General features: G+C 32.3%; 4 protein-coding genes, 1 long non-coding RNA gene and 1 pseudogene across 6 annotated transcripts; 2 read left to right on the forward strand and 4 right to left on the reverse strand.

Annotated features, from left to right (window-relative positions):
• Positions 1–8,615: 8,615 nt before the first annotated feature.
• On the forward strand, positions 8,616–16,106 carry LOC134694178 (uncharacterized). The gene is made up of 3 exons (XM_063555176.1): positions 8,616–9,851; positions 14,537–14,561; positions 15,973–16,106. Exons 1-3 carry the CDS (start codon positions 8,661–8,663, stop codon positions 16,104–16,106), a joined length of 1,350 nt encoding a protein of 449 aa, XP_063411246.1. The 5' UTR covers positions 8,616–8,660.
• A 1,617-nt stretch (positions 16,107–17,723) lies between these two features.
• Positions 17,724–18,601, reverse strand: LOC134694607 (dynactin subunit 6-like). Its single transcript, XM_063555639.1, has one exon. It carries the CDS (start codon positions 18,588–18,590, stop codon positions 18,048–18,050), a length of 543 nt encoding a protein of 180 aa, XP_063411709.1. The 5' UTR covers positions 18,591–18,601; the 3' UTR covers positions 17,724–18,047.
• Positions 18,602–19,754: 1,153 nt separating this feature from the next.
• On the forward strand, positions 19,755–65,392 carry LOC134694179 (uncharacterized oxidoreductase YtbE-like; annotated as a pseudogene).
• On the reverse strand, positions 58,000–59,807 carry LOC134693916 (uncharacterized). The gene is made up of 3 exons (XR_010102522.1): positions 59,750–59,807; positions 59,531–59,587; positions 58,000–58,122 (listed from the first exon to the last, which is right to left on the reverse strand). It is a non-coding gene; the product is annotated as an uncharacterized LOC134693916 (long non-coding RNA).
• Positions 65,393–66,622: 1,230 nt separating the features above from the next.
• LOC134694653 (tereporin-Ca1-like) lies at positions 66,623–80,168 on the reverse strand. Its single transcript, XM_063555696.1, has 3 exons — positions 80,068–80,168; positions 68,012–68,265; positions 66,623–67,137 (listed from the first exon to the last, which is right to left on the reverse strand). The coding sequence occupies exons 1-3, from the start codon at positions 80,099–80,101 to the stop codon at positions 66,733–66,735; spliced, it is 693 nt and encodes a 230-aa protein (XP_063411766.1). The 5' UTR covers positions 80,102–80,168; the 3' UTR covers positions 66,623–66,732.
• Positions 80,169–84,591: 4,423 nt separating this feature from the next.
• Positions 84,592–103,905, reverse strand: LOC134693927 (tubulin delta chain-like). Of its 2 annotated transcripts, XM_063554867.1 has the most exons (12): positions 103,703–103,905; positions 100,362–100,457; positions 97,650–97,702; positions 96,878–96,956; positions 95,235–95,293; positions 91,182–91,323; positions 89,735–89,887; positions 88,214–88,309; positions 87,500–87,572; positions 87,064–87,208; positions 86,069–86,229; positions 84,592–84,725 (listed from the first exon to the last, which is right to left on the reverse strand). In XM_063554867.1, exons 1-12 carry the CDS (start codon positions 103,795–103,797, stop codon positions 84,657–84,659), a joined length of 1,221 nt encoding a protein of 406 aa, XP_063410937.1. In that variant the 5' UTR covers positions 103,798–103,905; the 3' UTR covers positions 84,592–84,656. The 2 variants fall into 2 exon arrangements, with proteins under 2 accessions (XP_063410937.1, XP_063410939.1); XM_063554869.1 differs by lacking the exon at positions 100,362–100,457.
• Between the last annotated feature and the right edge of the window lie 40,274 nt (positions 103,906–144,179).

Consider the following 144,179-nt stretch of genomic DNA (forward strand, 5'->3'; position numbering starts at 1 on the left):
CGACATATTGCGAAACAAACATTTATCGCAAGAAAAAAATTTGGCGGAAGAAAAAAAATAATAATAATAATAATAATAATCAGAACAAATACAATAGGACTTTCCACAGAAAAGTGGAAAGACCTAATAATAATCAGAACAAATACAATAGGACTTTCCACAGAAAAGTGGAAAGACCTAATAATATGGAAAAAACTGGAGTTGTCGTTCGTTTTACGTTGAAAGGATCGATAGCACACAACCTACATTCAGTTGTAAGTGAAGGGTTAAAAAAAAAAAGGGGGGGGGGGCAAAACGGGGTCTCGGGATTTTTTTTTTTTTTTTTTTATTAACGGAACAGAATGGTTAAAAAGGTTCTTTACAATATAAATCAATTGCTTTAAAAAAGCAATTGTAGGGGGTCTTTCCCCCTTTAAAATTAATTGAATTGGGGGGGGGGGGGTGTGTGTTTGTTTGTTTGTTTGTTTGTTTCTGTATGGGGTTTATATTATTGTTACCGGAAAAGGTTCATGTTTAGTTTGGAAAGTTTTTCTTTTATTTTAGGTACAGCGCGCGCGCCACATCACGTGACACGGGTTTATAATAACGAAAAGATAGTCTTTTTATTTCTCTTTAGGTCGGGACGTTGGACAGACAACATCTATAGAGATGGAATGTACACAATGTAATTTCTTTTGTCATTGTAGGAAATTGACATCTTGATGACAGTTCACGGGCAGTGCATGTTTTGGATTTAATTGATCCGGTGTAACTTTAAAACACATTTATTGATTATTTTCTGATAATGTACATTTTTCAGCACTTGTTTGTAACACAGATTAGTATTTCAATCTCGGAGCGGACATTTTATTGTAGGTTTTTACTGAGATTTACGGACCTAGCCAGCGATTTTTACGGCATTGCCATTTATTTTCTCTAGGAAAATTCTTGAGAGGTAGCTGCACCAAATTTTTTTATAAACTTTTAGTACATGTATGAACTGCTGACTGCAAATTTTGAGGTCGATTGTACTTGTAGTTTCAGAGTACATGTGGATTTTTTTTTCAGAAGTGACGCAAGAACAATATTAAATTTCAATTTTTCATGAAACATGATTGATTGATCATCATCATGATTGATTGATTACTTGACTGATTGATTGATTGATCATGATCATGATTGATTGATTACTTGATTGATTGATTGATTGATTGATTAGTTGGTTGGTTGGTTGGTTGGTTGGTTAAACACGTTGGATAGGGTCAATTGAAACAGCGAAAAAGAAACAAAGAAGATCTTGGACCGTATATTAAACACATGAGACGGATACATGATTGATTGATCATGATCATGATTGATTGATTGATTGATTACTTGATTAGCTGGTTGGTTGGTTGGTTGGTTGGTTGGTTGGTTGGTTGGTTGGTTAAACACGTCGGATAGGGTCAATTGAAACAGCGAAAAAGAAACAAAGATCTTGGACCCTATATTAAACACATGAGACAGAAACATGATTGATTGATCATGATCATGATTGATTGATTGATTGATTGATTGATTGATTGATTGATTGATTGATTGATTGATTGATTAGTTGGTTGGTTGGTTGGTTGGTTGGTTGGTTGGTTAAACACGTTGGATAGGGTCAGTTGAAACAGCGTAAAAGAAACAAAGAAGATCTTGAATCCTCTGATTGATTGATTGATTGATCATGATCATTATTGGTTGATTGATCATGATCATGATTGATTGATTGATTGATTGATTGATTGATTGATTGATTGATTGATTGATTGGTTGGTTGGTTGGTTGGTTGGCAGGCAAACACATAAAACTCTTCAAGTAGTGCCCCAAATCACATATGGACATGACCTTGACCTTTGACCTTGTGACCTTTGTCAAGGTCATTGCTTCACAATGTCATTGCAAAAGACCCTATGGGTCAAGGACCTTTTGTTTAAGAGTTTTGCCCAATAATGGCTTTTTATAAACCATCAATGGGGGTTATGTCCCTTACATAATGGTAAAACCAATACAATCATCAAGTAACAAAGTTGCCCCTTGAAGTACTCAACATTTTTCACTGCTTAAATTTTCTGTATCTATAACCATTCAAGAATTATAGGGAAATCAAAGACATATGAAAATCTAAAATATGACCTTGACCTTTGACCTTGACCTAATTTTCTTAGTTAGGAATCAGGGGACTCAAATAAAAACATTCCAGGTTTATACGGTTAACGGTTTATGAGTTAAAAAAATATAGCGACAAATTTATTCCGTAAAGGTAGATAACTCCTATAAAATTTCATCGAATCGCTTCGATCCAAATACGCCAAAAATTACTGAGGATGTAACGAACAATTTGTGAAAAGAATTTTGTCGCTATCTTTTTTTGTTACGAAGGAGATGCACACACATGATAAACAGTGAATAGGGAGATAACTCTCACAAAGAAAATGGTTCGGCTTAGCAGGGTGAAATTTAAAAGCGCATAAACTATACGATACCATATGAGAAATATCTAAGCGACATATTGCGAAACAAACATTTATCGCAAGAAAAAAATTTGGCGGAAGAAAAAAAAAAATAATAATAATAATAAATATAAATCAATTGCTTTAAAAAAGCAATTGTAGGGGGTCTTTCCCCCCTTAAAGTTAATTGAATTGGGGGGGGGGGTGTTTGTTTGTTTGTTTGTTTGTTTGTTTGTTTCTGTATGGGGTCTATATTATTGTTACCGGAGAAGTTTCATGTTTAGTTTGGAAAGTTTTTCTTTTATTTTAGGTACAGCGCGCGCGCCACATCACGTGACACGGGTTTATAATAACGAAAAGATAGTCTTTTTATTTCTTTTTAGGTGGGGACGTTAAACAGACAACATCTATAGAGATGGAATGTACACAATGTAATTTCTTTTGTCATTGTAGGAAATTGACATTTTGATGACAGTTCACAAGTAGTGCATGTTTTAGATTTAATTGATCCGGTGTAACTTTAAAACACATTTATTGATTATTTTCTGATAATGTACATTTTTCAGCACCTGTTTGTAACACAGATTAGTATTTCAAACTCGGAGCGGACATTTTATTGTAGGTTTTTACTGAGATTTACGGACCTAGCAAGCGATTTTTACGGCATTGCCATTCCTTTTCTCTAGGAAAAGCTTTGAGAGATATCTGCACCAAGTTTTTTTATAAACGTTTAGTACATGTATGCCCTGCTGACTGCAAATTTTGAGGTCGATTGTACTTGTAGTTTCAGAGAACATGTGGATTTTTTTTCAGAAGTGACGTAAGAACAATATTTAATTTCAATTTTTCTTGAATAATTGAGAGTTTGTTCCTTCAATAAATTGTCATGATTAAACAGTCATACAGATTGATTGATTGATTGATTGATTGATTGATTGATTGATTGATTGATTGATTGATTAGTTGGTTAGTTGGTTGGTTGGTTGGTTGGTTGGTTGGTTGGTTAAACACGTTGGATAGGGTCAATTGAAACACGGAAAAAGAAACAAAGAAGATATTGGACCCTATATTAAACACATGAGACGGAAACATGATTGATTGATCATGATCATGATTGATTGATTGATTGATTGATTGATTGATTGATTGATTAGTTGGTTGGTTGGTTGGTTGGTTGGTTGGTTGGTTGGTTGGTTAAACACGTTGGATAGGGTCAATTTAAACACGGAAAAAGAAACAAAGAAGATCTTGGACCCTTTATTAAACACATGAGACGGAAACATGATTGGTTGATCATGATCATGATTGATTGATTGATTGATTGATTGATTGATTGAGTGATTGATTGATTGGTTGGTTGGTTGGTTGGTTGGTTGGTTGAACCCTATAAGAAACACATGAGACGGAAACATGATTGATTGATTGATCATGATCATTATTGGTTGATTGATCATGATCATGATTGATTGATTGATTGGTTGGTTGGTTGAAATTCAAACACACATAAAACTGTTTAAATAGTGCCAAAACCACATAATTTGATGACCTTGACCTTTGACCTTGTAACCTTCGTCAAGGTCATTGCTCCACAAGGTCATTGCAAAAGACCCTATGGGTCAAGGACCTTTTGTTTAAGAGTTTTGCCTAAAAATGGCTTTTTAAAAACCATCGATGGGAGTTATGTCCCTTACATGATGGTAAAATCAATATAGTCATAATGTAAAAAAGTTGCCCCTTGAAGTACCAAGCATTTTTCACTGCTTAATTTTTTTGTATCTATAACTGTTCAAGAGTTATAGGGAAATCAAAGACATATGAAAATCTAAAATATGACCTTGACCTTTGACCTTGACCTAATTTTCTAAGTTAGGAATCAGGGGACTCAAATAAAAACATTCCAGGGTTATACGGTTAACGGTTTATGAGTTAAAAAAACATACCGACAAATTTATTCCGTAAAGATAGATAACTCCTATAAAATTTCTTCGAATCGCTTCGATCCAAATACGCCAAAAATTACTGAGGATGTAACGAACAATTTGTAAAATGAATTTTGTCGATATCTTTTTTTGTTACGAAGGAGATGCGCTAACAAGGAAAACAGTGTTTGGGGAGATAACTCCTACAAAGAAAAGTATTCGTTTACGCAGGGTAAATTTCAAAAGCGCATAAACTGTTCGATATCATATACAAAATATCTAAGCGACATATTGCGAAACAAATGTTTATCGCAAGAACAAAATTAGGCGGAAGAAAAAAAAAAAAAAAAAAAAAAAAATAATCAGAACAAATACAATAGGCTTTCCACAGAAAAGTGGAAAGACCTAATTATGTAACCTTTACTGTCGAAATTGTGTCTAATGACACTGTCATAGATCATCGACTTGTTTTATTTCATATTAATTTTGAAACGAGATATACAAAGTTTATCAAAAAAGTAAAGATTAAGAAGTGTATATTTCATGCATAAAATCGGCATCATTATTTGATTTTTTTTAGTTGCCTGTTGCACAGGATACTTATTTTCAAAGTCCAGCAATATGTAAAAAGTAAAATCACAAAAATACTGAACTCCAAGGAAAGTTCAAAAAGGAAAGTCCCCAATCAAATGGCAAAATCAAAAGTTCAAAGACAGCAAACGAATGGATAACAACTGTCATATTCCTGACTTGGTACAGGTATTTTTTAATGTAAAATACATTTCAAGTTATTGCAAGTAATTCTAGTGTCAGTAGAATTTTTAATATTGACACAGAAAATCATCATTTGGATATGCGAATGGGTTAATTTTACCAGAATGATTGTGACGCTAAATTTATAACTTGGTTAGAGTTTATATTTCCAGACACTGGTATTCCTGTTGATAACCCAAAAATACATACATCGTCTCAAATATTTTTCGATTCAAAATAACTGCAATTTTTTTTGAAAGCTGTTAACTCAAATGTGCTAAAGTTGAAATTTACCTTTTTATTATTACCATTAAAAGATGAGTAATTAATTTAAAAACAAAAATTAAACATAAAATTTAAAAGTCAATTGTTCATAACCAATTGAAAGGTCTTTCCGTTTTTCTTTTATTGATAGCTTTCTAAGTTAAAAAAATATATGGTTGCGAAGGACTTTTATGTTCATAACAAGTGGTTGTTAACGACAAAAATATTCTTAAGGATAAAAATATTACTTCCAGTTTTAAAAATGTCATAAATACTATTCATAGTATTTCAAGTTAAAAAAATAAGTGATTGCTGAGGACATATTTGTCGTTTCAACGGACAAGAATAAAATTTCCAGTACCAAAGTTTTATATTTATATTATTCATAGCCTTGTACATGTTGTAAGTTAAAACAAATATGGTTGCTAAGGTGTTTTATGTATTGCTAGGAAGCTTGACCTCTAACCTTGACCTTTTTTTATAAATCTTATTATGATGAACATTTTTGCATTTCAAAGTTTCTTTTTATCACTAACCTCTTTTGAGTTAGAAGCAAAACATCATTTCGAACCCGAAAAACAGTTTTGGTGCGCAAGGTCCCTAAGAGTTGGTCCAATAATTTTGAACCCACCTTATAAATGTAGATCTGGCCAAGACACACGTTTTCTCTGTTACATTTTATCAGCCATCTTTTACGGTTATTGAGTAATTCCGATAACAAACTTAGGTCAATTTCTAGGTCATGACCTTGAACTTTGACCTTAGATCAATTGTCATGGTCACATGAATTGATGATCATTGGTGAAGATCCAAGGTGGCTACTACATCTTACGGTTTTTGAGTTTTAATTGCCAACCGACACTGGCTAATTTTCAAAGGGGCATAACTCTACCAAGGAGTCATTGAATCTTTTCGATTCAAAAGTAACGAAGAACCAGTATATGCTCCTCAACAAATTCCACCCTTCCTCTTTTAGCTCAACTGGCCTAAAAGGTCAACCAGTGTCTGCTCCTCAACAAATTTCACCCTTCGTTTTTTCTACCTCTTACGGTTACGGTGTTTATACGATAACAAGTATTTTTGGTTTCGGAGGGATTACTCAGAACCGACAAAATGTTTCGATTCATATAGTGAGTTCCGGATAGATATTCGTAACACCGATACAAAGTGTGAACAAGAAACAAACATGTCTTACGGTTAAAAGAATGATAATAAACAGAGAAAATACAGTAAAGTCTTTCCCTTTTGAGAAAGAAAAGACCTTAATAGTCAGAAGAAATACAGTAAGGTCTTTCCCTTTTGAAAAAGAAAAGACCTTCATAACCAGAAGAAATACCGTTAGGTCTTTCCCTTTTTAGAAAGAAAAGACCTTCATAACCAGAAGAAATACAGTAAGGTCTTTCCTTATAGTAATAGGAAAGACCTTAATGAGAGATATGGTATTCCGACTTAAATAATACCACAAACGGAAACAGTTATAAACTTGGAAACCTGAAAAACCATTTACAACCGAAAAGCAGCACAACAGCTAGTAAAGATTCAGTTAAGTGAGGGGCTATCATACCATTCGTATTTTTGGTTTTACAGTTTTCTGTAATATATATTAAAACACAGTTCGTCAATTAAAAGTAAATTTGTCATATCTTTTTTTTTTTTTTTTTGTTTACCTGCTTATTTTTTTTTAGAATATATTGACTTCTGGCTTGATAACATACATTGCTACTGTACAGACGATGCGAATACATCTATGGAATGCAACGACGATTTGGATCTGAACCCACCTGTTATAATAGTTGGTACTGGTATCGACAAAATACCTCTTGTATGTTTACGGTACTACTATAGGGCAAAGGCATGCCTCAAAACTGGCATTTGACATTTTGCAAAAGGGATATTAGTCATATAAGCATATACTTTCAGCTTAAATTTATCAGGAATTACATGTTAACTGTCATTTAATAAGCGACAAAAGGTATATTTAATATCATTAAGAAGCTACTTAATTATATTTTAAATTTGAATGGATTTTTGAAATCTAAAAGGTAAAAGCATTTTGTATGACACCAAACTGTTTATCAATTTTCTATTTTGGACTTGATTATTTACTGTATATTTGAAAATATGAACGATAAGAAATATAGCTTGATGGCAATAGAATAGGAACCTTTCAGAAACTATATCCGAGTTTATTTTTGATATTTGTTTGTAAATTCAAATATCGTTAGCAGACCATTAAATTATTATTATATTTTATCGTACAAAACTGTTAAAAGCTGTATCAAAAAATTACTAATAATGACCTTTTAGAAGAGCACAAGAAATAAGTTTGACTACTTATGTGTGAATAATTTTATAAAATGAATTATACTAGTATATGAACTGTTACTTAAAAAAAAATGATAGAGCAATGAAGGAGTAATGTTTCAGCGCTGGTTGGTTGCCTTGCTTGTATTATTATATATACAAAAAATCATGGACTAAAATATCAGAATAGTAACTGTAGTTTAATCTAACGTTTAAAGTTTTGCTATTTAGCAGAAACATACCTCGTAGATAGTGATAGATTGTATGTTAGTCTTTGGAAAGGAAACCAGTATAATTTATTATACATATCGTATTTTCATTTCGTCTCAAAATTAATCGACCCCCGATAAAATATCATTGATTTATTGTTTTTAAACTCAACTGTAGTTATTATATCGGTAGTAAGGTTTCTTTTTCTTACACAAAACAAACTGCAATGAAATACTGTAGAAGTTTTCATGTCATAAAATATTTCAATATCTGTTTGCAAAACTGGATAATTTCAAACGATCAAATTTCGTTTACGTTTGTGAAGTTCGATGTTTCAATTAAAGTTATGTTCAACATTTGTTTGGAAAAACAGAAAAGTTATGGTTATATATAGCAGGAATTAGGCCACAGACCTTTTCCAGTAGGTGTTAAATCAATTAATTTTGCTGAAGATCTGTTTTTACATTTTCACAAATTTCGAAAATATACCATAATTCAAATGTGGGCTGATAGTGATAAAACTCGGGTTTTTTATCATCCAAAAAACTTTTGATTAAGTTAAGGATATATAAATAAATTTATTTTATTATTTATGCAATTTACAATCATTAGTGATACAACACTTTTTTATAGCAAATGTACTTGTTTATTTATAGGTTATGACTTGTTTGAATTAATTTGACAAAACTGTAATTTCTTGTAGAATGGCAGGGAAGAACGAAAAACTAATTTTCTTAAACATCTGAATAGCGCTATGTCTAAACAAGAAAAACGGAGACATTTCCGACAACCACATTTCTTGTCAAACAAGATTCCCTCTGAAAATAAGCAGGAATTTGAAGAACTGCGAACAGATATTCTTCGCAAGGCAAAAGCTCTATCTAATTGGGAGGAAAATCTCCCAATCCGATGGATAGTTCTTGAAAAAGAAATGTACCGTAAACAAACAGAAACAACCATTTTGTTTAGTGAAGCTGAAGGAGAAACACCAAGATATAAAAACAAAAAAGTTATATTGTATACTGAAGCTCAATGCCTAGCTACTGAGTGTTCTTTTCCTCATGTTCAAAAAGAAATGTCTGAACTAGACTCTTTTCTCAAGTATGAACATGAGATTGGTAATATCATATTTTTCAAAGAAGTAAGAGAATATATTGTATTAGATCCGGAATGGCTGGTAGACGTTTTCAGATGTTTCGTATCACATGATTATAATGGCGAGGCATTGGGTATGCCAGAATGGGCAGTACTTGACGAAACAGGCAAATTAGAAGATGCATTAATAGAAAAATTACTTAAAAAAGTACCGAGTCTGATATTGACAAAGCATAAACAATATTTATTAAAACTTATGGAAGAATTTGGCATCATTGTAAAACCGAAAAATGAAGACTATAGAAATGACATATATATGCCATGCATGATCAAACCTAGGCCATTTCAGGAAATTTTAAGAAACGTTGATGATGAATCCAAACATTGGAAAAAGTCCTCATGGTTCTCTCTCGTGTTCAACTTTTTACCACCGTCATATTTTAATCATATTTTAGTTAGCTTTGTGAAAAACCAACAGCTATATCATAATAAAAATGATAGTAACTTAAGTATATATCGCAATATTGGAATATTTCAGCTTAATGATACCGGTAGTGAAATACTTGTCATTTGCCTCTCAAAAAATTTAATTGCTATGCAAGTAAGACAGTTGAAAAGTGACGATGTTTGTTATAGTTACGTAAAGGACAAACTGATAAATCTGGTTGATTTAATTAAACAAAGATATCGTATCAATGTTACTTATGAAATAAAATTTAAATGTCCAGGTGGAAGTCTTTCAGATAATGGGGGAATTAGTTATGATGAAGCAATGGAAAAAAGTGAATACCGATGTACAGATCATAATGAAATGCACTTATGCAAAGATGTCTACAGATCCTGGTTGAAGGTATGATTCAACTTAGTAATACGAATGTAGCGTCTTTTGTTACTGTGATGTACGTAGAAAAACGTAGTACTTTAAATGATGTAAAATTATCTAAACGAATTTTGAGGCTTAACATTGAAAGGTTTCAAAATCAATAAGACATGTTGAGAAACACATTCATACTTTGTGAAATTTATTTCATTTATTGTTCTATTGGTAACAAATGATATGGTCAAGTTTACTGATGAGTCTTATGTAGACGAAACGCGCGTCAGGCGTACTAAATTATAATCCTGGTACCTTTGATAACTATTTACACCACTGGGTCGATGCCACGACTGGTGGACGTTTCGTCCCCGAGGGTATCACCAGCCCAGTAGTCAACACTTCGGATATCAATAATGTGGTCATTTTTTATAAATTTCCTGTTTACAAAACTTTGAATTTTTCGAAAAACTAAGGATTATTTTTATCCCAGGCATAGATTACCTTAGCCGTATTTGGCACAACTTTTTGGAATTTTGGATTCCCAATGCTCTTCAACTTTGTACTTGTTTAGCTTTATAAATATTTTGATTTGAGCGTCACTGATGAGTCTTATGTAGACGAAACGCGCGTCTGGCGTACTAAATTATAATCCTGATACCTTTGATAACTGTTTACTGTAATATTCTTCAGCAGAAGGAATACAAACTTATATTCCATGTGTGAAATTACCAAACCATTGCGATATGAACAGTAAGTGCTATAGATTATTGCAAACCAAGTATAACAACATGTAAACGGCAAGAAAGTTAATGTGGAGTTACTTTATATAAACCCCACATGTACTTATCGTTGCGTTTAAAAGTACAGTAGAAAAAGAAATATACGCGAATTCACTTTCACGTTTATATCTGTATCAACGAATAAACTTCGAGTTTTTTATTTTGTTAGTAACGCTGTTTTTTTTTCTGTTTTTTTTTTTTGTTTGTTTTTGTTTTGTTTTACGCAGTTTTTTTATTGATACAATGGCTCAATATATCTCATGATTACTGTGATTTCAATGACAACAAATCAGGTTTTATTTACACATTAAACAATTATGAACATATATGATAACCTACACTACAAACTGCTCATAGTCTTAAAATATAAAAAAAAGAAGATGTGGTATGATTGCCAATGAGACAACTATCCACAAAAGACCAAAATAACACAGACATTAACAACTATAGGTCACCGTTCGGCCTTAAACAATGAAGACCGTATTTTGTGCTCGACCAGTAAAGTCGAGCACAAATTTTACTTGAAAAGACTCGACGTAGTCTCGACAGTTCTTAAGTGTACTTAAGTGTACTCGATTTTGGTCTCGACTTTAATTAATAAGTCTAATCCAGTATTTTGATCTTTGAAGTCTGAAATGGTCTTGAAAATTGCTCGACTAGTCTCTACACAGTCTAGAGCTGTCTCGACCAGTCTTGATTCAGTTTCGACCTGTGTCGACCAGCCTTGAGCTTTACAATTAGTATAGATTGTTCTGAATCAGCCCATCTAACACAATTTTATTGTTCTTTCAAAATTCCAGGATATGCGGTAGTTTGATTCATTGCTGTCACATTAAAGGAATGTGTGTAATACGTAGAAATGATGCAGTTTTGACTTAATTCAAACAGCCATTTCTAATCATTTCCATAACATTTTCAAATGAACTTGGATTTTCAATAAACTTCACAACTATCTCAGTTATACATTGAACTTAGAGAATGATATATCGGTTGTTTTGCAGTTTAATTTATTGCTGTCAAATTTAAGGATTGAATTAATCGGTGAAAAGCTAGTATTTAAGTTCGGACTAAATTCAGACAGTCACCTTTAATTTCTTTTAGAACTTTCCCAAACAAACTTTGATTTATATATAAAAATATATGGTTATCTCAATTATATATTGATCCTACAGAATACCAGGAATGTTTTTGGTTATTTGTAATATTGCTGTCAAATTTAAGGATTCGATTAATAGGTAGAAAAAAGCTTGAATTTTCAGTTCAGACTTAATTCAGCATAAACGGGCCAGTTGTTTAAGGACAGTGGGTTGTTATGAGGGTTTGTTTACTTTGATTTAGAAAGAAAAAAAAATGTCGACTTACGTTCAAACAGTTAAAAACAAAATCTTACAGAATTGATAATATAAGTCAGAAGAGCATTAGGTAACAAAATCAATAAATCTAAACATGTTGGTTATTGAAGTACTCTTTGAGATATCTAATCTGGAATATGCTCGGACTTTAACCTTATATTGATCATTGGAAATATTTGTATCTCAAAGAGTGAGAAGAGAAATCTAGAACCTGCTTATATTTGGGTAATGACCCTTGTATGGGCTACTGATTTCTTTTATGAAAAGTGGGTGATATGAGGCGATTTATTGTACCCTTTATCGTAGGTAAACACAAGGAGACCGAATATCTGACAAAATATTCCAATTCTGACATGACTTCATCCTTACATGAATTAAATGTTCAATAGCTAGAAACCTATTGGGTATGATATATGATATATTTATAAATTTCAATACCTGTATACGTGCCTTTGTTGTAAATTAATGCGTCTAATAGAACACTTATTGATTTTATGAATGCTGCCAAGTGTAATGTACCCGTTTTACAATTCACCCGTCCGTTTATTGAAGTATTTAGACATTGTAATCAAATTTCGACGGTTTGTTTCAATTTTCACGATGTTATAACTTTTAACTTCCGATGAATTATATTGGAGAACCATGACGTTTCAACCAGTACGAATCATGTGACTGTCAGGGTTGTCAAATCAAAGATTTCCCTCACCAATACCTATACTGTTTTCTGTTCCATATGTTTTATGTTTGGATAAGATGCTATGTTAAAAGGTTTAACTTAGTTTCTAGTAATAAAGTCTACAATTCTATGGTAATATAATGCGAACTCTGATCATTGATTTGACTGTTTAGATAAACTACAAAATCGTGATTACTTAAATAATATGGTCTATTCCAGGGATGGGGTAATCGTAATCGATTGTAACTGATTACATTTTTTCAAGTAATCGACAATAATCTGTAATCGAAGACATTTGCGATTAGATGTAATCGTAATTTAATCGATTACAGTAAATATTTGGATGTAATCATCGATTACTTTTCGATTACATTTCGATTACTTTAGTAAAATAGTTTGATGAAAAATAACCTATTTCAGAGGAAAATATGTATGTTATCACTTTGTAGTACAGATAAAATATTATGCATCAACAATACTTGAGAGTTAAGCAACTTCCTTATTTCTATCTATTGTCTGAAGCTGCATTATGAGCAACCAGATCCCTACCTAAATTTACTTTATATCTAACTTTTGAAACAAATGGATATATGTGCTTGTCAATAATTCAAGAGCTTTAATATTAAAACACGAAAATAGATTTGAAATAATAAAATCGATCTTAAATAAGAAATGTGTCTGGCTTTCGTTAAGTTCTGTACTACATTTTTTAAAAGTAGTAAGCTTTATTTGTATTAAATTTCCTGAAAACATAATTTTTAATCAGAGTTGAAATTAAAGCTTAGAATAGATAAACAGTTGATTTTTTAAATGTTATGATATACATGTATATAAATTAAATTAAAAAAAAAACACAAAATCCTTTTAACAATGAACCAATGGCAATGCATAGCAATTCTTTTTAGAAATAGATGTATCCCTTTGACACTATAAATATATTTTGTATATAATTTGATTGAAGAAGTTAACAAATCTTAACAGTAATCGAAAAGTAATATTATTACTTTTGATAAAGTAATCGATTGTAATCGATTACATACTAAAATTTGAATAATATATTATTAATCGATTGCACAAAAATCATTCAATACATGTAATCGATTATTAATACATTTGTCAGTAATCTGGCCCATCCCTGGTCTATTCTTACAGTAAAAAATGTATCTGCTAAATTGATGGAAATAACTTGTTAACTAATTTTTTTTAAAAGTGCATATGAGTTTTAATTTATTTTGTTTACAATCTGTTGAATTTAAACACTAATGCAAACATTAATAAAAGTTGATTTCTGAAAAAAAATCAACAGTATTCCTATTTCAAATTTTTTTTGACAAAAAAACCCTAAACAAGGTGATGCTTATATAATAAGGCCTTCTTAAAAGTATTCTATAACTAAACAAAAACTTAAAAATCCAAATTTTGATAGGAACAATATTTTTTTTTTTTTTTATAAAAACAAACTTTTTACGATGAAATTGGTATTTATTTTGAACAGATTGAGAAAAACATAATTAATGTTTAATAAACACAAAATCACATGCAGTTTTTGAATGTTAATAAACATGTTATTTCTATCAATTTAGCAGATAATTTTTTTAGTGAGGTAGATTAATCAATGAGTGATATATTTCTCTTAGAAGAAATTTAAAGGTGCCAGTGAATCAACTAACAGAGAACAACATCTGTTGCATTTGTTAGATGGGACAATATAACTGCCAAAAGTTTAAATGGACAGGTAACTATCAGGTGAATATATGGAAAGGTATTAATGGGTTCGCAATAAATATTAAAAAAAAAACATAACCAATAAAATACAGACGCATACTTGGACACTTAATGCATTAAATCAGATTGATGTTTCTGTTACCGATATTGAAATCGAAAACCAATTAAGATATTTTTATTCCGTAGGAAGAAGAGGTTGAAGATGAACTCAGTAAGTATATATTTGTCTCTTTTTTGCAAATTTTGAAATAACTCAAGGTAATTAAAGGTGTTTTCCATACAAAACTTATGTTATACTCCTTACAATATTCGGTCCTTAAATACGAGTAGCATCTTGATTGAGTTATAATTATTTTTAGTTTCCTCGGTCCGTATGGATGATTCTTATAACTAGTTACTTTTTTGTTTATGGTATTTAGAGTTTTAACGGGATTTTAAATGTTGATTTGACATTGTTAGTGTTTGTCGTCTCCTCCTGTCGGTAAATTGCTACGTTCAATTGTATAATCGAAGCCTATCCCAGAATTATTATTACAAACCTAGTTGCATATTCAGATCATGGCCTGTGGAATACTTAATAATGGTTTTTTTTCGAAATTGTCCCTGCAAAGTCGGTACTTTAGTTTTATCAGTACATTTCAATTGTTGAAAGCACCACTGGTATTCAAATTATATGCACGGCTATTAAACTGACCAATGCAGGAAAACGATACCAAAACTTGTTACAGCAATAAGTAAAAACTAACAAACAGAAAACAACACATTTAATAAGATTATAAGTCTGCAGCACTTTTCTGGATTTACCTTCAGCATGAACGCTAAAAGCCAAATACTTGAATGCCGAAGGAGGTAACAATTGTAACCTTAGTTTCCTTATAAATTCAAAATTTATAGATTTTAGAAAGGTTTGTCTCTCATAAATCATGTCAGTAACTAACGAAGTTCTGACTACTGAGCTGATGATACCCTTGGGGACTGAAAGTCTACCAGCAGAGATATCGACCGAGTGGTATCAAAAATTAATTGAAAACAACATGTTTTATAATTTTATGCATCCGAGGTACTTATCTGGATTTACCTTTATCAGGAACACTCAAAGACAAATACTTGAAAGAACAAATGATGTATAGGTACCGAAACAGTTGAGGAGCTTTAAAAAATACCTTAAAAAAAACAATTTCATCTAATATCAACTTAGCACGAGGGAGTTTTAATCTTAGTTTCTTTATAATTTCAAAATTTATCGACGGACAATTGTAAAAAGATTTGTTATAAATCATGTCAGTGCCGATGTACTGACTACTGATGAGGTGATGATAACCTCGGGAGCTGATGGTCCATCAACAGAGGTATCGACCAAATGCTGTAAAAAAATGAAACCAAATAAACACATATATAATTGTATGCGTCCAAACTTTTCTAGATTTACCTTCATCAGGAAAGCTCAAAGCCAAATACTTGAAAGCCGAAGGATATATAATTATCGAAACAGTTCAAGATCTATATTTTTTATTTGACAAAAAATACATGAAAAGCCAAATCTATCTAAGGTCAACTATGCATGAGGGAGTTGTAACATTAGTTACTTTATAATTTGAAAAATTATCAACGGGATATTTTAGAAAGGTTTGTTATAAATCATGTCAGTACTGAATTACTGACTACTGATGAGGTGATGAAACAATCGGGGACTGGTGGTCCAACAGCAGAGGTATCGACCAAGAGCTGTGGAAAATTCAATACAACACATTTATAATTGTATGTGTCCGCAGTGCTTTTCTGTATTTATCTTCATCAGGAAAGCTCATAACCAAATACTTGACAGCCATAGGATAGATAGGTACCGAAACAGTTCAAGATCTATATCATTAATACTAGTATGACAGCAAATCCCAATAAAGCCGAATCCATCTAAGGTCAAATTTGCACGAGGGATTTTATGTACTTTTGAGAAAAAAAATAAGATCAGGTGCGTCCTCATTTAAATAAAAAAAACGTTTTATTTTATATGGAATCAAAACCACTATTTTATAAGCCGTTCACATTCAGCAATTGTTTTTATGGTTATTCAGCTGGCATGTCACTATGATACAGCTTAGATTTCAAATTTTCGGCTTTTAGCGTTCCTGATGAAGGTCAATCCAGAAATAAAGCTTGGGACGCATTAAATTTACAACGCTTTTTCATTTAATATATATCCTTCATTCTGCCCAGAGTGACTTAACGAAGTTTTATAAGCATAAAGTCTGGGTTTTTTTTCTGCGATGTCAGTTAAATGTGTTAAGTAAGAAAAACTACTGTTATATTCCTGACTGATTCCAGAAATGTATGAACCACTCAACCACTTAGGATCTACAAAAATAAAGCTGTCGGTGGCCAGGTGTTACCTTTCCTCGTCGGTTTTTATCTATTTGCGTAACACAGTACATGGTATAAAAGGCATGCAGATTAATTTTACAGATCAGTTGAATTATCTATATTAGAGGATCTTACAAATTAATAAAGGATGCAGTCAGAACCAATGACAACTCCACGACAGATTTTATCCATCGAAAACTAGTGATGGGGATATAAAGCTGAAAACACGTTCTGTATATATAATGTGTCTAAATATCAGCCCAACAATGTTCGATTTTTAAATTTGCACAATCAAATTTTTATTCTTCCCTGGCCGGGATTCGAACTCATGCTACTGAGATATCGTAGCACTAAATCGCCTTGCACTATGCCCTACGCCCTAGAACACTCAACCTCCTAGTTCTACAGAAAAAAAAGCTTTTTGTGGCCGCGTGTATTTTTCCTATATATATTACAATAAAGATATAATACTATGTTTTAGGTGTATTATGGGCATCCATATCTATTATTCACAGTTTTTTTCAGATAGGGGTATTTTGCGAGAATACCAGTTAAGAGAAGGTAAAAATTCATTGACTGTTAGGCTTTAGAAGTTTCTTCTCAAAACAGGTATTTCTTTCTCAAGTTATTTTCATTTTTCCTTTAATGCCTTGACGTACCGGTATCCCTCATATGATCAACGTAAGGTTTTTATTGTTAGAAGTTTTTTCACGTTGACTATTAAAATACTTGTTTACCCTTGTACAAGTTTAACGACGTGCAATTCTTATCCACTTAAGAATAGGGTTTTTTAAGTTAAGGAAAATTTGTCAGATGGACTGCTGTTTTTTTGGGGTTTTTTTCAATGCAGTGTAAATTATTTTTCCTCACATAATATTTTAGCTTATTTTGTTCCTTGAGTAATGATTTTCTGATTTACAATATCTCTTCTAAATTCAAGATTGTTAAAACTTCACCTGATTGCCCTGTAATTTTTTTTTTTTTTTTTTTTTTTTTTTTTTTTTTTTTTTTATTTATGACACTTTTAATGAAATATTCCATACATGTTAAAAATTTGGACCAATCATTACTGCAAAGATAGATGTCTTTATAATTAAAGAACATGTTTAGAGCATAATACAATAATTGTGTTAGATATTTGAAGAACTGTTCATCCCTCACTATTATTTAAACAAGCACTCTATAAAAGCCACATATAATTGTCCTAAATGCTGCAAATTGTAATCCAGTTCTTGATCTACATGTATATCTTTATTTATCAGCCTCCCATCATAATCCTTCATCACCATTAAATAAAATATTGCACATTAATAAATAAACGTTGTTCCTTCACCCTACATCAAGTCCTTTGTGGTGTTCCTGCCTTTGGTTTCTTCAAATAATGGTAGTTAGGTAATATCTTGGTCAGGAAGTCTATCTGTAGACTTTGTGTCGGTGGCCTTTCTCTAGCGACCCTTCTGTCACAATTACTACCACATATAACTGTGTTCTCAGGCATGGTTTCTGTACTGGACACACTACACATGCCTCCTATTATACAACCAGAGGTTAGCTCTACTTGTCTTCCTACTTTTGCTTTGGCCTCTATCATGTTATGATCACCAATCTTTGTGGCCTCTATATATGATCCAACCTCAAATACATTATTGTTTCCTATAATCATCACATTCTGTGTAGAACTTGACTTCCCTTCTGGATTTTTGTTGACTATCTGTACCAATTCTTCAATGATGTTATTTTCTCCTATATAAATAGGTCCATCTTCTGCTATTATTCTGGCCTTAGGATGAACCACTGTTCTAGCACCAATAGTTATATCTCCTACTAATTCACATTCATCACAAACCAGGGCACCTGCTGCAATCTTCACACTGGGTTTCATTATTTTGTTATTTTTTTTTAAGTTAAACGATATAGATCTCCTACTCCTTAGTATTATACATGTTATAAGACATAGCTAACGAGATATTGATGGTTAATTGTTTTTGTTTGTTTTTGATCATATACATATTGATCAGTTTTTGATACAGGTAAATGTTTATTCCTTTAAGTTCTATTATTTTCTTTTGTAGATAAGAAAGGCCGACGAAAGTAAGTTAACTTTCGGTACTTTTGGTAATAACGGTATATATATATATATATGTATCTTTTTGTTAACACTAAAATGTTTAAAAAAAAAAACAATACACAGAATAAATCAAATTCATCGCATTATATGGATCTATCGAAGCACCAATTGCAATTTGCATCATTATTTACCATATAAATAAAACACTTATTTCATATATAAAATTGTATTATCATATTTATATAATTTTGAAAGAAAACGGTCTCTATTGGAAAATGTAAGTCGCAAATAGTTATTTTTTTTCTTTTTCTTTGGCCATTATTTCATTTCTTGTTAAAAATTTAATGCTAACATGCGAAGATTAAGACATATATTGTGTGTGGTTTTTTTTTTGTTTTTTTTTTAGATATATGAAGTTCAATTCAGTTATTTTTAAACTTAATGTACTTGAAGATATAGATATATTTGATACTAGTATTCATATTTTTTCTGTTAAGGTGCAACAACTGTGAAAGCATGTCCGTGTACAATTGCTATGATTGCAATACAGTTTTATGTAAGAACTGTTCCAGAAAACATAATGACGAGAACAAGAATCAAAGCCATTCAATGCAACTTATCAGTAATAGTTTCATATTGAACTTTAAATACAGAGTGACACCGTTTTCTTATCGTGAGTCAATAAGTGATATAGTACGTTTACCCAATGGGGAGGTAATTGTGTCACTTGAAAACACAAAGATAGTAAAGTCATTTTCTGTTATTGGGATACAAAGACATGTTATACAATTAAAAGGATGTCCTTGGAAAATGACTGTAGTGGACAAAAATACTGTTGCGGTGCTCCTTGATGACACTAATATGGCGTTAGTTGACGTCCAACAAAACCATGTTCAATACATTTGGAGTGTGATACCATATAGGTCAAGTTCATTTATATACATAGAAAACGAATTCTACATCAGTTATAAATACGGAATGGTGGTTATTGATATGTCAGGAAGTGTAAAAAGACGTTTTTCACTTAGTTTTATACCATTTGATATGTGTTACGATGTTGATTCACAACATATCTACTGTATTGATAAAGAAAGGCTGATCTTTATTGATAGAGACGGTAATGAAATAAATATTAATCGTAATTTGAAATATCCAAGAGGTCTTACCATAGATGACGAAGGAAATGTGCTAGTGCTATGTAGAAAGGAAGATGAACCTTCGGGATATAGTGTTATCAAGGTAGATTCTAATGGCGAGAACAGTGAAGTTGTAAATATAAATATCAACAGGTCATTATATGACGACCCTCGTATTTGTTATGATCACTTAACCAACTCAGTAGTTATTGGATGGTGTAATAAAGTTTACATTTATAAGAAAAAATGAAATTGTAAATATATAATGAATACAACTACGTTCTTCTGAAGAAAAAAAAAACAATTCTCATAAAGTAATATGTTATGTGGACTATGATGTGTGCAAAACAGAACAGATTACTCAACATCCAAGGTGTTGTTAAATATAACTTTTATTGTTTTGATAAGTTGTATATATTCTTCCTAATTTAGTGAATAATCCTTTTTCAAATATGTCCTTTTAATGAGTGGTGTCACCGCATACAATATACGTATTAATTTGACAACACTGTGTATTGTTTTTGTTACTCTTTTATGTCCCTTTTGGTTAAAAATTTCAAAAAGTATCTATTTGTTTTTGTCATATTTACTTTTCTGGACTATTTCAAAAACAGTGTAGTTTTGTTAAATCCGTTATCAATCACTTGTTGTTGGTTTTTTTCTTTTACATTATAGTGAATGTTAATTATTGTGTCAATTTTGTGTGTGTGTGTGTGGTGTCTTGGTTTTTGTCATTGCATGGATTGTGCATTTGGAATTTTCTTTTGTCTTTTTAGTGTGTGATCATAATTAGAGAACATTTCCTAAAACCTATTTCAAGCATGCCAGACCTTCAAACAATTCGGAATCTGCGTTTAAAGTTATCATACTGTAAACTTTCAATGATTTATACATACACGTGTCATGTAAAACGGATAGAGCGATAAATATAGATCCAAGAATGTATTGTGCGTTTGTGTCAATGAACCTGCAACCATACGACAAGAACAGATAAAACCGAATTATGGATTGATTTATGGATTCGTTGATTAGTTGAATGACAGATTGAATGAATAATGAATAAATGAATGAATGTATGAATAAATGAATAAAAGAATGGATGGATGGACGAATGAATGAATGAATGAATGAATGAATGAATGAAGGAATGAATGAAGGAAGGAAGGAAGGAAGGAATGAAGGAAGGAATGAAGGAAGGAATGAATGAAGGAAAGAGGGAAGGAAGGATTAATTAATTATGATATTGGTTGATAATTTTGTGATTAACGTCAAATGGCAAGTAGCTCATGCATATTTAGGACACATTACAAAAGAAAATTTAGTAAAGGACGTCGTCGGCCAGTCTGGAGAGAGTTAATTATTACTACCGTTTAAATGTATAGGCCAGTATGTACGGTATGGGTGGAGGTTATGGGTTGCTAGGCAACATACAGACTCATACGAAAGGTTAAGTATGGATGCTCAACTATTTAAAAGCCTGTCACTTTCTCTTTAGAGTGCATTATATTTAATGACATCATGAACACGTAAACAAGGCATTTTATAGGTACAGAATTGTTTTTTAAATAAAACTGTTTTCTATAGATATTATTTCTAGAGCATAAAGGTAAGCTTCTTTCGTAAGTTCATATCAATCCACGAAGGTTTTTAAATATTTCAACGTCTCTCCGTAGACAAAAAGAAGACAAAAAGAAGACTACTGGCTTTGACAATTGGGAACTGCGACACTTTATGGTTGCAATGATAAAATTTGTGGTATAGGTATTATATCTAGTCCTTTCTGTAGCTCAGTAAATATGATGAACATTTTCAACTCTACTCCTCGACGTAGACGCAGTAAGGGCCATCGTCATTATACATCACCTACTCTGCATGATGTCTCTATTAATACCTTGCTGCCATTTATACATAAGACAATTCCTCACATTCACACACAAATATATTCATTACCCCTTTCATAACGTCATTATCTGTTCAATTTATGTTTGAAAACCACTCTTACAAACCCTCAAAGTCACAGACTTTTTAAACCAGTTCGCATTCGAAAAGGTGAAAAAGAGAAAATATGTTTTTTTGCTAACAAAGATCTTTACGACATCAACTTCGGCATTATACTCCACCATCAACTAGTTCAGTCGAAAAAACTCATTGGTTTAACGTCTGCACCTATCATTTCTTATACCTACACATGTAAAGCAAACCAATTGCAACTAAAATTTTCATTTACAAACACGTTTTATTTTTTTTACTTTTCTGTTATAAAACTTTGAATTTTACGAAACACTATGGATGTTCTTATCCCAGGAAAAGATTTTCTAAGCCGTATGCAGCACATTTTTTTTGGAATTTTAGGTCCTCAATGCTCTTCAACTTTGTACTTGTTTGGCTTTATAACTATTTTGATCTTAGCGTCACTGATGAGTCCAATGTAAACAAAACGCGCGTCTGGCGTTCTAAATTATAATCCTGGTACCTTTGATAACTTTTTGCAGGATCTTTATATTGACGACTTCAAGTCTAAACCTCCTAATTGCTCGTGCGCTAGTTCCCAATTCATCTATACTCTGGCTGGACACGTTATTACTGGTGACCTCAACATTGTCTTTAATACTTCCCAGCAAAATGTTAACGTTATCCAAAGGTCCGAAATATCGTGAGCCTAAATCCATCATTTGGAAATACAACTTCAAAATACTGATGGATTCAGTCGAGGATTATGCTAGGCGATGGGCTAAAAGCGAGAATGAAGACGTATATATTCTTTCCGAATGAATAACGATTGTGAGGGCACTGATATTAATCAGAACTAAGAAACTCAATGGGTCTATCAATACCCATGCTACGTCTATCTTTAAAGACCCAAATGTTGCAAATCATTTGTCCTACCTGATTGACAAATATGTTGTTGTCATCACAGATAAAGCCCCAAACAACATCAGTTTTGTGTGTAAATCTCAAAACATACATTGTAAACTGCTTGATACAGGAATTAGGTATTGACAATTCATTTGGAAACACACATATATCCTCACGAAACTTACCAAAGAGGAAATCCTGGGTATTTATAGGTCTGTTCTATGTTCCTTTGGAATTGCAACCAGAGATGAAGTACTGGATCTTCTATCACTGTATTATTATACTTCAAACCCGAGTTTGATACACCATTTTCTACATAAGAACATGTCTATACCATGCCAGGACTAAGACAGTTGTTATCCATTCGTTTGCATTTTAAATTTGTCATTTGATTAGGGACTTTCCGTTGTGAATTTTCCTCAGAGTATAGTATTTTTGTGATTTACTTTTTGAATACCTCAATTATAGAAGTGTCCTTATAAACAACGGTATGTTGCTGTGTCTTCCAAATGCTCCATGAAACCTATTTTCTAGATTATTAACAGCTATTTTATCAGGAATCAAATCCGGGCGTGAAAGTTATTCTAGAGATGGCGTAAATCAGATGTGATACTAAAATATTCCGAAGATCCTTTAGACATTTGACTTTTCTACACTTTACACAAATATTCTCCATTTCAAACGAAAAGACAAATTGGAAGAGTTGGTATTGCTTTTCATAAAAAAGAATGGCTAACGTAGATACAGGTATATTGTCTAAAGGAGGGTTGAATCCTACTCTGTAAAGAATCAATTTGATTCAAAAAAAAAAATTTCAGAGACTGACATTATCAAGATGGTTAATTTCTTGATTGACAACATACTGTTGATATTCCAATGGGAACCAGTTGTGCCCGTCCTCTTTCCGACTTTCTTCTTTATTATTAGGAGGCTGGCTTCATACAGGAACTTCTTAGGAAGACAAATAAGCAGTTCGCAATATCCATTAATTTTACGTTCCGCTATAACGATGATGTAATCTCACTAAATAATTCATACTTTAGTGACTATGTTGAACGAATCTATCCCATCGAACTAGAGATAAATGATACAACAGATACTGTTAAGTCTGCTTCATATCTTAACTTACATCTAGCAATTGACAATGAGGGTCGGTTGAAAACAAAAAAGTTGATTTCAACTTCCCAATTGTGAACTTTCCGTTTCTATGTAGTAACATTCCATCAGCGCCTGTATAAGTAGTATGTACTCCAAACTGCTACGATATTCCCGAGCTTGTATTTCCTAACAATATTTCGTTTATATAGGGTTGCTGCTCAAAAGGGAGCTATTAAACCAAGAGTTCCAAATCGTGAAGTTAAAATAATCATACCGGTTTTTTTCCTTTTTAATTGTTTACTGTATTGCATGGATTTTGCTTTTTGTTGATGGCAGTACGATGACCTAAAGTTGTTAACTTCATTTGTCAATTGGTCTCTAATGGATAGTTGCATCACTATAAATCACACCACATTTGGTACTTTAACGTTGACATGTAAGCAGTTCAGTATTTTTTTGATTTTACGTTTTAAGAACCATGACTGATGAAAAGTGAAAATTGTCAATATCAAATGTGACTTCCATTTTGTCATCAGTAACAACATATTAAAATTTGAAAAGCTTTGGTTGAATGGTTCATGAGTAAATGCAACAAAATGACTGGATTCACTGGAACACAATTTTTCAATCTTTCAAGAACCATCACTCCTGAACAGAAAACGTGAAAATCGCCATAGTTGAACTTGACCTCAATTTTTTAGCAGTAACAACATATTTAAATTTGAAAAGCTTTGGTTGAACGGTTCATGAGTAAATAAATGGACACGACTAGAAACACCATTTTTTACTCCTGAACGGTAAATGTCAAAATCGTCATTATTGAACTTGACTTCCATTTTGTCATCACTAACAACATATTAACATTTAAAAAGCTAGGGTTGAACAGTTCATAAGTAAATTCACGGATACGACTGGAAACGCCATTTTTCAATCTTTCAAGAACCATAACTCCTCAACGGTTAAAGTCAAATTCGTCATTATTGAACTTGACTTCCATTTTGTCATCAGTAACAACATATTAAAATTTTAAAAGTTTTAGTTGAACAGTTCATTAGTTAATACACGGACACGACTGAAAATGCCATTTTTCAATCTTTCAAGACCCATAACTCCTTAACGGTCATAATCGTCATTATTGAATTTGGCCTCTATTTTGTTGTCAGCAACAACATATTAAAAGTTTGAAAGCTTCGATTGAATGGTTCATCAGTAAATGCATGGACAACCTTTGGCTGCCTGGCCGACCGCCGTACATTCCAAAATCAATAACCGACCTGTTTGTCACAAAAATGCGGTTAAAAACTTAACATTGAGTAATGAATCGTGAAATGAGCCCTAGGTAAAATAAAACTGACTTACACGCACATCGTAAAATTTTTATATACAACAAACAGTTGACCTATTGCGTAAAGTATGTGGAAAAAATTTAACTTCAACCAGTTAACCATGAAAATGAGGTCAAGTCCAGATGACAACTGCCAGTTGGATATGCTAACCTTACAATCTTTTCATACACCAAATATATAAAACCTAACTGAGCTGTCAACTTTTACAATATCAATCTGTAGAAACCCCTGATTATCTACTTAAAAGTATTGTAAGTGCCTCAACTTAATAAACTATAGCTCAAATATTGAATGATAAACACTCATAAGTTTAATATTTATCTGTTTTCCTAAAACAAAGCTCTAGATTAAATGTGGCTGTTATCTGTCTAAGGAGTCATGAAAGAAAAGTTTTCGTAATGGATTCAATAGTAAAATAATGTGGTATCATTGCTGTTATGTATAACATCCATGAATTATGAAAATAAGGGACCATTTTTAAGGGTATCCCATTTATTATCCATGTTTGAGAACAGAAGACCGTGAATATACGTCGCCAAAATAAGCATCCAAGATCAACTGCGGAAAGCACCAGTTGTTCCATATAATATCAAAAGGAAACCAGTCGTAATCAACTGTCTCAGCTGTCTCAGTATCAGCTGATCCTGTTTTCTTTTTAACACCATTAAATTTGGAAAATAAGACAAAGGTCTTACATTTAGTGCAACACACAAAATAAAATGCCAAAATTGCCTCTTGGATGTCTTGTTATTTGTTTTTTAGATGTCTAGATATGTGACATAACCTTTCCCTAAAATGTTAATAAGAGCTCAAGCCAATTAAGATTACTTTTTTTGCCAAGTCAGGTGCCAAATAGTTGTTATTATCATAACTCATCCTTTAAGAAGTTTAGTCAATGGTACTTCTGACAAATCATTCAGCTCTATGAGATAAATTGCAAATGTGAAAAGTTACAAGATAAACGACAGTCAAAATTTAATAAATAATTACTCCACAACAGCCATTTGCATTATGTTGACAGTTAATTATCAATATTTGGTTTTATTTGCTCAATCAGTAATGGAAGGGATAAGGCAGGTATTCCAGATGATCAAGCAGTTAAAACAACAACCAGTGGCAGCTGTCATCAAATAATGATAAGACAAATATCACCATCAGGGATTTTTCAAAAGACATTGAAAAATATAATGTAAAGCATTTCAACTTAACAAACAACTACTTCACCAACATTTTTTTTCTATAGTAGTTTTATCATAATTGATAATGCTACACATCTAGAAATATATTTATTAAATCCATCATAATATTTTTAAAGCATTAATCAAATTGTTATTGTTATTTTTATTTAAGATATGTATATGTGCATCAACTGATAACACATTTCAATTATAATAACATAAAAAAAGACAAGAATATGTCCCAAGTACACGGATGCCCGACTATATAAAGGCAACAGTAGTATACCGCTTTTAGAAATTCATAAATCGATAGAGAAAAAACAAATCCGTGTTACAAACTTAAACTGAGGGAAACGGCTGAAATATAAGAGAATTGCGACACAAAAGAAACACTAAATTAAAATGTAACACACCCAAAAACGAACAATAATATAACAATGGCCATTTCCCTGACTTGGTACAGGGCATTTTAAGATAAAAATGGTGGGTTGAACCTGGTTTTGTGGCATGCCAAACCTCCCGCTTTAACGGCAATGTTAATTTTAACATTAAAATGACAACATTACATGACAGGACTACAATACAAATAAATGGAAGAACATATTGGACAGAGAAACATACGATTAATAGCCAACAAAAAGTACCTGGTTAAACATTTAATACGCCAGACGCGCGCCAAATCCAAACAAGACCAACCAGCGACATCCAGATGAAAAAAGTTTTAGAGCCAAAACAAGTACAACGCTGAAAAGCACTGAGGACCAAACGTTCCAAAAAGTTGTGACCAATACGGCCAGGGTAATCAACCTGGAACAAGAACATCCTTTAATATTATTTAGAAGTTAGAATAATACACACTTTTACCAAGAGTAAATTTTATAAAATGACTATAAAATAGATATACATGATCAAACTAAAGTGGTGACTAGTTACGGAACAAAAACGTATAAATTACAAAAATTCACAGCCTCGTTAGCCATAACGAGCGTTACGCTCATAGTGACGTCACATTTGAATTTCTAAAAAGAGTTCCCAAAATTAAGAAAGAATTTAGATGAAATTCAAGATTAGATTTGTATGACTTATCTAGCGTTTATTATAAGCAATGAAAATTGCAATACTAACCAATATCAAATTGTAGTAGCACTACCATTTTCTATGTTCTGTGTACCCTAAAATTGGGATCAGAACTCTAAAGAAAAAAAGGTGCCTTGTTAAAAATAATAAGCCAGACGCATAACAGTTTTAGTTTGTAACACGGATTTGTTTTTTTCTCTATCTACCTAATTTGGTATTAAAATTAAAAAGATCATATTATGTGGAACATGTATATTAATGCCCTGTACCAAGTCAGGGAAATGGCCATTGTTATATTATTGTTCGTTTTTGGGTGTGTTACATTTTAAATTAGTGTTTCTTTTGTGTCGTAGTTCTCTTATATTTGAGGCGTTCCCCTCAGTTTTAGTTTGTAACACGGATTTGTTTTTTTTCTATTTACCTAATTTGGTATTTAAATCAAAAAGTTCATATCATATGGAACATGTATACTAAGTTTCAGGTTGATTGGACTCAACTTCATCAAAAACTACCTCTACCAAAATCTTTCAACTGAAGCGGAACAGAAGAACGAACGAACGAACGAACGTAAAAACGATCGAAATGAACGGAGGAATGGACTAACGGACGTACAGGCTAGAAAACATAATGCCCCACTACTATCGTAGGTGAGGCATAAAAAAATCTATATTAACATAAATAATTTGCATAAATGAACACTTGCATGAATTGTCAAAGTAATGATATCTAACAAACAGTCAAACAACTGTTGAATACAAAATCAAAATAAAAGCTCTCCATTTCAGATCATTATGAGGTTTGTTCGTGTTGTGAATGTTTATGTAAATTAAACTTCATGGCTTCGAAGCGGGAATGTACTTTCTCTTAACTGATTGTAGATGCTGCTTCTAACTGTAGTGGATGTATATATATTAAAGGATTTACTGAGAAGGAACGAGACTTGGAGTATGGCTTAGATCTGGAAAAAATAAGAATATATATGACTTTTTAAATCTGCAAAAAAACCTTGCATATTGTTATGTAAGTGCGAGATGCAAGATACGACAGTGATATTATAACTCATAAATTTACGATAAACTGACTATATCATGGAAAATATAAAAAAAAATCATTTTCTATGTTTAGAGAACCATGAAAAGTTGATTGGACTTCATTAAGAAACTACCTTGACCAAACATTGTATCCTGAAATGGAACAGACAGACGGACAAATGAAAAATATAATGCCCCTAGGTTTGGTAAAAAACAACTAAAAGAAAAAGGACAGATTACAAAACACAACACAGAAACCTTATGAGCATGATCATGAAGAACATTTAAAATATACATACCCCAACTTTCTTAATCATTACAACTTGATAATGCTAAACATCATACCAGCTATAAAATCTGTTTTTGTCTTTATCAGCCAAGAAAATTAACAAAATCTTGTTACTTTGTAGTGGCAATTAGAAGTTCATGTATTACTTGCATACACATATCATACGCAAACATCGTGTGAAGTTATGACGTAACACTATAGATTATAATGGAATGTGAACTGTGACGTCATAGACCGTGTGCAAAGATCATTAACTGCCCAATAGAGTGAGATAACAAGTTCATAATAAACTCCAATTATAATAAATATAATTTTAATTTTATGATTTCACTTGTTCTTGGTGTATTATAAAGTGGTTAAATCTAATACCAATTTAATGTCTCTTTCCTTTACCCGTACAACTCTTTAACACAGAAATGATAATTCTTGCCTTGAGTTGCTGTCACATAAGCATAAACCCGAACCTCAAGTCTAAAGGACACATGTCTGTAGTTTGTAATAACTGTAAGTGTGATGAGAAGTATACTAATATATACAAAGACTAAGTACTAAACTATTATTTATTGAAGAATCTAAAAGCATATGCATTTATTTACAATATGGCAACTGGGGACTTATACAACTGCAATTAAAAAACCAATAATGTATAATGTTCTATCTCCATATGCAACCGGAGATAACTCTAGCTAAATCTTGAAACTTGGAATTTAATAATTTTTCATAGATTATATCGATATAGCCAAATACAGATGCTTGCAGCTGTAGCCCCAAGTTGAAATAACGAGAAGGATAAAAATCAATCCACTCCTTGCTGTCAGTACAAATTTTTAATTCTGCAAAGTAGAGGTCATTTGAATTTAAGCTTGTCTGAGTACATCTGGAGATATATGAATATATTTGGTATAACAATCTGAGGACAATCGTCTCAAAGTTTGAATAAGATGATCTTCCAGTCGTGTTTGGTGTGCAGTGGTTGCAGTACCACTTCTGAATGAATGGCCATTATACTCTTCGCTGGATAATCATAATTTGTCTAATGTACATTTTACATGTGAAATGAAAAAAAATCTTCACAATGGATCACCTTTATTAGCAACAAAAAAGGACTAAAAATTGCTAAAAATACTCATTCTGAGTCTATAGTATTTTTGAAGTACAACTACAGGACATTTATCTGTAGAGTTTTTGAACAAAGGAACAGTAATTCCATACCTAAAGGTGTAATACCACCAAATCATGGTACGTCGCATCCGGTTGCATACGAAAGTAGGCCTAGAATAATATTCCCTTGCATTTGACAGTTGTAGAAAATTAACCCTGCATTTCAATGCACTTAAATTTTTCTGAGTCGTAAATATGTATGTTGAAAGTCTGAAAGCATCATTCTTTTTTTAGTTGATAGTCTAATAAAATATTTTGGAACGTTAATAGGTTAATAGGAATATGTGGTGTGAGTGCCAATGAGACAACTCTCCATCCAAATAACAATTTAAAAAGTAAACCATTATAGGTTAAAGTACGGCCTTCAACACGGAGCCTTGGCTCACACCGAATAACAAGCTATAAAGGGCCCCAAAATTACTAGTGTAAAACCATTCAAACGGGAAAACCAACGGTCTAATCTATATAAACAAAACGAGAAACGAGAAACACGTATATATTACATAAACAAACGACAACTACTGTACATCAGATTCCTGACTTAGGACAGGTGCAAACATTTGCAGCGGGATTAAACGTTTTAATGGATCCAAACCTTCTCCCTTTTTCTGAAACAATAGCACAACATCACAACATAGAAAAACACACGATAAAATATCAATTGGCAGACTTAACTCAATCAAAAAACGTATGATTACAGGTGACATAGTCACCAAAGCCGGTAACCAGTAGATAACAGTGTAAAAATTGGGTTGTTTACTTCCGGTGTTGGTTACTTTCTTATATGCAATGAAATGTAGTGTGAATTTTTCACTGTATCACTGGAAAGGATTAAATTTTATACATGCAAAGTAATTCTTTGGTTGAAATAAAGGTAAATACTGTACAATTTTTTTAAAAGTGCCAATTTAACAAAGACTAATAGGGTAAAATCAATGGTGGTATCATACCTAAAAGGATCAGTCTTAGATTTCTTAAAGTGCACACAAATCCAGTCCTTTGATATTTGAACATAACTTAGACACTAATTTGAGTGATGATCAAATTTTTTGGTATCATAAACAGAAAACTAGCCACATCTTAAAAACCCGAAAAAAGCTGTTACACATGCAGCTTCTATTAAAACATCTGTAAAACTATCAAAAAATACAATTGCGTAGTAAAAAAGACATTTTTTTGTAAAATATCAAATGTTATAGGTAAACGAACTCTCTTAGGCATAATGGCATGCTTCTTTTTCAACCCTATATACAACATAGGTAGACTGTCAGAAAGATAATAAAACAAATCACATGATATAAATGAACCTACCAAATTCCAGGATGATATTAAAGCATTAGTAAAAAAAAATACCTTACTATGAACCAACTATTTACATGTACAAAAATTATATTCTGAATGTTTGTCTGCCTATCAATTGCATAGAATAACAATTATTTCGTTTTAATGTCAGACCTCTGTTTTTGCAAAAAGTGTTCTACTGTTGGCAAACTTTATGGAACATTATCATACTAGAAAATAATACTACACGTATCTCTTTCTCGATTTAGAAGTTTCAGAGCAAGAAATACATGTCTGGAAAATTATGATACTGTATTTTGATCATGATAAGGTTTCTGTAAGTTTCCATTTATATCTGACAAACTTATTGACTGAACCTTAATTTCATCAATGACATAGACAGAATTTAGGATCTCTATGTCTTGCTTGATTTTCATTGCAGGTAGGACAATAATTTCATTGGTAACCATTATGTTATATTACCTTAGGATGTGCCCGTGTGCCTCCCAGAACTGGTCCGATTATTATAATGTTTTTGTTATTGGTCATTTTTTCATCCAGTTTTCCTTCCAATGTTGGAATATTTAAATCAGTCACAGAACAATTATGCAACAAAGGATAATAAATGCATGTACAAAATAACAATCACAGAATTGGGTTTTTTAATTTGTTTGTCTAATTTCCAGGTTTGATTCATCTATCATGTGCATAAAATATCTGAAAACCCTGATTTGTACTAAACAGAAAGACAGCTTTTGATTTTCAACTTGCTCACTCACATAGTTCCAAACCAACTTTCTGGTATGAAAGCAACAAACACTATTCCTAAAGTCTTTTATTTGCCTTAGCTGAGGGTAAGATTTCAATTATTCATGTAGAAAATACTATATTTACAAGATTTTGTTGTGCTTCTTATAGATAAAATGATTTTTCTTACATTAAAATCAATCAATTGATAATGATAAAATACTAGTATTTTAAGTAGCAACATATCACTCATATATCTTGAATTTATACAAAGGGTAAGGAAAGGTTAATTTACACCTTGTTGAAATCTAATACAGTGTAAAAGAGGGACGAAAGATACCAGAATGACAGTCAAACTCATAAATCGAAAATAAACTGACAACGGCAGGGCTAAAAATAAAAAGGACAAACACACAAACAAAAGTACACATGACACAACATAGAAAACTAAAGAATTAACAGTACAAACCCCACCAAAAACTAGGGGTTATTTCAGGTGCTCTGGGAGGGTAATCAGATCCTGCTCCACATGTGGCACCCGTCGTGTTGCTTATGAGATGACAAATCCGGTAAATAGTCTAATTCGGTAGGTCGCATTTATGAAAGTAACCTGTTTAAACAAACCTTTTTGGAACTTCACAGATTTTTGGTTTAATCAGGTTCACAATGTATAGTATTTGATGTCACTGGACTTAAGAAAAGGAGTAGGTCCAGTAAGACCCCTTTTTGGCCCCAAAATATAGCAGTTTTACAAAATTGTTAAAATGTAAACTTTTGGTTATTTATTGGACAGTAGAATGCTTCTGCTACATATAATGGGCTGTTTTTGACAATACAATGCACATATATATCGGGTACTAGCACCATTAAGTCATGCCAAATTACTGAAATCTTCACAATTCTAACATTTTAGTTAAATTTTATAAGGTTTTCGTGTAAAACGGAAGTGGCCGCATTCGTGTTCATCCTAAATATTGAAATGCAAATTGTATTTTATGATAATACATAACATATATACAGGTTGAGGATGAACACGCATGCGGCCACTTTCATTTTTGACAAAAACCATCTGAAAAGTGACATTTTTCTGCATATTTGGTAGCTTTTTCATATTTGAGCTTGAATCGGATCGTTCTTAATTACTAAATCAGTTAAAATCTTTCACGTTAATTGATTGAATCAAATGAAATAGACACTTAAGTGTTTAAAAAGTGGTCAAACTCTTTCGTCAAATGAATCTGAAATTTGAGGCCAAAATCGGTCCTTACCGGACCGACTCCTTTATGGTTTAGACAGGTTTTCAGTTGATGCAAGATCCGATTTAGACAGGTTTCACTGTATCATGTCAACTTATCAAATACAAACAGTATACTAACATCAAAATTATGACTGTGTAAATCCTTCTCTCTAAATGGCAGGCTAAATGTAAAGTGGATAGCCCTGACTTTTTTCTCATTTCCATATCATTTAGTCTCTGGTGGTTATGTGTTTTAGATAAACAAGGTTGTCATAATTTTTCATGGCTATCATCAAGTAAGTGACCTATTTGTTTTGCATGGACCAGTCATGACTTTTAACACACTTTTGTAATTCCCAACAGCATGCTTTTTATACGTTTTTACATATATAGCTTTACCAAACTCTAAAACCTCAAAATTTTGGAATAAATCATACATTGATCATGTGACAAGTTTCTGCAACAGTCATCTACATATTAGAGGCAACGGTATTTTTTAAACTCTCTGTACATCACCGTAATATATGGATAGTCCTGATGGTCAACTGATATATTGCAGTAAAGTCTAAACTTCTCTGTTTTCTGTCATATCAGATCAACAATTTTAATGTCAGAAAAAAAATTAGTTAAAGTGTAGCCATCCCAAACATTAGAAGGAGCTATGCAATATTAGACTGACTCAAACAGAGGTAAAAAAACAGATAACTGAGGGCATTCCAAAGCAATTACTTTCAATGAAGCATCTATTGAAAGATAAAATCAAAAAAAAGTACATAAAAAGTTTGAAGCGTAGCTGACTGAGTAATGATTATTTTTTTTTGCATCGACAACCTTATCTTAAATATTATATTGTTTTAAAATTATATGCATCTTAATCTTAGACTTAGTGACACTTCTGCTTATACAATTCAAATTTATTTTTGGGAGGAGGGATCAGGGAGGTCATAAGGTTACTGTACATTCAGAAATTGGTGTGTGCTTTTATTATTGTTATATTTGAAGAATGGACATAAATGCGAGATTTTATTATTGTGATTTGTAAAAAATCTGCACACAGTTGAATGTATCAAATTCACGATGCGAGTTTGAATTATTCCGATTCTCAATGAGTTGCATTTTTCTCTTTCATAAAAGCCTGCAATAATTTCTGAATTTGCAGTACTTGATATTCCGTTTTTTCTTGTGCTAAAAAATGTCTTTTTGGTGGAAAATCAAAATACAATGATTGATTGATAAATGTAAGCTCCGCCTTAAGCAACACTTGGCATTATGATAGAAGCAAGTTTTTATTGGTGGTTGTTCGGAACAACATCCACAAACGCATAGGAAGAAGAATGGTCAATATTGTAATAAGATTCTGATATATTATAGACAACACAAAACGCATTTAACTATAGAGAGACACATATATGTAGAAGAGAAACTAGCTAACCTCATTACTTGAGAGCTTCTCACACCTGGATACAACGTACAATAAACTTGACCTAAAAAAACATTGAAACAAAACAAATCAAATCAAACATTTAAAGCAATTAACCTATACATAATAATTCGTCTTTTATTCGGTATTCGGTGTTGACATGAATATCACATGTATCAATAATGTGGTCACTTTTAACAATTTCCTGTTTATAAAACGTTTGATTTTTTTCGAAAAACAAAGGATTTTTTTTTTATCCCAGGCATAAATTACCTTAGCCGTATTCGGCACCACTTTTGCGAATTTTGGATCCTCAATGCTCTTCAACTTTGTACTTATTTGGCTTTATGAATATTTTAAAATGAGCGTCACTGATGAGTCTTATGTAGACAAAACGCGCGTCTGGCGTATAAAATTATAATCCTGGTACCTTTGATAACCATTTACACCACTGGGTCGATGCCACTGCTGGTGGATATTTGGTCCCCGAGGGTATCACCAGCCCAGTAGTCAACACTTCGGTGTTGACATGAATATAAAAAATGTGGTCACTTTTAAAAACTTTCCGTTTATAAACCTTTGAATTTTTCGAAAAAGCTAATGATTTTTTTTATCACAGGCATATATTACATTAGCCGTGTTTGGAACAACTTTTTGGAATTTTGGATCCTCAATGCTCTTCAACTTTGTACTTGTTTGGCTTTTTAAATATTTTGATATGAGCGTCACTGATGAGTCTTTTGTAGACGAAACGTGTGTCTGGCGTATAAAATTATAATCATGGTACCTTTGATAACCATTTACACCACTGTGTCGATGCCACTGCTGTTGGATGTTTAGTCCCAGAGAGTATCACCAGCCCAGTAGTCAACACTTCGGTGTTGACATGCATATCAATAATGTGGTCACTTTTAAAAACTTCCTGTTAACAAAATTTTTCGAAAAGCTAAGGATTTTCTTATCTGTGTATTTTAAAATGTTCATTAATTAAAGTTTATGTTAGTGTTTATTTCCTTGCAGCTGCCATTTGTATCTTTATCTCTTATTCTTGACTTATTTATGATGTCTGCAAATGGTTTAACCGCAGTGTTTTGAAATTCTACTTTGTCATGTTATCTGATAAACCAGACGCGTCAAACTGGAGGTCACTCCTTCCCAACATCGTCTATGGCTATTAGATAAAGGCAACAGTAGTATACCGCTGTTCAAAACTCATAAATCCATGGACAAAAAACAAAGTCGGGGTAACAAACTAAAACCGAGGGAAACGCATTAAATATAAGAGGAGAACAACGACACAACACCGAAACGCAACACACACAGAAACGGACCAAGCATCAGACACAATACCACGAGAATAACAAATATAACATCAAAACCAAATACATGAATTTGGGATAGACAAGTACCGTGCCACGTCTAAATGTGGTTCATATTACTTGGCTATTTGAATAGTTTCTAATATATTAGAAATTTTGTTATAGTAGCAGTTGAAACTTTGTATATGATAGATATACATGTTCATTTTTGTAACAAGTTTATTTGTATTTATTGAATATCTCAACTACACGTTACAAGTACCATCATTTAGAAATGGACTTAGTTACACGAACACTTTGTTGATCTTTCACGCTAATTTCAAAAGTTTATTTCAATATACAACATTTTAACTGGAACCTATGCAGATGTACACGAACTGCACAACGATACATATGACGTTTATATTACAATTCGTGTTCGCTGTTCGATCGCGGAATATATTGTGGATATGACATTTGACGTTTACATTCTCAAATATTCACGGCTGAACATGCCTCTCAAGTACCTTTATTGTTACTTAGAACAGTGAAATGGATAATGTGTGTGTGTTTATTTATATCTTTAGTGCAATAACTATCGTTTACAATGTTTTCATTTAACGAATAAACAATGTGTACTAGTATATGTAACATACAAGTGTAATCATACGTTTTTTGATTGAGTTAAGTCTGCTAATTGATATTTTATCGTATGTTTTTATATGTTGTGATGTTATGCTATTGTTTCAGAAAAAGGGAGAAGGTTTGGGCCCATTAAAACGTTTAATCCCGCTGCAAATGTTTGCACCTGTCCTAAGTCAGGAATCTGATGTACAGTAGTTGTCGTTTGTTTATGTAATATATACGTGTTTCTCGTTTCTCGTTTTGTTTATATAGATTAGACCGTTGGTTTTCCCGTTTGAATGGTTTTACACTAGTAATTTTGGGGCCCTTTATAGCTTGTTGTTCGGTGTGAAGGCCGTACTTTAACCTATAATGGTTTAATTTTTAAATTGCTATTTGGATGGAGAGTTGTCTCATTGGCACTCACACCACATCTTCCTATATCTAAGAACCGCTCGTCATTAAACAATTTATATGGATAGTAAGGAAATGATCTTCGGTCATAGTCGATTTATTGGTCGACTCATCGACTATTGCTGCAGAATAGGTGGATACAATCTTGAAGATATGGATGAAGGCATACATAAGTTTCGAACAGTTCAATGATTAAACTGGTATAAGTTTATTGTACATTTTTTTTAATTTCTGAAGGTAATCTAAATGTGGTTCATATTACTTGGCTATTTGAATAGTTACTAAATAAAAACTCATATTCATTGCTTGATAATAGAAACATACAATTCAATTATTGATTACAAGATTCAGCTTAAAAGTTTCAGTGCACTTGATAAGTGTAACATATTATGGAATATTATATTCAACAAAAAATATGAATGTATTTTCTCTCGTTATATTATCGTTAGTATGCACCTTAAAATGATTTACTTTGGATTTACTATATCTTAATAAATTTATTATTTTGCTACCCTTTATTTTTACGGACGTACACATACATGTATCTACTATTTGAGTAAGAGGCAACACTCATCATAGTTATTGATTACATTCTCAATATATCATACATACACATCGACATGGCCTAGAAGTGGCATACATTATCTGGATCTTGTATACGATGTAGATAACGAACTATGAAACAGAGAGATGCATCAGGTTGTATACTTTAGTTTTGTTCCCTGTTTCTCAAAGCCCTTTACCATATGAGAAATGTATCCTGTAGTCATACACTATTTGTATGCATTTACCTTTAACGTTTATTAAGTTCTTATCATATATTCTATGGCTTGGAATAACACTCCACAGCATATGTTCGGATCTTGGCTACAAGTTAACTCATTTTCACGTAACTATGCATTTTAATTATGTACAGCAAATGTTATATATATTCGCTTTAGGATTAATGGTTCATATACACATGACCATTCACAATTATTTTTTTTATACTTTCTCCCCGATGTCACACGCAACATTATTCACCTTAATTATCGCAACTATAGAGAAAGGTATAGTAGACATGTAAGTACGTAATGAGGAGTGATAAAGACAAACAAAGCTACAGCATCATGTTTTCTCAACACCTGCATTGACCTTATCCATTTAATTTTGTCTTGCACAGTAAAATATTGCATTACAGATGGTGAAAGGTTAAGGAGTACAGATCTACGACGATACAATACGGTGAACAAATGTTGATATTTCTAGCTTATGAAAATCATCTGTATTGTCTCTCTGTGTTTTCTGCAATTACAACAATGACTATATAGAAAAGAAGTTGAGTGGATGGAAATTGATAATAATCGTCCCAGTCATGCAATATATATATATAGATATTTATATTTATGTAGCTTGATTAACTATGATAATGTTTTATAGTTTAATGATATATGCTATGTATACACTGCTATGAACAGTATTTTATTTATTTTCATATTTCGACTGCGGAGAAAAACGTTTGTTGCTCACATAACTTACCAGATCTCCGATACTCATGACTAGTTTACTTGAAACAAAGAACTAACACCAATTGAACATGTTTAGTCTAGACACAGAGTTAATATAAACGGAACAAGATAATTGAAATCAACATCTTTCCTGATAATACGTTCATACATCAAAGTTTATTTACACAACCCGACAATATTGAAAGGTTGTTTCTTCAAGACATTTGTATCATAAACAGTCTGTAACTAAACCTCTAGCAACATAGTATGACATGCAGTATTTCCTAGTGAGATCTGCTTATTCATCTAGCAAAATAGTATGACATGTGTTAACCAACTCAACTGTGCTACGATATATGAATTAACTTTTACAGAGAGGTTTTTTGATCAGCACTTATATTACAATGAACTACAGTTATAACGATATATTTTCGGATACCTGCTTTATTCCGAATATACAGACAAAACTATTTGACTGTCAAAGTAATAGTTTTACATTGTTTTATCTAACTGCCATTTTGTTTTCTATCAAAGAGTAATTATTCATCAACGTATTATAAATACTATTTGTCTATAAGATCAGTTGTATAAATATGTGATTCACTGGTTACAGCAGCATTTAGCTTTACATAAAGCACCATTTAAATTTAATTTAAAGATACAATTAATGGTTTCCGAATCGCATATTTAAATTTGGGTGCGTCGGACATCTGACGGAACACCCGTTAAATAATCATTGGAAGATAACAGGCATCAAGATCAGTTAATGTTACGAAATCATATTCATAAATTGGGTCTATTATTTCTTGATTGAATTAGTAGATGGCTATTTATAATTAATTACTATGTCAAGTATTTTCTTATATAATATTTTTATATGTTTATTATCAAGCTCTAATTATTTTTAGAACGAAAGTTTTTTACCGTACACATAACTATTTTAGCACAATCACTATATCGGAATAATTTTGGGGATACTCAATGCGTTACAAAGGCAGCATGTATGTGTAACATATTTCGTTTGGGCAATGTAATAATGGATTTTAATCATTCTTTACTTGTCACAAAATTATAACCTGAGTTCTCATACAGCCCTGAATAAAACGGGTAAGTAGGCAGCCCTCTCCTCGGGTGAACGAATCATTTGTTTGTCCATTTGACAGTTCTTTTTTGATGTTTTAGTGTGCAAACGGGGTTTTTTTCACTCGAGGTTATCCGTCTTAGGTTGCAAAATGAGCCCATACCCTCTAAGCATGGGCTGGGCCAGCGCTCAACATGCAGGTATAAAATTAAAGAGTAGGTCTTATTATACTTGAGTAAAAGAAGAGGGACGAAAGATACCAAAGGGACAGTCAAACTCATAAATCTTAAACAAACTGACAACGCCATGGCTAAAAATGAAAAAGACAAACAGAAAAACAATAGTACACATGACACAACATAGAAAACTAAAGAATAAACAACACGAACACCGGTAACCTATGTTTGACAAGGGATGGGCCAGCGCTCAACATGTCACGGGTAGAGAGGTATAATATTTCGAAGTAACAAGTGTTCTTCGAATTATGCTTCAAGCTCTTGTCAATACTCTCTTTTAAAGGCTTTCTTTGCTATTAAGTTCATATTGTTTGAGGTTTCATTAAAAACTCTACGAGTTATGTTTCTGATAGATGTATACTCAAGCGGCTCGTAACTTTCTCCTTATGGTCTAAGTTATTTGAAGTCACATTTATAAATCTACACTCTATCGTCTAATGCAGTTGCAGCGACAGAAAAAATATTACAGTCATTCCTTAAATAAATAGTATTCCAATTATATCATTACGGTATTCAGGAAATTACAACTCACACAATTTGTCTCCTAATCTATTGCGAAACAAACAACAGTGGGGGCTTTATAATAATCGTCTTGATTGAAACTTGATTCGTAAACAATCATAAATGATAACTAATAGAACACACGGGCATATACTGTTCAGTTTTGTTGCAGTTTCACGCTTCAAAAAATATAAATGTATTCTTTCAAGCCTATAATCATCGTGACTAAAAATGAAATTTGTCAACAATTATAAGATTATATTTCTATTTCTTGTTACAATTTGAGGCACTTAAGGGAGTCATATTGTGACTTGTTTTAAATGGTAAACGATTTGTATTTGATCTAACTACAAGTATAATACTTGATAAACTGCACTTAACATTTGCTTTTTTTTTTTTTTTTGTTAAATGTGAGAAGTTTGATAAAATATAAATAATATTAATACATATAACTTTAATTGCTCTTTTGGTTCACTATTTTTCCTTCAAATTTTTATACACGCAATTCATTTTATCGTTGGACTGAAGCATGACATGACTGCGGTAAGTTTGAATGTTTAAACATACATTTTAAGATATTGTAGAAATGTTGCCGCTTTATCCCGTTAATCAAATAGTTTTTTCCACAACTTCGAAATAATGATATAAAAGAGAACACAGTTTCTCTCTCACGTTTCAAAGTGTTTTTCTTTAATTCGTGGGATTCAGGCACATGTTCATTTGACTTAAAAAAAAGGCTCCTTATTGTGTTTAAAAGAACGTTACTTATATGCTCTTCAACTTCGTACTTTATTTGGCCTTTTTTACTTTTTTTTAATCGGGCGTTTCTGATGAGTCTTTTGTAAACGCGCGTCTGGTGTAAATTCAAAATTTAATCCTTGTTTATATGAAAAAAAGTTTTGTAAACTGCTGGTACCCTCTGGGACGAAACGTCCACCAGCAGTGGCATAAAAAGTTATCAAAGGTACCAGAATTATAATTTAGTACGCCAGACGCGCGTTTCGTCTACATAAGACTCATTAATGACGCTCATATTAAAACATTATAAAGCCAAACAAGTACAAAGTTGAAGAGCACTGAGGATCCAAAACTACAAAAAGTTGTGCCAAATACGGCTAAGGTCAACTATGCCTGGGATAAGAAAATTCTTAGTGTTTTGAAAAATTCAAAGTTTTGTAAACGGAAAATCGACCCAGTGGTGTAATAGTTATCAAAAATAACCTCTAATAATTGACATTTTTTTTTTATCAAAATGTGTTTATCTCAATTTCCCATTAGCTAAATAAAAAGAGAATAATATTATTTTTGTTACTATATATTTTGCTAAGAAAGGGATTTCTATCCTTATCCAAAGTTTTACATTTTAAAAGAAAATGTATCTCATCCTCTATTTCCTCATTACATAGTTTGCATATTTTGTTTTCTATTTTAATATTAAAGCAACGACCTTTTTATATGTCAAGATTTTGATGATTTAACGATAGAACTAATTTCCCAATATACAGCACAGCCTCCAAATTTAAAGCAGTCATACTACCGAACCATAGCTTCACAGCAGTTATAGTTATACGTTGTCCTCATTTAAGAAAGTGCACTGGGGACGTTGTTGAAGTAAATATTTAAAAAGAAAGTGAATAATATTCCGCGTTATTAAATTGCAAGTTGTCCTTTCTTATTGTCATACAATGGCTGACCGACTATGTTCACCTCCTTGAAACTATCTTTCACGACTGCTTTTTTTTCTAAATAAAATATTGATTTTTATTGAGTTTTACAAAGAATGCATCTCATTTTAGAAGTTATAGGTGTCTGTCAAAACAAACAGGTGGTGGGCAATTATAATTATAAAAAAAGTTAGAAAATATATGTTATGATTATTGTATTCACAAAAATAAAAGACATTTCTCACTCAATTAAAATGTCTGCATTTGTTTATGTTACTTATGATTGTTGTTGTATGATTTGCAATGATATATATTCCTTACAAGAGACGAAATCACAAATAAATTAAAAACTATAGGTCACCTCACGGCATTCAACAATGAGTAAATTAAATAATGCATAGTTTGCTTTTCAAACAATTCAAACCTAAAACCTTACGTCCTGATATTTCCCAAAATAAGAAAAATAAATGTTAACATACACCTGACAAAGGTACTTCTGTTTTATTTGTTCTGAGGGTATTTACAAACTTTGCTAACTATATGATATTTCTCCAGTACTGTTAAAGATCATAAACTTATGATATTAAGGTGATAAAGATATTGGATAATACAAAAGTGTAATTAATATATACAATATTTTAATCACCTTAAAATCATAAGCTCTAAATGAGATATAATTTTATACATGTCTGTATTGTAGTGTAGTTAAGATATATCATTAAAATCATTTGCTTAAGTTTTGTTTCTGAATATTGAGAAGCCATTGAGAAATGATAACAACAGGAGTTAAATCTTGTCAACAAATAAAGCAATGAATTTCCTAACCCGAATAATTCAGTCCGCTGATCTACGAGGAGAGATCGATTTTACGGGGAGGGACTGAATTATTCGGGTTATGTTTTTCCTAAATTATTTGCATAGACGAAATAATGGCGTTCGAAAAAAAACACACTAGAAAATCTGTTTTTTGGAAAATGTTAGAACTGTGTTGCAAATGTACTTCTAATACATCATGTGTACATGGTTCAAATTTTATACAAAGTACAAATGATCCTCTGCAAATTAATATGAATGACATGTATGTTTTTAGATATAAGATCCTTTTTCCGAATAAAGGATGTCGGGCATTCTGTGACAAGAAACGGCAATAATACCATTTAAATTTTTTATGATATTTTCACAATACAGCTGAACCTTAAAAAAGATAAAATAAGTTTTACTTTTTGACTTTCCACCATATAATGGAACACATACGTTCATTTATGTGTTCCCTTCATAAGAAAAAAAGTTCACTCCTGGTACTTTGATAACTATTCTAACATAGTAATAACTAAGACAATAGAGTTTTTATTCGTATAGCCTTGTATTATAAAATCATTTAAGATTAACTCTTCTTCTTGATGAATGATATGTGCTCTGGTTGTCAACATGCAATGCTATCATAGATAAATATCTTGTTGGAATTTTTTTTCTGCATGGTATCATTTATATAGCATTGTATAGATAGGTTACTGTAGAATAGTTTAAAATATAACTTTTCATGAAATAATCCTTGCCGGAAGGAAAAATTATATCAAAATTCCCTCTTATGATTTTTTCAGAAATATTTAACCATTGTGACATAGCACATTCTTTTCGCTTATTATTTTAAAGAAAAACATTGCAATACAATTCTATATATAACTCTTTTAAAAGCTATATATACCCATATACTGTAAACCAACTTATTTTCGCGGATACTTTATTTCGTGTTTTACCCTTTATTGACCACTTCGCGGCTATTTAATTTCGCGATTTTCTTATTTACTTGATTAAGTTTAATAAGGAAAGATCCAAGGTTTATTATTTTTCTACCCGCGAAAGTCGCGAAAATAAATCGCTCGCGAAAATAAGTTGGTTTACAGTATAACAAATAACATGACATGACATGCAATCAGATATGTCTGCATGCCAAAGTCATTTGTATACGCAGATGACTGAATATCCTTTTTTTGCAAGACACTAATGTTAAATGTAACTAATAGTTTTGAATAGAATATACTTGACATTCATCACAGTATTGACTATTGAGGAACGTCAAAATGCGCTGCAAAGTTTAAAGTTTATTTGTTCGAGAATTGTAACAATAATTTTTTGAGCTCCCCTTATAAAATTCATTTTTTTAATGAAATTTGAAATTTGTAATTTTCAGTAGACTATTTTTTTTATTTTACACGGATATTGAAAAGATAACATTTAGTTTGTGTTACAAAATGATTTAATTAATCAACAGTTTGAATAATTTAAAACATTTGCATTTGTTTTAGAAATAAATCATATTTCAATCTCCTCTAAAAATCAAATATTAAAATTGCTGACCTTAAGAATGTTTCAATTTGATTTTAAATATTAATAAAAGAAAAATGCTCTAATGTGGTGCATTTTTAATTTGTTTTTTTAATATTGTAAAATGAAAAATATGCCAAATCGGAGCGTTTTTCAATTTGACTTTTTAATATTGAAAAATGAAAAATGGAACATTTTCCATTTTTCCATTTTAAATGTCAAATTGAAAAATATTCCGCGTTGGAGCATTTTTTATTTTTTATTTTAATTTTTTCGAATGTATTTAAAGCATTCAACATGAACAAGTAGCAAACAAAAATTGCACACATTGAATATCTTAGTTATGATGCTTGGAATATAATTCGAAATGCTAGAATGTAAAAAGTAGAAAAGAACTTTGAAAGATAAAACATTCGCCTTTTGTTTCAGTGAAATGCAATAAAAAAACTACATTCTACAAGATAGTATCTGAGGCATTTCGTTTCATACATGTAACTTGTCTAATATAAGGTGTTATATATAACTTAGATAGACCATTTTAGTATGAATATTTTGATTAGTGACAATCATATATAATATTATCTTGTGACTGGATATCAGGGAAATATAAAGTTATCAGCCAAAAATCTTATCTTAGAAATATGATCAATTGAGTAACTTATACTTGTTCACAGGAATCTTAAGGTCATAATGACACAGTCTTGTTTATAGTTATATTAATATATGAGACTCTTATCTTATCAGATCAATAACGAACATCAGGTATATGTAGATCCAATATACATCATCGAAATGCAGACTTTAAAATGTTGGTTAACGCTTTGACTATTTAGCTAACGAAACCTACAATTTGGAATTTGTCAGATAACCGGGTATGGGTTCATGGAACATTCGATAACAATATCAAAATGTAGAATGTGGTTACAAATTGTTTAATAATAATAACTAAACATCTCCAAAAGAATGCATATAGCCTTGACTAAAAATGCTAAAATGCACGAGGGAACGATTAGGGTACATGAATTGCTTCTGTTTTCTTATTTTTACTTTATCGGAGATATATATCACATTATTGCATTTCATGTCTTTGTCATGAATTAAAGCACTCTCTATCGCCTTTTTCGAGGACTTCATGCAATTCCTTCAGTTTTATGCGTGTATAATTAATTTGTATATTCCTAATCGATTTATAAAGTGTGAGCATTGGCAAGCTACGGTTGCCCTAATTGAACGAACAACAGTTACTGAAATATTCTTTATCAGATGCGATAATTATTATGAAACAAGAAAGTGATGAAAACATCATAAAACGTGCTCTTAGTACAAGGATAGTTTAACACCGAAAAGAGAAGCAAGATAACGATTGCAGAAATGTTTTTTAAATTTGACTGCATGACATTAAAGTTGATACATGTAGATATGCCGAAAATGGTCGTATATTTTTAAATGGATTTCATGCGCATTCCATCCTCTTAGTTCAGTATTTTTGTGATTTTACCTTTTCCCCTTCGATTAACCATTGACCACAATCTGCTTATGAATACTTGTATAATGTTATTTTTTTAAATTAAATCTCCTGGTGACCTCACTTTTAGCAAGGTCGGTTTTCGCCAAGCTTTTGTTTAACATTGTTTTATAATCGTTTGTATATAAAATGTGTTAAAATTGTCATTTGTGGGCCGTTTCTTGAATAAGGAGTCGACTTTAATTATTAGAAATATGTGCAGAATGTATATAGCTTATTATCACATATTTTGTACTGATATGTACGTTTTTGCATGGCCAAAAATATCCGGAAGTCAAGGTTGGTTATCAGCCCTGGGGCCGATATCGATATCAGCCCTCGAAATCCATATCAAGCCCCCGAGTTTAACTTCCGGTGACCTGTCAATCAAAGGCTACTTGTAAACAAGTTAAACACAATGAAAAGAAATTTAGAAAGTTACAAATGTGCTGTAGAAGAATTTGTAATGTAACACTTTAAAGTCGTATAATATTTGCAATTCTTAGAATTAATATATTTATTGTTAATTTATTTCTGAAACTTTTCACAAAACGTTGTTAACCAACTGTGATACGAACTTTTTTAACTCAACGGCACAGTGATACATTTATTTATTGTTTTCGTTAAATATCTTTTTGATTTTTGATGAAATATTAAACATAATTTGGTGTAAGCTATTTGTTTTCTCCTGCTTGAAAATATGTGATAAATAGATTATAACATGTCATTTTCCATATAGCCCATGGTATCAGCCCACGACCCATATCAAGCCCTCGGGCTAAAGCCCTCTGGCTTGATATGGGAGTCTTGGGCTGATACCAGGGCCATATGGAAAATGCCATGTAATAATCTATAATTATTATTGGTTTTGGAAGCCAACATATTATTCAAGTGAGAAACACAAATCCATTATACATATTCATTTATACATCGAATAAAAGAAGATCTGGGTCATATGAAACAGTAATCTTGTAAAACAAGCCAAACAAGCCAAACAAAACGGGACCAATTTTATCTCTAACAAAAGACAGTTGTCATACTTTACAGGGTCAGTGAGCAAACATGTCTAGCTCTAAATCGCCCAGATCAATTTACAGCAAAAAAAACACTGAAAAAATCAACCAGTAAAAACTGTTTTCAATGGGTATACACACTGTGTTACACTTGACGTTGTCCGTCCGTCCGTCCATCCTTCCACCCCCCACCCCGACTTTTCGTTTTTTGTCTTTCCGTCCGTCCCATATCTTTTTGCAAACTTGTCGTTTACACACTTTAACTGTATCTTTCCTCATCCAAATTCAAACATAATGATAAGAATCACAACACGCAGACAGACTTTGAATTTTGGCAGTGAATTACTTAAAGTTCTAGAGGCATGTACCTATTTTTAACTTGAAAAATACAAAGCTTAAGCACGGGCATTCGTGTCCTCAGACACATTTTATTTTCTTTAGGAATCCGCGCAAGATCAGGACTAAAAAAAATCGGATTCAGGGTGGATCGCGCGCCAGAGTTTCAAGTTATAATATATATGAATGCATCATAAAGGCAACCTACAAATTTATACTGGACATACGGTACATGTAAAATTCTACAAGGAGTTCAATGAAAAAAATATGTTTGGTAAAGATCATTGTAGTTTTAACTTTCCCTACGTGAATCTTAAATAATCAAACACTAGAATATGTGACCGTATATGCCTCTGTATTTATACTTCTACACAGCCAAACAAACTCCATAGTAAGTTTTGCACCTATCCACAATTTACAGATGGCTTTTCATGGACATAGATGTGCATTTTTCATAATTTTTGTTAACACATTATTCATAGATTACATGACATAGTAGCTTTGTAAATAGTAGTTTAACATGTAGAGATGTAAACAATTATTCTTTTACAATTGCCATTAGTTTGCATAGCTAACACACAGAAAACATGCGTCAACTGTAAAACTAAAATTATTTTGCTACTCATCTAACTAATGCATTTTGAAATGAGCTACTTGTTAGAATGTTGCAAACACGTTTATGCACTTTAATGAAAAGTTTATAATCTTTAAATGAAAACTTTTAAAGCCATTGGAACATCTTTTAACTTTAGACACTAGAATAATCAAGTGAATGTTTTGGGAATAAAACATCCAAGTGAACCAAAAGGAATTTGATATGCTAATTACATGCTTGCTATTTTTACCGCTTTTAATGATATGCTGTTAAACACAGTAATCATACCATATCTTCTTCTTTTTATATCAATCTCTAAATGTTTGTATTTGTACATGTTCCAAGCCTGTAATTTAATGGTTGTCATATTTGTTTTTCGTTCACTATTTTTGTCAAACTGAACTGAGTGGAACTGAAAAAAATGGTTTGTTTATTAATTAAAGAAAGGCAGATAATACCACAAGGTTACAAAAACACACAAGTCAAGGACGTACTGATAACGCAATGGGAAAAACCGAAAAAAGACAAAAAGACACAAAATTTAAAATTGTAGATTGAATAACACGAACACTTCAAAGAAGCTATTTAAAGTGATGTCTTTGTCTCAGATAAACTAGATAATGCTTAATGTTTTAATTATAAATATTTGACGAAGACATTTTGTTAAAAAAGCAATTCAATCAATTAATGCGTTATTAATCAATGTTTGTATTCTTACATGTCTCTGCTAAAAAAAGTTTAGAACGTATTTAAGATAAACGCGGAAATAAACGTTCCACATATTTTTAGGGGTTATGTACGTCCATGTTACTAAGATCTAAATCCTAAATATCATGTTTTATTTTAAAGGCTTGATTTACAGTACGTAGATCTGTATCTGATACATTCACCAAGCAGTGGTCAAGTTGTTGAAACATACAAAGCCATGCTGGAGTTGAAACAGGTAGGCCTGGTCAGGTAACGGATGTCATAGATATAGGAAGATTTGATATTTAAGAAAAAATTATTATTACATCATGAGGCAGGACAAATGAAGATACTAAATTGGAATAGACAAAAACCGAGACAGGAATTCGTGGAATAGTCACGTAAATGATAGGAAAATGATACGAGCAACCAGCTTTTTTCTTATTTTTCTATGTAGTTTTGTAAAACCAATGGGTAGGTTCAGCAAATAGGGTCAACTAGGACTTAGGATATGAATGTCGACTACTACCAGACAATTATTATTCGTGGGGTACAAGTTTTTGCTGACATTGTACGTCGAATCACAAATTTAATTTTCAACGAAGTACAAATAATATAAGCGTGTATGCATTTTTTTATAACCACGAAATCAAATAAACAAGAAAATACGTTTTTTCTTTCTTCTAATCGATCATATATTGAACAAAAAGAATAAAGTGTATATATCTCGTAGATAGTACCCCTTTAATGTACGTACAATCTTCGATATCATACAACACACAATGCTAGTACCACCTGTTTTGCTCACTGTGGAGTTGTTCTCCATTGAGTTCAAAAGTTATTAAAGTGAACACAATGTCGGCAATTTGAATATGGTTTTTGTATTCCTGATTATCTTTAAATTTACAGATCAGTAGGTGTTTCTAATTTTGGAGTTCAACATTTGGAGGGTTAAGAATCTGCTGGGCTTCCAACACCATCAGTGAACCAGATTGAACTGCTCCCATGTCAACAGAAACCGGAAATAGTGAAATACTGCCGAGAGAAGGGAATTACTGTAATGGGGTATTCTCCTCTGGTTAAAGGACAAAGATTTGATGATCCTACACTGGTGAAAATTGCTAACAAGTATGTTTGGTTTGTTCTTATATTGTTATTTATTTACATTAAAATTCGTTTGGTCCTTACTGTCCATTTTTTAAAATTTACTTTACCACAGCTATGATATATAAATCTTCCAAGAGGTTGATGCCAATGTTTGATATATAAATCTTCCAAGAGGTTAATGCCAATGTATGATATATAAATCTTCCAAGAGGTTGATGCCAATGTATGATATATAAATCTTCCAAGAGGTTGATGCCAATGTATGATATATAAATCTTCCAAGAGGTTGATGCCAATGTTTGATATATAAATCTTCCAAGAGGTTAATGCCAATGTATGATATATAAATCTTCCAAGAGGTTGATGCCAATGTATGATATATAAATCTTCCAAGAGGTTGATGCCAATGTATGATATATAAATCTTCCAAGAGGTTGATGCCAATGTATGATATATAAATCTTCCAAGAGGTTGATGCCAATGTTTGATATATAAATCTTCCAAGAGGTTAATGCCAATGTATGATATATAAATCTTCCAAGAGGTTGATGCCAATGTTTGATATATAAATCTTCCAAGAGGTTGATGCCAATGTATGATATATAAATCTTCCAAGAGGTTGATGCCAATGTATGATATATAAATCTTCCAAGAGTTTAATGCCAATGTATGATATATAAATCTTCCAAGAGGTTGATGCCAATGTTTGATATATAAATCTTCCAAGAGGTTAATGCCAATGTATGATATATAAATCTTCCAAGAGGTTGATGCCAATGTATGATATATAAATCTTCCAAGAGGTTGATGCCAATGTATGATATATAAATCTTCCAAGAGGTTGATGCCAATGTATGATAGATAAATCTTCCAAGAGGTTGATGCCAATGTTTGATATATAAATCTTCCAAGAGGTTAATGCCAATGTATGATATATAAATCTTCCAAGAGGTTGATGCCAATGTTTGATATATAAATCTTCCAAGAGGTTGATGCCAATGTATGATATATAAATCTTCCAAAAGGTTGATGCCAATGTATGATATATAAATCTTCCAAGAGGTTGATGCCAATGTATGATATATAAATCTTCTAAAAGGTTGATGCCAATGTTTGATATATAAATCTTCCAAGAGGTTGATGCCAATGTTTGATATAACACGTTAAAAATAAAAAAGGGAAAATAAATAATTCCCGTTTTGGTCAAGTTTTGATATTTCCAACTCAATGAGTGCTAAAACATTGTGTATTAGATTTTTTTCATAAAGAAATGCGTATTGATTTCACGGTCCACCAGGAAAATTAAATACAAAAATTATCATCAATGTAAACAAAATTATCAAGTTATCATTTTATATGTAGGAGAGTTGTGATACTCAAATAAGATTACTTAAATTTACATCTCCTCTTTATAACTGTCTTATCTAAAGAGTATTGACGCTCTTTGTCATACGCGGTTCATGTATGTCTTGACTTCAAGAGTACTGTCTGGTACTATACGTCACAAGTATAATACCACAGAGTATCACCACTCTTAGGTTATAGCTCTTTTTGCTAAAGAGTATTCAATTTTTTGGCAAATATATATTCAAGAGTAGCGATACTCAATTAAGCATTGACTACCTCCAGTTTTAGAATATTCCGGTAATAAAGTTTTATAGTCCAGGAGAGGCAGTATTTTAGAAGCATTTTTATTTTAACATCTACACTTTAAATAAGTTTATTTTTGAAGGAGTATCGATATTCTTTGTAACTGTTTTCTACCTCAAAAGAATCAATATTCTTTTAAACAGGTTACATTGAGTATGTTGAACATGTTGAGAGTATCGATACTCTCAAAAACCGTTTTCTAACCTGAGAGTATTAACAGTTTTTTTTTACCTTTACTGTTTTTATACCCTTTAAAACAGTTTTCTACCGTAAGAGTATCGATACTCTTTTAAACAGGTTTCTACTTTGAGAGTATCGATACCCATTTAAACTGGTTTCTACTTTGAGAGTATCGATACTCATTTAAACAGGTTTCTACTTTGAGAGTATCGATACCCATTTAAACAGGTTTCTACTTTAAGAGTATCGATACTCATTTAAACAGGTCTACTTTGAGAGTATCGATACCCATTTAAACAGGTTTCTACTTTGAGAGTATCGATACTCATTTAAACAGGTCTACTTTGAGAGTATCGATACTCATTTAAACAGGTTTCTACTTTGAGAGTATCGATACTCATTTAAACAGGTTTCTACTTTGAGAGTATCGATACTCATTTATAAAGGTTTCTACCTTGAGAGTATTAATACTCCTTGAAATTGTTTGTGACCTAGTTCATTCTTGAACACCGTATGGTGACCTATAATTGTTAATTTCTGTGTCAATCGGTCTTTTGTAGCGATATTGGTCTCATTGACAATCATACGACATCTTCTTTATATAATTGTTTTTTTTCGATCCATAGATGATAATGGAATACACTAACTTTGAGGTACTGCTAAATAAATGAAAAAAAGGGCAGCTTTAAGTATTTGGTTAACAGGAAGTTGATAAGTGATGGATGTATATAAGGCTCACATAAAACACCATTAAAAATTTCAAAGACCTTGATGTGTGATTTCTGGGAAGAATGCAACAAAAAAATCCTACAGAACCATTATTATTAAAAATTAACCAGTAGTAAGAAAAGTTGAGGAGCATTGTTTTTTTAAGTTCATGACAGTGTAAAAATTGATGAAATGCGGCTTGGTATCACATTTTTTTTTAAATTAATTGAAAGAAGTTACTGAAATAAATGAAACTCATGTTCTCCTCCATTCGGAACAGGGGAATACAAACATATAACAAAAGTTAATAAATATATACACATTTATTAATTCACATTTTATATGGATTTTGACTGCAAAAGTATCATCTTTTTCCAGTCTTCTTCTTTTTTATGTCCTTTTGCTTTAGAACTCTCTCTACTCCTTCGAATACAAATTTAACAAAGTATCCTGTAAAAAAATATACATAATTTAGAATTATGATTAGTTTATAAGTTATTTAGAATCTTTAAATTGATAACGTTACTGAATCAAAGAAAATTGAGAGAAGCATTTCTTTCTATAATCTACGATATTGGACTTTAACGGCTATGCTGGCGAAAAAAGTGTTTATATAATTTTCAACCTTAAACTAATACCGTTTGTATTCTAATTTCTAAATTATATTTTTACTTAAAATATCGATCAAAGGTAAATTGATACTGTTGGTGATGTATTGTTTGTTGTCTGGAGCTAAAAGTTGATTGTACTGAAGACAACACCTACCTTTACTCCTTTTCTCTATGATATCAGCTTCATACCACTTCTGGTCCTGCTTCCAAAAGCATAAAACCTTTTCTCCGTCCTTGTACTCCGTGTTTTCCTAATAAAACAACACAAAATTAACATAGTTAATTGTCAAGTAACTAAATTCTATGTAAAAGGTATCACTTGCTTTTTTTTCTTTCATAAAATAAATTCCAAAATGTCTATAAAATATATGAACAAAGTATTTTTATAACATAAATCGTATTAATTATAAGAAAAAGTTGTGGGTATCCAATATTCTGCACAGTTAGCGTGAGATTATAAAAAAAGCATAACGGCATAATGAGAGAACTGATATTTTTCAACCAAATATATAGTTTGATAGACTAAACAAGAAGTAATTCATTGTAATCTTTAAATTTTACTGAGTATAGCAACATGTAAACATATGATTAGAACAGAAATAAACGTTGTGATTATATGCATTTAATCTTTAGAAAACATGATAGTTACTGTAGGTGATGATTATTTTAAGTGTTATCCAGTATATTGGGATTGGTTTGTACATTAAGCAAGACCGAGTCAACACAAAAACTTCAAATATACCTCATTCATTTGACCTTTCCTTTTCCCATCATGTGTGTCTGTTTTATTTTCTGTACAGAGTTTTTTCCTTGGAGATGGATTAAGATCCACAGAGATAGTACTGGCACAAAAATCTGAAAAGAAATTATTTATAGTACTTGTTTCCAGTTTGAAATTGCAAAGGAAGAAAATTCTTTAAAAAAATCTCAGAAATACATGAAGTATGACTTTAATAAGCCATAGACATATTGAACATATAATTTCCTCACAGATGATAGACTTAAACCATAGTTATAGTGAACAGGTAATTTCCTCAGAGATAACATGACTTAATTAATTAAACAATTATATGCATATTGAACATACATGTATAATTTGATAAAAGATAAAGAGACATAAACCATACCAATGACATATGAAACATATATCTTTTTCAGAGATAGAATTACTCAACCATGCATAGACATATTGAATGTTCAATTATACTTGATATATACATTTGTGTACACCAAATCTTCTTTCGTCATAATTAAGGAAATAAAATGTCACTTAAGAGTACAAAAAAAATTGCAATTCATACCTGTCACGGATGCCAACTTCCGTTTGTTTATGTCTTCTTTCAATTCTTTGTTTTCTTTGAAGATATTACCTAATTTCTTCTACAAAAGATAATTAAATATTACATATGTGTTTACTCAAGTCTTACGACAAAAGGAAATACTGCATTTTCAGAGAAACATCTTTAAATTTAAATTGTGTCTCATTATTTGAGCACCTTAAACAAACCATTCATTGTTTGAGTTCAACGCATGCAATGGAAACTATATTCTTTAATTGAATGATAATCAGGCAGCTGCATAAAGATAAAAACAAACTTATTTGAGACTGGACTGGCTACAACATGTGCCTATTGCAATTCCAGTGTTAAAAGAAAGGTTAAGCAGCAATTATTGTCTAGTGATTATATCTCAATTAGGATTGGTACCTAGAACTGTAATACTGTTAGGAGATTTGTCTAGCTATAAGTCTAGTAGTTGGCAAATGTGTTTATACTTTTTTTTATTATTGATTATCCTTTCTTTGAAAATCCTGTCCAATGCTGATAATTTTCCGCGAATCTGTATGTTAAATTAATCAACTTAATATCAAATTTACCTTCATGTCACTAACTTCTTTTTTAAGAGTATCAGCTTCACATTTACAATTTTGGCTACTCAACTTTTCTTGTTCGAAACTATTTTTGAGTTCTGCATATTTTTGCTTTATTGATGTGTTTTCTTTGTGTAGTACATTGATTTTCTTTAAGCTATCGTCTAAATGGGTCTACAAAAATATGGAGTATAAAATTCTATCAACAGAAACAGTAGCATGAATAATTTGACACTTAGCTATACTTTTAATTGGTTTATACAATATACGATCAATATGAAAAAATACATTTTAAAGTTTTGTTTAAGGCTAAGAAACATACATGTAGGAAGGGGTTATTTCACCGACCTCTTCAACAGTTTTGGGCCAAATACAATAAGGTAATATTCTTCTGACAGTTAATGCTTGTCCTTAAAACGGCCACACTTAAGCAGTTGAAAATGTTAGAAAATGAATTAAAGATATTTTTCCGTCCATAAAGGAGTCCAAAATTCCAATGACTTGTGAGATGATATTAAATTGAAACCATACGAAGTATAATTTTGTAACTATGTTTAGAAGATAAGGACAACAGGCAGTGTTCCAACTGCCGAAAAAGTGTATAGAGGATTCTAACCATGAAATTTATGTTCCTTTGCGATAGACCAATACGATATATTTATTCAAAACAACACACATTAATGTAAAGTTTTGTATATATAAATGTTGAAATTCTCACTGAACGGGGTTTCAATTGAAAAAAAAAGAAAGTTTCAAGTTGTGTTTGTTTTGAAGATCTATTAAAACTACATTTTATCGAGGTTGTTGGATGAGCCATGAGTTGGTATTTAGACATTGTTAGGTTGATGACAGCTTATATATGCTAACTTTATATTTTATATTTGTCAATAAAAAAAAAATCAGTATTCGGTTGCACTCTTCAAATGCAATCTCTACCAGACACGTAGAGATATACTATTGTTTACTACTTGCCTTATTTTTTAAGTACAGAAGTTTATACTCGTCTCTTTCAGATGCATCACTTGCACTTTCACTAACCACATCTTCTTCAGCAATAGTGATAACTCTTTCTTCACCATCCTAGACAACATTTTTTTATATTATTTAATTGTGTTCATGAAACTCCAGTGGTTATGACTTAATTACATAGATAATCAAAATTCGCATAATTGAAAGTTAACTGTATGAAAATAATATATAATTGCCAACATATTTATGTACAATAATGTCTTTATAAAGAGAGGTGCAAATTTGATTTTTTTTAATTTCTTAATTTTGTGTTGGTGTTTTGAACTTTATTAAAACATTTCTATTCTAGGCATACACTTTATTGTTACTGCACATAATTGTTTTTCATACATTGTTTCACTGGAGATTCCAAATTTTCATATTGGCAATCATATCACATCTTCTATGAAATAAAATGCAAATTGCTATTTTGTTTGAAATACTAACGGATAAAAAATGATAAGTGATGTCTTACGGGTTCAGTTGTTTCTCCTTCTTTTTTCAGCATTTTTTAATGTGGCCTTGTGCTTCCCTTTTGATGTCCTAAAATAAACATGTTATAGTTTACTAGATTTTAAGAATTATAAAATTATACCATGCAATTTAGTATTCTGACATATTCATTTATATTTTGTAATTCAATATGGATGTTAACATGAGTTGAAAAGTAAAAGACAAGGTGTACTAGTACTTCCATGTTCTATAACGGACACTAAAATTTATTAATTTATTAATTGACAAAATAACATATATGTGTATAGATTACATGTATTTGAGCTATAGTATTTATTCAAACTTAGCTTTAGATATATAAGCTCAAATTAAATCTGACTGTATATTTTTATCATAACGGCACCAGTACACAGTAAATTTTAAAGGTTTGAAACAATGTTACCTTAGTTAGTGATAATAACCATGTATTGCCTTCAGTGGGTTTATCTGAATGCTTATATTTTAATTAATTAATTATCTTTAATTGATTATATGGGTTCTCCTTTTCATGTTATTTTATGAAAGAACTGTAACAGTTTAAAAAAAAAAGTGGTTTTAAATTGAAACATCATTATCCAGCCTGATATAATAACAAGAAATATCTTCGAACATCAAACATTACATCATTATAGCCAAATCAGCCAAAGGGCGTACACAACGCTTGTGCTATTACATAGTTCACAACCAGACAGAGGTTAAAAAATGGACAAAACTACAGTACATGGACTTCAGTTTTTTACTGCAAGATTGTAGCACGACAATGCAAATTAAATAGTTTTTCTATTTGGTGTGATGAATTTCGACCATAACAAAAATCGCAATAATTTTTAATATAAGAAACGTAATCGTATATACATACACTGACGATGACTTTGATTTATGTTCGTCACACATGGCTTTGAATTTACAAAAGTCAACATGCTGGTTGTTGTTCTTCTGAAGAAGGTCCAAAATAGTCTTTTCCTTTAACCCATCTAAGCACCGTAACTGTCTTCCACTTATCTTATTTTTTTGTTTACGTTTGCTACCTTTAAAGTTATCAATAAAGGATCTCAGTTGCAACCAGCATGGGGTTGAAAACTGGGCCAAAAACAATTCGAAACGAAATTTATTATTCAGTTTCTTCCTCTGTAAAAAATAATTAAGCAATTATATAGAAAACGTGCATATCTTAATATTCATTTTTTACAAGGATTTAGTGAGTCATATTTTAAATGATTGTAAACAAATGTCAAATTGTTCTGAATAATTCGGTTGGCCAATATTTCGATTTTAACATATCTGAATCGTAATAAATTTAAAAATTTGTATATAACATTTGCCTTGATCTTAAAATTGAGAATGAGAAATGTGTCAAAGAGACAACAATCCGACCACAGAACAGACAACAATATAAGGTTACCAATAGGTCTTCACTGATTGAGAAATATAATGGATTGCATTTTTTTTTGTGGATCCCGCCCTCCCTTATTTGTGTAATTTAATTAGTTGTACAAATGTAATACGTAAGGTCAACTACAACAATTAGTATAAAGTTTATTAAAATTCTGTTTAAAATTCAACGATAATGATAATTTATAACTTACATTTTCGATTCCTGTTATCATCTCTAAGTCGTTTTTCCATTCATTCAGTAAATTTTTGTCTACTGGTGTTTCTTTAGTTTGAATGTCTGATTTTTTATTGAATCCAGCCCTTTGAAACAAGGTTGAACGAAAACACTCAATTCTTGCAAAGATATCTATATCCTTTCCAAATCTGTGAACTCGCTTGGCTTCTTGTGGTGTTAGAGAGCAGTATACGGCACACAAGCGTTCCTCGTATTTTTTTCGTTCTTCTGAACTCAATTCTTTGTTTTTCAATATGTTTTTCAAGGCTAAACTTGAATGGTTACCACCTATGGTCTCCAATTTACAAGTTTGTATATTATCTGGAATATCAGATAATCCAGGTATGTTTACTACCATAAGTGTGTAGTAGTTGAAAGGTTTTCTCCTAAATTCCTTTTCTAACTGTTTGGTATGGGATTCATCTGGAACTCTCACGAGATTTGTAGATGATGGCTCTTTGAGGTTTCCTACCGGCAAAGGAAAATATCCTAAAGTATATTCAATTAAAATTGAGTCAATTCAGGCAACCTGTTGCATGTCTAAATTTAAGAAATATGTGTTCTATACAAGAAAATTTTAAAATAAATATAATTCAGCCATTTATTTACACTAGTTCAAGCTTCTGAAATCCGTTTGTTAGCAACCAGTTGTGAGTAATTTGTTGAGTATACTGTGTATTTGAATGTAAGGTTTGATTGAGATAATATATCAGTCTAAAGATTTGCACAACTGATATATGTTTTTCCTTATCTGCATATTATCGCCTATTCTAGACGATCCGGTACATAGTAAATTTGCTGGTTGGTCCTTTTTATAGACTTTTATATATATATATAGGGCATGTATCATATTTTCCCTCCGGTTTATATGATCCGTTCATCCTATATATTGACTCTTAAAATTCAAGAGTTAATCTAAAAATGAGGGTACTTTCTCTAAAAATGAGGGTGCTTTTTATATGGCCTTCCAAATACCGTTTCGATCCCTAACATCACTGAAGAGACATTTATTGTCGAAATCCGGATATGGTGTACTAAAGAAATATTGACACCGAATGTTTGTGGCACAACATCCTGTCCACAAGTTAACAATTTTTTTTCTGTGACGTATTAAATTTTTAATAAGATCCATTTTGTTACAACCTGTGATCAATTTTATTTGGCAATCGCCAATGGCAGTCAGCAGGGTTAAAGAACATCAGTTGTTCGACCTGTTAGTCAAATGCGTTTTGTTTAAATATACTTTTTCACTCTTTTGGTCTTTTGGAAAATGTTGTTTGTGCTGTTTTTAGACCCTTCTACAACGAAATTTGTTTGACATGCACACGTATAAAAATTGCGGTTTTTATCCAACGCAGTCATAGGTTTGAACGTAGTTTTCAATTTAGACTCGTATATATATATATATATATACACCACTCTGGGTCCCCTGTTTCGATAGTACAATTTTGTGTATAATGTGATGTCTGTTATGGTTGGAGGGATATATAAATCCAATGGTAGTAATTTTCACACGCTTCCTCATGATTAAACTCTATCATACACACATATAACTTTCCTATTGCTTCTTTCCAGGGACAATATAAACCTTTATACCTTGGATTTACAATTAGTTTCAAAAATATATCCACATAATGTTAGAAGCATCTTAATTTCAACATAGCAAATAATTTATAAGATACCCGCACAAAAGATGTACATTTACTAAAATACACATTATAGACTATAGCACTTTTTTTTATCATTTTTGTATGAATATATTTATAATAATTTTAGAAAAATTACCTTTTCTCAAGTTTTTATTTTATTAATTGTACTTTGGTTTGTTAACAGTTAAACATCTGAAACAAATTGTTACTTTACGTAACAGACATAATTGCACGCAAACTCTACATACCTTTGAATTTTCTTTGTATTCGTTCTTCGAAGCTAAGTTCCTTTTCTGATGTGTCACCTATAAAGTATTGCATATATTGTTTTAGCTACATGTAGCATGTTGTCAGGCGGTAAAATATTTTAGCTCCTTAATCTATTCACTAAATTAAATATGAGATGGTATTATATTATATGGAGCAGACAATGACTTAAAATAAATCAACATGTACATGTATCTTACTTTCAGTGTCTGTCTCTTCTGTCATTTGTTCTAAGTCACATGTATCTGAAGACTCTTTTTGGTAATTTCTTTCTGAAATAATGAAACAATAATTTGCTATTAGATAAAATATATTGGATGCATGATATTGCATGCATTACTGATGAAAGATATTCTATCACCATTTTTACATTATTGAAATTTGGATCCAAAGACTTTACATACGTACAGCAAGCCACATGCGTCTTCCTGCACTTGAAGTTGCAGGTAGTTCATTTACTAAGTTGTTCAAAATGTTGCCGTTTCATGTACACAATATCTAAGTTTGATCCTTAATTAAAACATACCTTTAGGCTCAAGTGCGTCATCTTTCATATTCTCTTCGTTGATATCTGTTTCATCTGTTCTATTCTTCTTCTCTGCGAAATATTTTTTTATTATAAAAAAAAATATCATCTTATTTATTCGTACATACAGACGTGAAATTTGTCTACTATTACTAATTATAGGTTGAATGTTAACTTTGTATGAAATCTCGTAATATGATTTGTACCTAGCTATCATAAATTATACAAGTAAGAAGATGTGGAATAATTACCAATGAGAAACCTCTCCACAAGAGACCAAATGACATAGACGTTAACAACTATATGTCACTATATGACCTTCAGTAATGAGCATACCCATACAGCAAAGTCAGCTCTAAGAGGCCCAAATACGATATAAGGGGATAGGAATAAACAGCAAAAGACAATAGAACATCAATATGATAAAATATGTAGACAATTCTCTCACAAGACAAACCTTACTGTTGACAAGTATAAGGCCATACACTTAAATACGCTGTACTTAAATACGTTCTACTGCAATTTGTAATAAAAATAATTGGTTTTTAATTTCGCAATTTCTATATTAATAGAAAATTCCATTCGCTTTTCCGAAATTTCTTGTATTTAAGCCAACCTACAGTGATCTACAATTTGAGCTTCCACTGCTATTATATAACTAAGTACCTGTTTGTTCCTTTGCATTTGTTGCTCTATTTTTTCTGCATCAATATCAATTTGGTCTTTTTTCTTTTTTTCTACGTCGATGTCAATTTGGTCTTTTTTCTTTTTTTCTGCGTCGATATCAATTTGGTCTTTTTTCTTTTTTTCTGCGTCAATATCAATTTGGTCTTTTTTCTTTTTTTCTGCGTCGATATCAATTTGGTCTTTTTTCTTTGTTTCTGTTAAATAAAATTAACAACAGGAAGTAAAACGTGTCCAGCCTCTTCGATCCAACATTAACGATAAAAGTGAAAATGCAAGGAATTTAAACAGTTAAGCAGACTTATCAGTTTTATAAGTGAAAATCTGAGAAAGGGGTTTTTTGTGATGCATTGTATCAGAGACAAATACTTCTAAATTATTGCATATTTTATCTCATAATTACAACGTTCAGAACTTTTGTATGTGATATAATTCGAACTTTCGTATAAACTTACAATCTAGACGAATAACATTTTACATTGCAATTACACATAAATATTTGTATCATATCTCGTACATGAAACATACAGCTTTCAGTACAATTTCAATTTCCACTTATAGATGTGACTCTGATATACTTTAATTATTATTACAATAAAATGTCTGTTGTTATCATTGTTTGTTTGTTTTTGTTAGGTTTTCCTTAAATATTGTCTGAAATGTCCGCTGTTAAAAGTACCTGTTTGCTCCTTTAAATTGGTTGCTTTATTTTTTCCTCCGCTTTCAGAAATTTTGTCTTCTTTGTTCTTATTTTCTGTTATGATAAAACAAAGCACTAGTTAGACAATAAATATACTGACTTGTCTATGGAATATTTCATTTTTGCCATATAATATGAATTTACAACTTACAAACCTGTTTTCTCGACTACCATTAAGGTAAAGGTAGATGATAAATATATAATATTATACGATTAATTAATTAATCGATTTATCAAAGTAGTTGCAAACCACATTTTTAAATTTGTGCATGTACATGTAAATCAAAAGAAAAAGTTTGAGCTTTCTAAAAAGCTGAGGACTGCTTCTCTCTATCCTTATTGAAGGGAATATGTGTGCATGTGGTAGTTGGTTGAGTATTGGAAATGAGATATTTTTAGATTTATTGATTGATATAAACTGAATTTATTTTAATAAAGGGTGTGTGTTAAACGCCCATTCTTTAAAAAAAATTCACTTTAAAAATTACTTGTTGAAAAGTAAAACATTTACGAAAAGACACGACGCTTCTCTGAAGGTGTGCCTAGATTGGCAGAAGTTGTATTTCAGCCGCATCAAAAGGCAAACAATCAGAATCTATTTGTGGTAAGTAATTAAAAATAATAATAAGATGGCGAGTGTGTCGACCGAAACTAATAGCTCCGCATCGTGATACAAAGCAAACATTCTGTGACTCGTTCATTTTTTAATAAATATTCAAAATCACTCGGGTTTGTTTTTCAAATTCAAAATAAATATTAGGTCATTTAACAAACTTACCGGTATGAAGACATATATAAATCTTCCAAAAGGTTGATGCCAATGTATGATATATAAATCTTCCAAGAGGTTGATGCCAATGTATAATATATATAAATCTTCCAAGAGGTTGATGCGAATGTATGATATATAAATCTTCCAAGAGGTTGATGCCAATGTATGATATATAAATCTTCCAAGAGGTTGATGCCAATGTATGATATATAAATCTTCCAAGAGGTTGATGCCAATGTATAATATATAAATCTTCCAAGAGGTTGATGCCAATGTATGATATATAAATCTTCCAAGAGGTTGATGCCAATGTATGGTATATAAATCTTCCAAGAGGTTAATGCCAATGTTTGATATATAAATCTTCCAAGAGGTTGATGCGAATGTATGATATATAAATCTTCCAAGAGGTTGATGCCAATGTATGATATATAAATCTTCCAAGAGGTTGATGCCAATGTATGATATATAAATCTTCCAAGAGGTTGATGCCAATGTATAATATATAAATCTTCCAAGAGGTTGATGCCAATGTATGATATATAAATCTTCCAAGAGGTTGATGCCAATGTATGGTATATAAATCTTCCAAGAGGTTAATGCCAATGTTTGATATATAAATCTTCCAAGAGGTTGATGCCAATGTATGATATATAAATCTTCCAAGAGGTTGATGCCAATGTATGATATATAAATCTTCCAAGAGGTTAATGCCAATGTATGATATATAAATCTTCCAAGAGGTTAATGCCAATGTATGATATATAAATCTTCCAAGAGGTTAATGCCAATGTTTGATATATAAATCTTCCAAGAGGTTGATGCCAATGTGTGATATATAAATCTTCTAAGAGGTTAATGCCAATGTATGATATATAAATCTTCCAAGAGGTTGATGCCAATGTATGATATATAAATCTTCCAAGAGGTTGATGCCAATGTATGATATATAAATCTTCCAAGAGGTTAATGCCAATGTATGATATATAAATCTTCCAAGAGGTTAATGCCAATGTTTGATATATAAATCTTCCAAGAGGTTGATGCCAATGTATGATATATAAATCTTCCAAGAGGTTGATGCCAATGTATGATATATAAATCTTCCAAGAGGTTAATGCCAATGTATGATATATAAATCTTCCAAGAGGTTAATGCCAATGTATGATATATAAATCTTCCAAGAGGTTAATGCCAATGTTTGATATATAAATCTTCCAAGAGGTTGATGCCAATGTATGATATATAAATCTTCCAAGAGGTTGATGCCAATGTATGATATATAAATCTTCCAAAAGGTTGATGCCAATGTATGATATATAAATCTTCTAAAAGGTTGATGCCAATGGTTGATATATAAATCTTCCAAGAGGTTGATGCAACACAGCTTGATACATGAATCTTCGAAGAGCTTGATTGCCAAAGACGCCCAGTAAATTCATAAATTTTTAGAGAACTCAAAGATTAAAGTTTGAATTTGCTTTGCTAGCAATTAGGGAACCACAAAGTACACATCCTTGCAGTATATGATGAGAAAACAAGATTAAACGGAATCGACTAGTATTTTCATGCAACCTTTAGCTAGTGTAAAAATGATTACGTGGTGTGAAAAGTATTTTAAGAAAATACCGAGAGCACTATGATCGTGAGAAAAAAATACGTAAGACTCTACTCGAGAAGGTAAGTAAAGACTGACGGTAGTTTACAAATGTTCCAAATTTCAATCTTAGACTTCATACAGAATACCAGTCAAGAACATCAATGTGAGGCAATGCATCAACTTAAAGTTCAGCATAATTGGCTCACCAGTTCCTAGTTCACTAGTTGTACACGTTGTTTGCTCATGACAACTAAAATAGTGAGATTTGTATAAGCTTTATAGCGAATCGTTGAGTTTCTTTCCTGTGTTTTGTTTTCTCGACTGTTGTTAGTCTTAAACAAATATTTTGTTTTTTTGTTTTAATTATGAGTTTGAATGTCTTTTTGGTATTTTCCGCCTCTCTCTTTTCATGAAGAAAGGGAAAATGATAAAGTAATTTCATTTTGTATAGGTACAACAAGTCAACAGCACAGATCCTTATAAGATGGAGTATACAACATGGGTTTATTACCATACCAAAATCTGGAAAACCAAATCGAATAGATGAGAACATGAAAGTATTTGATTGGTCTATAGCGGATGACGATATGGCCGTTTTAGTAAGTTAATGGGTTAAACAATTAAAATCAAATTACGGAAAACTATTTTTTTGCTGAAACCGAAGCACAGAGCTGGGTGCGGGGTTTCTAGCTGTGTTGAAGACCCATTGGTGGCCTTGGGCTGTTTTCTGCTTTTTGGTGTGGTCCTTTCTCTGCGACTCAATCTCCGGTTTCATTCTCAAAGTTATATTCTTGAACAAGATCTATGAAAGGAGTGTAAAACGGAAAGTAATTATGATCTTGATTATAGCTTGGCATAATTCTGTAAAACACCTAGCTGAGAACATATATAAAACCGATCTTGCGTATCATAGTTATCGTGATATTAAGAAAGAGATCAACATTGAATAATGCCTCATGCTATTTGGAATCTTGATAGTCTGTGTTTTTCTTAACAATGTCGACTTTCATATTAATTCTCCGAAAAACAAACCGGAACATCGACAACATTCATAAAACAACTACTAATAAGTCAAGGACCCTCAGAGGTGACTTGGTAATAGAAATATTGTTACTTTTGCTCGTCTTCCGATCGTCAGTAAAACCCCTGCTAAAGTGTAATTTCCGTTAGACTGTGTGGAATGTTCAAGTCCGCAGCCACTGCAGTCAGGATAGGAATTTTTAATCCGATTGCCTCGTGTATAGAGAGATTGTCACACTTAACGCCCCTAAACGCACGAATGATGTTCACCATAACCAAAGTTTTGGGCGGAAATGCATCGAACTCGAAAGTTGTCTATTGTTTAAATCCTAAGCATGCCATATTATTAACAATTTGATTTATATGATTACAATTTATTTTACAGAATAGTTTCCCTGACAAGTCATGTACCTGGAATCCTTGTAAAATGCCTTGGACAGGCTAAAAAGATGATGTTATTAAACTGATATTGTTTAAAATATAGTTTAATATGTATAATTTGTAATTTTGAATTTAGAGTTAATAAACTACTAGTCATTAGTTTCTTTATTTGTGAGATACTATTTCGCAATTTGTTTAACAACTTAAATGTTTGCTTTATTTTTAAGAATGTAGTTTATGGTTGGATTAAATCAACGAATAACATTAAAATGAAATATGTTATTGATTAATGTTAAAACTGTTGCTGAGTGGATATACATTGTAGTATTTGTTTAATATCTGATCATTTCACTTAATAATTATCAATTTTACCGAAAGACCGATTATAGGGACGTTAGCTGTAAAATTTATGTTTATATCGGTTAGAAAAAAAATCGTATTTTAAAAATAACATACTGAAAAGAACATTCAAATTACGAAAAGTCCAAAGATGCAAAAGATATACATATACTATAAACAAAAGGAAATCCATGTTTGAATTCATGCGTGTATATATATGTATACTAGTATGTAAATATAGCTAAACCAGAGTATATGTGAGATATGAAGTAAATAATAAAGAATATACCAAGAGTACAACCAAAACCAAACTAAAAACAACAAAAGTCCAACAAAAAACGACGAAAACAACCAAATGTAATGAAACCGAACACAGAAAGAAAAAGAAAAAAATGAGCAACACGAACCGCATCAACAATTTGGGTTAAACTCCTGAAGGGTAAACAGGTTCTGATTTCCTAGTAATGTAAACAAGGGAATACAGCACTTTACAAATTCCATGTGTCCGAAGCGCTTTTGGTTGAAATTAGTTACAAGAATACACAAATAGTGGTAAACATTCCAATAGTGGAACATTTTAAGCTACTCAAACATACTAACTTAAGGATGCTCAGATCCTAATCGGGAGTGATATGTTAAAATTTTACAGTAAAAATAAACAGGAATAACTTAAAACCGCCCCCCCCCCCCCCCAAAAAAAAAAAAACCAACAAAATCAGAGCAATTCAAACAATTTTGAACTTAGAATTTCTTTGTTGGCGTTCCATAGCTCTCCAAATCTCAAACAAGCGGGGAAAAAACAGTTGTTTGGTTGTTTTTATAATGGCGACATAAAGATGTTATTTGCCATTTTCAGTAGGGGCTTTATGAAAAATAAGCAAGCATCAACGGTAATTTTATTGAACAATCAAATTAGGATTCGGCAATTTTAAAAATTGATTTCTGCAACATTTCACTAGTTTGTACAAGTTTTAAATACCAGTAACCGTTGGGAGACGGGTTTGGCCAATAAATCAACAGAGAGTGGGTGTAGTGCATAGAGTTCAACTCGTTTTCGCTAATGAATATTATTTAATGACTGTCTAAACAATTTTCACTGAAGGTTTTTTTCCCAGTAATATGGAAATCCAATAAAACATCGACCATTGTACAATAATGAAGCTACCCAACAATAGGTACTTTCTCAACCTGAACTTTCAACGAGTCTGCAAGATCATTTAACTCAAACGGTCGGACGATGATACGAGCTTTAGCTTTATGACTGGTCCCCATTATTCCAGTGACCTCGAATTGGCTGTCCTTTATTGATATTGTCTTAGTATGTTGGTAATATTCTCCGCGTCGGAAATTTAAACCAGAGCCGCTTGTTCCAGTCTCCATTTGCTGGAACCAGTCTTTATGTTGTGTTACTCCTTTATCTGTTAGCCCAACGCCTAGTTCGTTGCTGTGTAAATCAAAACTGTATGGACAACTCCACATGACGACTGCTCTCTTACCAGTAGACGATATCAACCAGGATGCAGTTCCGTATGTACCTGTAGCGGTATTTCCGGTTTTGTGTGCTACCTGTAAATGAAATATAAAATATAATGTATATTTCTTATTTGTCTTTTGTCGCAAACTTTATTGTAAGTTCAAAGAAGATGAAGATAAGTATTAGTGGCATTTACTATATAATTTGATTAAGTGGTACAACGTGGTCGGATAAACAAACGTTAAAAGTTTATCCAATAAAACGGTTAATTGGAAATTCAAACTATTATAAACAATATTGTATGCAGGATCATTTCTATGTTATCGGATTTTATGTTCAGTCATTATCTTATAATCAAATTTAATATATCATGTGCTGTTGTCGGTCACATCACGGGGTGAGGTCAGTACTTACACACATAATTAAAATATATTTTCTTTTACAAATGTCTGAGAAGATTTAAGTTTGGCTAAACCTTTATAAATGGTACCATATTTTGGTGAACAGTTAAAAGAATTGATGTTAACAGTTTTTTCTGATGTTTTTTTTTATCAAGTTACGCCATTTTTAGGGAAGGGTGGAATAGTGAATATGATTAAAACATGATAACCCCGTAACGTTCTTTGTGCCTGTCCAAAATTAGAAACCTGCAATTAAGTGGATGTCTTAGGTTGCTGATTGTCAAATTGTTTTTCGTTTGTTGTTAAGTCATCAATCAGAACTTTTGTTTAAAGTTTCCTCATTTGAATTTTTTACATTATTTTCATGTCAGAGACTGCGATAGCTGACTATACTTTATTGATTTTACTCTTTGTTCATTAATGTCATACGGTGATTTATTGATGCTTTCTGGTGGAGAGTTGCCCAACCATAAACAACAATAAGACAGCCATACGGCTACATCTCCCTGTGTTAATAGTATAGAGAAACGTTTAAATCGGTCATGAGAGTCTTCCTGCTACTTACGAACTGCTCCCTTTGTCCTGGTCTCACTACCACCGGTGGAGCTTGAATAATGCCACCATTGATGTATGATTCGGGGTAAATCAAAGGGTATTTGGTCCAGTTTTCTACTTCCACCGTACAGGCAACACTGTAACCGGAACCACCTAAAAGGCCATTAAGAACACTTGCACCAGAAGTTACAGCACTTGCAGCCGTTCCAGCCGCTGCTATAGCAGCTGCCCAGTCTATTAAACCAGTCACTCGGACAAATAGCACTGAAAGTTAGAAACATCCAATTTTGTTCAAAGAAAACATAACTGTTTTTCAAGGCATTTTGAAAATAGAACTTTGTGAACGGATTTAAGTTTTATAAATCACTATAATAGTACGTTTATGTCAACACATATTCTTAACTTCCAAGTAACACAGATTATATTCGGTTTCACGTGAATGCATAACAACTCTGAAGATTCTAGCTATCACAAATGCCTTACAATTATAGGCAAGACTCGGCAAATTTTGCTACCTTTCATCTTAGATCTGCCAAATGAAAAGTATTAGTGATTTCAGAGTTGTCTTCCTTATCAATGTTGTAACAAGCGCAATTTAATTACAAATATGCATTTATATTACATGTCCCTCTGTAATTGTCCAAAGGCTTATCAATTATCTGTAATAACTTCGGTCCTCTGAACATAGAAAATGATAGCGCGAGTGGGGCATCCGTATACTATATATATGAACACATTCTTTGGTTTTTTTTTATAGTTTGAAGTATGAAATGACTGAGACTGGATCTTAATGTTGACTGTAATAGAAAGTTAAATAACAAAAATACCGAACTCCAAGGAAAACTTCAAATCGGAAAGTCCTTTATCAAATGGCAAAATCAAAAGCTCAAATATACAAAACGAATTATTTTTAAAAAAACATCTGTCATATTTCTGATTTTGGTACAGTCATTTCCTTATGTATAACATGGTGCATTAAATCTACTAAATAGTTAAACTTTGCACTAACAAAAAAAAAGTCTATCTAACAGTAAAATGAGAAAAAAAAACATAATTTATCAATGCAATGCATCTGAAGCGCTTTTCTGAAGTTACCGATACCTTTAACTACGGAAAAATTGACGAAACATATTTTAAATTTTGCTCTTGATACTGTTTGTTATTCATAGATAAGCTTTTATCCAAATTTAAAAGAAAGAAAATTTAACAAAGGTAATGATTTCTGTAAAAAAAATTGTCCCTTAAAAACAACAGACTGAACCTAAACATGCTAAATATTGATGTCACAGACGCCGTTGATGACGTAATTTCAAGTATCCCACATTTGAAATGTTGACCCGGTTACAAGTTGTGTTCTACAATTGGACTGCCAAATCGACATGCACTTTTATAATTCTGTATAATGTCAAATCGACAAGCGGACATGGCGATTTAAATATACCTCCAGACTTTTTTTCCGGGGGTATACAAATATTTAAAAACTTAAGAAGACTGCCTCAGAATTATGACCAGGTTATTGGTCACCTCTGTCATGTTCATTAGTTTCGGGGGAAACTAGCGGTAGTTTAGATAAAGTCAAAGTCGCTGGAAAGTTTACATATTTATTTCACATCCATATATTTCAAATATCAAAACATAACTGAATAACAACATAAAAACAAATATAAAATACAAATTCAAAAGACTGATTGACATACGGAAAATGAACCAATCAAATATCTTTTTATTAAATAATATTAATTAGCGTTTTGCCGAAAGCGGGGATTAAGGATTAAAACATGCTTCGTATAAGTTTCTCAAGAATGGCTTTCGGCAGTTATCACTTAGTGTCAATTTATCTATATTCTTTGTTACAGAACCTTTTATCATAAAGACGGATATAAATCTTTGATAATTAATCTGAATGAAAGGATTATAGTTAAGTGTAAAATTCAAGTAACTTTGGAATAGCGTAAAATACAATAAACTAATAAATTATTAAAACGCAATGAGGACTCGGAATAATTGATAAAAAGCAAATATTATAAACATATACAAAATCCTAAATGTGAACTTTGAACGAACAATTGTCGGGTCATATTACCCCGTCGCTCCTTATCTGATACTCCCGTATCAGCGTGTTAATTATGAACGAATAATATTTCAAAATGCATACAGGAAAAATTCAGTAAAAAGGGCAACATTGTATTTACATTATTTACAAGCGCGCTATTACGAACATTTGTCGTCTAAAATTTTCTCTCTCAAAATATCTTTAAAGTACATGTTATTAAATATAAGTGTGTCTAAATACCAACACGAATAAAATTAATCACGAATCAATATGTATAAAACGAAGTTTGTAATATTTGTCACCACGCAAATAACAAATGAACACTGTGTCTCTTTCTTTCATAAATTCGATACTTGAATCTATATGGGAATATAAAATAAATCAGAAATATATATATATAAACATTGTCATTCTATTAAAAGTCATTGTTTTGTCAAATAAATCTGTTTTCATCACCAACTCTATTTCCATCTGGAATGAACACTAAGAATATCACGCAGATTCTCTTCAATCTGAACTTTGTTACTACATATTTTAAGTTTCAGGAACATTTGTCCGAACTAGTTCTGTAGCACTATATATATTTATGTACACATTTTTGTACTAATACATTGAATACATCTATGTGAATGTAACCATTTATCAAAATGTCGCTTATACCTGATATCTCTTTTCAATAAAAACGCAAAGTGTAGATCATTTCGATACTTGAAAAGGCATTGTATGAAATATCGCAATACTGATTGTAAAGCTAAATATATTTATTTGCAGTGAATAAAATCTCAACATATTTCTCTTAAAATATTGTGATAACTTGGGTACGGATATAAAATGTTGGTAAAAAAATAGGGGGGGGGTCAAACTGTTGAACTTCAAATTGAGAAAAATAGAAAATAGGATATATAAAACTCAAGTGTATATTTCTGTCTGATTGTAAACATGCTGTGTATTTTAAAACTAAACAGGTTCTGATAGAAATTTTAAGACACTTTTTTGTCTGAATAAAGATCTGAAGTACCTTTTTTATACTTTGAAATATGCAAATGAACTTGTGTTGTGATGTTGTTTGGAAAAAAAAAATGTAAGTTTTGAAATAATATAAAAGTTTAACAATAGTTTCTATAAATGCAAAAAGCAGTTAAAATTAGTTTTCAAGGTTTGATCGTTTCAGCATAGGATCGTCACTCCTATATTGAAACTCCTTTGAACACGAATTGGGTGACGAGTCCAAGTCATGATCGAAAGGGGTCGAAATAAATGCCAAAAGTTTGGTACGACTGTACCCGTTATACCATTGTTAGAACATGAAAATAACACCAATTTTGTAACAAAATTGCAGTTACTTGATGTATGAACTGTCACTGATGTTTGTCTGATAATACGACCATTAACTTGTGTAAAAAAAACACTAGGTCCAAATTTACGACAAACATACTATGACAACCCAATATAAATGTAAATGTTGTTATACTATAAACAATACCGTTTGAAGGTAAAAAATATGAAAATCTGAAGTACTTGATTATGTAAATCTATCAAATTGTGATGTAAGAAAAACACGGGATAATTGTACATTGTATGTAAGTTAACTTTTGCTATTTATGATTTGAAAAAATAATTTGTAATTTCAATGTGTGATTCTACAGAAGAATAAAAAGGATGTGTGTCAATTCTATCTCTTTGTTTTACGTGCTTTTATACGTTTAGTCTGATCAATACGAACTTTAAATTCGTGTCTTAATTCTGGAGGAATATTTTCTTCCGGTTCCCATGTATTATCTCTGTGACTAAACCCTAACCATTTTATTTTGTAATGCATTTTTTTGTTTATACGTTTTGCGTCAACTATCCGTTCTACTTGGTACAGATCTGGATCATCGTTAGTTCGGATGTCATCGGTATTTCGTTGTACTTGGTTCTCTGGGTGTGTATCAGTTTGAACAATTTCATCGTCACCCTCAGCAATTTTCTCTTCATCGTCATCATCGTCTGACATTTCATCGTCAGTTGTAACATCTACATTGTTTGTAGGCCTATCTTGTGGATCGTGATATTGTTTTAATCTGTTTGCGTTAACAGATCCTTTGATTGGTACATCGTCTGAACAGCGCCGTAGTTTGTATGTATTTTTTCCGGTTACCTCGGTTATGTAATATGGACCTTGCCATTTGTTGCAAAGTTTTCTAGAATATCCAACTGGCGTCGTCTTTGTATCCATCCAAACTTTATCTCTTATTTTAAAAGTTGCCTCTCTCGCATTTTTATCGTGCTGCGCTTTGTATTTCTTCTGTGCTTCAAGTAAATTTTCTTTAGCTATCTCTCTGGCTAATAAGACATTGCTATGTAGTTCATCAATGAACAGTCTTGCGTCTGGTCCAACATTTGTGGGTGTTGTCAAAACTGTATCAATCGGCGTTCTGCATTCTCTACTAAACACCATGTAATACGGGGTATACTGTGTAGATTCTGTACATACGCTTGTGTTCATCGCATGAGCAATACTGGACAATTTATCTGGCCAATCTAATTGGTTTGCGGCGATGTATGTACGAAGTTTCTATGCTATTGTTTTATTGTTCCTCTCGCAAGTACTATTTGTTTGAGGTCTGTAGCTACTAGTTCTCATCTTTTTGATCTCGAATATATTGCAAACCTCTTTTAATATATTGGACATGAAGTTTTGACCTTTATCTGTAAGTATTGCATCTGGCGCGGAATAACGGCATATCCACTGGTTGTAAAATATGTTGGCTACATCTTTTGCACCTGTATTCTTCATTGGAAAGATTTCTACATATTTGGAGAACGAGTCTACGACAAGTAAGACATGTGAATATCCATCTGGACTCTTTCTAAATGGTCCTAAAATATCCATATGAACCCTTCTGAATACGTCTAGAATTGGAAGTGGCTGTAAAGGTGTCGGGCGTTTGTGCGCATCCGGCTTAGCTCTTTGACACTGTATACACGTCTGTACGTATTGTTGAATGTCACTGTACATACCAGGCCAATAGTACTTATATCTTATGGTATGATAAGTTCTTTCAATGCCACCGTGTCCACCAAGTAAACTGTCATGGTATGATATCAGGATATCGTCTCGTAGAGTTGAGGGTACTGCTAACCGTTTGACTATTCAATCCGCCCTGTGACCTTTTCCTTTCGGATAGTATAAGTGATATAATACGTCATCGTCTATGATATAATCTTGGGATTCAATAACAGTTTTCCTCGCTTGTCTGGTCTTGTCTGGAAGTTCTTTATCTAATATGTACTTGATGACATCTTTGAAATTTTCATCTGTCCGTTGATCATTTACGACTTTTTCCTTTGAACTAGTTGTTATTTCGCAAATGGACGCATATGGGTCTAGCTCGATGAAACTGGATTCTGTCTGTGTTGACGATTCGACTGTAGCTGTTGTAATAGTAGCTATTTCGGTATCATATGGTCTTCTACTTAACGCATCAGCATTACCATTAGCCGTTCCCTTTTTGTAAATTATTTCATAATCGTAGCTTTGTAGAAACATAGCCCATCTTGCCAGTCGGCCTGTGATTTTCTCCTTCGTAAGCTTCTGGGTGTGTAGTAGTGCTTCATGATCTGTAAATATTGTGAATTTCCGGCTAGCCAAATAAACATGATATTGTTTAACTCCTTCAACCAAAGCTAAATATTCAAGATCCCTGATACAATAGTTCTTTTCGGCTCCTCTTAATGATCGTCCACCATAAGCAATGACTTGTTCTCTGCCTTTATGATCTTTTTGTCCAAGTATGTAACCAATAGCGATCTGTGAAGCGTCCGTGTAAAGTATGAAATCTTTTGAAAAGTCTGGAAACGCGAGTATTGGAGATGAGATTAAAAGTTTCTTTATCTCGTCGAATGACTGTTGGCAGCTCTTGTCCCAAATAAATTTAGCTCCTTTCACAAGCTGTCTGTGTAACGGGTAAGCAATTTCAGAAAAACCTTTTACGAACTTCCTGTAGTAATTTGCCAGTCCTAAAAATGCTCTGACATCTGTTGTATTTTGCGGAACTGGAAAAGTTTTTACGGCATCTGTCTTGGTTGTGTCAACAGCTATTCCATCTTTGGACAAAACATGGCCTAAAAATTTTACTTCTTTTGCAGCGAAAGTACATTTTGTTGGTTTAAGTTTTAAATTGGTTTCCCGTAGCTTTTGAAATAGAGTCGTAAGGTGTTGCAGATGCTCTTCAAATGTTCTTGAAAAAACGAGAACATCATCCATGTAGACCAGTGCACTCTTCCAGTTTATACCACGTAAGACTTCGGACATGACTAATTGAAAAGTGTGAGGACTGTTAGAAAGGCCGAATGGTAGTCGGTTAAATTCGAAGACTCCTTCGTGACATGTGAATGCGGTTTTATGTTTCGTTGCCGGATCAAGCTTTATTTGATGAAATCCATTAAACATATCGACGGTACTATAGTATTTCGCCTTCGCCTCGCCTAACATATCAACAATATCGTCCATTTGTACAATCGGGTGCACCTTTTTAGTTGTTAAAGAATTCAGGAGACGAAAATCAACGCAAAACCTATACTGGGGCGTGTTGGGTGTTGACGATGCTGACTTTGGACTCTTCTTTTGGACTAAACAAATGGGACTGGCCCATTCACTTTGTGACGGTTCTATGATATTATATTTTAACATCTCTTCTACATGTTTGCTGGCTTCTCCTTTAACGGCTGGTGATTGCCTGTAGAACCTTTGTCTTACAGGTTGCGCATCGCCTGTTTCGATACGGTGGGGATGGAGATCTGTACAACCAAGTTCGGATAAATTTATAGCAAAAACGTCCCTATTTGTACCTAACATCACCATTAGTTTTTGTTTTTGTTCTGTTGTTAAATCAGAGTCAGAAAAATTGAAATTTAAACTTTTAGCTATTTCGATGTACTTTGCTTCATTATTTTTATTTTGTGTACCCTTATCTATTGAATTTATTTCTACTGCATCATCGGTGATTTCACTTGAAATCGAGTTCTCTATAATGTCACTGAACTTGCCTATTTTTGTATGTTTCGATAACCGTACTTTTGCATTTGTAGGATTAAGGATTTGTAAAAATGTTTTATTGTTTCTTATTTGTACAAGACATGTGGCACCTACAATATTCTGTTTTCCAATCAAGGCTGGGTTCGGTTCAATAATACCTAATTTAGATTTTATACTTTTGTCAACAGTTTGAACGGGGATAATGACTTCGGACCTACTGGGAATTACTTCATCGTTAACTAAAGAAATAAAGCATATGCTATTGTCATAATTATCACCATTAGTAAGGGGAACCTCAGTAATACCAGACTGGAGAACAAGGGTTTTGTCATCAAAATTGAGCCTTGCTTTTTGATTGTTTAAAAAATCTAAACCCAGAATAATAGAATATGTAAAATTTTCAAAAATATGAAAAGTTTGTTGCATTGTTAAACGACATATTTCTATAGGGACTTTAATTGTTCCGATTCCTCTTAAAGATGCTCCACTTGCTCCGGTTGCAAGAAGAGATGCCTTTTCAAGTGTAACCTTCTTATGCAAATTTGCATAATAAAAATCTGCCGAAATTGCGCTAATAGTAGCTCCAGAATCAACCATAGCCATACCAGAATGATTTGCAACCCGAATTTTAATTAAATTTGATGCCTTTGTGTTATTTAAACCTGTTGCCGAAATAAATTTTGATGGTTGCGCCGAAAAATGTTTTGGTTTTGATCTACACATTTTTGCTTTGTGGCCTATGGATTTGCATTTATTACATTTTATTCTAATAAAGCGACATTGAGATGGTATATGGTCACACTCACCGCATCTGTGGCATGGGTTACGTCTGCGTTGTCGTCTTGGCGTTCTTGTACGTTGTTGAATTTTGGTCTTGCGATCAGCATCCGCATTAAGAAGTGGTTCCACCATTGTAGGTCTGGTTGTAAGCTGTTGTATTATATTGCTGTTAACGGCACTGATTTTTTGAAACATCATATCAATTTTAGGTTTCAGTTCTGACATAATTTTGTCTTCAGTTTCCTTCTTTTCGCATTTTTCTAAATAGTGAGAGTTTGCTTCCACTGACCGCAAGCGCACTTCTGCCTCTTCGACTGTTTCCGGCCATTTACCTAGGGCCATTAGTCTAACAAGTTCTGGTTTACATCTATACTGCAGTTTCGTCAATTTGAATTGTTGTCCCACATCTTGGTCTTCAGACAAAGCGTTAACTCGGTTAATAAATTCTGCAACAGATTCTGTTTCTTGTTGTTTTAAATCTATAAAGTCCGAAAATTTTTGAAAGTTCTGTCCGTCGGAAATTTGATACTTCTTCAGAAATTCGCATTTTAAATTTTCACGAGTGTTTGTTAAATCTTCCGGTAGTCCATTAAACCATATTTGTGCATTTTCTTCTAGAAATAGTGGAAATGCATTACAAAATTTAGATTCATCGTAATATAACGAAACGAAGTTTTCAAATAATTTCCACCAACGACTTGGGTTTTCGGTAAAGTCACCTTTGAATTTAGCTAATAATTTAGTAGGGTCCATTTTGGAATCGGTTGTACAGATCTATATTTATGTTAAAAGTTCATCATAGTTGTGATAGGAATATGTCCAATGGAAACAGAAAACACATTTTTCTCTTCTTTCGCCGTTTCATTTCCTCGCAAAAAAACTTTGTCAATAGCACTTATGGATAACGAAATATTGTTAATTTTAAAAGTACATTTTGTCACTCGCTTGGCTTTTGAGGTACACTTTTGAGATCACGGGTATTATTCCACCACTTATGACCAGGTTATTGGTCACCTCTGTCATGTTCATTAGTTTCGGGGGAAACTACCCAGACAACATGAGTATGTTGGCCCAACATTGGCACAACGTATATCATTGCATTGGCCCATCGTTGTATTTTAATGTTGGCCCAACGTATAAGTGCAAAGTGGGCCTACGTTGGCCCAACATGATGGCTTCATGTTGGCCCAACGTGGTACGGTTATATGCAATACATAGGGCCAACGTTAGCCCATTGTATGAAAAACGAAATCCATGTTGGCACAACGTTGGACCAACGTAGAAATATCTTTTCTTATGTTGGCACTAGGTTGGTCCCAGGTAGATATTTCTCCTTTTTGTGTTGGCAATACGTTGGTCTATTGTATCAACCAAATTACAATGGATGCTGCATGAGGAGCTGGATATGATAAATACGCCAGAGCACATTTGTTTTTTTTTGTGTTCCAAACTGCCAAAGTTTAAGGTAGCAATTCTGTATTTTTGCATTACCCATTGTTGTTACTGTCCTTGTTTTTTTCTTCAACTTTGCCTCTTTAATTTTATTTATTGTGTGACTCTAAGATATTTCTTTGGCAATGTTTGATGGATCGACCAGATAAACTCTGTGTCATTTGGTGTCTTGTAAAGAGTTGTCTCATTAGCAATCATACCACATCTTCTTTTTTCATATCAATTTCATTTATTCCTTTAACAGAACAAATGACGTATGGCTTATGGTTATGCGATGATACAAATATTTTTTTCGGAGATTTAATTTTAGTTGTATTGGTTCCAGATCCAGAATGAAAATTAAATGATTCAGAAGATGAAACTTTATTTATTTTAAATTTGATATTATTGGTCGTCACCACGAGGAGTGTCCTCCTCAATTTGAACTTCAACAGTGTCATTATTATTTATATATGTTATTCTGTTTTCCCTCCTCTGTTTCTTGCCACCTTCTCTGTCAAGGCTTGAGCGCAGCCAATCTTTAGCTGCATCATCCATCTCCTCATCCGAAGACTCTTTACAGCTATGTTTTTTTTCTGACCGACTCTGCAATAAAGTTATGAGTAAACTTGAATTGTGTATTTGCCTAATGCATGCGTAATCTCCCTTCTAGATATGTTATATAAATTAATGTATGTTCTAAATATTTTAAACACTATTTAATAATAACAAACCCTTATTATTATTATTTCAGAATTCGGTATCATACTTTATATATTCGTAATATACATGATATATAAAGAATAATTTAGATGGGTATTAATGAACAGTTATATATTTGATATATAAAACACTGTTACACATGCAAGTGTGTATATGATAAGGTTTCACAATAAAACAATAAAACTAACAAATTCATTTATATTTTAATGAAATAGAAATCATTATACCACATTTTTAAAACATTACGGAATAAAGGTACATCTTAAGACAATTTTATTCCATTAACTTCAGTAATGATCATACATGTTGTGGTTATAGATTTTTTTTTTTTTATTAAAATATTAGTAATTTACAATTTGTTTGAAGATACTAATGTTCAGTGGCAAATATTTCATGATAATTAATAGGATTGAAATGATTTAAAATCTACAAAATATTTCGCCCGAAAAGTATAAACTTCAAGATCAGCATTATAAAATGATAGAAATTAATATATGTTTTGATTTTTAACAACATCCCTCAGATTAAAAAATCATATTGTAATTGTCATTCTGAATCGTATATATATATATATCAGATTTTTTAAAGTTACAACTTACATGTTACTTTCTTTCTCTTTGAATCTCAGATGACATTATTTTCTCTTTTTGTTTTCTTTGTATCACTGCTTTCTTACAAATACACAACAGGAAATAATCACAAAAGTGACCATCCCATTACATTCAGATTTCCTATAAACTTAATTACCATAGCAACTATCTTTGAAATTTGTCGAACATATGGTCAACCTTATCAGAATGGGCTTGATTAACAGACTGGCTGTATCAAATATCACTCTGCATATAATTGCTATTATTATGTTTCACAAAGTTTGATGAATAAAGTTATTATAAATAATGATTGCAATAAATTTTAATTTTTAACCAGGCAATCTATGTTTACGATATACATTTTTTTATTACAGTAATGATATTCCAGTATAAATTTTACCTGACTTATATATAGAGTATAATATATGATCAACGTTGGCCCAGCATTGGCCCAACATAGAGTTGTAAATGTAATTTCAGTTGATAAACACATTCGGTATAACATTAACTGCTGCAATCGAAATTATCCGCCTCCCAAGAGAAATAAAGCTTAAATTATTATATAATCAATTCTATTAACAAAATTTCATATCGGCCCTATGTTGCTATACTAACATAATGCCAACAGTTGCCCACTTATTTATAACCAACATGAGATAATAATATGAATTTACAACAACAGACCAACGTTGGGCCAATGTTGTGCAGCCAACACCAACGTGCGACCAATGTACCGACAATTTGCCAACGTTGGACCAATGTTGTGCAGCCAACATAAACTTGCGGCCAACGGACCGACAATTTGCCAACGTTGGGCCAATGTTGTGAAGCCAACACCAACGGTCGACCAACGGGCCGACCATTTACCAACGTTGGCCCACTGTTAGTCTGTTGACTGGGTAGCGGTAGTTTAGATAAAGTCAAAGTCGCTGGAAAGTTTACATATTTATTTCACATCCATATATTTCAAATATCAAAACATAACTGAATAACAACATAAAAACAAATATAAAATACAAATTCAAAAGACTGATTGACATACGGAAAATGAACCAATCAAATATCTTTTTATTAAATAATATTAATTAGCGTTTTGCCGAAAGCGGGGATTAAGGATTAAAACATGCTTCGTATAAGTTTCTCAAGAATGGCTTTCGGCAGTTATCACTTAGTGTCAATTTATCTATATTCTTTGTTACAGAACCTTTTATCATAAAGACGGATATAAATCTTTGATAATTAATCTGAATGAAAGGATTATAGTTAAGTGTAAAATACAAGTAACTTTGGAATAGCGTAAAATACAATAAACTAATAAATTATTAAAACGCAATGAGGACTCGGAATAATTGATAAAAAGCAAATATTATAAACATATACAAAATCCTAAATGTGAACTTTGAACGAACAATTGTCGGGTCATAGAATGCTCAATGCAAATATTGACAAAAAAGTGTGCACGTACATACCAGTAAGACAACATAACAGAAGATCAACTCTCATGTTTGTGGACGTTAGGATTAAGTTTAAGTGGTATATATGTTGATAACCTTTTGCTCCTGTTCTAACGATTTTGATAACCTATTTGATTTGTTCTGCTAGTTTACAAGCCAAGGTTACACGGTTACATTTGTAATGTGTGCAGGCAACATATGCATGCATTTAAATATTATCAAATGAAAAATATGGTATGGACAACAGGACAACAGCAGGAGTAAAAATATTCGTACCAATTAAAGAGCATGTGCAAACTGTTGTCGATCCATACAAAATATATTCCGTGCACATCACATCATTCCCTTATGCACCGTTCACCGTTTCAATGGTAACACTATTTAAGAATTCAAAATGACCAATAATTTAAATTAACAAAGACATACGATTACAAATTTTGATATTAATAAACTGAATTTATAATGAATATGTATAACCCTACCTTTCTACACTGCGCGATACATCAAGATGAGACCGACTACATATCGAGTTAGAGTGATAGTTGAAATTCAAATTAATAGTTTAGAGTTAAGCCTTGAGTAAGCCAAGAGTTAAAATTGGACTCATAGTTCGACTAAAAATATAATTTGTACTTTCCAGAGCAATGTGACAAGTGCCATAAGTGAATCACTATCTCCTTAGCTGTCCGTATATACGTACCATCTGAGATCATCACATTTTCATAATGTTTTTTTTTTATTTTGTTGCTGTCTTTGTAGTATTTTGTGAATTTCTTTTCTCTGTAAGTCTTCTTTCAGTGTATGACTTTGTCAGTTTCCTCTTCAACTAATAAAGTTCGACGAACCCTGCAAGACGACCAAGCACACCATATAACTTTTCCATATACAAAACCCAACTAACCTTTTGCTTATATTTTCACTATAACATCAGACGTCAATGTAGAAAATAATACTCCTATCCTTGAAACTGGAATCGTCGAAGTTTAGATATGTCCCCTATGGCCATGTTATAACGGGGGACATCAATATCGTCCAGGACAGAGAGGTTAAAAACTTTTTGAAAAAGGATCAAAATATCGTTCTCCATCTAAAATAGATTGGAAACAGTGTCGTCAGGTCACCAAAGATGCTCTTTCCTCGTTTTGTAAAAATCGGTGTAAACGGGAAAAATCTGATAAAAAATATCTTGATTCTTATTTAAATAAATGTATGGATGTGGTAGATAATAGAATATCACATTTTGAAAATAATTTAGAAGTAAATAATAGAGTACATAATTTCCAGAATAAAAAAAGCTTCAAGAACTTTCAATATAAAAAAAGAAGATGTGGTATGATTGCCAATGAGACAACTATCCACAAAAGAACAAAATGACAAAGCGGTTTGTGTTTGTACCGGCCGACAAAGCAGCCAACAATGTGGTGGTGGTATGCCGTAAATACTACACGGACGTTCTTAAGAATGAAATTTTAAATTCATCTACATTCAAGTCCATGCGCCCCACAGAGAGTCATATAGTTAACAAACATATCATAACCACATCACAGCCTAAGGCTTCTTCTGAACATTTGAAGGTCTCTACTATGTATTGGTTACCTAAACTACACAAAAAACAGTAAAATATCGTTTCATCTCGACAACTAATCTTTCAGTGCTTTTAACAAGTGCCTTAACTATTTTCAAAGAGCTTATCATAAACTATTGTAAAAAAGTGGAATTTTCTATTTTTGGAGTGTAAATATTCTCTGGATGTTTTAGATAGTACATAACATGCTTTTGATGGTCCTTTTGATTCTGTTGACATTTTTTACTTTTCTTCTCTTTACACTACACTTCCACACAATCTTATCAAACAAAATTTCACGATTTAATTAAACGGTTGTTTGGTAAATCTGAATGCAAATATATTTGCTGCAACTCATTTAAAGTCTTCTTTTCTAATGAGAAAGGTAAATATGCTAGATATACTTACTGGAGGTGTGGTGAGATGATTGAAGCTGTTAATTTTCTTCTTGATAATATTTATGTACGTTTCGGCAACAAAGTTTATCGACAGGTTGTATGTATTCCTATGGGCACTAATTGCGCCCCTTTAATAGCAGACTTGTTTTTGTACTGTTACAGTAATGAATCACAGTTTATGACCAAATTCAGTAAAGACCCGTCTAAATTGCATTTAGTTGATAAATTCAACAACACTTACCGTTATCTTGATGATATTTTTCGTTAAATAATCACGAATTTTCTCAATATACTGCCGAAATTTACCCAGAGGAACTTACTTTCAATAAATCAAATTTAAACGGCAAAAACAGTCCTTTCCGAGATTTAGATATTTCCGTTTTACAGGAGAAACTCCACACTCAAATTACGACAAAAGGGACGATTTTTCCTTCCCTATTGTTAATTTTCCCTTTTTGGATGGTGATGTTTCTTTGGCACTATCTTATGGTGTTTATATTTCACAACTTGTTCGCTATGCCCGTGTCTGTTGTGACGTTTTTGATTTTAACGAACATAATCTATGTATTACTGGTAAATTATTAAGCCAGGGATTTCGTTACCACAAATTACTTAAAGCGTTACTAACTTCTTCCACATATATAAAGATTTGGTTTTGAAGTTTGGTTGTACCTGTAGAAAACTTATTTCAAACGGGATTGCACCTCCTCATTTTTACAGCAATACTGTTTACTGTGCCCGGAAATTTAGAAACGAGCCTGGTAAACTTATCAAACCTTTAAATAAACTTATTCTAAAAGGTTACCAATTCAACACTGTAATTAGATCATTAAATATTATTTTCATTGGTACTAATATTGGTTTTGTTATCAGTAAATTAAAAGCAAACTAAATATTATTGTTATATACATATACACATTCATAGATCTACAATCTGTCGATACCTGTATCTTGGCATTGCACAAGGTCATGATTTTCTCCAACTGTTTATGGCGTCTTTACACTAAATCCATTGGGATGTTGGATGTGTACGGATTGATAATTTTGTCTTAGATGCATGATTTTTTTTATTAGTTGTTAGTGGCTTTGAACTAGCTATCAGTAACTGGGAGTTCTCTCAGATCTGTACTTAGTGTCTTTTTGTTGTTGGCCACGTCCACTTGTATTTGTAGTTTTTGTATTTTTATCCATCTGATAAGTTAAGCCTCTTTCAACAGATTTTTATAGTTCGTTTTTATGTTGTACTGTTACACCACTGTCCCAGGTTAGGGGGAGGGTTGGGATCCCTCTAACATGTTTAACCCAGCCTCATTCTGTATGTATGTGCTTGTCCCAAGTCAGAAGCCTGTAAATCAGTGGTTGTCGTTTGTTGATGTGTTACATATTTGTTTTTCGTTCATTTTTGTACATAAATTAGGCCATTAGTTTTCTCCTTTGAATTGTTTTACATTGTCATTTCGGGCCTTTTATAGCTGACTGTGTGGTATGGGCTTTGCTCATTGTTGAAGGCCATACAGTGACCTATAGTTGTTAATTTCTGTGTTTTTTGGTCTCTTGTGGAGAGTTGTCTCATTGGCCATCATACCACATCTTCTTTTTTATATGAATCAGGAAGACTTATATATAATAAAGATTGATCAATGAACCAAGAAAATGAGATCATGGTCAGATGATAATTTCCTGACAGACATACACCTTACAATCATTCCATACACCAAATATAGTTGACCTGTTGCTAATAGTATTAGAAAAACAGAACAGAACAAAAAACAAAAAAAATTAACATTGAGCAATGAACCGTAAAATTAGGTCAAGGTCAAATAAAACATGCCAAACTTACATGTATATCGTAAAATATTTTCATACATCAGATATAGTTGACCTATTGCATACAGTATAAGAAAAAGAGACCAAAACACAAAAGCTTAACTTTAACCACTGAACCATTAAAATGAGGTCAGGTCAGATGACACCTGCCAGTTGGACATGTACCCCTTACAATCATTCCATAAACCAAATATAGTAGAACTATTGCATACAGTATTAGAAATACAGCCCAAAACACAAAAAAATTACTAAAACCACTGAACTATGAAAATGAGGTCAAAGTCAGATGACACCTGCCAGTTTGACATGTACACCATACAATCATTTCATACACCAAATATAGTCGACTTATTCCATATAACCATGAAAAATTAACCTTGTTCAATGATCCATAAATGAGGTCAAGGTCAAGTGAAAACTGTCTGAAGGGCATGGGACCTTGCAAGGTATGCACATACCAAATATAGTTATCCTATTACTCCTAATAAGAGAGAAATTAAGAATACTAAAAATCTTAACTTTTTTTTCAAGTAGTCATTGAACTATGAAAATTAGGTCAAGGACAATGGACATATGACAGACTGAAACTTGTGGCATCTATATACAACATATGCAGGATCAAGGTCTTCTACCTTCTGAAATATTAAGCTTTTAAGAAGTTAGCAAACGCCACCGCCTCTGAATCACTATCCCTATGTTGAGCTTTCTGCGACATAAGTCACAGGCTCAACAAAAACAACAACTAACATAAAGACATAAGACACACATTTGTTTTGATGATCATAAATATTTAAATCATAAATTTCATTTAAATTTTATGAAAATGCACTTTTATAATTCTGTATAATGTCCTCTACAACATCAAATGCTTCTTCAAAATCCTCCTGAAAAAGACAGAAATTAGATATTAAAAAATTACACTGTTCTGCTATATCATATTTTTACCTTTGAATGTTAAATTTAAAAACACACTTTAAAAAAAATCTGTTTTTGATTTCAGATCAGGATTTCAAAAGCAACTACATCATTATTTTTTGTTTTTCTTGACATGCAATGATCAGCTGAATATCTGTAACCATTGACTAAATATTAAGACATTAGATTAGAATTTTTTTTTTTTGCGTTTTAACACGTTTTTAGCACCGCTTTGGGCTATTTCGTGATGGCCAGTTTTTTATTGGCGGAGGAAGCCACAGTGCCTGGAAAAAAACACTGACCTTACAATAGGGAAGCTGACTATCCTAGTCAATTAAGATTGAAGTCTAGTGCACCAGTTCGAAATTCACAACCTAAGTGTTGACAGGCTAGTGATTACAGTAGACACTAGTTATACCACTCAGCCACTGAGACAAGGCTCCTGTTAGACATTAGAGATGTGTACATCGATCAACTATTGTCACTTTTTGTCATAAAGATCAACCCTGTTTCCAAGCTTAAACATCCATGGCTTACAAATATTTGACTTTGAGCATTCTTGATGAAAGTGAGATCATGAAAATACTATCTCACTGCGTTGAAGACCCATTGGTGGCCTTGCTGTTATCTGCCATTTGGTCGGGCTGTTGTCTGATTGACATACTCCCCATTTCCATTCTGAGTTTTACTTTGAACAGATACAATAAATAAACTATTATTTATAGAATAACTAATTGAAAAATTCAAACAGAGAAAAATATTCAACGAGTGACCAAATAACACATTAATTCATGCGCATGAGGTAATTATCCTTGTTGTTAGGTCACGAGTTGAATATTTTTCTATATTTTAATTCTTTGATTAGTTATTCTTTTTATTGATCTCAAGACATTGTTTGGTTATTCTTTATATACTGCAATCCTACAACTGTTCCAAATGAAATATTCAGGGTAAAATCATCAACATTATTTTTTAATTTGGAGCATATGAGGTAAAAAAATCAGCTAACCTGTACTTTTAATGAATTCATAAATAACACTCAACGAAAATGCAGTGTCAAGGTCATAAACAAGTTGATATTAGGTGAGTGATTGTCTATGACAAATGATTAAGAGGTGTAGTAACAGACATTCCTTTTAAGTTAATTCTAAATTTCATTTCAAACTGGAGTAAATCATGAAAAAGTTTGACGACGTCACGGTCACATGACAAAATGATGTCTATGAGCTGATAGACAAAACACTTCAGCCAATTAAGAAGATGCATTACATCCAAAATTAAATTATAAATATCTAAACACTATCCTACTTACATTGGTTACTCTATACTTGTTGTACCAATGGAGATATGCTTTGGCAGCAAATTTAACCCTTGACCTTTCATAGACGGTCTCAAGGTATTCTACTATTGACTCTGAATTCGATGCTACTGTAATGGAAGCTGTGTCTTTCGGTCCAATACTATTGGTTTTGGCTGAAATAATATTTGATTGTTGATATTATATGATAAAACATCTACTGACAAATATGAATATACTATTGTGAACAGCTGATTTATTTTTGTTTTATACCTTATCAACATATACTGTAAATTCAGAAATTATTACAAGCATTTATTATTGCAATTTTGTCATTGAAGACTAAAATGTGATTTTAATTTTTGTGATATTGTGAAAAATCCTCTTTAATTTATAAAAAAAATCAAAATGTGAGTTTAAATATTGTGATTATAACCCTGTCGCATTTTCACAATAATAAAAGCATTGCAATAATTTCTGAATTCAAAGTAGTTTTTGTTAGGTTTTCTATAAAAGATATTTCTACATTAAACCAGTATTGCCATGAATATTTTCTGTCTTCCATTGTTAGTGAAGATGAGTATGGGTGTAGCTGTTTTTTGCATACAGGAATCATACATGTTTTATGACAACTAAAGACACAAAAAGTTCAATTAATCACTCTCTTTTAATTTACCAAGTGAAAATCAAATTTTAAAGACAGTTGTCAGCATACTGTTAAAACTGGTTTTATTTTACATGAAATTCAAATTCTGTTATTTTTCAAAATATAATACTTTTTTTCTTCTCTCATTTGTTGAAACTGCTTGGCAATCGGAGCTATTAGAAATAGAAAAACTTAGATGTCTACAAAAGACTATATATCTCTAAATGTAATTGTCTAGGCTACGTGTTGAAGACCTTACTTTGAACTTTAATTGTTTACTTTTTACACATTGTAACCTTGACGAAGAGTTGTATCATTGGCACTCATATCCCATCTTTATATTTCTATAATTTTTTACACATACCAGTCCAGATATCTATAGGGAAGGGATTCCAGCTGACCGTGTTGAAAGATTTACGGAACTTTTTCTCCAGCCCCTGTGTCATCTGAGGGTAAAATGTCTCTGTACTGTCACCTCGTGCTATCACTACATTACCTATACTACCAAACTGATGCTTTAGAAGGAAAATATTTGCATGCTCTTTCCTCTTGTATCAAAAAACATATGTACCAAATAAAAAAATAAACAGGTTCAGCCAATTTTAAGTAATAAAAGCTAAGGAATAGATAACTGTTATGTTTTGGCCTATCTTTTTATATTCTCTATTTTTAGTAGCCTGTTTTTCATCATTTGATATTTTTTTACTGGTCGATATTCTATTTTCTATATTGTTTGCACATATTTTGTTGTCCCATTGTCTTATTTGTAAACCACATCCCAATCCTAATACTAAGGATACCATATTTCCTTTCCCATCATGTCGTCTAATGCCTTGACTCATCTGTTTCTGTAATCCTGCCCATGATAGCTTACTGTAATAAATTAAATATAACATAAGTTTGATTAGCATACACCTCCTTTAATTTGGAGCACCTCATTATGTTTCTGCAATCCTGCCAAAGACAGCTGCTTACTGTAATAGCAAAGTAAAAGCATATGTTTGATAAGAATACACCTCCTATCATTTGGAGCACCACTGTATGTGAAGTTAAAACTACTAATAAAGTTTTAAGTTGGAGTATCACTCAAAGTGACATTAAAACTACAAAATAAAGATCATTTCATCAATTTATTTGAACATCCTTTAATTACTTCTTGATATCTTCTGTGTGCACTAATAGAGAAGCATTAAACCATAATTTTCCTTTCCAAATTATGTGTTTTTTCATTCGATATCAGATCAGTTTTATCAGATCAAGAGTTTGCGTTTGTAATTTTGTTTACTGTAAATTAAGAAATTATTGCAGGGGTTTTATTATTTTTTGCAAATAGCATGACTTGGTGATATAATTAGCAATTATAAGAACTCATATTTTGATATTAGATACACATATTTGCATGCAGATGATTATCCTGAATAGCACAAATAATCTTGCATTTGTGTCACACCAATAAATGTGTTCATTAATGTCTGAATTTAAAGTACATATTTGACTTAATTATTTTAACTTACCTTTTAGCTATATGATGGACCTGTACAAATTTATTTGCAGGAAGTGGACACACTGATCTTATCATCTCCCAAGGTTCCATACCTATACTTGGCCCACTACAAAACAAAAATTATGAACTTGCAATTAGAATACAAAAATGTAACAACATAAAAAAGAAGATGTGGTATGATTGCCAATGAAACAACTCTCCACAAGAGACAAACATGACACAGAAATTAACAACTAAAGGTCGCCATATGGCCTTCAACAATGAGAAAAGCACATACTGCATAGTCAGCTTAAAGTATATTATAACTAAATCTTATTTAGATACAATATTTTGTTTACTCTCCACAGTACCCCATACCACATAGTCAGCTATACAATGCATTGATTGACTCCTCTTAAGCTTGTAAACTGTCTGGTTTATCTACTGTTCCAGGAAGTAAGTAATTTAAAATAAAAAAAAGACCATAAAATAATCTTGTTTCAATTCTAATTGATGTAAAAGTGATTACTTTTACACTGTGTTGACAAAAGTTATAATGAACAAATTCTTTTAACATGGTGAGACAAAACGAAAAATTTGTATGTAAAGGGAGGGGGCTGTGTTTACCTCCTTTTATGTTATAGGAGACCATGGTGTAAGAGGAGACCTTTCATATCGAATCAAATCTTTCAAAAGAGAAAACATTTTTTTTCATATTTAGTGCAAGGGGAGATAACCAAGTCTTTTTTTATTTATTGTAAGCAAGTGACCATGTTTATTTGTTTTGAGACTATTTACAACCTTTTACATATGGGAAAGCAATCCATACCTTGTGTGTGAAAGAACTGACAATATATAGCTTGTTTTAAATGAGTTATTATTTCTTACACATTTTTATATAAGGGAGGGACGCATCAAACCTAAAAGTGTAAGTGTATAACTATGTCGTGTAGATTTGGGGAAGAAACTATGTGTATGCTCCCTTTTATACATGAGGGGACTTTTTTACGAATTTGTGTATAGTGTGATTTTTTTGTAATGTATTGTGTATAGTGAAATGAAATAAATCTATATGGTGAATTTTTTAATTTCTTAATCTTTAATGAGTAAAGGGAGACAATTCAAGCTATTTTTCATGTATTTTACAAATTCTTTTCTAATTTAAACAAATCTAATATTTTTGGTACTCCAACAAATTAACATTTGGTATTTGTATACTTAATGAAATTATTGTGGTTTTTTCATAATATACATATGAATTATGTAAAAAGTGATATTAAAAAAATCTGAATTAATAATAGTAAGGGGAGAGAAATTAACCTTTTTGGTGTCATGGTATCTGTGGGCAGGAATACTCCACCTAGAGCAGAGGCTATAGAGGTGTTCATGGAATCAAAAGAAACATGGCCAATTTATACAAGGGGAGATAATCTAACCTTTTTGGTGTCATGGTATCTGTGGGCAGGAATACTCCACCTAGAGCAGAGGCTATAGAGGTGTTCATGGCATCAAAAGAAACATGGTCACTTTATACAAGGGGAGATAATCTAACCTTTTTGGTGTCATGGTATCTGTGGGCAGGAATACTCCACCTAGAGCAGACGCTATAGAGGTGTTCATGGCATCAAAAGAAACACTCTCCATCTTCCTCTGAAGTTTTCCGAGAACGTCATCGTTATAGGTCAGAACAATACAGTCAGTATTCCTGAAAAAGAATAATATTTGTCTTTATAAATGTATTTCTGAAACAAAAACTGCATTTGCAAAAGATTATTTTAATTTTAAAATATCCATACTTTGGCTATAAATTTGATAAAATATTCTAGGAATAGTTGAAAATATAAATACAAAAATGTAGAGGAAAAGACAAAAAAAACAAGAGGCTGTCACAACGACAGCAAACCGGATTTATTAGCATTTATTTGTGTCCTGGCAATATCACAAGAACCATTACTGATGATTGGTGAAAGTTAAAATTGTCAATATCAAATTTGACCTCTATTTTGTCATCAGTATCAACATATTAAAATTTGAAAAGCTTAGATTGAATGGTTTGTGAGTAAATGCAACAACGTGAATGGAAACACCATTTTACGATCTTTCAAGAACCATAACTCCGGAACGGTAAAAGTCAAAATCGTCATTATTGAACTTGACCTCTATTTTGTCATCAGTAACAACATATTAAAATTTTGGAAGCTTTGGTAGAACAGTTCATGCGTAAATGCACGGACACGACTGGAAACGCCATATTTCAATCTTTCAAGAACCATAACTCCTGAACGGTAAAAGTCAAAATTCATTATTGAACTTGACCTCCATTTTGTCACCAGTAACAACATATTAAAATTTGGGAAGCTTTGGTAGAACAGTTCATGCGTAAATGCACGGACACGACTGGAAACGCCATATTTCAATCTTTCAAGAACCATAACTCCTGAACGGTAAAAGTCAAAATTCATTATTGAACTTGACCTCCATTTTGTCACCAGTAACAACATATTAAAATTTGGGAAGCTTTGGTTGAACTGTTCATGCGTAAATGCACGGACACGACTGGAAACGCCATTTTTCAATCTTTCAAGAACCATAACTCCTGAACGGTAAAAGTCAAAATGGCCATTATTGAACTTGACCTTCATTTAGTTGTCAGTAACAACATATTAAAATTTAAAAAGCTTTGGATAAACGGTTCTTGTGTTTATGCACGGACAACATTTGATTGCCGCCCGACCGACCGACCGACCGCCCGCCGCCCTGCCGAGCATCCCCAATTTAATAACCGGCATTTTTGTCACAAAAATCAGGTTAACAACAAAAAAACTGTTCAATATTTTTGTGCATTCAAATTTAGAAATTTCTAAAACCAAACCTATTCCCAGATTTTATTTTCTTTATTTCTTGTTTCTGATTTTCCTTTAATATCATATTAAAATGATGTTATGTTAGAAGATTTCAAGCTTATCATAAAATATCCTAAATATTACTTGTAATTTTACCTTTGAAGGTATGACAGTGTTAGCAAAGCATTATAGTTCTGTAACGGACTTTCTCCTGTCAAACATGGCGCCACAGTACAGGAAATCAGGTGGTTCATGGGATATTCCTCCCTCACGGTCTCACACAGACGAGATCCTAATCCTAAAAAAACATAAAAAAAAATAAAGAAATCCATGTATGGTTCTGTTTGATAATGATCTCAACAGAAGTCACTGTAGTAATAATTCATTTTTTCAGAATCTAGAGGACTATGGATAATTCTCATTGTTCGTTCACCACAATGAAAATAATGTTACGTCATTGGTTGAATTTCTATTGTTTATCACATTTTAAACCAATCACAATGTTTTGGTGTACGCTTTCAGAAATATTTCCCAGAATGCATTAGATTCTGAAACGGCGAATTGGATAATTTCTTTTCTTAGAATATATAGATCTCTATAAAGTTTAGCTTGATATTTCCTCAAATCCAAAAAAACACAACAAATGGAAAATCATGAGGCCTTGTGATTGGTTTCAGTTGTCTCCCTTTGTCTAATTATTTTACATGAGGATATATAATCACCGGGGTATAGCTGATGACCGTAACTGCATTCACGGTCATCCCAAGATGTCGGATGAAATTTTAGGTCAGTATCTGTATTGTCTGTTACAATGTTTCTATATCATTTTCTTTACAAAGTATACATTGATACGATGTAAATTTATAAAAGATTCACACAGAAATCACAAATTACTACCGTAAAATGTTCAGGAAACGCGAAATTCAATTTGAAAAAATCGCTAAGATGTCCGTAAATCGTTATCAAAATATTTTCAAGATGACCGTAACATAAAACAAGGATGACCGTTATTGGTAAACAGATGACCGTAACTTGTAAAAGATGACCGTTATTTGTAAAGATTGACTGTAATTTATAAAGGATGATCGTAACTTTTAAATGATGACCCTCAATTCTAAGAATATCCGTATTTGTATTCATAGCTTTTTGTTGTGTTTGTCTCAATAGGGGCTTAGTTAGCCGATATAAACATGTTTCATCAATTTATTTTTAACTATTTGCCGTATTTTGAGTTCATTACAATGATAGTAAATTGCAAATTTCTCGTAAACAATGAAATATTTATTGATAACGACATTAAAATTTTAATACAAATTGACAGAGATACGATGAAAAGTTGAAGAAACAAGAATGTGTCGCTCTGAGGTGTCTCTAGTACATGCCTCATCTACACTATAATTTTCTATGTTCAGTGGACCGTTAAAATGGGAAAAACTGTCATTTGGCATTATGATTAGAAAGATCATATCATAGAAAACATGTGTACTAAGTTTCAAGTTGATTGGACTTCAACATCATCAAAAATCTCCTCGACCAAAAACTGTAACTTGAGGTGGGACAGACGGACGAACGAGCAGACGAACGGACGAACAAACGAACGGACGCACAGACCAGAAAACATAATGCCCATGAATGGAGCATAAAAAACACTAATCAAACATATGAATATCCCGTAATCAAGCCTGTGTGTATGGTTCCAGAGGAAGCAGATTAAAATCTTAGTTTTTTATATATGAATAACATTGCTGTATATACAAATTGACAAGGTTCCCCTCAGTGGTGGATCCAAGGGGGGGGTCCGGGGGTTGGAACCCCCTTTTTATTTACCGATCAGTGCATTTGAATGGGGACACATAGTTTGAACCCCCTTTTTTTAAAATGGCTTAATCCGCCCCTGACCCTTGTGATACGCTATACGCACAAGACTATTTTAAGGATCTATTTTGCTGGAGCTCGCCTTCACTAGTTTGGTCGTAGTATTTTAAAAACAGGTTCTGTTATTTTACTTACAAGACAAAATAGAAGACAAATCAAAGACGATATAATATCAATGGGTGTACATCCATTGGCATTTATTATAATATGTCATTACAAGGAATTCCAGAAATAAAAAAAAATCTTGTGGCTTTTAGTTGGAGGCTGTGCAGCACACTTTTTTTTTTATTATACTTGTAAGGTGTCATTTAATCGCGCTTTTGTTGCATGTTTCCCCCCACTTTTTCATGTGCATGTTTTGTTGTATGTTCATTTTAAAAATTATACCCTCTACCGTAAAAAAATAAATATATATGGTGATCTTTGTATTTAAAGCACGTCTTATTTTCTCCTACCTATAGGATAATACTCTCATATAAATACGTTTTATATCAACACCATTAATCATTTGATACAAAAAAAGTAGTTATACAAATACGGATATTTCTTAGAATTGACGATCATCCTTTAAAAGTTACGGTCATCATTTAGAAATTACGGTCATCCTTTACAAATTACGGTCATCTTTTAACCAATTACGGTCACCCTTGTTATGAATTGCTAATTCTGTTACGGTCATCTCGATTGTGATTTACAGTCATCTTAGTGATTTTTTTAAATCGAATTTCCTGTTTCATGCACATTTCTCGGAAGTAATTTGTGATTTCCGTGTGAATCTTTTATAAATTTACATCGTATCAATGTCTCCTTTGTAAAGAAAATGATATAGAAGCACTGTAACAGACAATACAGATACTGACCTATTTTTTCATCCGACATCTTGGGATGACCGTGAATGCAGTTACGGTCATCAGCTTTACCCCAGTGTATAATATCAGGTGGATATCCAGTTGAAATAGAACAAAAGAATCGAAGCTCTTTGTTAGAGAAGGTGATAAATGCTTACTGTAATGTTTAAAACAACAATTTTCTTCTCAATTATGAAGTGTTTTCAATTAATCTATTACATAGTAATGCAGAACAATTAGATATCAAGTCGACAATATGGGTATCTATCAAGTTGGATGTAGAAAATGCATAACCTCTGAATTATTTTTTTTACCACAGACGGAGAACATATCAATCTATTAGTTCAGTAATTTTTGTGTCTGCCCTTCCATTATGTGACTAAAAAAAAAAATCCCCAAAATAGGTAATAATTGTATCGAAAAGAGAAAATTGAGTGCATCTTTTTATGTTAGGGTGTGTTTGAGGTGTATATTTTGTCTTTAAAACGTACACAGCAAGAGTATTTGATATATCATCTCGCTTCAGATTCTATCATTTTTGTATATCAAAGCTACAGGTTGACTTTATAACATAAAAAAATCACAGTACGAAAAGATGAAATATATTGGTCAAGTGAAATACCTATCTAATGAATCACAAAAACAGAGAAGGTGCATGTGTTCGAATAGCCATTTTTTTTTACTAAAAGTACTTGACGACAGTCTTTAAGTTGGATGATGAAAATGCATGTCTTCGAAAAAAAAATAAAAAATTTGTGTGTCATAACTAGGGTTTATAATCTTCAACCACTGAACATTTTTTGTCTGCCTTTCTACGAAATATTTAATTAGAATTTTTTTAAATGTTTAACATGTTTAAGAATTTTTCGAAAATTCCACCTGACAACCGATCAGTTTAATAGATCAGAATATTTTTAAGTTGAATCAATGCAGACAAGATCATTAAATGATGCTCATTAGCTATTAGACACATTGGTCTTTTAAAAAACAACTGACATATAAGGATCGTAATGGTGCTATGTGGATGAATTTATCAGTTTTCAAGAGCAAAATTGGCAGCGTGTCATCCCTACAACGGCTTCTATTTCGACGATTGTGAAAATGAACTGGCGTAATGAGGAGATAATTTTGACGAAGTAGAATCCTGACTGAATATTGACATGATTGAATAAACGATATTAAGAAAGTTTCTGTTGCTGAATTGTTTTATTTTTACTTAATACTAATTTGGACTCCAGTGTATATCACCATGTACACTGATGTAGATTATCATGATTATGTTTAAAAACAAGAGTTTTATTTTAAAATTGATATATCATTATCATGATTATAATTTTACAAGCTAGTTTCAGCCAAAACTCAATCCTAGCATTAAAGAAACTTAGAAATGGGAAAAAAAATACATTTAAATGACAAGGGGAGATAACAAAATTTTGTCATTTCATTTACATAAGAGCTATATTACCTCAAACATACAAGTACCAACCTGATCCTGTTCCACCAGTCAAACTGTGCATCATTATACAACCACTGTACATGTCACATCTGAAAAATAAATAAACTTCTTGGGACCAGGCATCTAATAACTTACTGTTTCAGATTTTGTTGACCTCTAAAGGTCTTTGAATTTTGTGTGTTGTTAGTTTATATAAGTATTATAATTTCTTGTGCACTACTATTTTTGGATTGAGGAAAAAATGTTATTTCAGGGGATAATTGATTTCAAAGATTTAAATCAGTCTGCATGCAAGCCAATAAACATTATAAAAATATGTATTATTTTACCTTTCAAATTCTTAGTTCCCATTTATCTGCAAAATCCACTAAAATGTGTATCCCACCAAAAATAATAAAGCCACAGTAGAACAAATAATTCCATTCATTTAAATAACTGCCCCTTTTATGTCATTTATGATGATGACAAATCTTTTTTGAGATTTGTCTTTTATGAATCATTTGATTAATTGATAAAAAATGAAAAACAAATTTTGGTTTTCTATGATCTGTTCTGTTGACAGTTTTTTCCATGGCCTCGTCAGTTCGTCTTCAATTTGAATATCATTTGAGTATCTATTTTAAATATTAACAATATTACTTTGATTATTTCCCTATGACCTATGCAAGAATTAGTGGCATATGGCAAAGAAAATAACTTTATCAGGAGCCTGTAATTCAGTGGTTGTCGTTTGTTTATGTGCCAGTGTTACATATTTGTTTTTCGTTCATTTTTTTTTATATAAATAAGGCCGTTAGATTTTTCGTTTGAATTGTTCAACATTGTCTTATCGGGGCCTTTTATAGCTGACTATGCGGTATGGGCTTTGCTCATTGTTGAAGATCGTATGGTGACCTATAGTTGTTAATGTCTGTGTCATTTTGGTCTCTTGTGGACAGTTGTCTCATTGGCAATCATACCCCATCTTCTTTTTTATATTATCATGATTTATGCAACATGTTAGCCTTAAGGTGGTACCTAACACTACAGGGAGATAACTCTGTAAAGTCAGCTAAACGTTTTAATAACGTTGTGTTGTAAAAGGAATATTAAGCTTCTCAATGATCAAAATTGGTGGTTCTCAAATTGCTATATAACCAGCGTAATATTTGACAAAACGGTTGGTTCAAAGTTTTTTAAATTTTTATATTTTTGTTAAAGTGTGAAAGTAAATACTTTGACAAAATTTCATAAAAATTAAATGAGCCAAATTAATTTTAGTGAAAGTGTTGGGTACCACCTTAATTATTGCTTTTTTTATATACAAATGTAGTTTTGTCTTTGTGTTTGGAATTCAGAATTAGGTCAGTTATTAAGACCTTGCTTTACACTAGATATTTGTCCATTTGGGCTTTAGAGCTGGTTACAGGCTGTATGAAGAATCCTGAAGGATCATCACTTATGTATTTACAAATGATTTAGATGTACAGTGTAGATGCTATCAAATTCAAAATGACCCTACTCCACATCTTCTTATATCAATGCAACATAAAAAGTTACTGTTAATTGAAAAATTATTCTGCATTCTATTCAAGACAAAAAATGTTGATATATTGAAATCAACATTTCAATTATAGCAATACTTCATGTATTAAAATGTATTATCATATTGTCTACAATAAAAATTGTGTTACCTCTCAATTTCTTTCCTGACTTGGTTGGCAGTATCCTCTAGTATGTGATCCTCTCCACTCTTCTTCAGTCCATGGTAACCTATAAATCATGCAAGGAAACCTTTCATGGAAAAATGTTTTGCTAATCATCTCCAAATAATACATGTATTTATAGATTATCATTGATCATCTCAACAAGATTGATTTTCTTGCTTGAGCCAGTACGGTGAAAATGAGAAAAGTAATCCAGTTGAGATGACCAATGATAATTTGCTTATCGCTATATTACCAGTGACGACATTGTTACTTTCATTGACAAAGACCACATTTGCCCTAAGTTTCTAGCAATTATTTTCCATATCACTCTTCTGTGCTGAGAATGGAAATGACCAGTCAGTAAGATCAAAGGAAAACTTCATAAAAAAGCGATAAAAGCAAAGATCCCAAAGTCCATGTTTGTAGTGGAATCAACCAGTGAAAATTAAGACCAAAAATTGAATAACAGATGTACATGTATGCCTTCATGTCCTGCAAAGGAATTTCTATAAATTTGGTGGAATTCAGTTCAGCAGTTTTAAGTCTGACAGCTAGCTACTATTCAACTATTAAACAAATAAATGCAAGCAAATATTTTTTAATTTACATACACTTGTGACTTGGATGAATACTTGTCTCATTGGCACTCATACCACATCTTTTTACATATATGTACAAAACGTACAGTTATTCAAAGAGGCATTGAATAGAGGAAGACAACTCTTGCATTGTCATGGCAATTTATATATATGTATACCTAATGCCCAGTTTGTTCCTCGTCCTCTCTTCCCAGATACAATATTTCCATCTCTGTAAAAAATAAATATTTCTGAGCCTTGAATAAGTTAGGAACCCAAGACCATTAGTAACAAAATCTTCATCATGTTCATCTTAAAGGATCAGGTTGGGCTGAAAGGATAGTGTTCATGAATTAAGATGGATGTGGCTGATATAGAGTACAATGTTTTCTAGTGAATTTCAAATTATAAAGGATGGAGGCTTAATTATAGCAAGATGGTACATTTTCAGGGGCGTAGCTACCCGGAGACACGACAACACGTGCATCCACGTCGTTTTCACAAAAAAAAAACACAAAAAAAACAGAAGAGAGAGAGAGAGAGAGATGAGTTGGTCAATCGGAATCGGACAGAGTGTTTCATGTATTATCTAAGACTATTATGATAGGATATTTGTTTAACGTTCGGAGGCTGTTTGCGTCTTTTCATCTATCCCGGATATTAGTTTGACAACCTAGTTACAAGTGTTCGAGTCATGCAGAAAAAGATCGTAGCTCCCTATACGCTAACACACAGTTGCGTGCACATTGATTCGGCATGCAAGAAAAAAACGGCAACATAAAAATTTATAAATTGGATGTTAAAGGAAACACCTATGTTGTCACTTTTTTAATTGATGAAATATCATTAAATAACAACATTTGGTTTCAAAATAAACTTTTTTGGGGAGATTATGACAAAATCGGAAGGTAACTTGTATCTTTTACAATATTTGAATTTGTAATACTCAGTCTAAGACATGTACGTAGTTTTGAAGCACATTTTACAGTGTACAGTTCATCAGTTTGGAATGAGATGTTCCAATCGGCATTAGAGTTATAAGATCCCTTCGATATCTTTAAAAATATGCTGAGGCGTTGTGGTCGACAGACTACCAGGGCCAATCACCCTGCAACCATGCCAAAACAGTATTGGAAATTCTCATTATTTTTTGCGTTCATAGACCATATGATAAGTGAACTGGAGAGTGGAGTTGCATCAAGTATTATCAGAAAATTGTTTCTTTGCGCTGTACCTGCTTCATCGTGTTGTAGGAAATATCCCAAACGAACAAATCTCAATATTTTTTGTAACATACGAAAGTGACCTGGCATGTAATTTTGACGAATTCAATTGGGAGGTCGCTCGATGCCGAACACGTACGCTGGTTTATAACATCTCGTGAGTGCTACCATGCCATGATGGAGATCTATCAGTCACAGTAATATGTATGTTATTGAAAACAAATGTATGATCAACAATGAACAACGACAGTTACATAGCATTATTGCATATTCATCTGGATTTCAGTGTGAATATTGACAAAGTAATAGAGAAGTTTGTTTCTGCCCAGACCTGAAGAGCAGATTTTGGACAATTTTGAGTAAATTCTGAATCACAAATAAGTGTTGTTTATGTATTACTCTATTCAGAAGATTTATTAATAGTTTTACATTCATAAATTTTTATCTTCATATAGCTCCTCTTTTAACTGTCCTATGACCAAAAACCGAAAAAAAAACATTTTTCTGCATAAAAGGGTCCCAAAATGTTGCTTCCTCTTGGTTTCATTCTAGCTATGCCCCTGATTTTACCACTGGTTAATAAATTAGTAGTTTTTGTTTGTTGCTGTATATCGTTTTATTTTTATTTTTCTATCAGTTGGTTATTAGTATTCTTGTTTAAACTGTTTGAATTTACACTTGTCATGTTAAGACTTTGTATAGCTTGCTTTGCAGTTATGGGTTTTGCTCATGAATGTTGTATTGAGACCTATAGCAATGTTTAGTTGCTGCTTTTTGTCATTAATTTGGTCTCTGGTGGAGAGTTGTCCAATTTGTAATCATATCAGATCTTGTTTCTATAGCATCTTGATGTTTTGCCATGTTTTTATTAAGGCGAACAATGAGATGAAATTGTCACAAAAAAAAAAAAAACTTGCATTTTAATTATATATAGCATATTTCTAAAATTGCAATAATAATAAATCTTGCATTTGTCTGTGGATGTGGCTTTTGTTCACTATTGACAATTCTAACATGACGTCCTTGAAACGCTTTGAGTACACACCTGTTGTACTCCCATGTTATATGTTTTTTCGCAATGAGGAACCCGACGTCATAGAACCCAGACCTAAGAATATAAGCATTTTACAGGAAAATACACGCTTTTGAAACCGAAAATCATTACGACAAGAAAACGTAAACAAACGATGCTAAAATGTGGTATAAGCCTTTATTTTTATACATATAAGACATATTAGTAAATTATCATTTTAATTCATCTAAAACTCATATAAGTAAATTATCATTTTAATTCATCTAAAACTATCTAAATACGTTATTGTAAATAGTTAAAGCATGTGACTATTGTGTTTGCTCTGTTCTTTTACGCCAATTTAATAGTGCGTTTATTTATGGGAACGGCAAATATTTGCCTCCACCTAGAGCGCTTTGATCCAAAAGAATCGCTGTGTTTGTCCTATTAGAATCAAAATATTTCATGGGGGGCTTGAATATATCTAGATTTTACCACATGTTGTCCCTTAATGCCAATATTTTACCCCTCGCTATTGCTCAGGGTAAAATAATTTGACAATCTATGGTAAAATCACGATATATTCAAGCCCCCATGAATTATTTCTTAATTAAAAATTGCAAGCACACATTTCTGAATTTCTAGTTATTTTTTACCTTATTTTTAGACCTTTACAAGCCTTTTGTACAACTTTTGGCTCACTATCTACATGCACAGATCTTTCCTTTCCATCAGGGTGTATGAAAGTGTGTCTGAAATAGAAAAAATAGAGACTTAGGTGATGGTCATGATGGTAAAACAAAAAGACAAAAAATATATATTATCACAGCCTTACTCCTTTGATATCAATCAACAATGTATGCATCAGGGCTCACACATACATTTGTGCACTACAGAATCATAAGGGGAAGTGACTTCTCTTTTTAAAATTGATAGGGAGAAGTTATGAGATTCATAGGATTTGAATCTAAATTTTTTTTGATTTTTTTCTGCACCAATTTTGTATGTTTAGCAATTGTTCAGTAGTCATGAAAAAAACGTTCCTTTGGCAAGTATAAATAGGGGAACAGATAGTATGGCATTGTTTATCCTGTTTATAACAAAGTTTCTGTTTTAGTTGTAACTTCTTTTAGGGGTGACAAAAAGAATGCTGGACAACTGGCCCAGAGACAAGTGGGACTGATTCAATCGGACCTTCTAAAAAGACAACTTGAATCGTATAAAAAGACAACTCAGATGGTATAAAAGGACAACTCAGACAAATTATTAAAAGAGGATTTGAACTATATACAGTGAGTAGACTCTTTCCAATCGGATACCCAAAATGTCAGCTAAAAATATCACATTGTCCGATATATTCGGTTAGCTGATGAACGTATATATTCCTTCAATTTTTTTCTTCAAAATTGACAGACACAACCAACAGAGATACCAATAGCTATAATAGCTGCTTTATTAATGGACATGATGGAAATTATAACTAATCTCATTTTTTTTTCAGGTACAAGTTTGGATAATTACCGCTTGAACTATACATGTTGCCTGCTCTATGGTCATGATGGTTGGGATGTTGTCTCTTTGGCACATTCCCCATTTCCATTCTCAATTTTACGTGATATAAATTATCATAAATTATTAAATGAATCTGTATTTTAGATTGCAACATCATTTCGGCATTTTACTGAAATTGCCAAAAAAATTGCATTACCTAGTTTTTGTTCTTATCTTTAAGAATTTATTATAAAACTAGAGCTGTTGTTGACATCTCCAAGATGTTATATCCTACGTCAACAGGGTTGCAGTGGCAACACTGACTTAACTGACAGGCAAATAAGGCAACTTTTAATTCTACATCTCATATGTGCAAGGAAGCCAAGAAAACCCCAATGGATTGCAAACTCGTCAGTGAAGGCATGCTCTATAGATTCCAAAGCAAACAGACAACACAGACACATGGGATGCTACTTACTGCATTAAATTTGTATGCTACATGTACCAATGATGTGACAGTCAGTCACCTTGGAAAGAAGTGTGCACTGTATTTGTGGACTGTTCATTTTTAAAAGAACATTGGGCCTAAAATAAAATATTGTTTGTTTCCCCAATCCTTACCGACCCTGCAAAAATGGTGCTACTCATAAAATTTTATTGTCAAAACCAAGTCAAATATTATTTTATTCGTTTTGGATGTTCTGGCTTGCTGGATCGTCTGATAATGTTCAAGCTTTTTGGAAAAATAAACTTATTTCCCTACCTACCTACCCACACCTGGCTTGGCAGGGTCGGGATTGGGGAAACAAACAATAAATTAATTTAGGCCTTGTATAATCATGATAAAGGACTAGGAAATAACTTTAGTGTTTTATCATGTTTATGAACTATAAATAAATTGTTTGACATATGTTTTAGAATGTTTTCCTTATTATACATTGTATTGGTAACAAGACAAATCGGCACCCAGACAAATTGGCACCGAAGTCCGAAGACATTTCAGCATCCATTTTGGACATTTCGGTATCCGCACAAATCGGCACCAAGACAATCCGGCACCTCTTTTTTAAAAATAAATTTATTATCACAAATTGCATTACAAAAAGAATATTCATAAGCTTCCATTCCTTGTTTACGGACCACCACCTAAGTGACTTTGAGTGTTAAGACTAATAGTGCTTGTATACATGTATATGTTATGTTATGATATCAGTATTTAACCTTTGTGTTCATACCTACATGTATAGTATGCTTTTGACCTAGTTTATCATGTTTATTACAACCATGAACCATGCTTTTAGTGCTTCATTTTGTGCTGTGAATTATGTGTTGTAACATAAATTGGATTTTTTCCTTTGATGTTTTTATGAACGAATTTGCTTAAAAGTGTGGTGAGGGAAAACCATGGTATATTATATGCAAATTGATGTTGTACCATACTTTGCTTATTAAATATGCAACTCAACTAGAATTCTAAGGAAAAAGGCAGAGCTTCAGCCATGGTATAACATATTCATGTTCATGTTATTCCATGGCTGAAGCTCCACCTTCTTTTTGAAAGGTATCCACCTCTAAAATATTAAGGAAACTGTAAAACGTACTAAAAGGTCAAGATCTTCATTTGTTTTCATTTTATAAGAAAAAGAAATAAATTATGTGTACCACATTTTAAGAAACCTTTTTCAAACTATATCGAATTGTTACGAATTCCCTTAATTTTGTACAGTCTTGTGCACAAACAAATAACTAAAAGGAATATACCCCTTAATAAGATACATATTCAAAGATTTTTCTGGGTGCCGAACAAATAACTAAAAGGAATAAACCACTTAATAAGATACACATTCAAAGAAACAATGTACAATATTGACAATAATGTTATAAATAGTGCAGGAGACAAATAAATAACACTCAAACATAATTGCTGAACACGCCAAATGCCCTCATACATAAACAGTGCCAGGAAATTTTAATTTTTGGTTCACTATATATAGATCAAAGATATATAATTTATAAGGTGCCGATTTGTCTAGGTGCCGATTTGTCTGGATGCCAATTTGTCTTTCATGCCGATTTGTCCAGGTACTGATTTGTCTGGGTGCCGAACTGTCTAGAATTCCATTGTATTATATTTTATTACTGTTATGTTTTCGTCAAAATTATAATTTTATACTAGTCTGAGTTATTGATGGTCTAAGTTGTCTTCTTAAACAGTCCGAGTGGTCTTTTTTGGAGACAGTCCAATCTTGATCTTGATACATGTAAGTTTATGGTTATTTTCATGTTGTCTCCAGGCCAACTTGTCTTGCACCCAACAAAAATACATCGACACGTTTGAAAAATTATATGGAGAAGAAAAAATAAGTCAAAAAGGTCATCAGTAATAAACTGGCAAAACATAAAATGTTGTTAATACTCAGAAACGAAATAACTGTTGCCGAAATGACTGTACGGGTGCCAATTTGACAAGGTGCCGAAGTGACTAGATTTTTTTTTCTTTTTGTACCCTTCATGAACAGCTTTGTCTTGTGATGTTTTCTTCCAGAAAGCCTTTCCTATTTGGTTTCCGCATTGACCGACATGTAGAAATACTGCTGACATCTTCAGATGAAAACTTCATTGTTCATAACATTGCCGTTGTCCTGCAAAACAATGTGAATGTATAATTGAAAACAGACCGAATTCTGAATTTCAACCGGATGTTATGAATAAAATAAAATTAAAAAAACCTTCGGTAAAATGTTTCCGCGTTTAATATCTTCAATATGAAAATAGAGGTGGAGGATTTCATTACAATTTGGAATAACTTGTGAATATGTTAACATTTTTAAAAACTAATCCGTTAAGGGAACACAGCTAGCTGTGTGTGCCCTAACGCTGGAGGGATCTACATAAAGAAGAAGAAGAAGGCGCCTTGTGGGGGTGTCCAAGTATTCGCATAAATGTATTTTTTTTCTGTCAATATATCACATAATCATTATTTTTTTTAAAACAAAATAACCCAAATAATAAAAAATACAGTCCTAATCTCAGGTCCTACATATCAAATAATCAAATCATCATACCTGAAACATTTGGTCTGGTCTATTTATAAATCAAATAATCACTATAAGAATTAATCTCACATGATCAAAAATCCCTTGGGGAGGCTAAAAATAAGACGTGAGTCGTGATATTAATGCCAATAAGACAACTAGCTACAGAGTACAAATAAAGTAATTATAGGTCATCGTATGGCCATCAAGAATGAGAGTAAAAACCGTATTTATACCCTAGTTCCATGTTAAAAGAATAAGTCACTTTCATATGAATAATGTGAAAAAAATCAAACTGTGACGTTTCGGAAACTCAGTAATATGACTAACGGCATGATTTATAACAAAACTCATTGTTAATTTGTACACTAACAATTACTTTCTGGATTGGCATTACATTCCACTTGGTTATGGTATATGGGAATATATATATATGTATGTTCTTCGGTTGAAATGTGTATATATATATATATAAAAAGTAAAATTATGATTTTAGCGGTTTTCACTGTCTGATGGTATGAGAAAACATATATGGGATTGCTACGATTTCATGAAGTATTTCGTATTAATCTTGCGCGCAGTCTTTCCTGTAGTATAGGACAGTTTCATGATTTTATCATGTCTGTCGTACTATTAGTGCTACGTACGGTACCTGTTACAGACATATCTAGTAGCTCGTCTTTGTAACAAATATACATCTTCCAATTGACAATAACATTGCTTTTCAAATATGACAGCATTAATAAGAAAAAAAAATCAATGCTATTTCACAAATTAAAATCCTACAAGATGTACAAAACTAACACATTATTCAGTGTCATTTGATAAACATAATTATCAAGGGACATAACTCGGTTCTACGGAATAGAGGGACATAACTCAGTTCTACGGAATAGAGGGACATAACTCAGTTCTACGGAATAAAGGGACATAACTCAGTTCTATGGAATAGAGGGACATAACTCAGTTCTACGGAATAGAGGGACATAACTCAGTTCTAAGGAATAGAGGGACATAACTCAGTCCTTCGGAATAGAGGGACATAACTCAGTTCTACGGAATAGAGGGACATAACTCAGTTCTACGGAATAGAGGGACATAACTCAGTTCTACGGAATAGAGGGACATAACTCAGTCCTACGGAATTAAGTTGCAGGACAGTCCACTCCCGAGCCACTTTCACTTAAACAGATCTTAATTTGATACGTTGACTAACAACTTTTATTGATTTCATTTGAGACGCAGTTCATTGCATAACTTGAATATGTTTTTTCAAATATAAAACAAGTGTGGACACAGATCAGTGTGGATAGTATGTTGGAATGTTTGACAGTGTTTTCTAACAAAAGAAGTATAAAATAAGACATCAAGTTTCCTCATTTTGTTTTGTTCATAAAAATTATGTTTCATATCGGGGCCGTTAATTATCCTATTCGCGGTATGGTTTTTTTCCTCATTGCTGAAGGCCATCGGGTTGCGTGTGTGTTTTCATACTCTATATTGAAACTCTAACATGCCTTCTCGTAGCTGATATTTCAAGGGTTTTACCTGTTTTTCTTTTTCTTTTTGTGGAATGTATTCTGTGATATATATAACAATAATCATGATCGCATTTTTAAATCAGTGTGAATTAGTACATAAAACAGGGTTTCCGTATTTTTTATGAAATACTGGGACGGAAAGAAAGAGGAGATCAAATACAAAGAACAAACCAGATTCTTTGCACGGCACAGTTTATACGGCCACAGAGGTCGAACCCAGAACAGTTGGGGCAAGTATAAACACAACATGCAAGCTTGATACAGCTCTGAATTTGGATTGTGATCAAATTTTTGACATAATATAGGTTCCTGACACAAAGGAAATGTCAAGATCTTACAAGTCTATTGTGCAATACTGTGCAATAAAAGATTTCTTCTTGAAACTTTTCAAAAATTTGAAATTTGAGAAATTTTGAAGAAAAGAAATTTAACCCCTCAAAAAAATTGGAGCCCTCCAAAGTTTTTGACCCCCGTTGGAGCAATTACCCCAAAACTCGATCCATATTATGCAAATTGTATTATATGTCTCTGTATCTATTATATTAGGATTTCCCTTCGTTATTCAGATAGATAGAGAAAATTGATCCTGCAGTGCCTTTATCAAAAGAAAAGAATGGCAATTAATATTCTAAGTTAATTACAAGGGAAGTTCTGAAAAAGCAATATGCATGTCATAAACAATTCCCTTTATAAATAATATCTGAGACGTCTTTATTATACAGAATTAATTGCGACAATGCTATTCAATAATTTATTTAGTTTAAAAGCTAAATAAGTTACATGCAATTATTCTAATGACAACAAATTATGATATCTTTGTTCTGTTAAAAAACACACATCATTCTGGTAGATTGGTTTTCATAATAAAAAAATATATATAAAGTTACAGTATCTAGGTGTAACCTTCTTAACTACTAACGAGACTACAAAACTAGATCTAAAATGTTTGCCTTTTAGTAAAGACAAAGATGTATTGCTATTTCTGAAACAAGCACACCCATTGCACTTAACGTGAATAAAGTAGATGAGATTCACGGTGATCAGTTTACAACGTAGTTTTATATTTGTTAAGGAAGAAACACACAAAACATTAATATGTATGGCCCTATGTTAAACATTATTTCGTAAATTACAATTTTAAATAGTTTATTCTGAAAGAAGATGGTTTATCATGTTGTTTGTCGTTATAGGGTTTGAAGAAGCTTTCTGCAACTGCAATTTCAACACTTTTTGTCATTAGTCTTTATTTCATAAGTAGTTAGTTACTTAGTTTTTTTGCGTTGTGGCACATATCGTTCTGATGCTGTCATATCTTTATCCAGATTGAGATAGGGTGAGCGCTCATATACACATTTAAACTCGCCACATTATCATGATTATGTCTGTTCCAAGTAAGGATCCTGTAATTCAGTGGTCGTCGTTGGTTGCGGTCCATGACTGTTTTTCGTTTAATGTTTTGTCATAAATAATATAAAAAAAATATAGGTCACCGTACGGCCTTCAACAATGAGCAAAGCCCATACAACATAGTCAGCTATAAAAGGCACCGACATGACAATATAAAACAATTCAAACGAGAAAACTAACGGCCTTATTTGTATAAAGAAAAAAATGAACGGAAAACAAATATGTAACACTAAACAAACGACAACCACTGAATTACAGGCTCCTGACTTGGAACAGACACACACATAAATAATGTGGCGAGGTTAAACATGTTAGCGGGATCCCAACCCTCCCCCTAACCTGGGACAGGTGTATAACAGTACAACATAAGAATTTTGGAATATATATACGATTATTGAAGGCCATAATAATTTGAATGCTTCAAACTACGCCAAGTGGACTCTGTTAAATAGTTGTCTAATAAGCAATCATACATCATCTCATTGTTTTATAATTATCAGTAAAGGCAGGACTCGATTTATCACGTAAGAAGTATATATTTGATATGTAAGAATCTTAAAAAAGAATCACAAGACCAATACAGAATAGGGAAAAAGTACTAGAAATAAGAAAATATCTAAAAAGAGAGAAACAGTGGGAGTATCAACACTCAAAGTCAATGGAGAAACAACAGACAGCAGCAAAGGAAACACAGACGCACTTAATGCACACTTTCAATCAGTGCCTTTCGAGTGACTACATAGATGAAGATGTAAAAATAAAAATTGAAATAAGAAAGATGACGAATTTAATTTAATACCACCATCAATACTACTTTAGTTTATCCCATTTTGTTTTGTTTCAAATGCGCTTTCATTTAATAATTTTTTTTTCTTGATGATTTAAATCCATCAAATGAATCTCTCTAGTTATTATCTTTTTCCAAATATTTCCAAAACACGCTGTATAGTGCACATAGATGAGAAGAGATACCACTAAGTTTTGTAATTTTAAGCAGGTGAGCTACAGCACAATAATAATCATCCTCAAATAAATCCATTCATTTAATTATTGTCGGATGTAAAAGAAAGATTTTTTGTGTATGACATATACATTCCCCTATTTAAATGACAACGAAGAATCCAGATGTCTTTATTTATTTTCTATAGTATTTATATTTATATAGAATTGTGTCAAATGTTAAATATTTGTATTAGTTTACAGCTAACAACCAAACACGCAATTATAAAATGATAACAATCATCTTTGTACTGTCTTTAAAAAGACATGCATCATTTGAACATTATTGTCGTTTATCTCGACGTATCTTAAATTAAAGTAGCTAGGTGTTTATTCTCACTTTATGAACAAGTTAGACTTCGATACTAGATCTAAAGTGGTTTCAATTGTGTAAAAGACAATGTTGTTATGGCCCTTCTTTTCTTCTTAAAATTAACAAGCACACCAATTGCACTTAGTGTAAATAAAATAGAAAGAAACGGTGTTCAGATTACAATCAACAGAATAGTTTTATATTTCTTGAGGAAGAAACACGCAGTATATACGTGTTAAACATTATTTCTTTAGTTAAATTATGATAAACGACATTTTATTCATAAGAACATGATTGTTTTTTTTTTGTTTTTTTGAGGAATTGGCTTTTAACAAACTTCGCGTCTTTCGAATTTGTTCTTTGTGCAAAGATAAGTCAAGTCATTTCAATCAGCAATTTACAGGGTTTTTTCATGTTGTGTTGATTTACGTTGAGTTTAACCCCGCTACATTATGTACGTGCCGGTTCGCAGTCAGGAGCCTGTAATGCAGTTGGTGTCGTCCGTCGCTGTCTGTTATATATATATCTGTTTATCGTTTATAGTTTTGTAAAACATTATGTAACTAGCCTTTTGTTTTTAAATACAAATAAAATAAATGTGAAATGCACTAATTTTACGGTATCTGACGGGGGCATGTATATTTTATTTTTAAAGTGTAAGGGTTTGACATTTTTTATTCCGTATTCTCCCCATTAATTGTCTATTATAAATGATTGGATGGATCCAAAGCTATGTACCAATATATTTGATATGGGTTTGCCATTAAGCAAAGTTCTCCCTAGCTCAGCCAGTTACTGGACTAGAGTCCATAACTAGCATCAAAAGAATGCATTGCGAATGTGTGATTCGCACCTCAGATGTTTGTATCTGAGCATTCATTCTTATATAATTAATGTTTTATTTTATTCACTAAACCCTGTGTCGCTCACCTTGGTCGATGTGCATATTAAACAAATTACACAGATGGATTCATGACAAAATTGTGTTTTGGTGATGGTGATGTGTTTGTAGGTCTTTATATACTGAAAGTATTGCTACTTACAATTTTCTCTATCTATAATAAACTTGGCCCTTTCGTTACAGAGGAAAATATTTTGTAAAAATTTACCAAAATTTACCAAATTAATGAAAATTGTTAAAAATTGACTATAAAGGGCAATAACTCCTTAAGGGATCAACTGACCATTTTGGTCATGTTGACTTATTTGTAGATCTTACTTTGCTAAACATTATTGCTGTTTACAGCTTATCTCTATCTATAATAGTATTCAAGATAATAACCAAAAACGGCAAAATTTCTTTAAAAATTACCAATTGGGGGACAGCAATCCAACAACCAGTTGTCCAATTCATCTGAAAATTTCAGGGCAGATAGCTATTAACTTGATAAACAATTGAACTGCTTGTCAGATTTGTTTTAAACGCTTTGGTTTCAAAGTTATAAGCCACAATCTACATTTTACCCCTATGTTCTATTTTTAGCCATGGCGGCCATCTTGGTTGGTTGGCCGGTTCACTGCACACATTTTTCAAACTAGATACACTAATGATGATTGTGATTAAGTTTGATCAAATTTGGCCCAGTAGTTTCATAGAAGATTTTTTGTAGAAGATTACAAAAAATTACGAAAAATTGGTAAAAAATGACTATAAACGGAAATAACTCCTTAAGGGGCCAACTGATCATTTTGGTCTCGTTGATTTATTTGTAGATCATACTTTGCTGAACATTATGATGTTTACAGTTTATCTCTATCAATAATAATATTCAAAATAATAACCAAAAACTGCAAAATTTTCTTAAAATTACCAATTTAGTGGCAGCAACCCAACAACAGGTTCTCCGATTCATCTGAAAATTTTAGGGCAGATAGATCTTGACCTGATAAACAATTTTACTTAGGTCAAAAAATAGAACATAGGGGTAAAATGTAGATTGTGGCTTATAACTTTGAAACCAAAGCGTTTAAAACAAATCTGACAAGCAGTTCAATTGTTTATCAAGTTAATAGCTATCTGCCCTGAAATTTTCAGATGTATTGGACAACTGGTTGTTGGATTGCTGTCCCCCAATTGGTAATTTTTAAAGAAATTTTGCCGTTTTTGGTTATTATCTTGAATACTATTATAGATAGAGATAAGCTGTAAACAGCAATAATGTTTAGCAAAGTAAGATCTACAAATAAGTCAACATGACCAAAATGGTCAGTTGACCCCTTAAGGAGTTATTGCCCTTTATAGTCAATTTTTAACAATTTTCATTAATTTGGTAAATTTAGGTAAATTTTTACAAAATATTTTCCTCTGTAACGAAAGGGCCAAGTTTATTATAGATAGAGAAAATTGTAAGTAGCAATAATTTTAGTAAATAAAGACCTACAAACACATCACCATCACCAAAACACAATTTTGTCATGAATCCATCTGTGTAATTTGTTTAATATGCACATAGACCAAGGTGAGCGACACAGGCTCTTAAGAGCCTCTAGTTTAGTGAATAAAATAAAACATTAATTATATAAGAATGAATGCTCAGATACAAACATCTGAGGTGCGAATCACACATTCGCAATGCATTCTTTTGATGCTAGTTATGGACTCTAGTCCAGTAACTGGCTGAGCTAGGGAAAACTTTGCTTAATGGCAAACCCATATCAAATATATTGGTACATAGCTTTGGATCCATCCAATCATTTATAATAGACAATTAATGGGGAGAATACGGAATAAAAAATGTCAAACCCTTACACTTTAAAAATAAAATATACATGCCCCCGTCAGATACCGTAAAATTAGTGCATTTCACATTTATTTTATTTGTATTTAAAAACAAAAGGCTAGTTACATAATGTTTTACAAAACTATAAACGACAAACAGATATATATATAACAGACAGCGACGGACGACACCAACTGCATTACAGGCTCCTGACTGCGAACCGGCACGTACATAATGTAGCGGGGTTAAACTCAACGTAAATCAACACAACATGAAAAAAAACCTGTAAATTGCTGATTGAAATGACTTGACTTATCTTTGCACAAAGAACAAATTCGAAAGACGCGAAGTTTGTTAAAAGCCAATTCCTCAAAAAAAACAAAAAAAAAAACAATCATGTTCTTATGAATAAAATGTCGTTTATCATAATTTAACTAAAGAAATAATGTTTAACACGTATATACTGCGTGTTTCTTCCTCAAGAAATATAAAACTATTCTGTTGATTGTAATCTGAACACCGTTTCTTTCTATTTTATTTACACTAAGTGCAATTGGTGTGCTTGTTAATTTTAAGAAGAAAAGAAGGGCCATAACAACATTGTCTTTTCACAATTGAAACCACTTTAGATCTAGTATCGAAGTCTAACTTGTTCATAAAGTGAGAATAAACACCTAGCTACTTTAATTTAAGATACGTCGAGATAAACGACAATAATGTTCAAATGATGCATGTCTTTTTAAAGACAGTACAAAGATGATTGTTATCATTTTATAATTGCGTGTTTGGTTGTTAGCTGTAAACTAATACAAATATTTAACATTTGACACAATTCTATATAAATATAAATACTATAGAAAATAAATAAAGACATCTGGATTCTTCGTTGTCATTTAAATAGGGGAATGTATATGTCATACACAAAAAATCTTTCTTTTACATCCGACAATAATTAAATGAATGGATTTATTTGAGGATGATTATTATTGTGCTGTAGCTCACCTGCTTAAAATTACAAAACTTAGTGGTATCTCTTCTCATCTATGTGCACTATACAGCGTGTTTTGGAAATATTTGGAAAAAGATAATAACTAGAGAGATTCATTTGATGGATTTAAATCATCAAGAAAAAAAAATTATTAAATGAAAGCGCATTTGAAACAAAACAAAATGGGATAAACTAAAGTAGTATTGATGGTGGTATTAAATTAAATTCGTCATCTTTCTTATTTCAATTTTTATTTTTACATCTTCATCTATGTAGTCACTCGAAAGGCACTGATTGAAAGTGTGCATTAAGTGCGTCTGTGTTTCCTTTGCTGCTGTCTGTTGTTTCTCCATTGACTTTGAGTGTTGATACTCCCACTGTTTCTCTCTTTTTAGATATTTTCTTATTTCTAGTACTTTTTCCCTACTCTGTATTGGTCTTGTGATTTTTTTTTAAGATTCTTACATATCAAATATATACTTCTTACGTGATAAATCAAGTCCTGCCTTTACTGATAATTATAAAACAATGAGATGATGTATGATTGCTTATTAGACAACTATTTAACAGAGTCCACTTGGCGTAGTTTGAAGCATTCAAATTATTATGGCCTTCAATAATCGTATATATATTCCAAAATTCTTATGTTGTACTGTTATACACCTGTCCCAGGTTAGGGGGAGGGTTGGGATCCCGCTAACATGTTTAACCTCGCCACATTATTTATGTGTGTGTCTGTTCCAAGTCAGGAGCCTGTAATTTAGTGGTTGTCGTTTGTTTATGTGTTACATATTTGTTTTCCGTTCATTTTTTTCTTTATACAAATAAGGCCGTTAGTTTTCTCGTTTGAATTGTTTTATATTGTCATGTCGGTGCCTTTTATAGCTGACTATGTTGTATGGGCTTTGCTCATTGTTGAAGGCCGTACGGTGACCTATATTTTTTTTTATATTATTTATGACAAAACATTAATTTAAAATGAAAAACAGTCATGGACCGCAACCAACGACGACCACTGAATTACAGGATCCTTACTTGGAACAGACATAATCATGATAATGTGGCGAGTTTAAATGTGTATATGAGCGCTCACCCTATCTCAATCTGGATAAAGATATGACAGCATCAGAACGATATGTGCCACAACGCAAAAAAACTAAGTAACTAACTACTTATGAAATAAAGACTAATGACAAAAAGTGTTGAAATTGCAGTTGCAGAAAGCTTACTAAAAGGCAAACATTTTAGATCTAGTTTTGTAGTCTCGTTAGTAGTTAAGAAGGTTACACCTAGATACTGTAACTTTATATATTTTTGTTATTATGAAAACCAATCTACCAGAATGATGTGTGTTTTTTAACAGAACAAAGATATCATAATTTGTTGTCATTAGAATAATTGCATGTAACTTATTTAGCTTTTAAACTAAATAAATTATTGAATAGCATTGTCGCAATTAATTCTGTATAATAAAGACGTCTCAGATATTATTTATCAAGGGAATTGTTTATGACATGCGTATTCCTTTTTCAGAACTTCCCTTGTAATTAACTTAGAATATTAATTTTAAAGGAAATCTGCCATTCTTTTCTTTTGATAAAGGCACTGCAGGATCAATTTTCTCTATCAATCTTCGTAAACATTGTATGAATAACGAAGGGAAATCCTAATATAATAGATACAGAGACATATAATACAATTTGTATAATATGGATCGAGTTTTGGGGTAATTGCTCCAACGGGGGTCAAAAACTTTGGAGGGCTCCAATTTTTTTGAGGGGTTAAATTTCTTTTCTTCAAAATTTCTCAAATTTCAAATTTTTGAAAAGTTTCAAGAAGAAATCTTTTATTGCACAGTATTGCACAATAGACTTGTAAGATCTTGACATTTCCTTTGTGTCAGGAACCTATATTATGTCAAAAATTTGATCACAATCCAAATTCAGAGCTGTATCAAGCTTGCATGTTGTGTTTATACTTGCCCCAACTGTTCTGGGTTCGACCTCTGTGGCCGTATAAACTGTGCCGTGCAAAGAATCTGGTTTGTTCTTTGTATTTGATCTCCTCTTTCTTTCCGTCCCAGTATTTCATAAAAAATACGGAAACCCTGTTTTATGTACTAATTCACACTGATTTAAAAATGCGATCATGATTATTGTTATATATATCACAGAATACATTCCACAAAAAGAAAAAGAAAAACAGGTAAAACCCTTGAAATATCAGCTACGAGAAGGCATGTTAGAGTTTCAATATAGAGTATGAAAACACACACGCAACCCGATGGCCTTCAGCAATGAGGAAAAAAACCATACCGCGAATAGGATAATAAACGGCCCCGATATGAAACATAATTTTTATGAACAAAAAAAAATGAGGAAACTTGATGTCTTATTTTATACTTCTTTTGTTAGAAAACACTGTCAAACATTCCAACATACTATCCACACTGATCTGTGTCCACACTTGTTTTATATTTAAAAAAACATATTCAAGTTATGCAATGAACTGCGTCTCAAATGAAATCAATAAAAGTTGTTAGTCAACGTATCAAATTAAGATCTGTTTAAGTGAAAGTGGCTCGGGAGTGGACTGTCCTGCAACTTAATTCCGTAGGACTGAGTTATGTCCCTCTATTCCGTAGAACTGAGTTATGTCCCTCTATTCCGTAGACCTGAGTTATGTCCCTCTATTCCGTAGAACTGAGTTATGTCCCTCTATTCCATAGAACTGAGTTATGTCCCTCTATTCCGTAGGACTGAGTTATGTCCCTTTATTCCGTAGAACTGAGTTATGTCCCTCTATTCCGTAGAACTGAGTTATGTCCCTCTATTCCGTAGAACTGAGTTATGTCCCTCTATTCCGTAGAACTGAGTTATGTCCCTCTATTCCGTAGAACTGCGTTATGTCCCTCTATTCCGTAGAACTGCGTTATGTCCCTCTATTCCGTAGAACTGAGTTATGTCCCTCTTTTCCGTAGAACTGAGTTATTTCCCTCTATTCCGTAGAACTGAGTTATGTCCCTCTATTCCGTAGAACTGAGTTATGTCCCTCTATTCCGTAGGACTGAGTTATGTCCCTCTATTCCGTAGAACTGCGTTATGTCCCTCTATTCCGTAGAACTGAGTTATTTCACTCTATTCCGTAGAACTGAGTTATGTCCCTCTATTCCGTAGAACTGAGTTATGTCCCTCTATTCCGTAGAACTGAGTTATGTCCCTCTATTCCGTAGAACTGAGTTATGTCCCTCTATTCCGTAGAGCTGAGTTATGTCCCTCTATTTCGTAGAGCTGATTTATGTCCCTCTATTCCGTAGAACTGAGTTATGTCCCTCTATTCCGTAGAACTGAGTTATGTCCCTCTATTCCGTAGAGCTGAGTTATGTCCCTCTATTTCGTAGAGCTGAGTTATGTCCCTCTATTCCGTAGAACTGAGTTATGTCCCTCTATTCCGTAGAACTGCGTTATGTCCCTCTATTCCGTAGAACTGCGTTATGTGCCTCTATTCCGTAGAACTGCGTTATGTCCCTCTATTCCGTAGAACTGAGTTATGTCCCTCTATTCCGTAGAACTGAGTTATGTCCCTCTATTCCGTAGAACTGAGTTATGTCCATCTATTCCGTAGAACTGAGTTATGTCCCTCTATTCCGTAGGACTGAGTTATGTCCCTCTATTCCGTAGAACTAAGTTATGTCCCTTGATAATTGTGTTTATCAAATGACACTGTATTATGTGTTAGTTTTGTACATCTTGTAGGATTTTAATTTGTGAAATAGCATTGATTCTTACTTATAAATGCTGTTATATTTGAAAAGCAATGGTAAATGTCAACAAGAAGATGTATAATTTGTAAAACAGGTTACTACTACAAGTGTTTTTTTGTGTCATTAATAACAACATTAAAGATTATGAATTGAAATGTTTCTGAGAGACAGCAACCAACGACACAAAACCCGGCAAAGAGGGCTGGGACAGTTTACATCTCAAACCTGCTAGAAGTAGATTACTTTTTAATTATTGTTAAAGATAGCTCTAAATTATCAGAAAGAATATTTAAACTCCCTCCAAATATATCTCTTCAGTTCTTCAGTTGTATTCAATATACATGATATACATGTATTAATTTTTGTTTGTTTTTTACTTTAACCAGGCATCGGAGAAGACATTTCCGAAAGAGAAGAACTAATAAAAGAACAATACATAAGTGTACCTTCAAGCTCATCTAGCCGATAAGCATTATGTCAGGCATTGTCAACTTTTTACTATTGATGCTAAAACAGAAAAGAAGAAGCTTTCACCTTTTTTTTTGTGGACAAACCAAAATAAGAAATCACTACCACAACAGACTATAAATAAACCCATACAAATAGTACATGCATGCGTGTTCGTCAAATAACATCTCCCATATCAAAATCACATCATGCAGAAATGCACAGAATGTGTTCCTCTCCTAACTTTCAAAAATCAAAGATGTGGAACACATTTTATCATTATCATTTGTTAGTCAATGAAATTAATGTCTCCATGACTGTCTTGAACATTAAAACTAAATATCAAATAAACAAAACTGCTAATGATTAGTGTTCGGTTCTGACAGTCATTGTGCAACACACTTAGATATAGAACACCATTGTAAAAGAAGACAACTCTCTACTGTCAGAAAACACTGTCAAACATCCAAACAAATTATCCACACTGATATGTGTCCACACTTGTTATTATTTGAAAGATGAATAGAAATTGTAATTAAAACTAGAGTATAAGCTTACATTTCTTAACAGTCTTAAGAAAGGCAAACTGAATTACTAAGTGCAGTTGCTAATTACATGCCCATATTTATAGAAAGAACTTATTTCAGCCATATTGTAAATTCTGGAAAAAAACTGAGCATGTAAGTATCTGAATATCAGTCAGTCGAATAAACCGGATTTATTGCAAAGACGTTATTAACAATCAGAGAAAAGCACAACCATTTTCTATGCCAATATATGTGACCTATCGAATTGGACTATTTACCGTTTTTTTATAACAGCAACACGAAGGATGTCACATGTGGAGCAGGATCTGTTTACCCTGAGCACCTGAGATCACCCCTAGTTTTTGGTAGGGTTCGTGTTGTTTATTCTTTAGTTTTCTATGTTGTGTCATGTGAATTATTGTTTTGTCTGTTTGTGTTTTCATTTTTAGCCATGGCGTTGTCAGTTTATTTTCGATTTATGAGTTTGACTGTCCCTCTTTTAGGTAATTAGTGTAGACAAGATGAAAGACCATAAGTTTTTATATGTTTGCATAGCAATACATATAAGTTATGTTTTAATCATTTATCAAGAACAGCATTCAAAGATCTAACTACGGTGTTAAATGGATCATTATTTTACAAAAATGCCCAGACATAAAAAAAGGAAACATTTCAATTGAGAAAACTAAGGGAACGACCCTTTAACTTCAAAAAGGGCAGGGGGTGTATATTTTCCCCATAAAAAAATATTTTGACACCAAATTTGATGGAAAAATATTTATTGTAGTCAAGCAGATGACAAAAACAAAAATATTCTGAATCCAGATTTCCCCATACTTTATGTGGTTAAATTTGGCAAAAAAAAAGAAGATTTGATAGACAGACAAAAAAAATCTGACTCGTACAAAAAAAACCAATACCCTCCCGCCATTTGAAGTTTAATGGTTACTCCCTATCGGCCGAACTTATAACAAAACAATTCAAGTTTTGCAATAAACAGCGTCTCACAAAATTACAATCAAACGTAGTAACTCAACGTTTCAAATCAAGATCTGTTTAAGTGAGAGTGGCTCGCGAGTGGGTTGTCCTGCAACTGAAGTCCGTAGGACAAACTTATACATCTAATATCAACTTAGCACGAGGGAGTTGTAATCTTAGTTTCTTTATAATTTCAAAATTTATCGACGGACAATTTTAGAAAGATTTGTTATAAATCATGTCAGTGCCGATGTACTGAATACTGAGCCGATGATACCCTCGGGAGCCGATAGTCCATTAGCAGAGGTATCGACCCAGTGATGTGAAAAATAAATTGAAAACAACACTTTTAATAATTGTATGCGTCCGAAGCGCTTCTCTAGATTGACCATCATCAGGAACGCTAAAAGCCAAATATTTGAAAGCTGAAGGATAGAAAGGTACCGAAACAGTTCAAGATCTATATCATTAATATGACAAAAAATACATAAAAAAGCCAAATCCATTTAAGGTCAACTTTGCACGAGGGATTTGTAACATTAGTTACTTTATAATTTCAAAATTTATCAACGGAATATTTTAGAAAGGTTTGTTATAAATCATGTCAGTACCGTATTACTGACTACTGATGAGGTGATGATACCTTCAGGGACTGATAGTCCAACAGCAGAGGTATCGACCAAGTGCTGTGGAAAGTTGAAAACAACACATATATAATTGTTTGTGTCAGCAGCGTTTTTCTAGATTTACCTTCATCAGGAACGCTCAAAGCCAAATACTTGAAAGCCGAAGGATAGATAAGTTCCGAAACAGTTCAAGATCGATATCATTAATACTAGTATGACAACAAATACATAAAACAGCCAAATCCATCTCAGGTCAACTTTGAACGAGGGATTTTATGTACTTTAAGATCAGGTGCATCATCATTTAAATAATTGTTTTATTTGAAATCAAAACCACTATTATATCAGCCGTTCAGATTCAATGAAGGTTTTTATGGTTATTCAGCTGCCATGTAACTATTATGTTATGATACAGCTTGGATTTCAAATTTTCTGCTTTAAGCGTTCCTGATGAAGGTCAATCTAGAAATAAACCTTGGGACGTATTAAATTTACAACGCTTTTTCATTTAATATATATGCTTGATTCTGCCCAGAGTGACTGAACGAAGTTTTATACGCATAAAGTCTGGTCAATTTTTTCTGCGATGTCATTTAAAGGTGTTAAGTTGGTAAACTACTGTTACATTCCTTACTAATTCCAGAAATGTCTGAACCACTCAACATTCTAGGATCTACAGAAATAAAGCTTTCCGTGGGCGGGTGTTACCTTTACGCGTCGGTGTTTATCTATTGGCGTAACACAGTACTTGGTATATAAGGCATGAAGATGAATTATCTATCGTAGAGGATCTTACAAATTAATAAAGGATGCAGTCAGAACCAATGACAACTTCACGACGGTTTTTATCCATCGGAAAACCAGTGATGGGGATTTAAGGCTGAAAACACGTTCTGTATATAATGTGTCTAAATATCAGCCCAACAATGTTAGATCTTAAAATTTGCGCAATCAAATTGTTGTTCTTCCCTGGCCATGATTCGAACTCATGCTACTGAGATATCGTAGCACTAAATCGCCTTGCACTATTCACTACGCCCTAGAACACTTAACCACCTAGGCTCTACAAAAAAAAGCTTTTTGTGGCCGTGTGTACCTTTCCTATATATATTAAAATAAAGATATAATACTATATTTTAGGTCTATTATGGGCCTCCGTATCTATTATTCACAGTTTTATAAGAAAATATTTTTTTTTCAAATAAGGGTATTTTGCGACAATACCAGTTAAGAGAAGGTGAAAATTCATTGACTGTTATGCTGTAGAAGTTTCTTCTCAAAACAGGTATTTCTTTCACAAATTATTTTCATTTTTCCCTTTAATGCCTTGACGTACCAGTACCCCTCATATGATCAACGTAAGGTTTTTATTGTTAGAAGTTTTTCACGTTGACTATTAAAATACTTGTTTGGAATTCTGCTTCTAGGGTTAATTTACCCTTGTACAAGTTTAAGTTCAAGATTGTTAAAACTTCACCTGATTGCATCCTTAATTATGTTGTTATTTTGTTTTTTACATTTGTGACCACAAGTACAACGATATAGATCTCCTATTCCTTAGTCTTATAGATATAGGAAGATGTGGTGTGAGTGCCAATGAGACAACTCTCCATCCAAATAACAATTTAAAAATTAAACCATTATAGGTTAAAGTACGGCCTTCAACACGGAGCCTTGGTATAAGACATAGCTAACGAGATATCGATGGTATATTGTTTTTTTTGTTTGTTTTTGATCATATACATATTGATCAGTTTTTAATACAGGTAAATATTCATTCCTTTAAGTGCTATTGTAATCTTTTGTAGATAAAAAAGGCCTCCGAAAGTAAGTTAATTTTCGGTACTTTTGATTATAACGGTATATATTTATCTTTTTTTTTGTTAACCATGTTAACACTAAAATGTTTAAAAAAACAAGACACAGAATAAATCAAATTCATCGCATTATATAGATATATCGAAGCACGATGCAAATTGCAATTTGCATAATTATTTACCATATAAGTAAAACACTTATTTCATAGATAAAATAATATTATCATATTTATATAATTTTGAAAGAAAACGGTCTCTGTTGGAAAATGTAAGTCGCAAATAGGTACCTTTTTTTCTTTTTCCTTCACCATTATTTCATTTCTAGTTAAAAATTTAATGCTAACACGTGAGGATTAAGACATATATTGTGGGTTTTTTTCTTTTTAAATATATCAGGTTCAATTCAGTTATTTGAAACTTAATGTACTTGAAGATATAGATATATTTGATACTAGTATTCATATATTTTTCTGTTAAGGTGCAACAACTGTGAAAACATGTCCGTGTACAATTGCTATGATTGCAATACAGTTTTATGTAAGGACTGTTCCAGAAAACATAATGACGAGAACAAGAATCAAAGCCACTTAATGCAACTTATCAGTAATAGTTTCATATTGAACTTTAAATTCAGTGTGACTCAGAATATTGATTCTTGGTTAATAAGTGATTTAAAATGCTTACCCAATGGGGAGGTTATTGTATCACTTGCCGTAGAAAATATAGTAAAGACATTTTCTGTCATTGGGATACAAAGAATTCATGTTCAATTACAGTACAGTCCTTTGCAAATGACAGTAGTGGACAAAAATACTGTCGCGGTGCTCCTTACAAACTATAGTATGGCTTTAGTTGACATCCAACAAAACCATGTTCAATACATTCGGAGTATACCTATACCAGATGGGTCAAGTATATTAATATACATAGAAAACGAATTCTACATCGGTGATGAATTTGATATTGTCGTACTTGATATGTCAGGAAGTGTAAAGAGGCATATTACACTTAGTTTGACACCATGTTATATGTGTTATGATATTGTTTCACAACATATCTACTGTATCGATAGAATCATTAGTAAGCTGATCTGTATTGATAGAGATGGTAATGATATATTCACATATACTGATCCGAGTATGACAGATCCAACATATCTTACAATAGATAACGACGGTAATGTGCTAGTGCTATGTACAAAGAGATATGATGATTCGAGACATGTTATCAAGGTAGATTCTAATGGCAAGAAAAGTGAAGTAGTAATTACAAATATTAAGAGGTCACCATTTGACCCTTGTATTTGTTACGATCATTTAACAAATTCAGTAGTTATTGGATCGTATAATACTGTTTACATTTATAAGAGAAAATGAAATTGTAAAAATATAATGAATACAACTACGTTCTTCTGAGAGAAAAAAAAACAATTCTCATGAAGTAATATGTTGTGTGGACTATAATGTGTGCAAAACAGAACACATCACTACACATTCAAGATGTTGTTAAAAATAACTTTTATTGTTTTGATATGTTCTATATATTCTACTTAATTTAATAAATCTTTATATCTTTTATGTGGATTAAAAGACATTGTGTATATGAAATTTTCTTTTGTCTTTTAAGTGTGTGGTCCTAAATTAAAATATTTTCTTGAACTTGTTCCTATTTCATTCATCTTCGTGTTAAGTTATCCTACTATAATCTTTTTATGATTTCAACATACGCATGTCATGTAAGACGGATAATGCGATAAATGTAGATCCCAGAATATATAAGCTTTTGTGTAAACGAACCTGCAACCCTACGACAAGAACAAACAAAATCGATCGATGGATTAATTTATGGTTTCATTTATTTGTTGAAAGAAAAAATGAAGGAATGAATGAATGAATTAATAAATGAATGAATGAATGAATGAATAAATGGATGAATGAAGGAATGAATAAATGAATGAAGGAAGGAAGGAAGGAAGAAAGGAAAGAAGGAAGGAAGGAATGAATGAAGGAAGGAATGAAGGAATGCATGAATGAATGAATGAATGAATAAATGAATAAATGAATGAATGAATGAATGAATGAGTGAATGAATGAATGAATGAATGAATGAATGAATGAATGAATGAATGAATGAATGAATGAATGAATGAATGAATGAATGAATGAATGAATGAATGAATGAAGAAATAAAGGAATGAAGGAATGAATGCATGAATATAAGAAGGAATGAATAATGACGAAGTTTTTGGTTGATGATTTTGTGATTTACGTCAAATGGCAACTAGTTCATGCATATCTAGAACACGATATAATGACGACTTCAAGTTGTATACTAAAGAAATTTATCCTGTTGAACTTATTTTAAATAAAGCTAATATTAACAATGACCACTGCCCTTTCCTCGATCTTGATATCTATATCACTAACGGAAAGCTTCATACTAAAATTCATGATAAAAGAGATGATTTTTCCTATTGTCAATTATCCTTTTTTAGATGGTGACGTTCCCTTGTCACCATCTTACGGTGTTTATATATCTCAACTTGTACGATGCGCTCGTGTTTGTAACAATGTTTTAGATTTAAACGAGAGAAATCTATGTATTACTGAAAAAATTATTACACCAGGGTTTTCGATATCACAAACTAGTCAAAACAGTTTCTAAATTTTACCATTGGTATAAGGACATCATTCGTAAATATAGCTCAACATGCAGACATCTTATACGTTTAGGTATTTCACATCCAATTTTTTATGGAAATATTCTTTATAAAGCACAAAAATGTCAGTATTAACCACAGAAACTAACAAAACCTTTAAATAGCCTTATTAAGAAGGGATATACATGTAGTTACGATACTGTTGTTAGGTCGTTAAAGATTTGTTGGCAATAATATTGATTCACTTATAGAGTCTTTTCATCGGAACTAAACACATTTATTAAAAAAGCAGTTGTTGGCATGACACGGGTTATGTTTTTGTCATATATGTTATGATGGTATGATACTAACCCCTAACGAGAAGGATTGTGCCTGATATTCATATGATGAAATCATAACCTTTCAATCAGTTTAATTGAAGTCTTGAGCTGGCATGTCAGTTACATGTAACTGCTAGTAGTCTGTTGTTATTTATGTATAAATGTCATTTTGTTTATTTTCTTTGGTTACATCTTCTGACATCAGACTCGGACTTATCTTGAATTGAATTTTAAATGTACGTATTGTTATGCGTTTACTTTTCTACATTGACTAGATGTATAGGGGGTTGAGATCTCATAAACATGTTTAACCCCGCCGCATTTTTGCGCCTGTCCCAAGTCAGGAGCCTCTGGTTTTTGTTAGTCTTGTGTTGTTTTAATTTTAGTTTCTTGTGTACAATTTGGAAAATTGTTTGGCGTTCATTATTACTGAACTAGTATATATGTGTTTAGGGGCCAGCTGAAGGACACCTCCGGGTGCGGGAATGTCTCGTTACATTGAAGACCTGTTGGTGACCTTCTGCTGTTGTTTTTTCTTTGGTCGGGTTGTTGTCTCTTTGATACATTCCCCATTTCCATTCTCAATTTTATACATTACACAAGAAAATGTAGTAAAGGATGTTGAAGGTCTGTCTGAAGAGAGTAGATAAATTATGACTACCGTTTAAATGTATATACATAGGCTAGTATGCACGATATGGCTAGAAGTTATGAGTTGCTAGGCAACATACAGACTCATCAGAAAGATTTGGTATGGATGTCTAACTTTTTTAGAGCCTGTCTGTATAGCGGGTATTATATTTAATGGTATCATGAACAACACTTAAACAAGACTCTCTATTTAAGCTACCGTTTTGTATACGCACTAAAATATCAAAAAAAGGTTGATGCGATCAGTGTACAATTTTCATGTCGACGAAAAGTATCTTAAACTTTGCATAGTTCGGTACTGAATTGTTTTTTAATCACATTTTATAGCTCAACTGACCCAAAGGGCCAAGTCAGAATTTCTCCTCACTTGGCGTCCGTCGTCCGTCGTCCGTAAACTTTTACAAAAAACTTCATCTCTGAAACTGCTGTGCAAAATTTAACCAGATTTAGCCACAATCATAATTATGGTATCTATTCCAAAAAAATATGTCCGGTGACCCTGTCAATCGACAAAGATGACCGCCGTGGCTAAAAATAGAACATAAGGGTAAAATGTAGATTTTGGCTTATATCCGTGAAACCAAAGCATTTAGAACAAATCTGATGGGTTAAAAGATGTACCAGGTCGAGATCTATTTGCCCTCAAATTTTCAGATGAATCGAATAACCCGTTGTAAGGTTGTTGCCCCTGAATTAGTAATTCTAAGGACATTTTGCCGTATTTGGTTATTATCTTGAATACTATTATAGATAGAGATAAACTGTAAACAACAATAATGTTCAGCATAGTAAGTTCTACATATAAGTCAACATGACCAAAATGGTTGTAGATATGTCACTGACTCAGACGTTCTTATGAAATATATTCCGGCTAGTCACGTCATTACCGGTGACCTCAACATTGTCAATGACACTTCCCTGCGAAATGTGTTATTCAAAGATCCGAAATATCGTGAGGCTAAATACATTAAGGAAATACAACTTCAAAATACTGGATTCAGTCGAAAATTAAGCTAGGCTTAACGCGAGAAAGAAGACGTAGATACTTTTTCCCGAATGGATAAAGGTTGTGAGGTCGTTGATACAAAACAGAATCAAGAAACTGAATGGGTCTATCAATACCCATGCTACGTCAATCTTTCAAGATCCAAATGTTGCAAAACATGTGTCCTACCTCCATGACAAATATGTTGTTGTCCCCACAGATGAAGCCCCAAACAACATCGTTTTTGTAGGTAAGTCTCATTACATGAACTGCTTGATAAATGAATTAGGTATTGACAATTCACTTGGCTAATCTACCTAAGTGTCCTTATAAACAACGGTATATTGCTGGGTTTTCCGAATGCTTATACAACTGTATAGCAAATACCATTTAATTATTATAAGTCGTTTCCAAACATAAATACAAACTTTAACTTTGTAAAAGTTTCAATGTCAATGAACCATGACGAGGGGGTGACGCTATCTAATCTCCATGGAAACAATACTTGCAAATGCCAATAAATTTGCAGACCAAACATCATTGACTGACATAAGCAGTTTGTCTTAAACTGATCTAATCTTAAACTAATACATGTTAACTAAAATAAATGTCAAAGTCATTAGAGTGTGACTGATGGGCAGAGCCAAATATATTCCTTGGAAATGAGATGTGGCAATACTTATACAGCTGAATACCAATTTATGTTGGCCTACCACTAATGGTCCCACTTGAATTGACCTAATCACAAACTACTACATTATAACTTAGAAAATTTTTCAAAGTAAATAATCCATGACTAATGGGTTGGAGCCGACTTATCTGCATGGAAATGAGATATGTCAATGCTTATACAACTGCATACCAATTATTATTGAGTTACTACTTGTGGTTCTCCATAAACTGACTTAAACACAAACTAATATATGATAATTTCAAAGTCAATAGACTATGAATAAAGAAGGGGGTGGAGCCAAATAATCTCCATGAAAATGAGATATGCCAATGGTTATTCAACTGCATACCAAACATGAATGACCTACCAATTGTCGTACACCATAAACTAGACCTTATCACAAACTAATACATTGTTGACGCCGTCTCCATTGTCTCTGCCACCGTAAACAGCATACCTATGTCTCGCTTTTCGACTCCGTCAAGGCCAGACAAAAAAGGAAAAAGACAAAAACTTTACCACAAAATCATGAAAATTAGGTCAAGGTCAGATGACAACTACCAGTAAGACATGTACATTTAACAACCATTCCATACACCAAATATAGTAAACCTATTGCTTACAGTACCGAGAGATGTGGACTTGGCTGATGTGATACAATATCAATCTGTAGAAAATCCTGATAGTCTACTTAACAGTCATGAGTGTGCCTGAACTATATAAGCTCAAATATTGAATGATGAAACACTACTAAATTTTATATGTATCTGCTTTCCTAAAACAAAGTACCAACAACAGCCATGTTGCTGCTCCATATTTTGTTGACGCTACATTTAATCTGAAGTATCTGGTAAAGGAGTAATTAAAGACAGTGTTTACCTTTGATAACTATTTACACCACTGAGTCGATGTCACTGCTGGTGGACGTTTCGAGGGTATCACCAGTTCAGTAGTCACAATTCGGTGTTGACAGGAATATCAATAATGTGGTCATTTTTATAAATTTCCTGTTTACAAAACTTTGAATGTTACGAAAAACTAATGATTTTTGTAATCCCAGGCAGAGATCACCTTAGCCGTATTTCGCACAACTTTTTTTGAATTTTGGATCCTAAATGCTCTTCAATTTTGTACTTGTTTGGCTTTATAAATATTTTGATATTAGCGTCACTGATGACTCTTATGTAGACGAAACGCGCGTCTGACGTACTAAATTATAATCCTGGTACCTTTGATAACTATTTACACCACTGTGTCGATGCTAATGCCGGTGGACGTTTCGTCCCCGAGGGTATCACCAGTCCAGCAGTCAACATTTCGGTGTTGACATGAATATCAATAATGTATAGATATAGGAAGATGTGGTGTGAGTGCCAATGAGACAACTCTCCATCCAAATAACAATTTAAAAATTAAACCATTATAGGTTAAAGTACGGCCTTCAACACGGAGCCTTGGCTCACACCGAACAACAAGCTATAAAGGGCCCCAAAATTACTAGTGTAAAACCATTTAAACGGGAAAACCAACGGTCTAATGTGTTCATTTTTATAAATTTCCTGTTTACAAAACTTTGAATTTTACGAAAAACTAAGAATTTTTTCATCCCAGACAAAGATTACCTTAGCCGTATTTGCTCACTTTTTTGGAATTTTGGATTCTTAAAGCTCTCCAACTTTGTACTTGTTTGGCTTTATAAATATTTAGATACTAGCGTCACTGTGACTGATGAGTCTTATGCAGACGAAACGCGCGTCTGGCGTACTAAATTATAATCCTGGTACCTTTGATAACTATTTACACCACTGGATCGATGCCAATGCCGGTGGACGTTTCGTCCCCGAGGGTACCACCAGTTCAGTAGTCAACATTTCGGTGTTGACATGAATATCAATAATATGGTCATTTTTATAAATTTCCTGTTTACAAAACTTTGAATTGAATCGATCCTCAATGCTCTTCAACTTTATACTTGTTTAGCCTACACATATTTTGATATGAGTGCACGGAGTCTTATGTAGACGAAACACGCGTCTGGTGTACTGAATTATAACCCTGGTACTATTCCTTTCAAAACTATTTTGTAATGGATACAATGATAAAGTTATGTTCATATGATGAAATCATAATCTTTCAGTCAGTTTAATTGAAGTCTGGAGCTGGCATGTCAGTTAACTGCTAGTAGTCTGTTGTTATTTATTTATTATTGTCATTTTGTTTATTTTCTTTGGTTACATCTTCTGACATCAGACTCGGACTTCTCTTGAACTGAATTTTAATGTGCGTATTGTTATGCTTTTACTTTTCTACACTGGTTAGAGGTATAGGGGGAGGGTTGAGATCTCACAAACATGTTTAACCCCGCCGCATTTTTGCGCCTGTCCCAAGTCAGGAGCCTCTGGCCTTTGTTAGTCTTGTATTATTTAAATTTTAGTTTCTTGTGTACAATTTGGAAATTAGTATGGCGTTCATTATCACTGAACTAGTATATATTTGTTTAGGGGCCAGCTGAAGGACGCCTCCGGGTGCGGGAATTTCTCGCTACATTGAAGACCTGTTGGTGACCTTCTGCTGTTGTGTTTTTTTATTTTGGTCGGGTTGTTGTCTCTTTGACACATTCCCCATTTCCATTCTCAATTTTATGTGGAATCATTTGTCTTATGTATAACATCCATCAAGAATGAAATAAGGGAACATAATGTAAGTGTATCCCATATCATTGGTGTTATGTATAACATCCACCACGAATGAAATAAGGGAACATATTGTAAGTGTATCCCATATCATTGTAAAAGTCCCCAAAATAAGTATTCAAGATGCACTGGGGAAGGCATCAGATGTTCCATGTATAGTAAACTATCATATCAATTTAGTGTTTTGAAATTTAGTTTTTAAAGCTTGGTAAACCTTTTACATTCATTGCAAAAAACAAAAATTGACGAGATATTTTAAGATTTGTTTTTTTTAGATACCTATGTATGTGACACAAGTTTTCTCCAACAAGATGTGTTATTACAAAAAGTTAATAAAAGCACATTCTGCTTACTATTTTTGCCAAGTCAAGTGCTAAATCATTCTGACAAATATGTTTCCATTCAGCTCTATGGGAGATATTGAAAATGTGAAATGTTAAAAAAAGGAAAGACAGACAAAATTGACAAGTATTATTACACAATAGCCATTTGCATTATGTTAACATTCTTTTACATCTGATCTGATTTGTTCTAGCAGTGGTACAGGGGTAAAGGGGGTATTATTGATTATAAAGCAGTTTTTAACCAACCAGGGGCAGCTGTCTTAAAACAATAATCTGTCAAATTCAGTGATCTCACAACCAGATTTTTTTTTTAAAGATATGAAATGCTTTTCACCAAGCCAAAGAAACTGCTTTACCTTAAAAAGTTTCAATAGTGGTCTTACCAAAACATGCAAAATGGATAATGCTACATGACAAGAAATTTATTACATAAATTCATAATTATATTTAGAAAGTCTTAATCAATATATTATTAAATTGTATGTATATGTGCATTAGCTGATGAAAAATGCAATTAAAATGACATAAAAAAAATATTTCTGTATTAACATAAATAATATGCATGATTAAACAAGTACTGATATCTAACAAATCAATTTCACAATAGTTGAATAAAAAATGCAATCCATAATAAATGCACTAAAAATAATCATGAAGTTAGTTCCTGGGGAGAATGTTTATGTAAATTAAGCTTCATGGCTTCGAATCGGGAATGTACTTTCTCTAAATTGATGGTAGATGGGGCTTCTGGATGAAACAGCTGTGTATATATTGAAGCATTTGTGACTGAAGAGGAACGGGACTTTGAAGATGGCTTAGATCTGAAAACAGAAAAACACAAGAAAATATTAAATCTGAAAAAAATGTGGGACGTATGGACAGATATACATACAGACGGAAAAGGATAAAACTTAATGCCCCCTCTGCTATGATAGGGGCATAAAAAAGAAAGTATGCGCATGCAATGTCATGATAAACAGAGGGGCAATATATCAAAGTGAAATTCAAACTCATACATTGAAGATAAACTGATTATGCAATGGAAAAGACAAAAAAAAAGTACAAATGAAAGTCTGCAAAACACAACATATAAACCTGAAGAGCAACAAGAACACATAAAGTATACTTCAACTTTCTTGATCAGTTCAACATGACATTCTATGAAATATTTCATGTCATTAAAAGCTAGGAAAAACTAACAAAATCTAACCTCAATGGCACTGAAATTACATTAAGAAGTTTCTGCCTAGCAGATACTAAAATTGATAACATAGTGTAAATAAACCTACCGAATTCCAGTATGACATTAAAGCAAAAATTACAAGGGATTACATTTATTTTAACCATTTCCTTCAAATTTTTAACCAAGCAAGTGCATAGAATTATAATCTTTTACTTTAAATGTCCCTTCTGACCTCTGTATTGGCAAAAAGTATTCCATCGTTGGCAAATGGCAAATGGTCACACTACATACATGTATATATGTTAAAGGCAATAAGTGAAATTAGACATTAAGCTTAAATCCTAGGCAATAAGCTAACGTCTAGGCATTAGGTCTAATGCCTAAATGATGTTAGGCATTAGTTTTAAATGCTAGGATTTAAGCTTAAATCATAAAAAATGTGTCCAGGCATTAAGCTTTATGCCTAAAATATCAATGCGAGTAAATAAAAGAAATTTATTCCATTAAATAAAAAAAATATACATTTGTTACATAATAGCATCAAGAGAACTGAAGTGTAAAATATCATCTACTGGAAATAAAATCACAGATAATCCTGGCTAGCATAGTGTTTGACTGCTTCAGTTGACTGTCCATGGCTCCAGAACGATGGCGAACTCTGTTTCTATCAATTGTACAATTTGGACATAACACCTTCCAACCGTATCCCTCTTCACTGACAGTAGTTCCACATATACCATGAATGTGTTTGTCACATTTACTACACATATCAACTCCCAATGTATCTTTTTCATTTACATAGAACTTTAAGACATCCTGAAAAATAGTTTGAAAAAAAACTAGAGGCTCTGAAGAGCCTGTATCGCTCACCTGACTCTACTTGGGTTTTTAAAATTATATAAAAAAAAACAAATTGGTTTTATATTGCATTCCATTCTGTGGTTTCCTAAAAGAAGATATTTGAATGTATTTCTCATGGAGTCCTATGTTAAACTAAGTTCCCCGCCGGCAGCCATCTTGGATGATGGATCGGCTACTAAGTTCCAACACTTGGTCAGTACCTCATAAGGAATATTCATGCTATGTTTGGTTTCATTCCATTAAGTGGTTCTTTAGAAAAAGACTTTTGTATGCATTTCCCATAGGGTCCTATGTTAAACTAAGTCCCCAACTGGCGGCCATCTTGGATGATATATCGGTTACAAGGTAACAACACTTGGTAAGCATCTCATAAGGAACCTTCATGCCATATTTGGTTTCATTTCAATCAGTGGTTCTCTAAAATAAGAAATTTGTATGTATTTCCCATAGGGTCCTATGTTAAACTAAGTCCCCCGCTGGCGGCCATCTTGAATAATGGATCGCCTACAAAGTAACAACACTTGGTCAGTACCTTATTAGGAAGATTCATGCTATGTTTTGTTTCATTCCATTTAGTGGTTCTCTTAAAGAAATCATTTGTATGCATTTCCCTTAGGGTCCTATGTTAAACTAACTTCCCCGCTGGCAGCCATCTTGGATGATGGATCGGCTACTAAGTTCCAACACTTGGTCAATACCTCATAAGGAAAATTCATGCTATGTTTGATTTCATGTCATTAAGTGGTTCTTTAGAAGACTTAGAAGTGTTGAGAAAAGCTCACTTGACCCTTTTGGCCAGATGAGCTAATAATAAGATAAAAACATTGAATTCAGTGTAACTATAAATGTTTATCAAGCCAGAGTATAATAAATCTGTTTTTAAAATGTAGTTACAATTTTTTGATAATTATGTTTTTGTTCATAATGATCGTTCGACTTAACACTCGATCTAAAAATCTTTTATACATTAAATTTTACATGGAAATACTGTAATACTTTAATAAAAACCCTTCAAGATAAAAGAGTCGTTTTAATATTTTTTGAATTATTTCTTATTACTTTTTACAACTTACCCTTTGCGTTTCATCAGTGATTGAAGTAGAAGGTTCCACATTTGGTTTTGAATTTGACTCTGGTATATAAAGGGAATTGTCAATGCTTTCTGTAGTATTTGAACATGTTGAAGTTATAGGTTGGTTATTTAAAGACTCGGTCTGGAGCTGAAGTAAGTCCTCCTCTCTGTCTAAGGTCACCAATATTTCTTTCGGAATTTGGGTTTCTGATGTTAATCCAACTTTTGCATTTACCAAACACGGCTTCATAACAAATGCCTTTGTTTAGAGCTGAATTCTTTTGAATCTGGACGAACTTGATACCAATCGACCACTTTGTTAATTCATTGTCCCTCAGCCATGCAGTTAGCATGTAATGGATATCTCCATTCGATCGCTCAAAGCTACCCTGTGATTGGGGATGTCTCGGTTTCCCATGAACGAAAACAAGTTCTGGCCACATTAATTTTAACTCGGGCATGACCAAAGCTGTGAATTCCCGACCATTGTCTCTTTGCAGTATACGGGGTGCACCAAAAATTGTAAAAATATCAATTACATTAAAAGCCACCTCTGATGCACATTTTTAGGTAAGAGCTTTAATGTTACAAAATTTTGTAAGGTGGTCTTGAAACACCATAACATGATAATAAATTTATAGTTTCCATCTGGGTTTGATTGAAAATCCATCAAATCGACTTGTCCTCTACTGTTGAAGTCTTGAAATAAAATGGGCTTCACTACTACTCCTTTCCATATATGTTTTTTTCATATTGCAATTTTCACAAAGTGGCAGAAATAATTCAATTGCATCACGGGAAATATTAGCATATCCATTATTTAGTTGTTTTATCATGCGATCTCTGTCGCCATGACCTGTTTCTGTATGTGCCTTTTCCAAAATACCATAGAGTTCCTCTAGGAAGACATAAATTTTGAAATTTCCCTCGTCATTCTCGCTGACTTTAGTTATCAACCTCTCAAAATCACCAATGTAAAAAATGTCATAACTTCTGAAATTATAGTAATCGTTTGTCGCTTTCTTTTCTGATGATTCCAAAAGTGTAATTGTTGCTAAAAGATCATGGTACTTTACTCTAAGGTATATGCTCCTTGTTTTCCCTGATTCAAATGTAGACCTCATAGATTCAAGATATTTTTCCTCTATAGACATGGTGTCACGTAATGCAAATGATCCAGTTAAAGAAGTGAAAAAGATAAATATCTTAATTTTTGTCTACTTTTTACAAGCTTGACCAGTGAAGTGTAAACATTTTCAAAAAAAGTATTAAAGATTATATTGAGTCTCACCCTTTTTTTATTGGATACGATCGATTTTTAAAATCTTTTTTTTATTTTTGTACTTTCACAAAAAAGTATGAGTTAATTATGTTTTGAATAAGAAAATTACTAAAATTTGAAGACTTGTCAGATAAATATATATTAATATTTGGAATATAATAAAGAAACTACTTTATTTCAAGAAAAAAATCACTAAATATACATAAATTATAGATTTCACTTATTGCCTAAAATCATGTTCGGCAATAGGATGAATAATCATCATCAGATTTTAGGTAATAAGTTTAATGCCTGAAAATTTCAGGCAATAACTTTATGCCTTGGCGTTAGCTTATTGCCTAGGATTTGAGCTTAATGTCTAATTTCACTTAAGCTTATTGCCGCTAACATATATACTACCTCTGGATAAAGAATTTCCAAAGCAAGAAATATATGTCAGAAAAACCCTAGACTCTATCTAAATTATAACTGACATAACAAGGTCCATCTAATATTTAACCAGGTGCTCCGCAGGGCGCAGCTTTATACAACCACAGAAGTCAAAACCTGAACAGATGGGGCAAGTATGGACACAACATTCAAGCTTGATACATCTCTGAATTTGGATTGCGATACAAATTTTGACATAATATCAGTTTCTGACACAAAACAAATGTCAAGATCTTACATATCTATTGCGCAATATTTTGAAATAAAAGATTTCTTTTTTCAACTTTTCAAAAATTTGGAATTTTAGAAATTTGAAGAAAAAAAATTGAAATCACCTACCCTCCCCTTTTTCTGGCAATTAGTCTAAAACCTGACATTTCTTTATACATAATTTACAAGTAGAGTAAGGGAGATAAATCTGAACATTCCTAACATTGTATGTTAAAAGTTTTAGAATTACCTCCCTGACACTGCTTTTAAATTGTCTTAATTGTCCATTGACCAGAAATACCTAGTTTTTCCTCCTTTTTGCTCCTCATTCCGAAACATTATGAGCCATAACCCCCACCAAAGTCAATACTAACCATCCCATCATAGTATGGAAACTTGTGGTTTAATTTCAGAAAGATTCATACACTTAAAGTTATTGTTTGAAAACTTCAAAAATGATTATTTTGGGCCCCCTATTTGGCCCCAAATTCCTAAACTATTGGGACCATAACCCCCAAAATCAATCCCAACCTTCCTTTAGTGGCATTGAACCTTCTTGTAAAAATGTAAAGAGATCCATACACTTAAACACAAGTTATTGTCTGTAAAATAGAAAAATGCTTCTTTTTGTCCCTCTTTTGGCCCCTTATTCCTACATTTTCGGAACAATTAACCCCAAACTGAATCCAAGCCTTCCCTGTGTTATATGGAAACTTGTGGTACAATGTCAGAAAGATCCATACAGTTATACACAAGTTATTGTCTTAAAACTAGAAAATGCTTGTTTTGGCCCTTAATTCCCAGACTGTTTGCCCAATCACCCCTTAAAATAAATTCCAACATTCTTCTCATAAAATTAAACATTGTGGTAAAATTTCAGAACAATTGAAATACATAACTTTTTGTCCTGAAACTAGAAAAGATTGATTTTGACCCCTTTGGGCCCCTAACTCCTAAACCTTTGGGACCATATTCCCCAAAATCAATCCCAAGATTCCTTTTGTGGTTATAAACATTGTATTAAAATTTCATTGGTTTCTTTTTACTTATTCAAAAGTTATTATCTGGAAACAATCTGTCTTCGGACGAAGCTGACAACGACGACAACGACGACGCAGAAGACGACAACATGATACCAATATACTACCAATTTTTTTTTTAATGTTTGCAGTCGTATAAAAACAGACAATTAAAATGAAATATTTAAATATTTTGTTCTAGATACTGTCTTTTGATCACAATAAAGTCTCTGTCCAAGTTTCATAAAATTCCTTGATGTTGGACAAATGTTTGACTGATCCTTAATCAGGTATGACAAAAAATGCATTTGTCAATAGTATACTATCTTACCTGACAGGATGTCACCGTCTGCCCCTCTGAACTATTTTGATAATGTTTTTGTTATTGGTCATTTCTTCAGCCAGTTTTCCATCCAATGTCGGAATATTTAAATCAGTCTCAGGACAATTCTGCAACATTGAATAATATATGCATGTAACAAGATAACATTAATTATCTATCATGTATATGTTAGATGAGAATACCTGCTTTGTACTAGGCAGAAGGGCAGCTTTAGAATATTAGTTTGCTCACCAATTTTCTGGTGTAAAAGCAACAAACAAAAATCCTAAAGTCTTTTCCTTGCATTATAATTAATAAATTGATAATTATAAACTGTTTTAGTAGCAACATATCACTCATATATCCTGAATTCATACAAAGGGCAAGGAAAGGTCAATTCAAACTTTGTTGAAATCAAATACAGTGAAACCTGTTTAAACCAAACCTTTTTGGGACTTCACAGATTTTTGGTTTAATCAGGTTAATAAGGAATAACATTTGATATGACTGGACTAAAGAACAAGTAATGTTAAGAAAGGTTTTCAGTTTATGCTAGATCCGATTTATACAGGTTTCACTGTTGTCAACTTTTTAAATACAAACAGTATACTTACAACAAGAATGTCTGTGCATTTTCTTCTTTCTAACTGGCAGGCTAAATGTAAAGAGGAAAATCCTGAACTATGTTGAAGGTTAACAGTCATATCATTGGGATCTATTTTTAGTAACAACTCCATTATTCTGAAGTTGTCTCCCTTGAGTAAACATGCAAGTATGTAGTGAAGTGGAACCATCCATGAAATTAACAGCACATATATGATTGAGGAGTCCATTTTTTTTCAAACAAAAAATGATACACTGTGAATTAAATATTTATTCCGTGCATTTATTATTGCAATGTTTGAAGAATTAACAAAAATACAAGTTAAATCACTGAAATTTTACGAAAAGCTACGTACAGATATATGTATTTGATATCAGAAAGTAAATTCTTATTATTACGATACTCAAATTGTCAAATAATTTGAATTACTAGAAACCTCACAATATTTTTTTTAATGTACAGTAGTTTATTAAATCTTGATTTGCATGGCAGGTGAAATTAACCATAATGAAGCATACTGCCTTACTCCTTTTCCGAGTTCACGCAATTTCCTCAGTATTTTTTTTAATCTTAATTTGTACCTTCTCAACAAATTTGAAATTTGTACATTATTAAACTTCTGTTATGACTGTTTAATTCTTTAATTTATTTCATCTGGAAAGTTATCATACAGGAAACTTAAAAACACATTATACATGAAAAATATTCTATACTAGCAAAAGCAAGTAAAATGCTGAAGCTCCCAAAAAATTGATAATTTCAAGGAAATCTAGATTCTTGTTATGGAACAGTTGAAGAATGAACAAACAGAGGGATAAAATAGTTTCTATGTACAGATGCTTCTGTGAGTGGGCATGATAAATATAGAATGGGAAGTGTTTTTCCTTAATTTTCTCCTTCGAATTGTTTTACATTTTTTCAAGTTTGATCCAGTGATAGTTTATAAATTGCATGAGTTTTTCTTATTTCCATATCATTTAGTCTGCAGTGAAATGCAGTGAAACCATACCACATCTTCTTATTTTTATTTTTGACATAGTTGTCATAATTTCCCATATTATCATTAGCTTGATCAATAACCAATTTGTTTTGGTACAGTCATGATTTTTAACATACTTTACTAATTCATAAAAGCATGTTTTTTATACTTTTTTTTATACAGATATGGACATTTTTCATTCATATCTTTACTAAGTTCTAAACCCTCAAAGAATTGTAAAAAAATCATGCACCATTGATCATGTGACTGGTTTCTGCAACAGCCAGTTACATATGAATGGCAATGATATTTTGAAACTTGGTGTACCATATAGATAAGGTTGTTAGTTTTCTCGTATGCATTGTGTCTGCTTATAAAGTAGGTCGGTAGTTTTTCTTGTTGTTTTACATTTGTAATTTCAGGTCCTTTAATTTCATAGCTCACTATGCATTTATGGGCTTTGTTAAAGGCTGTATGGTGACCTATAGTTGTTTATTTCTGTGTCATTTGTTCTCTTGTGGAGAGATGTCTCATTGGCAATCATACCACATCTTCTTTATACATACCACGATAAATGGATAGTCCTGATAGGCGACTAATATCTTGAAGTAAAAACTCAACTTTTCTGTTTTCTACCACCTCAGATCTACAATTGTAAGTCAGAAAAGATTAAATAAAGTGTAGCCAAAGCAACCATTCCAAAGGAGCAGTGCAAAAGCAGACCAAAAAGTAAAAAAAATCACACAAATATTAAACTCCGAGGAAAATCAGAAAGTCCCTAATCAAATGGAAAAATCAAAGGCTCAAACATATCAAATGAAATGATAACAACTGTCATATTCAGGACTTAGTAGGAGGCATTTTCTTATAAAGAAAATGGTGGATCATTCCTGGTTTTAAAGCTAGCTAAACCTCTCAACCTATTTACTGAAGTAAAATTGACAAAAGTGGACAGAAATGAAATTTCAAAACTATCCTTTTCTGTTGGAAGATAAAACTAGATAAGAGTACATAATCAAAGAGCTTGTAAGCACTGAAGGGTAAATATTGCTTCAAATTATCAGTGGAAGTAAAATTAAATACTGCATTGTGTTGTTCATTCAACTACAATTTCGACAAATGAAGATAACTCCAATTTTTAAATATGACTTTAACAATGACACCAATGCTATTTTAATAACATATATTAGATTCCTGCACCTTGCAAAAGTTAAGCAATTTTTCCTGACAAATATAACATCATTTGTACATATTGTAACTAGAATATCTCAGCAGATATTTCATTGATAAATTTCTTGAAATGTTTATTGTTAGGATGTTATGATCACTGGACTATATTTTGTGTACATAAAAAGTAGTGATAAACTTTGGAAGATTTAGTTATCAAGTCAGTTCCATAGGGTTTTTGATTGCATTTTATGCATTTTTTACCAAAAAAGAAGGTGATTAATGATGATATTTTGGCATGGTCATCTTTATCATATATAACATAATTGTGTTTAAAACATTGCATCTGTCACACATCTCATTATATACAGAAGATTTTTCTCTTCTTTTCGTTTGGGTATTTTGTTTGGCCATTGTATGTAGATTTTTTTTGTGTGTAGGAAAATTAAAGTATCCTAGATAAAGTCATATGAAACGAGTGACTGGTAAAAAAAATAATGTTGATCCAATTCTTAAACCAACGCATGTATATATAATAAACTAAGTCTTATGTGCACAATTTTATCATTTCTTATGCAAAAATAGCGTGTAATCTTCATTTTTTTTTTATCTCGGTCTGTTATGATTTAACAAATATGGCAGCTCATTAATTGCCGTGTTTGAAGCCGTAAATTACCGATTGTCATCTTTTAGTAAACAATCAACAATGATGCATGGACATTGAGCACGTGAATAGCATGTTCAATCAGAAAATAGTTAATTCAATGACAGATCCATGCGTATTGCGATCACTGAATTTTTACGAGAAGGGTCACGGTTAGGTCACTTGCATACGGAAAATATTTTGGCAAATTGCTTCCTGGAGCAAGCAATTAAAAACTAGAGGCTCTAAAGAGCCTGTGTCGCTCACCTTGTCTATGTGAATAATAAACAAAGGAAGCAGATGGATTAATGACAAAATTGTGTTTTGGTGATGGTGATGTGCTTGTACATCTTACTTTACTGAACATTCTTGCTGCTTACAATTATCTCTATTTATAATGAACTTGGCCCAGTAGTTTACAAAATTTATGAAAATTGTTAAAAATTGACTATAATAAAGGACAATAACTCCTTTGTGGGTCAATTGACCATTTCGGTCATGTTGACTTATTTGTAAATCTTACTTTGCTGAACGTTATTGCTGTTAAGAGTTTATCTTCATCTATAATAATATTCAAGATAATAACCAAAAACGGTAAATTTCCCTTAAAATTACCAATTTAGGGGCAGCAACCCAACAAAGTGTTATCCGATTCGTCTGAAAATGTCAGGGCAGATAGATCTTGACCTGATAAACAATTTTATCTATGTCAGATTTGCTCTAAATGCTTTGGTTTTTGAGTTATAAGCCAAAAACTGCATTTTACCCCCTATGTTCTATTTTTAGCCATGGTGATCATCTTGGTTGGTTGGCCGGGTCACCGGACACATTTTTTAAACTAGATACCCCAATGATGATTGTGGCCAAGTTTGGTTAAAGTTGGCCCTGTAGTTTCAGAGAAGATTTTTGTAAAAGTTTACGACGAGGACGGATGACGACAGATGACGACGGACGATGGACGCAAAGTGATGGGAAAAGCTCACTTGGCCCTTCGGGTCATGCGAGCTAAAAAGTAAACTTCTTCTTAATGTGGGCAAATGAAAGCATGTTCTTAAAAAAAGTTACATGTACATAAGTTTTAAAATGAAAACTATTTATTTAGTTATAAAAAACCTATGTATCATTTTTTTTAATTAATTTGTAGTTTCATATGACTTTAGAGGAAAAGAGTAAAATATAATGGTTAAATGATTAATTATTTTTAATACCATTTTCAGCAATATTTGGCTTTGTCATAGAAGACTTCTTTATTGTTGGTTGTCCAAAACAATTTCCACAAAGCATAATATATACGGGTAATATGAAGAAGAATAGTCAATATTGAAAGAAGATTCTTAAGTCTTATAACTGACAGCAAAGCTAAACCCACTTTATAGCAAAGAGATAAGTGGAAGAGAAACTTTCTTACCTCATTACTGGAGATTTTCTCACAACTGAATAATAAGTACAATGAGGTTCACCTACAACAAATAAAACAAAGTTCTTTATGTTGTACATTTAACAATAAAATATATTTCAAACATTTTTTTTTAATTCTTACTTTAATATTGTGTTCATTAATTCAGCAAACCACCATTTTTTTTACATAAGATATTTTTTTACCAATACCTTCAAAGCTGAATATAAAAATTATTCATAATCATTGATAGCAAAATAATAGGCTTTACGTTGAAAGCTATGTGATACAGACTTTTTCGGGAAAATTATTTTCTATTTTTTCCAACATAAACTTGAAGGAAAACATAATTATATATAATGAACTACCTTCCTGACTATCAGTTCTCACTGAGTCTGTATCCAGGACTCCAGAATCTTTATCTGAGTTGTACTCTCTGAAAAAATGGATGTTTCATTCATTACTGATATATTTGATTTACCCCTTTTTCAACTTCCCCACATAAGGAAGACTATCTTCAGTGTAAAGTGAATTCAAGTTCCATTAATTCTTGAAAATGACAAACACATTTTCTATTTATTACAAAACTGTAAGTTTTTCTTTAAGTAGACTTGTATTTTTTTCATAATTTGAACGAAATAAGGTTTCAAAATCCTCAACGAAATTTTAACTTAGAATAAATGTTTTGGTTTGAAAAAATGCTTCTACAAATAAAATACAAAATATATAATATAAAAATATTACAAGAGGCTATCATTTTCTGCAAAGGATTGTGGGTAAACAAAAACAAAAACAACCAGATGTTCCGCAGGGCGCAGCTTTATACGACCGCAGAGGTCGAACCCTGAAAGGTTGGGGCAAGTATGGACACAACATTCAAGCTGGATTCAGCTCTAAATTTGGATTGTGATTAAATAGTTGACACAGCATAGGTTTCTGAAACAGAATGAATGTGGTCTAATGAACTTATAAAATATTAAAATGTAAAAAAAGTGCTTGTTATCACTGAATGGTAAAGATTGCTTGAATTTATCAATTGGTAGTAAAAGTGAATATACATAATATATTGTATAAAACAATGATTTAAGTTGATTTAACTACTATTCTGGACAAAGAAAGATAACTCCAATTGAAAATTTCTTGCTATTGCGCAATACTGTGCAATTGAAGATTTCTTGCTATTGCTGAATACTGTGTAATTGAAAATTTCTTGCTATTGCACAATACCTAATATAATAATTTTGGATCCTGACTTGGACCAACTTGAAAACTGCGCCCATAATCAAAAATCTAAGTACATGTTTAGATTCAGCATATCAAAGAAGCCCAAGAATTCAATGTTTGTTAAAATCAAACTTAGTTTAATTTTGGACCCTTTGGACCTTAATGTAGACCAATTTGAAAACGGGACCAAAAATGAGGTAACCCATACACAGTTAGATTTGGCATATCAAAGAAAATTAACCCCAAATATTCAATTTTTGATGAAATCAAACAAAGTTTAATTTTGAACCCCGATTTGGACCGACTTGAAAACTGGGCCCATAATCAAAAATCTAAGTACATTTTTAGATTAGAATATCAAAGAACCCCAAGGATTCAATTTTTGTTAAAATCAAACTAAGTTTAATTTTGGACCCTTTGGGACCCTTATTCCTAAACTGTTAGGACCAAAACTCCCAAAAACAATCCCAATCTTCCTTTTATGGTCATAAACCTTGTTTTTAAATTTCATTGATTTATATTTACTTATACTAAATTATTGTGCAAAAACCAAGAATAATGCTTATTTGGGCCCTTTTTTGGCCCCTAATTCCTAAACTGTTGAAAACAAAACTCCCAAAATCAATCCCAACCTTCCTTTTGTGGTCATAAACCTTGTGTAAAAATTTAATAGATTTCTATTTACTTGAACTAAAGTAATAGTGTGAAAACCAAGAAAATGCTTATTTAGGCCCTTTTTGGCCCCTAATTCCTAAACAGTTGGGACCCACACTCCCAAAATCAATCCCAACCTTCCTTTTGTGGTCATAAACCTTGTGTTTTAATTTCATAGATTTCTATTTACTTATACTAAAGTTATAGTGCGAAAATCCAAATGTCTTCGGACGACGTTGACGATGCAGACGACGACGCCAACGTGATACCAATATACGACCAAATTTTTTTCAATTTTTGCGGTCGTATAAAATGTATGTCATCCCCCTAAAACATGGGAAAATAAACACTCAATTAAAACAAGAGTGCACACGCTGAAATGTCGCGCCTGCTTTACTGACCATTGATTTTAAGATAATAGTTCTATATATAAAGTTTCACTACAAGTATCACATTAACTTAACATTATCCCAAAAATGAGGTCAAGGTCAGATAAACCAACCCAGAAATACATGTACACCTTACAATCATTTCATGCACTGAATATAGTTTACCCATTGCTTTCAGTATACAAGAAACAGACCGAACCATGAAGACTTAATATTGACCAATAAACCATGAAAATAAGGTCAAGGTCAGATGAATCCTGCCAGACAGACATGTACACCTTACAATCATTCCATGCACTGAAGATAGTTAACCCATTGCTTTCAGTATACAAGAAACAGACCAAACCATGAACACTTAATATTGACCAATAAACCATGAAAATAAGGTCACGGTCAGATGAATCCTGCCAGACAGACATGTACACCTTACAATCATTCAATGGATCAAATATAGTTGACCTATTGCATATTGTGTCTAAGAAACAAACTTAAACATTACATCCCAGCTCCTTTTTTCTACCAGGGGTGATCTAAGCCGGATCATCAGTTAGAGTTTCCTAGTTCTGCATGCTTTCTATTGTAAGCATTCGGACTTGGTGTGTCAGTCTCAGATCACCCTCTAGCCTCCAGCCATCGGGGTGATCTGACACTGACACACCGCATCTTCATGGGATAACTATTACGGAAAACTTAACATTGACTAATGAACCATGAAAATTAGGTCAAGGTCATATGATACCTTCCAGACAGATATATATACCTTACAAGCATTCCATACACCAAATATAGTTGACCTATTGCTTAATATAATTATAGTTTAAGAAAAACAGACCAAAACACAAAAATTTAAAATCTCGAAAATTCTTCAGTTTTGAGATGTAAAAACATGTCTTTAACAATTTTCTCTGGTTAGCGCCTAATTTTTTATTAGAGTTCAATGTCTCATTTCATTAATTTAACAACGAAACTAATTGTGCAAGGCCTTCAAAAATTGCCCCTTGGGGGCTTGTAAATGAGAAATGTTCCGAAGATAACAGACAAATGATATTTTCATTGTCCCTGAAATTTCATTTGAATGATAAGTAAAGACATCTGCAAAGGACAGACAATTAAAAATTATATTAGTGCAAAGAAGTCCTGAGAAATTCAAGAAAAGAAGATAGTATGACTTTTTTTATTGTATCTGAATCTAAATGTCTAAGGGACATAACTAAGATAATAAAATAATGTATCTATACAAGTATAAAAAAAAATACACTTGTATTAGTATCTTACAAATTTACTTATATAAGTACATAATATATCAAGTAAATAAAAATAAGTACATTTTGTAGTACCCCTGACTGGTGGACAATGACAAACATTGTGACACCCTTCACTACAAAAGCCCAAAAGTCTGAAAAGACCAGTTTTTGCCTCGATTTTCATGAACTTTTACTCGACATTCTCTTTTTGTATGAAATTTTTGTAAAAATTCTCGACAAAATCTTAATTTGTCTGAAATTTGTATTTAGATTCTCGACATTGGTTTCGACTATCTGTATTATTTCTCGATTTTTCTTGACATATGTCTTGACAGTATTAACATTGTCTGAATATTCTCGACACTTTCTCGACAGTCTAAAAATTGTCTTGATTTGTCTTGACCTATTCTCGACTGTCTTGAATTTGTCTCGATAAGTCTTGACATATTATTGACATTCTTAATGATGTCTGAATATGTCTCGACACATTCTTGACATTCTTAATGATGTATGAATATGTCTCGACACATTCTCGACATTCTTAATGATGTCTTAATATGTCTCGACACATTCTCGACAGTATAAATTTCATCTGAATTGTGTATCGACGCAGTCTTACAGTCTAAACACTTTCTTGAGCTGATTTGTTTTCATTTCTATTATGGCTTAGCTAGACTTAGAAGAATTAGAATACAATAGCACAATGCAAATTATAAAAACAACAATTTGGTACAATAATTGATTAGTAGCCATATAAACATTGACTATTATGCATGTAAAATGAAATATGTCTACAGTATGAGTGATTTCAATTATTAA

This window comes from Mytilus trossulus, chromosome 13 (genome assembly GCF_036588685.1).
Source record: "Mytilus trossulus isolate FHL-02 chromosome 13, PNRI_Mtr1.1.1.hap1, whole genome shotgun sequence".
In the NCBI taxonomy this organism is placed as follows: domain Eukaryota; kingdom Metazoa; phylum Mollusca; class Bivalvia; order Mytilida; family Mytilidae; genus Mytilus; species Mytilus trossulus.

What these genes read in the sequence shown, in the direction of transcription:
- LOC134694178 (XM_063555176.1), top strand. Translation starts at nt 8,661, where the DNA reads ATGTCTAAACAAGAAAAACGGAGACATTTCCGACAACCACATTTCTTG. An exon ending in TCTACAGATCCTGGTTGAAG is followed by an intron (nt 9,852 to 14,536) that starts GTATGATTCAAC and finishes TTTATTCCGTAG; the next exon opens with GAAGAAGAGGTTGAAGATGA. An exon ending in AGAGGTTGAAGATGAACTCA is followed by an intron (nt 14,562 to 15,972) that starts GTAAGTATATAT and finishes GGGATATTTTAG; the next exon opens with AAAGGTTTGTTATAAATCAT.
- LOC134694607 (XM_063555639.1), bottom strand. Translation starts at nt 18,590, where the DNA reads ATGAAACCCAGTGTGAAGATTGCAGCAGGTGCCCTGGTTTGTGATGAA.
- LOC134694653 (XM_063555696.1), bottom strand. Translation starts at nt 80,101, where the DNA reads ATGAGAGTTGATCTTCTGTTATGTTGTCTTACTG. An exon ending in TCTGTTATGTTGTCTTACTG is followed by an intron (nt 68,266 to 80,067) that starts GTATGTACGTGC and finishes TCTAACTTTCAG; the next exon opens with TGCTATTTGTCCGAGTGACT. An exon ending in CAGGACAAAGGGAGCAGTTC is followed by an intron (nt 67,138 to 68,011) that starts GTAAGTAGCAGG and finishes TTTCATTTACAG; the next exon opens with GTAGCACACAAAACCGGAAA.
- LOC134693927 (XM_063554867.1), bottom strand. Translation starts at nt 103,797, where the DNA reads ATGTCAGCAGTATTTCTACATGTCGGTCAATGCGGAAACCAAATAGGA. An exon ending in GATACCATGACACCAAAAAG is followed by an intron (nt 88,310 to 89,734) that starts GTTAGATTATCT and finishes TTTGTTTTGTAG; the next exon opens with TGGGCCAAGTATAGGTATGG. An exon ending in CCCTATAGATATCTGGACTG is followed by an intron (nt 86,230 to 87,063) that starts GTATGTGTAAAA and finishes ATATTATTTCAG; the next exon opens with CCAAAACCAATAGTATTGGA.